Below are 142,780 nucleotides of genomic sequence, written 5' to 3' on the forward strand. Positions count from 1 at the left end.
ACAACATTAACCTAACATTTAAACCAAGGAATCTTTATGTAGAGAAAAGCATAGCATTTTGGGGGGACCAGAGATGTATTCGTAAATATGCCACCTCTGATTAATGGTCAATATCCTATCTTCAGACTCTCATTGGACATATTCCAGCTATTTGCTCAGCAAAATTAAATGGAAATAAAGCGTATTTCAGTCAACTGGATTTACTTCCGAGTATCATGATTTCAGTTGTTTGATTTTTAGTTATTTCTCTTTTTTAGCTGCTCTTTACTGTTCAGTTCAGGTCTGAGGACAATTATATAGCATTTAGGGGAGAAAATACAACCCAGTATCCCTGCGCTGGAGGCCAAGATAGAGAAGATCTCCACAGCCACCATGTATTTTCCTTTGGTGCTCAGAAACGTTGGAACAAAAGAAAGCCAAACACTGCAAAACACCAGCATGCTGAAAGTGATGAATTTGGCTTCATTAAAAGTGTCTGGCAGTCTCCGAGCAAAGAAAGCCACAACAAAGCTGACAAGAGCCAGTAATCCCATGTAACCAAGAATATAGTAGAACATGTGGGTTGATCCTTCATTGCATTCCACTACAATTTCTTCAGGAAGAGAATGCATGTCTAAATCTGGAAAGGGAGGGTCTGTACATAGCCATAGCATGCAAATACCTACTTGGATAACTGAACAGCTGAAAATAATAGAGTTTGAGAATCTTTTCCCCACCCATTTCCTTATTTTGGATCCTGGCTTGGTAGCCATGAAAGCCAGAACCACAGTGAGGGTTTTTGCCAAAACAGAAGAAACAGCTACTGAAAAGATGATACCGAAAGCAGTTTGTCGTAACTGACAAGTTAGTGTCTGAGGCCTTCCAATGAATAGCAAGGAGCAGAGGAAGCAGAGGAGGAGGGAGACGAGCAGAGTGTAGGTGAGGTTCTGGTTGTTGGCTTTGACAATAGGAGTCTTCCGGTGCTTGACAAAGATTCCAAACACCAACACTGTTGTTGAAGATAGTGACAGAGTCAAAACAGTCAAACTGATGCCCAAAGGTTCATCATAAGATAAAAAGTTCAGATATTTCAGAAGGCACTCGTTTCTCTCTTTATTAGGATATTGATGTTCTTGGCATTCAAAACAATCATCCATATCTTTAAAAAGAAAAAGAAAATGGTAATAGTATTTTAATCAACCACTTCTTCCATATTATACTGTATTACCAAAGTATAATAGAGATATTGAATGGACTGATGTTATTGCATGGATTGATGTTATTGTTGATTATCTAACATGCAGGCAGATTACCATAGAACTATTTAGTTTCCCTGTGGCTAGTATGAGGAAATGCTTAGCCCAGAAGTGCATTTGTTTCAAACGCAGGAAAGGCCCTTGTAAAGCAGCACCATGAAAAATTAACCCCTCTAATTTCAATTAGAAGGGGTTAGAAGATACATCTCCTTCTTGCCCCTGCTTCCTGGCTGTATGCTTATCCAAGTTTAGGGGAAAATGAAAATCCCTCTTATTTAGCATTTCCCCCCCCCCCCAACTATTTGACCAGAGGATGCAAAGTGGAGCAGGTGGTCTCTTAGTTGGCACTTGATAGGAAAGAGTGAGAGCCTCAGGGTGGATTGAGTGGGCTGTGCAAATTTCTATCTAATATTCCTGATGGTGATTGTTGTAGGGTGGCCTAGGGTGGTGTGTGTGTGTGTGTGTGTGTGTGTGTGTGTGTATTTGTGTGGTTTTTCTGTCTCTCAATGAAAGTTTTATCCAGCACTCTATAGGCCTCCCAGCTTCCCTTGCTTCCTGATCTGAAAAAGCCCCATGTCATCCCCCCCCTTATTGAAGCATAGGCATGTGGAAAGCCTGCAGACTGCAGACAACTGGTTAGATTACTGGCAAAATGAAATAAAATACGCTCACGAACACTCTTCAGCCATCACAAATGGAATGTGAATAAACCTTGCAGATGAGAATTTCAGCAAAGTTTCTCTCCTTTGGTCATTTTCAAATGCAATTGCTCATAATGGGTCAGCAAAGTTTTTTTGTGTTTTTTTTTTTTTAAATGGAAGTATTTATTATTATTTTGTGGCATAGCCCTATGAGATACAAAATGGTTCTGAACATCCTTTAGAAAATAATGTCTCCTTACCCTTCACATTTGAAATCTTCCCCTCTGGACATGGAAGACACTCATAGCAACAAAATGGCTTGCCCTCCTTCTTTTTTCTGCTGAAACCTGGATAGCAATAGTCATTACACAAGGCAAGGGGGATAGCCTGTTCATAAAAGGGAAGAGATAACATTTATAAAATCTCTCGTAACAGTGAGGTTGCTGAATTTAACAAAGAGCATCATGTGCCTCTGATAGGGTTTTGTATGTTTATTCAACCAGAGTTAACACGAAAGGGTGAGGGGTCAGCAGTCTTAGAAGATACCACTTCCTTTTAGCAGGGTGGGTTGATTTTTTGGTGGGGTCATGCTGGATGAATTGCTGAAAAGATAGGATCTATGTTTTGAGTCATTCGGGAATCTTTTCCCTCACTCTAAATAAGTTGAGGTTTCCTCATATGAGCACCCTTTAAATTAACCCATTGTCCTCTTACAGAACTTTGTAGAGTTGTAATGCCAGCATGTGCACCGTTTAATACCTGGTAGGCTGGGATCACACTGGGGAAGAGAAGCCTTGGTGAGTAAAACCATTACAGAAAGAAGATCTAGCATTTGTGCAATTTCATATTGTAATGAACAGGTTGCTAAATTGTAACAAAAGTTCATATGCTTCACAGGGAGGTTGTATTCAGGGTGCTATTGATACTATCTCCTGAAAGAAGAGGGATGTTTTAAGCACTGACAGAGGATGGCACATCCTTTTTTCAGTGCTGTGTATGTGTGTGTGTTAGTGAACTGCTACAAAACAGAATTCAATTCAATTCAAAATCCTTTATTAGGCATATCACACCTCACATTAACAAACAAACATCATATACAGACTGTATAAAATATGGGCTCATCGAACACAATTTATCCCAGTCCTATTCTTAACTCCAAGAAATAAATCGATGTACATAAATAATATAATACAACACAGCAACATCACCCACCATTAAAAACCACTAAGTCTCTTTATCATGGCCCATTCTTTCTTCATGGACAGCACTTAAAAATTCAGCCGCTATTAAAGTAATTTGATCATCGCTGTCTGCCAGCAGGTCCTGAACAGTTGGTTGTGTAAAAAACTGTCTATTAAATTTTAGGGCCTCAAATAATTGTCTTCTGGCATAGCTGCCAAAATCACAGGAAAAGAATATATGCTCTAGAGTATCGGGTTCCTGTTTTCTGCATTTACAGAGACGCTCTGATTCTGGGATAGCTAAGTATTCTCACTACCGCCGAGGGAAACATGTTAAATCTGGCCAACATAAACAGCCTACACGATTCATGTTTCTTCAGATTTGTCATGTATCCCTTTTGGAAATCTCTACACAAAGGGAGATTTAGGTGGATAGGAGAGCAGGCACTGTGCTTTGCAACCTCAAGCATGGCGAGAACACTTTTTTCTGTGAGGGTCTTCCTGATAATTTCCCATATATCTTTGGGATCAGAGATTTCAAAATCAGTTAGAGTGAGCCCTATCGAATCCAGTTTTCTCCTACAAATCAATGGTAGATTGTAGATTGCACTATCACTTAAAAGATTGTAAAGTATAGAATTAGGGGATAGGGCTCTATAATGGAGGAAGATCCAATATTTCAAGGTCCTCAGCCATGCTTCTTACAAAACAGAATGAAATAGCTTTGTGGCTGTTGTTTTTTTAAAAAAAATGGAACAAAAATGTTAAGAATAATAAAAAGAATAATAAAAAGAAACTTTGATCTCATACGGAATTAGGTCTGCGTTCCCTAAATAATATCTGATTTGGGACCACCACACAGGAAATGATCCTTTGTCTTCATTCCAATTTATCTTCTCCCCTAAAACCAATCCTTTTTTTCTGGTGGTACTCACTAGTACACAGTGTTTGCACCTCCCCCTACAATCAATGTTCAGCTGCGTGGGGAGCTGTGCCATGAGTAAAGGCCTGCCGGGGTCCGGTCGCTGCCACACACACACAAGCACAGACACACACAGACACACACCCCGGGCTGGCTTGAGCACACAAATCTTGCTCCCCAAGGAGCCTGAGAATGGATGGTGCAGCATGTGATGCGCTTCCCCCATTGTGCGCTGTGCACTGCTGCTGGTCGTATATGTTCTGGTTGCCTAGATGGTGGCGCTCATGATGGTCAGGGCAGGAGCTGCTTTTGAGTGCCAGCACCCTTTTTTCTAGGAAAAACAGGTGCTACCTAAAATTGATTTTACAAAAGCAGTGGGGAAGGTCAAACAATATTTAGTATTTACTCCCTTATTCATTCATATGTTTTAGTTCTATTCCAGCTTTTCACAAATGGCTTCCAAGAGTAGGATTAACTGATCAACATTGTACCCTAGACTATCCAGTCTGACCCTACCTGATTTAATTGGTTGTGCCATGTAATCATTGTCTCGTTGATGGAGATCTGTCCGTCCAGTGGTTCTTGAGGCTCCATTCTTCCTACTTTCACCTTTAGGAAAGATTTGTTTGGGAAAGTGACCCAATTGATAATATCAAATCCAGCTAACAATTCACCCTTCTCATCAAAGGACACTTTGTCACCAGCACTGTTGTTGAATGAGATGCTCCTAAGAAAAGCATGAAGCTAGAGTAAAAGATGTTTAAGTCAGATTTTTGAAGTGTGAATGTGCTTTATATGCAATGTGCTCTGTGTGGCACTGCCCTTGAGATTGGTTTGGAAGCTGTAGCTGGTGCAAAATATCCCATACACTGGGACAGAGTATTGCCTATACTGTATATTACCCCACTTTTTGAAGAATTGCGTGGGCTGCCAATTAGCTACTGGGCTAATTCAAAGTGCTGGTTTTGGCGTATAAAACCCTACACAGGTTGGGTCCATGATACCTGAAAATTTTTTCTTACCCCTTATATCAGGGGTCAGCAAACTTTTTCAGCAGGGGGCCAGTCCACTGTCCCTCAGACCTTGTGGGGGCAGGACTATATTTTGAAAAAACAGCAACCATGAATGAATTCCTATGCCCCACAAATAACCGAGAGATGCATTTTAAATAAAAGCACAAATTCTACTCATATAAAAACACACTGATTTCTGGACCGTCCGCAGGCTGGATTTAGAAGGCAACTGGGCCGGATCCAGCTCCCAGGTATATAAGGCATGGGTTTGCCTACCCATGCCTTATAAACTCAGTTGATCACTGCACTCTTCTTGGAGGGGCTCCTGCAGAAATCATCTTATCAGGAAGTACATTCCAAACAATCTAAGAAATTGGCATTTAGTCTTCTGGCTTTAGTCTTCGGCCCAGTATACCTGAAGGATCATTTCCACGCCCATCATCCAACCTGGACACTGAGTTTCAGCGCCAAGGGCCTTCTGGCACTTCCCTCAGTGCAAGAAGCAAAGTTACAGGGAACCGGGCAAAGGACCTTCTTGATAGTGGCACCCGCCCTGTGGAACACCCTCCCATCAGATGTCAAAGAAATTAAAATCTATCTGACGTTTAGAAGACATCTGAAGGCAGCCCTGTTTAGGGAAGTTTTTAATGACTGATGTTTTAATGTATTTTTTATCTTTTGTTTATACCCCATAGTGGCTGGGGTATAAATAAATTAATAATAATAATAATAATAATAATAATAATAATAATAATAATAATAATAAAAATAAAAAATAATAATAATTGCATATCATAAAACTAAATGTACATTGATGGTCCCATATAAATAAACAAACAAATATTGTCAATTTCATAGTCAGTTCCTAAAAATATAAATAGGTAGTAACATATGATACATCACCTTTAAAAGACTTGTCTTTGAAATCTCCAGAAGGTCTCTATCCGCAATGGTTCTGTATCTGTTTCTAGATGCATATAAGGCATTCAGTGCATGTGCAACAGTATATACAGCATTATAAATGCTATAACTTTGGCTGGTCATACTCATTTCGAAAAAAGGTCCAGGAAGTCTCTCCAGTGTCTCCTTTCCTGTGCAGCATCTATTACCCATGTCAGTATCTGCAGTTAATGAACAGCTGAATGCTTGTTCCCAGAAGGCCCCGATAAAGCCATCTTCATCAGAGATGGAGGGATTCCGGATCTGAAGGAAATCTTTGAACCCCTTCACCTCAGTAGAATGAATGGCAAAAGACAAGGCACCGTGGAAAATCTTTACATCCAGATTGTGGAAAAATGGCTCCAATGAAAAGTCCCAATGGGCTGTCATAACCCACACCTTGCTTATGGGGATCTTAATATCCTTTTCAATTAGATTGAGCACTACTTGCAAAATCAACATCATGTGAGGATCAGCACTTGCAACACAGACATTGACGCTTGTCTCATTTAGTGAAGCTATTATATCCATATAAATGTCGTAAAAGTTAATCACACCTAAAATGTTGCTCTGTTTTGGCATCCTTTTAGCGAAGGCTGTACAGATACCATTCCGGGAAAAGATGTGGTCCATGGTCTGGATGAATTTTTCTCCTTTATCATCACCCATGGCCAGGATCCCAACCCACTTCCATTGGAAATGGAGCAGCAGCTTGACAATTCCGGTGTACTGATGCTCTTCATTCGGCACCATGCGATATAAGGGAGAGCGCTGAGTTACATCACTCACACCTGGTGCATATAAACAATAGGTGACCTAAGCAAGGAAAATAATGTTTGTTTCCATTGAGGGAAATGTTTGCTTAATTATAATAGTGATCGTTTCTTTCATATTTGCTACACAAAATTGTCCACGCTAAACCCTTAGGCACCTTGTTTGCCCATTGGTATTTTAGTTTGCCCACAGGAATCTGTTTGGCTGCTGTGAAAAGAGTATTCTGGAACAGACAGACCACTGGCCTGACCTAGCAGGCTCTTTTTATGTTCTTATGCATGTGGGATCTCTCGCCACACAACATCTCAGAACATCTACCCCTCAAATCTTCCTTCCTTGCAGACAGAGCCAGTGGCAGCTCTGTATCAGGAAGTTTTTAATGTTGGACAGTTACTGTGTTTTTATTATGTTGGATGCCACCCAGAGTGGCTGGGGCAACTCAATCAGATGGATAATCTGATTATCTGATTATCCAATAATCAGATAATCAGATAATCAGATTATCCAATCTGAATAATAAAATTATTGTTGTCGCTGCTGCTGCTGCTGCTGCTGTTATTGCTGTGAAATATCAGCGGCACCCTGTCCAATGCTAACATTTGGTGCCTACATGGAGATGCCAGGAATTAAATCTGGGACCTTTCCTTTGTCATCCTACCTGTGGAATCTTGTAGAGGCCTAAGACAGTAGCTATGTGGAATGAGGTTTCAGAGTCAAGGCCTCCAATGACAGCAATTAGATTTTTCTGCATATCACAGTTGTAGTTGAGAACAATCCTCTTCTGATTAAAGAGAAGATTCAAAGTGTTCTGGTAAGTTATCTGTGCATCAAAGTGACTGTCATAGATATGGAACCCCAAAGTGATGTTGGGTAAGATCTTGCAGTTCTCATTTATCTCTTTTACAGCATACGCCAAGGACAAGACATGCTGATATTTTTTCACCATCACACTATAGTAGAGAAGAGGAAAAAACTAGACTCATAATGCATTAACTGGCATTCTGTCTCGATATCTCCTTTCTATACTTGACAGCTTTTGTAGGAGCAGCTTTCAACATTGCCTCCTGTACTTACATCATCTCAACACCAGCAAAGCCCTGGTGGGTCGATCTGGTCCAGCATCTTTTTTTCTACAGTGTCTAAGCAGATATCCATGGGAAATCCACAAAGAAAATATGTGAGCAATAGCCCTTTCCCACTGCCTCTTTCCCAGCAGATTATTATTCAGCTGCGTGCTGGCTATAAACCTGGGTGTAACACCCAGTAATCATTGCTGCTATTTTTCTAGAAAAAGAGGTGCTGGGACTCGCTATAAATACCTCCATTGTTCTCTTATAATGGCAATGACATCCACCTGAGAGGTGAGAGAACTGAGTTCCTGTGAATTCCAGCTGAAAAGAAAGCCCTGGTCATCATAGACTAGTAGGTTTCAATAGCCTCTTGAGAACATTTTTGTTGGTGGCCATCTCTACATATTGTGATAGTTAGTTCCATAGTTTATGTTTGGGTAAGCAGTGGTTATATATTGTCTGCCCAGAATATCTAACCATTCCGCTTCATTGGATGAGCCTCAGTTCTAAAATTGTGAGACAGGAAGGAAAAGAAATGTCTCCTCATTTAATCCAAACCATGAATAATTTTAGAAACCTCTGTAATGCCCTTGCCTTCCTCAACGTGTCCCCCCCCCCCCAAAGTAAAAGGTTTCAAGTTACAACCTTTTCCTTATAATGGAATTGCTTCAGTCCCATAATGATTCAGGTTGCTCTTTTCTGTGTTTTTTATAACTCTACAATATCCTTTTCAAGACTTGGCTCCCAGAACTGCAGACCATCCCAAATGTACAAAGGTAGAGTGTACAAAGGCATTATGGTATTTCTGAAACCATAATATTTAATAAAGCCTTTTCAAAACTGTCACATAGAGGGCTGACATTTGAATTGAATCATGACATAGTCAGTCACTGTCATATCAGCTACATTTGTCATTTTAATGCCAATTCAATTTTGGGGAAATATCCTTTCTCAACTCCTCACAATCCCTTTTTATTTTTTACCATCCATCTCATTGCTTAACCTCAAAATATGTCATTTATGAAGAAGTTAAAACAGATCTTTGGAAGATCACCACTCTGATGTCCATTTCTTCTTCCTACTCTCTGTTTTCAGTTTGTCAACCAGTTAATGTCTTATTATCCCTGACAAATTAATTTGTTCAGAAGCCTTTGGTGAAGGCAATGCTTTTTTGAAAACTTGAGTAATTTCCAGAATATTGCATGGACACCTTTCTAAATGCTTTGCTTATAAATACTCTCTCTCTCTCTCTCTCTCTCTCTCTCTCTCTCTCTCTCTCTCTTATAATATAACCTCTGAAGATTCACCTAACGGACTGTTTTTTAATAGCTAAGCTAATAATCATCATTCGATCTCTTGGTCTCTCTACAACCAATACTAAACCAGAAGTTCTTCACAGTTCTCTACAGTCAGTCTAACCATTATAGTCATTGGAACTTATTTGCTGTTTTGATCCTGTCTGACAGCAATTATAATTGGAATGTATGCATTGGGCCAGAGAGGGAAAGCTGAATACCTAGTCATAGGGATGGGTTTAAATTCTAGAAGTATGTGGTGTGAGATAAATTATAGAATCAAGTCTAACAAGGAAACTACATGTTCATCCCTGCCACAAAAAAGTGAACACCATTCCCTCCAGTATAGAAACCCAAGTGGTTATTTTTAAAAAACAAATCATTGCTAGTAGGACCTTTTTATATAATTTATCCAAGGAGAATGAGGCAGCCAATCACTATTAGTCACGATAGCTACATTATACATCCAGGTTCACAAAACAGTCAAATGTATGCAATGGAAAACAAGACAATGACTTCCTTACACAGGTTCAACATCATACTTTGGTTTTGGCTGTGTTTTGAAGTCTGCACCCTCTGAAAATGAGAAGATCTGGGAAGTGATCCCACCAATGATAAAGCTCCCTGGCTGATAATACTGGTATCTCACCCGGAGGGGATCATTCATGGTACACAAAGCTGGATTCAGATTGCAATCAGTTTGAGGCAACAGCAGCAACACCAGGAGTTGTAAGGACAAGAAATACCCTGTCATCCAGAAGGAAAAATCGTCTTCCTTGGACAAAGAACTCCCGGTTCCCTTCTTGATCATTCTCATCTGTCACCAACCTGGTTACAAAAGCATAGTCTCATTGAAGCTAAAGCCTGTTAATAAACTGATCTGCTACCTGCCCTCTAAACTTAAAGGGGGGAAAGGTCCCCACAAATGGTGACACAGTACTGTATGAACTCTCCCCCCTTTCTGACTAGTTCGAGGGCTATTATATATACATATTTAAAAGAATAATATGGCCTGTTGCAGTAAGGACAGTGAATAATTGAGATCTTAGATAATTATACAGGATGAACAAGCATCTCCCCAAAGTATTGCATTCAGAAAGGCACCAGCTGTTGCAGGACTGCAAAATAAATATAGACCATTCCAGTTCTTAATTAGTTTTACAATGTTAGAACAATTGTAACTTCCACTGTTATTGCAGTACCATTTGTTCCCCCTGGAAATAGCATAGGTTTTTGATGCCTGGGCAAGAGGAGTGGAAGAAATCTATAGGAAATTGGGTAGGGTGGGTTTGCCCTGCTTTTGTGGCTCAGATTATTTATTTATTTATTCGAAACATCTTTTGTCTTGTTTTAATAAATAAAATAGAAATGTATTTCAGTGTCTCAGAGATAAACATTTATATATTTATTAATTTGAAACATCTTTTTAAAATAAAATTTTTTAAAAAATACTTGCCAGGTACTGATTGCACTATACACGTTTAAGTCTCAGTTTTGGTGCAAGGTGACTATAGTAATGATAGTAGCATTTGACAAGGATTCCCCCCCCCCAAGGTATAAAATAGACACTCCTCCATGGAGAAACTCTTGCTCTCTAAATTAGGTAATCCACCTCATCTTGAAAACCCACTCTTTAGACCTAAATCGGAACAAGTCCTGTTTCTTCCAATTCAACTCTAAACCATGGGTTTTCATGGGGAAAATTGGTGGAGCAAATGAAGGTGTGGATGAATCCTATGTATCCATTAGGCCTGGATCCTAGTTTTCTGATTGACTGCAGCAGGTTCCAAGTCAGCTATGGTCCAAATCTGATAGACATAGGTGGTGATCGTGCCAGCAAGGGCACAGAAGGGTTGGAGTTAAGATCTGATCAGGAAAGGCTGGAAACTCTATGTTGCTACTCAATGATAGGAGTTTCAAATGAGTTTCACAGAGTGAACAACTGACAAGGTTGGCAAAGTTTGGAAGGCCTGCTGTGGGTCCTTGGATTGTGAGTGGAGTGCAGCCACGTGTTGCAAAAGCCATGAGGATAGCATCTGACAAGGCCCTCTGAAAGGTTGTTCTAGAACTGAGAAGCCACCGCCAAAATATCTAGTAGCCAGCCATCCATTTTACATTTAATTTATTTGATGACGGAAATTGGAGCAGAGCCTCTATCAATGAACTTCATGATCAGTTAGAGTTGTATATGGCAAGGCAATATTTCAATAGCTTGGTCCAAGATTTTATGGGCTTTAAATGTAAGAATGAGAATTTTGGGGGGTTACCGTGTCAAATAACCTCATTTGAAATTCTCCTTGAGCAAAATAATAAAACCAAAATAATAACAAAGATATACTTAATACTCTAAATATATACCAAACAATCTCTCTATCCTTTATATAAAAGGAAATAGGAATGGGACTTAGCAAATATTGGGTTAACAATCCTCAAAGCAGAATGGACACTGGCATTTAAAATATTCCAAAAACATATATTAATGTAAACCTGAATGAGAATTATCTTAAGGCAATTTTCCAATGATACTAAATTTCACACAGAATTAGTAAAGTTTATGGCCAAAACATGAATAGCTACAGAATTAGCACAGATTTAATACATATCTTTTGGAGTTGTGAAAAAGAAATACTTTTCTGGACAGAAGTACTAATTAATTATATAAACAAGCACAGGCTACAATCTTCCAAGAAATCCTACAATAACTCTCCTTTATTCTGAAGTCATTAATACTGATTTGCAGCTGATTAAAACATGGCTAATGAAAACAAAACAGAGCAATACCCAAAAATGGAAAAATAAAGACCCTCTTACTATAACAATTAGGTAAGAAAAAGCTGTCAAACTATCTCAATGATAAAACTTACATAAGAGAGAATGCAATAAATAATAATCAAGAAAACAAAGTTATCGGGAGCTGGGCTTTATTTTGACCTTTTGGAGTGACAATGTGAACACGACTTTCCCTTTTAATCTGTCCACTATACTTCACAGTGTGTGTATCTGTGTGTGTCTGCTATGTTGCCCCTTTCTTCTTTCACATGTTATTTGTGGCCATCCAACCTCTGCTTTCAAAGGTACCTAGAGAAGGGGGAATACATATGGCATAGAGCTAAAATTGACCCACTGTAAGTTTGTAAAAATTTCAGCCCTGAAACAAGGGTACAGAGTAAAACATATTTAGGATTGAACACGAAATAGAAAACTAAACATTTATCATTGATTAAATAATTCAACCAAACTACAAGAACTTTATTTAATGGAGTTCATTGGGACATGAGATGTCTCCCTAAATATGCCACATCTGATTCAAAGTAAACATCATGTTTCAGAATATCATGGGGCACATTTGAGATATTTAGTCTGTATATATAAATGGGGGTAAAACATATTAGAAACAGTTGTGGTTACTCCTGAATATTATTATCTCAGTTGTAATGTTTTTAATTATTTCTCTTTTTTAGCTGCTCTTTACTGTTCAGGTCTGGCCTCAGTATAATTATGTAACATTTAGGGGAGAAAATGCAACCAAGTATTCCAGCACTGGAGGCCAAGATAGAGAAGATCTCCACAGCCACCATATACTTCCCTTTGGTGCTTAAATAAGTTGGAACAAATGAAAGCCACACACTGCAAAACACCAACATGCTAAAAGTGATAAATTTGGCTTCATTAAAAGTGTCCGGAAGCTTCCGAGCAAAGAAAGCGACAACAAAGCTAACAAGAGCCAGAAATCCCATGTAACCAAGAATATAGTAGAACATATTGGGTGAACCCTCATTGCATTCGACTATGATATACTCAGGCAGAGAGTGCATGTCAAGATCTGGGAATGGAGGCTCAGTACCCAGCCATAGCATGCAAATACTTGCTTGGATAAATGAGCAACAGAGAATAATAGAGGTTGAAAATCTTTTCCCCAACCACTTCCTCATCTTGGATCCTGGTTTAGTTGCCATGAAAGCCAAAACAACAGTGAGGGTTTTTGCCAAGACAGAAGAAACAGCCACTGAGAAGATGATACCAAAAGCAGTTTGTCGTAAATAGCAGGTTGGGATCTGAGGCTGGCCAATGAATAGCAAGGAGCAGAGGAAGCAGAGCAGGAGGGAGATGAGCAGGGTGTAGGTGAGGTTCCGGTTGTTGGCTTTGACAATTGGTGTCTTCCAGTGCTTGATGAAGAGTCCAAGGACAAAAGCAGTGACTATAGAAAAAGCCAGAGCCAATGCAGTCAAACTGATGCCCACAGGTTCATCATAAGACAGGAAGTTTAGGTCCTTGGGAAGACACTGGTTTCTCTCTTTGTTAGGATATTGATCTTCTGGACAGTGGAAACAATCATCCATGTCTTGTTTTAATAAAATAAAATAGAAATGTATTTCAGTGTCTCAGAGATAGGCAATACTGAAGTCCACTAAGGACACTTCTTTATTAGAGATTATGCATATCCCTGCACATCACCATTTAGTTCTGCTGTGTTTCTGTTCAACTGAGGATTGCACAAGCGCAAAAGCATCTTACACACCCCAGAATTTAAGTTGGGCCACTTATAATTCTAGGTTTTTGTAGGTTTTTCCTTAAAAGAAAGACTACTCTCCAAGGAATTGGAGGAAACGTCATGTGCTCTTTAGCATAATTATAATTCTTGTAGAAGTATCGTGTTTATTTCTTTCACCCAGTTACCCATGGAGCTTGAGACATTTCTTGGGTGCTATCTATCTTGCTGAAACAATGATACAGCCCCTCTAATGTCAGTATATATGATTGCTCTTAATATGCTTTACAGAATAATGTGTACAACCTCTCTTGTCCGAAATCTTCCCTTCTGGACATAGAGCACAATCATAGCAACAAAATGGTTCTCCCTCCTTCTTTTTTCTGCTGGAACCTGGGTGGCAAGGGGCATTGCACAATGCAAGGGGCACAGCCTATTCACAGAAAAAGAAGATACAGCATTTGTTTTTTTAAAAAACCCCTCCTATGGTCAAGAAATTGCTGGTGTCAACAAAGAGCATCATATATCACTGAGAGGATTATGCATGCTGATCAGACTACAGCTCATTTGAAGAGGGTAGGGTTACAGCACAGTTAAAAGTTCCCCCTTCCTGTTGGCAGTCTTTTTTGGGTGTTTGGGTGGGTGTGTGGGTGTGGGTGTGTATGAAATATTTTTTAAAAGGAACTCACACTTTGAGTCATTTAAGAATCTTTGCCCTTACTCTGAACTGACCTTGTTTCCCCTTATTGACCCCTAACATTGTTTGATCGCCCTTTAAACTAATCAATTGCTATTATTCTAAGTTTGCTTTCTTTGCCTTCAGTCATCTGAGTTTTGTAGAATGCTACAAAAAACTGTGTGTTCACCACTAAAACAAAACAAAACAAAAGGTTAAAATTAAATGGTATCTTTCTATTTAACCAGATGGACTATTTTCAAAATGGAAGTTCTATATTGTTTCCCTTAAAACTGTAAATACGTAACTCTAAAAGTGGGCCCTTTTGCTACCCATATCAGTCTCTAATGAAAGTTTATCTCCTGTACCATAGCAAGTTTGATTTCAGGAAGTATGTGGGCTGAAAGGGGGGGGCAGTGCCAGGAGACGATGTGGATGCCCTGAATAGAGTCAGAAATATGAGGTCTGTTCTGAGTCAAGTAGGGAAGGATTTGGTCAATTTCTAGCACACAACCCTAAACGTAAAATCCAATGCTACAGACTGGAGCCAACAATGACATGCAGGGAAAGTTATTAAGCTTTATGTCTTAGAAGCACCATTCTGGTCCTACCTTTTGGAATCCGCTGTGCCATGTAATTATAGCCTTATTAATGGAGAACTCTCTGTCCAGCGGTGACTGAGGATCCATCCTCCCTACTTTCACTTTTAGGAAGGATTTATTTTGGAAAGTAACCCAATTGATAATATCAAATCCAGCTATCAGTTCACCTTTCTCATCAAAGGAGACCTTATCCCCAGCAGTGTTGTTAAATGAGATACTCCTCAGAAAAGGGTAAAGCTAGAATGAAAGAAGTTTAAATTAGTATTGTCTCTTTCCACCCCTTTTGTAAAACTTATCTGGCTTCTGAAGCTATTAGTTATTTCCCTCTAAGTAGGTAAAAAAGGTAAAGGACCCCTGGACAATTAAGTCCAGTCAAAGGCGACTGTGGGGTGTGGCGCTCATCTTGCTTCAGGCCGAGGGAGCTGGCGTTTGTCCGCAGACAACTTTCCGGGTCATGTGGCCAACATGACTAAACCGCTTCTGATGCGATGGGACACCGTGACAAGTGCCGGAGTTCACGGAAATGCTGTTTACCTTCCTGCCACAGTGGTACCTATTTATTTACTCACGCTGGTATGCTTTTGAACTGCTAGGTTTGCAGGAACTGAAGCGCCACACTGCATATTCACCTTTGACTGGATTTAACAGTCCAGGGTTCCTTTACCTTTTTTTAACATATCATCACAGTATTTCAACCATTATTGAAAATGGCAAAGATACGAAAGATTGGCCCTGGTGGATCAGATCAATGTCATTCTGAGTCTTCATCCTATGGGCATCTTTGAGAACATGATGGAACATGATTCGATAGATACTTCATCTGATCCTACAGTGCTGCTCTTATGTATTCATGTGACATTTTACCTGATGTGTGCCCTAGTATATCCCACTTTAGGTAGTATATAAACAAATAAGTAAACACAAAAAGGGGCAGCATGGATGAACACGGTAACTTCCCACCCATCCCCAATGATTCTACTTTTTCTGTGTAAGAAATTACCTTAAAATGTTGCAGCTTAGAAGTCTTCAGATGCTTTCCATCCACCATTTCTCCATGTCTCTTTCCGGATGAATACAGGGCATGCAATGCATGTGCCACAGCATAGACAGTATTATAGATGCTGTAGCTTTGGCTGGTCATACTTATTTCAAAAAAAGGTCCAGGAAGGCTCTCTAACTTTTCCCTACCACTGCAACTCCCGCTACTCTCCTCACCCATGCCAGTATCTGGAAATAAGCAGCTGAACGCTTGCTCCCAGAAGACTTTGATAAAGCCATCTCCATCAGAGTGGGAACTATGGACCTGAAGGAAATGTTGGAACCCTTGCACCTCACTGGAGTGAGCTGCAAAGGACAAGGCGCCATGGAAAATCTGAATGTCCAGTTTCTTGAATAACGGATGAACGGAAAAATCCCAGTGGGCTGTCATTATCCACACCTTGTTAATAGGCATCATATTAGTAACACCCAGATTGAGAACCACCTGCAGATCTAATATCATATGAGTGTCAGCACTTACAATAGCTACATTGACACTTGCCTTGCTTAGCAATGTTGCCATATTCATAAAAATGTCATAAAAGTTAATAACACCTAAAATGTTGCTCTGGATTGGCATTCTCTCGGTGAAGCCTGTACAGATACCATTCTGAGAAAATCTTTGCTTCATCGTCTGCACAAACTTTTCTCCTTTGTCATCACCCATGGCCATGATCCCGACCCACTTCCATTGAAAGTATAGCAGCAGCTTGACCATTCCACTGTACTGATGTTCTTCATTGGGGACCATGCGGTACAAGGAGAAGTGATAGGTTACATCATTCACAACTGGAGTATATATACAGTAGGTAACCTAAGCAAGAAAAATAGGTTTTCCTGTAATAAATGTATATAGTCAAACCTTTGCTTACTGACAATATTAATTCAGTTTTTCTCATTAAAAAAACAACAACCCAAGGATATATTTGTGGGCTTATTTCACATTTTAACCCTACAAGACTCCAGTGAATTGGAACAGACTGGGGGGCAGTGATTGTTGAAGATAACCTCGTGAATTCTATGTATGACTCAAATCTGGATCTCCTGGTCTTCACTCCCAACGCACTAACCACAATGCCATACCATTCTTTGTTCTGAATTATTGGTTAATCATTCCTGAATTATTATTTCAGGAATTATTCCTGAAATGCAGCTCTCTGACAAAACACAACTCTGTTTTTTTCCAATGCAGTTCTCCCATCAAAAGGAAGCACATATTGGGAGAAAGAGTGCATAACAATTTGGAGAAAAACTACATGCAAAAGTGGGATATACTAGTGAAATCTGCTTGCAAAAAATGTGGATTTTAGGCAAAATTGTATACAGTAATATGCCTATTAGGAAAAATTCACATTAAGATATTAATGTATTTCTGCAAGGACTTCATATGCAATTTTGTACACACTGCTCGGCTGAGAAACTGCATTGCACAATTTGTATAAGTGAAAATAAGTTTCATTTAACATATTGTTAATGGATTCATCTTCAAAAGGAAATTGGATTGAATTTACTTCATCCTTACTCTCAAGCTTGAAGTCTGCCTTGCCCTGGCTTACCGAATGCTGTATCCTACAATGGATCTGGTAGAATTTATTGTAAAATGACTGAAGCACTCATGTGATGGAAAGAAATCTGACACCATGACCATATATATGGCCAAAGCTGCACTAGTCACAAGATGTATAGCCAATTCCCTTCTTCCCCCCATCTTCATTTATCAGATGTTCCCTGCATAATTTACATCAAATATTTCAACATATGTTGAGGAAATGGATGCTACTATTCACATTAATTTTTAGGTAGGTATGTCCATAGGAAAACTGGCAATCTGGTGAGCCTCCTAGTGAGTCTCAGACCACTGGTCCATTTATTCAGTATTGACTGTAGTAGCTGGCAGTGGCTGTCCAGAATTTCAGGGAGGCAGCACTTCCAGCCCTGCTTGGAGTTGCCAGGGATTGAACCTGGAAACTTCTGCGTGCAAAGCAGCTGCTCGATCACTGAACTATGGCCCTTCCTATGTGCGAATTCTCCTTCATGTAAACAATGGATAGTATAGGACAATTTTCTCATAAGAATGATGAGCACAGCAGAGTCATTGAGTCTGGTAAATGGGAAACAGGTGAAGTTGATGTCTCTTACCTGTGGTATCTTGTAAAGCCCTAAGATAGTGGCTATGTGGAGGGATGTTTCTGAATCAAGTCCCCCAATGACAGCAACAGGGTTCTTCTTCATGTCGCAGTTGAAGTTGAGAACAGTTCTCTTCTGATTAAATAGAAGATTCAAAGTGTTCTGGTAAGTTACCTGTGCATCAAAGTGGCTGTCATAAACATGGAACCCCAAGGTGATGTTGGGTAAGATCTTGTGGTTCTCATTGATCTCTTTCACAGCAAATACAAAGGACAGGGCATGTTGATATTTTTTCAGCATTGCACTAATGTAAAAGACAGGTAATGTGTAAGAAGTGATGGTCTACATGATGAACTACTTCCTCACACACTGCTGCTTCTGTAGGAACGTCTGCTTCAGTGTCTCTTGCAATATATTATATAAAGTGCCGCAGCAACCCATATTTATTATTGCTGGGGATCATAAGGAAATTAAAAGGAAAACATGGTTTTGATATTTTGAGGTGTTTCACTGTTATCTGCCTTCATCTAAGACAATGCCAACAGCTTGCTTGTATTGTAGTATTATCAGGGAATCCTGTTCCTGTTCTTCTGAATATATTTTCAACTTCTTTCCCACTGGAGAGATCCATAGCTGCCTGTGTTTCAGGCAGGAATCATTCCCTGACCTATGTGGAGATGTTAGGGATTGAACCTGGGACCTTTGCATGCAACACATATGTTCACCTTCTGCTATGAACACCCTTACTGAGTGCTCAGATACTGTCTGACAGCTCAGATAAAAAGAGAGAAAAGAGCATTCAAGGTCACAGAGTGGGAAACCAAAGATGAAATTTGAGGATACTATAAATCCTGGAGGTACTGATATGTACACAGGAACATAGATTGCTGCCGTATACTAAGCTAGAGCAGTGCTCCATTGAGATCAGTATTGTCAAAAGTGAATGGCAGCAGCTCTCCAGGTTTTAGACTGGGATTTTCCACCGGCTGTACCTAGAGATTCCATGGATGGAACCTGGAAACTTCACCATCCAAAGCAGATGCCCTACCATGGAGCCACAACCCTTCCTCAAATTGTTGTATAGAAATTGTTGGAACAAGGAAACTGCAAGTGTGTTTTCCTTCAAAAACATGAACACCATTCTCTCTCATGGACAAACGTGAGGGGCATATTTTCTATATAAACCATGGTTTCTATCATTTATTTATATAATCTACCCTTTGTTACCAGTTATATGCACAGTGATTGTATATAACCTCCAGGTATATAATTTAGAGACAAATATATGATTTTCTTACACAGGTTCAACATCATACTTTGGTGTGGGGTGTGTGTTGAAGTCTGCGCCCTCAGCAAAGGAGAAGAGCTGGGAAGTGATCCCACCGATGATGAGGTCCCCTGGCTGAAAATATTGATATCGCACCTGGAGGGGGTCATTCATGGTGCACACAACAGGAGCCAACTTGCAATCAGTTTGAGGCAATAGCAACAAAACCATGAGTCGCAAGGACTGAAAGTACCCTGTCATCCAGAAGGCAAAACTGCTGTCCCTTGATAAAGAATTCACTGTCCCTATCTTGATCATTATCTTCTAGTGACTATCTGTTTACCACATCCTGGTATCAATGGCTTTACAATCTGATGCTCAACTGATCTGTTGGCTTCTGTCTTGATATATAGGGGAAAGTAGTCTGCACAAAGGGTAACACAGCACTGTGTGTACCTCAGCCTTTGTCTGTCCAGTTCAGGGGCTATTATAATAGGATTTTAAAAAGAAAACCTCCAATGTCATTTGGACTGTGGCTGCAGTGAGCGAATAATTATGGCATTGGATAATTATGCAGAGTGAGAAATCATACTCCCCAAAGTATTGTGTTCAGTAAGGCATCAGGTGTAGCAGAACTGTGAAGTAAACATGGGCATGATCCAGCCAAATTTAAGCACACATAGACTGCTATTCTATTTTCACTTACCCAAAAGAAAGCACAATTGAACTCAGTGGGACTTACTGCTGAATAGTTGTGTATATGATCACAACCATTAAATTAATCCATAATGATATGAGAGCTATGCCATTTTTATTTTTAAAGTTTTTATTATGGGTGTAAAATAAACAATTTTGGGTTTATTTCTAAGATTCGGGCCTAGTTTTAGAATTAGAAGACATGCAGTTCAGGTAGGTTGGGATAAACAGCAGCCACACACTACCAACATGCTGAATGTGATAAATTTGGCTTCATTGAAACTGTCAGGTAACTTTCTGGCCAGGAAGGCCACAGTGAAGCTATCAATGACCAGGAAACACATGAAGCCCAAGACGCAGTAGAACATGGTGACTGACCCTTCATTACATTCCACTATGACTTCTTCAGCCATGGAATGTGTATCAAAATCTAGGAATGGGGGAGAGGTTGCCATCTGTATGGTACAAATAGCGGCTTGAATAAGAAAACAGGAAAGAACTATAGAGGTTGCCAGTCGTTTCCCCACCTAGCTCCTTATCCTGGGTCCGGGCTTGGTAGCCATGAAAGCCAGAACTACAATTGTGGTTTTGGCCAACATAGATGAAACAGCCACTGAGAAGACGATGCCAAATGCAGTCTGTCAAAAGAGACAGATCACTTTGTGAGGGTGGCCAATGAATAGCAAAGCACACAGAAATGAGAGCAGGAGTGATATGAGGAGGGTGTAAGTGAGTGTCCGGTTGTTGGCTTTGACTATGGGTGTGTCCTTGTGTTTAATGAAGATCTAGAGCACTAATGCTGTGACCAAAGAACAAGAAAGAGCAACAATAGCCAAAATGGTCCCAATGCTTCTTTATAGGACAAGAAGGTTACATATTTTGGAATGCAGAAATTCTTAAGCTTGTTTGGGAAATGATCAGCTGGACAGTGAATGCAAGTTGTCTGAATTGTCTGGATTTTGTGATGCAACACTCCAACTGTGCTCCATCTTGGTGTGACTTCTCTATATATCCCTATTCAGGTTTTGGTCTGAGCATGTGAAGGTTTGAAACTGAGGTTCAGCGGGTGCATGCCACTCTACCTCAAATATCCTTGAGCACACAGACAGCCTTCAGACCCTTGGGCATTGAGACAGAAGGTCGTAATAGAAATTTAAGTATGTTTGGTGGACTTCATTGAAAACCACTCCACAGTCAAAAACTCCTATAAGGCAGGGTCCTTCAGTACAGAGAGTTTCTTGGTGTATTCAAATGAAAATACTGTATTTTAAAACTTTGTTAGAAGCTGCCCAGAGTGGCTGGGGAAACCCAGCCAGATGGGAAGGGAATAAATAATAAATTATTGTTATTGTTATTGTTATTGTTATTGTTATTGTTATTGTTATTGTTATTGTTATTGTTATTGTTATTGTTATTGTTATTGTTATTGTTATTGTTATTGTTTATAAGACATCTTCAGACCTTCATGATAAATGTGAGAAGGCCGGAAGAGGTGTGACTTGAATGGTTTCCCCACACTCTTCACATTCAAAGTTAAGGGGTTGAAAACATAAGGACAAAGGGCTGAATGTGGCAATGTGACCTCTATCAGGTCCTCAGGACCTAAGGCCACAGTCCTCAGGTGCCCCTGTTTGTCACCTTCCTTGAGTATTTTTGAAGCGATGGAATTTGTCCTTTATTTTTAAAAGTGCTTCTTGCTTGCCTGCATGCAGAAAATAGAGAAATGTGTGCGTGAGCGTGTGTAGAAAACTAGTCTGTTGTTAAAAAAGGGGGGGGGGTTACTTATAGCTCTGCCCACTTTCTCCTCTGGTCTTATATCAGCCCTGGAAGGTTGCCAGATCTGCTGAGAGTTCTGAAAAGAACTCCAATGCATTCACATACACCTGGATCACAAGCTATTGAGAAATACACAGCCATTCCATTTTACATTCATTACTTCAACCAGTTCTAAAGGTAAAGGTACCCCTGCCCGTACGGGCCAGTCTTGACAGACTCTAGGGTTGTGCGCCCATCTCACTCAAGAGGCCAGGGGCCAGCGCTGTCCGGAGACACTTCCGGGTCACGTGGCCAGCGTGACAAAGCTGCATCTGGCGAGCCAGCGCAGCACACGGAACGCCGTTTACCTTCCCGCTGGTAAGCGGTCCCTATTTATCTACTTGCACCCGGGGGTGCTTTCGAACTGCTAGGTTGGCAGGCGCTGGGACCGAGCAGCGGGAGCGCACCCCGCCGCGGGGATTCGAACCACCGACCTTTCGATCGGCAAGCCCAAGGCGCTGAGGCTTTTACCCACAGCGCCACCCGCGTCCCCTCAACCAGTTCTAGTATCCTCTTGAAGGTTACCCAAAAGGCACTGTGGCCCTTAAAATGAAAAGGGGACCCTACAGAAGATGGCACAATATGCTGTTTGAAGGGGATACCCTACCATTTAAACTTCATAACTGAAATCCCTGTCTTTCTCTCCCCCGCCCAAAGTTATCCCTCAAATTTCTGAATACGGGGATCTGCTTCATGGTGTAGCTACCCCTACAGTATGAGAAATCTTATAAAAGCTAAAATAACATACAGTAGCTTTCAATCACAGAAGACAACAGGTTGTTGTTTTTTTAACATATTCCTTTTATTAGATGTGTCTTTTTGTTCAAATCAGGCCTCAGCAAAATAATGTAGCATTTGGGGAAAAAGACACAACCCAGTAATCCTGCACTGGAAGCCAAGATGGAGAAGATCTCAACAGCCACCATGTATTTGCCTTTGGTGCTCAGGTGGGTAGGGAAGAAGGATAACCAAACACTGCAAAACAATAACATGCTGAAGGTGATTGACTTAGTTTCCTGGAAAGTGTCTGGTAACTTCCTGGCTAGGAAAGCCACAGTGAAACTGACAGTAGCCAAGAAACCCATGAAGCCCAATACACAATAAAACATTACATCTGACCCTTCATTACATTGTACAATGGTCTCACTGATAGCTGAATGCATGTCCAGTTCTGGGAACGGTGGAGAGGTTGCCAGCCAACCAGTGCAAAGAGTGACTTGAATAAGGAAGCACAAAATAACAATAGAGGCAGCCACTTTCCACCCCATCCATTTCCTCATTTTGGATCCTGGCTTGGTGGCCATGAAAGCTAGAATCACGGTGATAGTTTTGGCCAACATGCAAGAAACAGCCACTGAGAAGATGATACCAAAAACGGTTTGTCGGAGGAGGCACGTCACTGCATTGGGTCGACCAATGAATAAAAAAGCACAAAGGAAAGAAAGCAGGAGGGAGATGAGGAGAGTGTAGGAAAGGCTCTGGTTATTAGCTTTGACAATGGGCGTCTTGTGGTGTTTCATAAAGGTTCCCAGCACCAGAGCTGTAATGAAAGAAAGGGAGAGAGCAGCAATGGCCAAACCTATTCCCAAGGAATCTTCATAAGACAAGAAGGTTATAGCTTTGTGGAGGCAGAAATCCCTGTTAATATTTGGATAATGGCCTTCTGGACACTGAAAGCAGCTATCCATATCTGGAAGAAATTAATGTGAAATTCCTGAATATATATGTACTTATGTGTACACTCACCCACACCCACAATTCCTGTACAGTGGTACCTCAGGTTACATACGCTTCAGGTTACATACACTTCAGGTTACAGACTCCGCTAACCCAGAAATAGTGCTTCAGGTTAAGAACTTTGCTTCAGGATGAGAACAGAAATCGTGCTCCAGCGGCGCGGCGGCAACAGGAAGCCCCATTAGCTAAAGTGGTGCTTCAGGTTAAGAACAGTTTCAGGTTAAGAACGGACATCTGGAACGAATTAAGTACTTAACCCGAGGTACCACTGTATATAGCATCTGAGTAAATAAAGGCTAAGTTGTACATAGCATGGAACTGCTGGTGCTGAGCAAAAAATGTCCACACACCTTGAAGTATAAACGATGGATATAATAGCATTTCTTACCCTTCTGGTTTGCAATCTTCCCCTCTGGACAGGGATGACAATCATAACAGCAAAATGGTTCCCCTTCCTTCTTTGTCTTGTGACAACCGGGAAGGCAATTGTCATTACACACTGAAAGAGGGTGTGTCTGCCAATAAATTAAGATGACGTTTATCAAAGGCAAAATATATGAAACTGAGGATACTGATTTTTTTAAATTAATTTCAGAACATGAAAAATGAACCATTTTTTCCAATCTTTTGACTTATCTTTAATTGGTTATGTTTTTTCTTACTCAGCATTATAACATTATGCTTTACAGCAACCTTCACCAACCCGGTGGCCTCCAGATACTTTAGATGTCAATTCTCATTGTTTCATCTGCACCATCATGAGAAGGTATCAATTGGTGAAGGCTGCTGTACAATTTTGTTTTCAGATTTGTCCTTTGACATTGGTGGTTTCTAAATATGTACCTGTTTCCATGGTGTTTCTGGAAAAAAACAGGTGCCTTAGATACCAAATTGAATCTGTAGATGGAAATTAGGGATGATTTGCTTAATTATTTATTTAATCAATATTTCCCCCTTCCTTCCAAACGAGCCCATGTGATAGAAAGCAGGAAGCACTATACACAAAACAGACCTATTTTCGTATCTGAAGACTGAAACATTTTTTGAATATTGCACAGGCATTTAATTATGTGTTTAAGTACACATGTCCTACCTGATTGAACCTGCTGGGCCATATGATGGCATCTTCAGAAATGGTGAACAGATTCTCTGAGTGTGCCTGAGGATCTATCCTCCCAACCTTTGCTCTAAGGAAGGACTGGTTTGTGAATGTCACCCAGTTGATAATATCAAATCCAGCTACTAATTCCCCATTAAGGTCAAATGAAACCTCATCTCCAGCACTGTTGTTAAATGGGGTGCTTCTCAGAAAGTGGGGGATCTGCAAAGAAAAGTAAGAGATGCAAACATACATATTTAGATGCAAATTGTTGTCATTTGAGATATGTTTGCATGTCCCTGTTCCGAGGAGGGAAATATCATGCAAGTTGAAATCTCAGGTTATTGGATCACACTGAATAGGATTACCTGCCATGACTTCTTATTCTGGTCCTTCCATCTGTCTCCATTCAACACTGCCCTGCACTTTGATATGGAAGAATACATGGCATGCAAAGCATGTGCCACAGCATAGATGGCATTGTAGATGCTGTAGCTGTGGGCAGTCATGCTCATTTCAAAAACAGATCCAGGAAGAGACTCCAGTTTCTCTTCCCCAGTGCAGATATTTCCATCCCTCTTGTCTTCATCAGAGCTAGGGAGCGAGCAATCAAATACCTTTTGCCAGAAGTCCCACAGGAAACCATCCTCTTTTTCCAGTGTTGGATTCCTCATTTGCAGAAATTCTTGGAATCCTGCCACCTCCTTTGAGGAGACTGCAAGGGTTACAGATCCATGGATGAAATGAATGTCCCAGCTTCTTTGAACGGGAATTGATGTGAAATCCACATCTGCTGTCATAATCCAGACCTTCATCTTCACTGGTACATCCCCAAATTGTGAGAACCTGAGCAGGATTCTTAAGTTTAACATTGCCTGAAAGTCACCATGGAAGATCACGGTATTGACTGTGCTTTCCATGGTAATATTTATAATCTCACATGCCCTCTCTGCCATTTCATGGAGTTGATTAGAAAATCCTATATCTGGTATGGTTTTGATGAAATCAAAGCAAATACCATTATCGGCAAATGTGGAAAGCACCTTCTGTACAAATATCTTAGAACTGTCCACATCAAGATAAAGCACCCCAATCCATGTCCACCTGAAATGCAACAATAACTGGAGGATCCCCCTGTATTGATGGGCCCCATTTGGGAACATCCAGTGGAAGAAAGCATGTTCAGCATTGTTATTTGTCTCTGAAGCAGAGGCATATATCAGCTAAAGAAATAAAAAAGGGAGCAGGTAGGAAGTGGTGTTATTTAGGAACATAGGAAGCTGCCTTCTGTTGAGCCATACCATTGGTCCATTTCACTTAGCTTTATCTACAATGAGTGGCAGCAGATGTGTAGGGCTATGGACAAAGGTCTCTCACTGCCCTACAGGGAGAAGCTGGGGGACTGAACCTGGGATCTTCCACATGCAAGAAAGATGCTCTGTGACTGAGCCACAGCCCTTCTGTGTATGTGTATTATCAAAATCTGGTACAGTGGTATCTCGTGTTAGAGACGCTTCAGGTTACAGACTCCGCAGAAATAGTACCTCGGGTTAAGAACTTTGCTTCAGGATGAGAACAGAAATCATGCCGCGGCATGGCAGCAGCGGGAGGCCCCATTAGCTAAAGTGGTACCTCAGGTTAAGAACAGTTTCAGGTTACGAACGGACCTCCAGAACAAATAAAGTTCTTAACCCGAGGTACCACTGTCCTATCTTGAAAGCATCAGGTCAGTTCCCAAAGATTTATTTCTGTCTTCAGTATATATTCATAGAATCAAAGAACCCTAGAATTTTATAGTTGGAAGGGACAACGAGGAGCATCTAGCCCAACCCTCTGTAATGCAGGAATATGTTGCCCAATGTGGGGCTTGAACCCACAACCCCGAGATTAAGAGTTTCCTGCTCTACTGACTGAAGTATTCCTCAGGAAGGTTTCATAAGCTATCATGAAGCATTGAGGCTGGTTGTATGAATAGAGAACTAAAATAGAGATACAGGAGGAAAGGCTAGAGACATGGCAGGTCGGAGTCAATAAGATTGAGTCAGGGCAGGAAAAAGGAACCAAGAGTTATCCTTGGGGATCAAAGTGGAGGAAGGAAGCCACAACTGGAGGGCAAGTCATAGTTCTGGAGAGGATATCATGGCAGACTGAGTGTCTTTTGTCGGCAGCTCACCGACTGAGATGATTACATGTTGCTTGGTTATAGCCAAGTTGTAAATCTTAGCTATAAAAATCCACTCTAGCAATAAGAGTATTGACCTTTGATGCTCCGAAAAACCCACAGCCTAGGTTGGGAGACTGATATGCTGCCGGACGGGTGTGGGTGACTTAAAAGGAGACGAAGATTGTGCCCAGAGGCCATGTATGGGATCTATTTAATGGACAAATATAGTATGCAAACCTTCCTTTCTCTAATTATCTCAATCTATCCCTGAAATGAATGTAACTCATGACTGTGAGAGGTACAGGAACACAGTGAAGCTGATCAATACTCTTTTTGCTCAAAGCACTAATGACCACAGACTGATTCACTAGACAGTCATGGTGGACAGATTCATTCCATAGACTGAGAGAAGTCACTGACAAAGTAGATCCTGTAAACTGCAGTCCTGTGACTTATTAGGTGGGGCAACTGCATGCAGATCCAAAGGATATCAGTCTGGCTCCCAGGAGTTTCTGTCAGGTAGAATTTATTTCTCTCTTCTGCCATCCTCACTCCAAGCCTGTTGTTCTGACATTTCATTTGTAAATAAGTAACTAGAGTTGTATGCAGTTATGTTTTACTCAGGGCAGTTCCATAGAAATAAATAAATCTACATTAGTGACTTTCATTAATTATGATGAATCTACTCTGTGTAAACTTGAATTGCATTCATCCTTTGCATTTTGTGGAATCACAATCTATCATATTGTTCTATTATGTTACTGTTGGAAGTTTTTAGAATCCAGCCAACTAGGCTATTTACCATGTGTTCTGAGGTGATTTCACATTTTGTATCAGAGGCTATACATATGAGAAAGAAATCAAATTGCCAAATTGAGATTCCTCACTCAGAATTTGATGTTTAAGCAGCATGCAAAGTGTCTTTCTTAATTTCAATCACACCTTCACCTTAAAATAATCCCCATGTACATGCCTTACTTGTGGAAACTTGTAGATGCCCAGTATGGTTGCAATATGTCCAATGATGTTGGAATTGGGTCCCCCAATGACAGTTACCAGATTGTTCTCGACATCACATTTGTAGTTAGGGATGAATTTGTCATGTGTGGAGAGAACTTTTAATGCTGCCTGACTTGTGAATTGTGGATTAAAGTAATGATTATAGATGTCAAAGCCAAGAGTGATGTTGGGTAAGATTTGGGGGTTCTCGTTGATCTCCTTCACTGCAAATGCCAAGGCCAAAACATGCTGGTAGTTCTGTGACAGTAGCCTGAAACGAGGATCACATGAAATGCAAGAGTGCGGCAATTTCAGGAAAAAAAATAGTAGCTGCATTTCTATTCAACATACGTTTGCTAAGCATAATTGCATTAAGAAAGATTGTAGGCCTCAGCTCAATGGAAATAACACTGGCCCAGAGCCACTAGTTTGGAAGCATATTGACCCATATGTTCAATACAATTACTACTCACTAACTCACAGGAGTACTGGCATAGATATGGTTCTTACTTATTATATAGAAAACAGATGCAGCTGATTTTGGGTTGAGTGACAAACAGGGATGTGTTCACAACTGACATGGCACTTTCTCTGAGAAGTGGGTGAGTTTCATTAATGAGCACACAGTGTTTGGCTGTGGATATTCTCGTTCTGCTCACACAAGATTGTGTGTCAATATCAGGTAGATATATGCATCTATATGTGTGGGGTGCTAGGTGTACTGCCTGTTTCTTTGATAATGGTGCTACATCTACCTCAACTACTACATTATTATTATTATTATTATTATTATTATTATTATTATTATTACAATGACATGTAGCATAAGCAGAGTTTGGAAACCTTATTGAACAAAGAAGGATGCATTGGTAGTAACCTGCAAATTTACAAATGTCATATAATATTTGTTCCGCATTTCTGAGTAGGAGTTTATCTTCCATGTGATAGCAACTGTACTTTAGAATGTGCTGCCTTTTAATATTAGGCAGACATCTTCATTGCACTGTTTTATATGCTTACAAAACATATTCTTTCTGCTTATTCAGAGATAGCAAGGTCACAACAGCTCTTGCATCTGGCCCTCACAATATTATTTAGTTATGCTGATTTTTATTATGTACAGTATTACAGAACTTTTCATTAAGTAGTTTAAAGCTCCAACGCATAAATGAATTTGTTTAAGTAAACCTCCACTCTACTGCAGTCAATGCCATACCACACTAGTCTAAAATATTACTTTGAAAAAGGCATGGGAAGGCTAACAGACTCAGTTCCTTACATGAAATCATCAATCAGCTCCTGATAGGGATGTCTTTCAAATGTGATTGGATCATAAAGGATGTAGATCTGAGAAATTATGCCAGCAATAGTGAGCTCCCCTGACTGAAAATACTTGTGAAGAATAGGAATAGGCTCACTCGTTGCGCATTTAACAGCAGGTATCCTGCTTACTGTTTGAGGGAGGAACAGTAATCCCAACAACACAAATGTCAGCATCTTGTACAATGGCAATCCTTCACCTGTTCCCCCATTGTCCTTCGAGTGCCCCTGAGCATAGTCCTCACTAATAACCACAAAATCAGTGTTTTATGCTATGGTTTGAAGTTGGGGTAAAGTATCGGTTATCAGAATAATGGAGTCCTGACTTCACTAAGACCAGGTTCTGAATACACCAGGGTGTGTTAATGACATTCTTCTATCTTGCTTCATATTTTTTTACAGCTGGCAACCGTAACTCCTTTGGGACATGAGGACGAAGTCAAATCAATAATGGTTAATTTGGAATAATCACAGGGGAGAGAACTGCATGCTTAGAGTTAGATACTGTATGGAACAAAGCAGAACAAAATATGTTTACTGTGTGTCCATAGAAAGTTTCACTGATTCACTGCAATGGAATAGTAAGAGACACAAAGGCTTGCAATGACTCATAAACAATGCCAGAAAACAAAGATGCAAGGTAAAATACCAGAAAAGATATGGGAGGTTGGAAATGCCCTCGTGTTGAAATGGCATAATGTTTTACCCAAGGTGTAGACTGACAGGGCTGTGCACAGGATTCAGCCACAGGCTGAAACAGAAACCAAATTCTGCCAGTTTGGTGGGATTCTTGCTTTGCCTGAGGCATTTGCAGACAGCTCCAAATCAACACAATCTGAATCACCATCATAAATATAATATTGTCATTATCATTATGAAAATATGACAACTGACCATTTTCTTCTCTCCAATGAACACCTAAAATGTGCTGAGGAGATCTGCCACAGAATTACTAATACTTATTACCACCCCTGCAGAAAGAGAAACTCAAACAATAATAATGGAAAGTAAGCTCAAGCACAGGCCAAAGCAAAAGATGGTCAAATCATTCTCTTTATTAGATGTGCCTTATTGTTCAAATCAGGCCTCAGCAAAATAATGTAGCATTTTGGGAAAAAGATACAACCCAGTAATCCTGCACTGGAAGCCAAGATGGAGAAGATCTCAACAGCCGCCATGTATTTACCTTTGGTGCTCAGGTGGGTAGGGAAGAAGGATAACCAAACACTGCAAAACAATAACATGCTGAAGGTGATAAATTTGGCTTCATTAAAACTGTCTGGTAACTTCCTGGCTAGGAAAGCCACAGTGAAACTGACAGTAGCCAAGAAACCCATGAAGCCCAATACACAATAAAACATTACATCTGACCCTTCATTACATTGTACAATGGTCTCACTGATAGCTGAATGCATGTCCAGTTCTGGGAATGGTGGAGAGGTTGCCAGCCAACCAGTGCAAAGAGTGACTTGAATAAGGAAGCACGAAATAACAATAGAGGCAGCCACTTTCCACCCCATCCATTTCCTCATTTTGGATCCTGGCTTGGTGGCCATGAAAGCTAGAATCACGGTGATAGTTTTGGCCAACATGCAAGAAACAGCCACTGAGAAGATGATACCAAAAACGGTTTGTCGAAGGAGGCACGTCACTGCATTGGGTCGACCAATGAATAAAAAAGCACAAAGGAAAGAAAGCAGGAGGGAGACGAGGAGAGTGTAGGAAAGGCTCTGGTTATTGGCTTTGACAATGGGCGTGTTGTGGTGTTTCATAAAGGTTCCCAGCACCAGAGCTGTAATGAAAGAAAGGGAGAGAGCAGCAATGGCCAAACCTATTCCCAAAGAATCTTCATAAGACAAGAAGGTTATAGCTTTGTGGAGGCAGAAATCCCTGTTAATATTTGGATAATGGCTCTCTGGACACTGAAAGCAGCTATCCATATCTGGAAGAAATACATATGAAATTCCAGATAGATAGATAGATAGATGATAGATAGATAGATGATAGATAGATAGATAGATAGATAGATAGATAGATGATAGATAGACAATATCAGTAATCAATGCTCAGCTGTACATAGTTTGACCCAAAAGCTGAAATATAATGCTCCATTATTTTCATGCAGTTAAGCTTTCATGCGATCATAATAGATTCAGAGCAGTAATAACTCCATTCCTGTGTCAGCAGTAGCTTTCACATAGTCAGAGTTATCATGCCTTAATTTGTCTGGATGTGCTACAATAACTTTTCTTCATACACTTGCTCCACCCCACAATTACTTCTAGCCATGCCCACCACTGGCCTGTGAGCCTTAAGATTTCTCAAAAGGCAAATGGTCCTTGCTTTCAGCAATGATACCTACTCATACAACTCATAATGGAACACATCCTTTTTAACAATACGTGCCATTTATTCGGTCATCACCAGAAGCATGAATAATTTGAAATGTTATGGTAACTTGTCTATGCACCATGACATATAAATGCCGAATATAATGTTTACACAGCATTTCTTACCCTTCTGGTTTGCAACCTTCCCCTCTGGACAGGGATGACAATCATAACAGCAAAATGGTTTCCCTTCCTTCTTTGTCTTGTGATAACCAGGAAGGCAATTGTCATTACACACTGAAATAGGGTGTGCCTGTCAACAAATGAAAGAATATAATGTTTATCATACACAAAAAATGTCAAAATATGAGAATAAATATAGTTTCCCCCTCTTTTATTTCAGCACCTCAACATTGGGCCATTTTTCAATGTTTCTACCCATTTGTAATTGGTTTCCTTTACTATGGCCTTATGCTTTACAATTGCATTTGCCAACCTGTTGCACACCAGACTTTTTGAACTGCAACTCACTCAGAGCACCAGTGCAATCTTGTTGCCTAGGACTTCACAGGAGTTGTAGACCAAGCCGTCTGGAGCACAGCAGACGATGAAGGCTACTTTTACATTTGTTTTCTGATTGACCTTTTGGTTTGGTGGTTGCTAAGCTTATACAATTGCACATGGTATTCCTGTGAAGATAGATGCCTCAAATGTGAAATCAAATCTTGAATTGGAAATGGAGGTTCATTTGTTCATTCATTCTAAACATCATACATTACCTCCCAAAGGATCCCAAATTTGATCGAAGCAGGCAGGGCCAACAAATTTCACTTTCTAAAGACTGAACCACTCATGATATTGGGAAGGGAATTAAATATATGTTTAAATGCAAATAGGTCCTACCTGGTTGAACCTGCTGGGCCATATGATGGCATCATCAGAAATGGTGAACAGATTCTCTGAGTGTGCCTGAGGATCTATCCTCCCAACTTTTGCTCTAAGGAAGGACTGGTTTGTGAATGTCACCCAGTTGATAATATCAAATCCAGCTACTAATTCCCCATTATAGTCAAAGGCAACCTCTTTTCCAGCACTGTTGTTAAAGGGGGTGCTTCTCAGAAAGTGAGGGAGCTGAAAAAAAGAAAGAGATATAAACTGCCATCTTTGGATGCTAATTGTTTGTGTCTATGTGACAAAATGGGTTGCACATCCCTGTTTTGTCTGATGAGGGAAATGCCATAGAAATTGGAATCTCAAGTTGCAGAACTCAGTGAGTTGGATTACCTGTTGTGGCTTTTTATTCTGGTCCTTCCATCTATCTCCATTCAACACTGCCCTACGCTTTGATATGGAAGAATACATGGCATGCAAAGCATGTGCCACAGCATAGATGGCATTGTAGACGCTGTAGCTGTGGACAGTCATGCTCATTTCAAAAACAGATCCAGGAAGAGACTCCAGTTTCTCTTCCCCAGTGCAGATATTTCCATCCCTCTTGTCTTCATCAGAGCTGGGGAGTGAGCAATCAAATACCTTTTGCCAGAAGTCCCACAGGAAACCATCCTCTTTTTCCAGTGTTGGGTTCCTCATTTGCAGAAATTCCTGGAATCCTTCCACCTCCTTTGAGGAGATTGCAAGGGATACAGATCCATGGATGAAATGAATGTCCCAGCTTCTTTGAACGGGAATTGATGTGAAATCCACATCTGCTGTCATAATCCAGACCTTTGTTCTCACTGATTGACCTTCGAACTTTGAGAGCTCGAGCAAAATTCTTAAGTTCATTATGGCCTGATAGTCACCATGAAAGATCACTGCATTGGCTGTGCTTTCCATGGTGATATTTATAATCCCACATGCCTCCTCTGCCATTTCATGGAGTTGATTAGAAAATCCTATATCTGGTATGGTTTTGACGAAGTCCAAGCAAACACCATTGTTGGAAAACACGGAAAGCAGATTCTGTACAAAAATCTTTGAACTGTGCACATTGAGGTAAAGCAGTCCAATCCAGATCCATCTGAAGTGCAGCAACAACTTGAGGATCCCCCTATGCTGCTGGGCCCCATTTGGGAACATCCAGTGGAAGAAAGCATCTTGGGGCTTGCTATTTGTATCTGGAGCAGGAGCATATGCGATCTAAAAAGCAAAACAGCAGGGGGTATGAAGTAAAGCTGTATTTAGGAACACTGAAAGCTGCCTTACACTGAATCAGACCAAGCCTCAGCTATCAGGCCCTTCCTGGCTGCCCTGCCCACCACCTTAGGGTCATTGATGCAGGACCATCTGCACTCCCTCTAACCCCCATGGATTATTTAGGAGAGAGGCAATTTCTTTTGCAGAAACTTCTGGGTTTTCACCTTCTACAGGCCACTAAAGAGAGAATTTGGAAAGGGGGGTATGTCAATGCCTTCTCCCTGCTCTATAGGGAGTTTGTTAAGCACGACAGGGAGAAAGTTGAGGAAGTTGACACTGGCAAGCCTAAATGGAAGAAGGTGGGGAGATCTTAGGTAAATTGGCTACTTGACTATTTATGTTGGGGTGATTCTGCAGAAGGAACCCCTAATCCTAACATTTAAGTTAAAGCAGAGCAACTATGAGAAATGGATCTACATTAGTCATATCCATTAACTACAGTGAGTCTGCACTGAGTAAACTACAATTGTATTTTGCATATTGTCATTTTGGTGTCCAGCAAAATGAAGATTGTTCATCAGATATGGTCTCTCATTTCATATGCATGTGTGAAAGAAATCACACTCAAATTGAGATGCCTCACTCAGAATTTGACCTTTAAGCAGCATGCATAGTGGTTTTCTTAATTTCAGTCATATCACATTCCACTTCCCAACTCAAAACCTGCATCTTAAAAATAGTTTCCATAAACACAATTTACCTGTGGAATCTTGTAGATGCCCAGTATTGTTGCGGCCTGTCCAATGATGTTGGAACTTGGACCTCCAATAAGCATTACCAGTTTGTTCTGGTTATCACATTTGTAGTTAGGGATGAATTTGTCATGTGTGGAAAGAACTTTCAATGAGGCCTCGTATGTGAATTTTGTATTAAAATGATTATTATAGACATCAAAACCCAGAGTGATGTTGGGTAAGATTTGGGGGTTTCCATTAATCTCCTTCACTGCAAATACTAAGGCCAAGATGTGCTGGTAATTTTGTGTCACTATCCTGCAATGTGAATCATGTGAAATATTAGAATGCAGCAGTTTCAGAGACCAATACTTATTATTTTTTGGTTCAAGATGTGTTTCCTAAGTATGTTACATTAAGGCAAATTGTATCCTCAAGTTTAGGTAATGGAACCCTGATTCACAGAGCTGGGCATTTGACTTCTAGAAATATTAGCTCAATGACATAGCTTGTTTAGAAGTCAATAGCACATGGGCACACATGCTCAATGTTCAAAACAATTCATACTCACTGACTCAATTGTGTTAATAGCATAGATAGGTTCCCTCCATATGACATATAAGACTGTTTTGGTGCACATAAAGATGATTTTTCAAAGAATGAAAAACAGGAAATTCTTGTTTTTAGATGCTGCACAAAGTTCATGTTCAATTCATTCTGCAGAGATGGATGCATATACATCCTGTTCTTTGAGAAGGCAATTGAATATCCATAGTCAGCCATTACAACCTAAATGTAATTTTGCTTACTCCTTATGGGAGTAGTCCTCCATCCTACATAAAACTTGCAATATGACATTTTATTTGTGAAGCAAAGGCAATCTAGAAAAACTACCTTCAGAGATAAAGTGCTTGGCTGTGGATAATCTATTGCCTACTTGTGTGTAGATTCTGGGTAGGAGTGTTATTTTATGGTTTGGAGTAAATGGTGAATTGCCTGTTTCTTTAGTTTCCCGATACATATATCAACTACTACTGAACATACTGAACATTTCGAGGTTACCAGCATGAGTTTGACCAAACTGCGGGAGGTAGTGGAGGACAGAGATGCCTGGCGTGCTCTGGTCCATGGGGTCATGAAGAGTCGGACACGACTAAACGACTAAACAACAACAACTGAATATGCACATTTACACGTGTCACATTTGTGAGGAGTCAGTCCGGCAGCAGCTATACTTTGGAACTCCCTTATTTACATTAAGCAGGCCACCTCAATACGCAGGCAGAGGGCCTTTTCAGTAGTCGCGCCTGCCCTGTGGAACACCCTCCCAGCAGATGTCAAGAAGATAAACAGCTACATGATTTCTAAAAGACTTCTGAAGGCAGCCTTGTTCAGTGAAGTTTTTAGTGTGATGTTGTGCCATGTTTTTATTATTTTTTGTTGGGAGCCTCCCAGAGTGACTGGGAAACCTAGGCAGATGGCTGGCATATGTTGTTGTTGTTGTTGTTGTGGTTGTTTTAGATGCTTGCTAGAAAGCATTTTTCTTTTTTAGAAATAACCTATATAGACATCATGTGGGACGCGGGTGGTGCTGTGGGTAAAACCTCAGCGCCTAGGGCTTGCCGATCGAAAGGTTGGCGGTTCGAATCCCCGTGGCGGGGTGCGCTCCCGCTGCTCGGTCCCAGCGCCTGCCAACCTAGCAGTTCGAAAGCACCCCCGGGTGCAAGTAGATAAATAGGGGCCGCTTACCAGCGGGAAGGTAAACGGCGTTTCCGTGTGCGGCTCTGGCTCGCCAGAGCAGCGATGTCACGCTGGCCACGTGACCCGGAAGTGTCTCCGGACAGCGCTGGCCCCCGGCCTCTTGAGTGAGATGGGCGCACAACCCTAGAGTCTGTCAAGACTGGCCCATACGGGCAGGGGTACCTTTATATAGACATCATAAGTTATTTATATATAATGTGTTGATTTAAAAAATATATAATTATACTATTTTCTATACACCTTTTAGATATTTTTTTTAAAAATACACGCACACAAACATCATTTATATATATTTTTGTAATTAAACAAACCCACCCTATCCAAAAATACTTGGACAGAAGTATGGTATGGTTAACATACTCAGCTCCTTACATAAAGTCATCAATCAACTCCTGAGAGGGATGCCTTCTGAATGTTATAAGGTCATAAATGATGAAGATCTGAGACATTATAACACCAATGGTGAACTCCCCTGACTGATAATACCTGTGAAGAATAGGAGCAGGTTTACCAATCACACATTTGGCTGTAGGAATGCCGCTCACTGTCTGAAGCAGCAGCAGAAATTGCAGCACCATTAAAGCCAACATTTTGCACACCAACATTTCTTCTTGAAATTATCAACTGTTCACACATTGTCCTTCAATTGTCCTTGAGTATAACACATCTCAACTTGCATGATCACACATTTAGTGTATCATTTCATGATCTGAAGTCAGGATTTAGCTTTAGTGACTAGAATCATGGAATCCCAATTTTACCAAGTCTTAGCTCTGAATTAGTCCTTCATTTGTGGTTTATAGTTGTGCTTTTGGCTACCAGGAATCCTTTGGGACATGATGAAGAAGTTGAACGAACAATGGTAAATTTGAAATAATTGCAGGGGAGAAAATTGCATGCTCAGAGTTAGGGGTTGTGTGGAACATTGCAGAAGAAAACATGTTTATCACACATCTTCAGAAAGTTTCAATGTTTATCTGCAGCAAGAGACACAAAGGCTTGCAATGACCTGTAGCAAGCCCCAGATAATGGAGAAAATGGAACACAAAGGAACGGGCAGTTCTTTATTTGTCAAAGTGGCATCATGTTTTGCAAAAGGTACAAACTAAAGCAGTGCTTAGTTTTTCAGCAATGGAATACTTCCCCAATAAATTGTGCAGCTCAGTATTGATGGAGTGGTTAAGATTATAGTGGAACCCAGGTATACAAAATTGTCTACCACCTCAAGTGTGTGATCACTAATGCTGAGGCATGGAGTGCTGGTGACCCAGGATGTTGGTCTTGACCAGGCTGCTGGTAACACTGAACTCCATGCAGGCTTGCGTGAAATGGTTGATGTGTCTCTATAGAGCTTCCTCAGAGTGTGAGGTCAAGGCTGCATTATCTTCAAAAAACATCTCTCAGATAAGGACCCACCACACTTTTGCCTTGTCTGGAGTCATGCCAGATTGACTAGAACCCAAGCATTCCTTGAGTTGATGTACACACTAGCCTGTGAGAGCAATAGGGAGAAGAATATGCCAAATAGAGTTGGAATGAGAACACAGCCCTGTTTCACCTCACTCTTTATATGGCACCCATTCAAGGTTGAGCCATCATACTGGACAGTTTGGCACATTTATCTCTTTTAGAGCAAATACCAAGGCCAGGATGTAGTAGTGCTGAGTTTGTCATGAGACAAAGGTTCTTGAGAACAGAAGCAGGCAAGGCCTAGGCAGTGTGGCCTACGAGGCCTACACAAATCTTTCAAGCCTAGCTGTTAGCAGTAAAATGTTGTGTCACAGTGACTCGTGACTCACCTTGGGTTCCCTATAAATGTAACCAGACATCTCTGTGGGCCTCAGTGTAGAGTGTGTGTGTCTCAGCCAATATGTTGTGTTGTTGCAGACAAGAGCAGCTCCAGGACTACAGTTAATCAGTAACTAAGATCTGTGCCTCTGTGAAGACTAAGAAAGCTGTTATGAGCACTCTGTGTATGCTCTTTAACTATGCTGTTTCTGAACAAGCTTATTTACTTCAGTAAACTTTTATTCTGTTTATGAAGAAGACTCTGTGTTGATTAATTCACCACAGCGCGACAGAGTTACTACTCGAAAATGAGAGAAATCACTACCGTATAATGAATGTAGAATGTACAATGTTTTTTGTATATATTTCAAATCAATTACTAAAGATTTTGAAGAAATCATGTTTATCTGAATACAGAGGAACCAGCTTGGGTTTTTTTGTGACTGAGCAATTGAAAAAGCTACCAATCTGGGAATGGGCATGCCCCTATAACAGTCATTTTGTGACAACATCCTAAAAAAATCATGCTATTCCAAATAAATACATCAGTCCCAAAAGATAATTAATAGCTGAAAATTTGAAAACAGACCAGCAAGTCCCCTTGCAAACAATAAGACTTGCAGCTAAATTAACCTGGACCAGAATTATAAACTTGATCATTAGTGAGTTCGTTATTTAAAATTTCTTCTTGCAAGCTGATCTCTATTGTTCAAATCAGGCCTCAGCAAAATGACATAGCATTTAGGGGGAAAGATGCAGCCCAGTAAACCAGCACTGGAGGCTAAAATGGAAAAGATCTCCACAGCTACCATATATTTGCCCTTAGTACTCAGGTAGGTTGGAACAAAAGACAACCACACACTGCAAAACACCAACATGCTGAAGGTGATAAACTTGGCTTCATTAAAACTGTCTGGTAACTTCCTAGCTAGGAAAGCTACAGTGAAACTAACAACAGCCAGGAAACACATAAACCCCAAGACACAGTAGAACATGACACTGGACCTTTCATTGCATTGTAGTACAATTTCTTCAGTCATTGAGTACACATCAAAATCTGGGAAAGGGGGAGAGGTTGCTAGCCAAACAGTACAAATAGCACTTTGAATAAACGAGCAGGAAAGCACAATGAAGGCTGACAGTCTTTTCCCAACCCATTTCCTCATGATTGACCCTGGCTTTGTTGCCATAAAAGCGAGAACCACAATGGTGGTTTTGGCCAAAACACAAGAAACAGCCATTGAGAAAATGATGCCAAAAGCAGTTTGTTGAAGAAGACACATCATTTTCTCAGGTCGACCAATAAATAGCAAAGTGCAAAGGAAGCAGAGAAGGAGGGAGACGAGAAGAGTGTAGGTGAGGTCCCGGTTGTTGGCTTTGACAATGGGTGTGTCCCGGTGCTTAAGGAAGATGCCAAACACTAAAGCTGTGATGAAAGAAAAGAATACTGCAAATATAGCTAAAGTGATCCCCAAAGGTTCCTCATAAGACAGGAAGCTTATACGTTTTGGAATGCATGCATCCTTGTTGCGATTTGGAAACTGAGCTTCTGGACATTGAAAACAGTCATCCATATCTGTAAAAGTAAAACATGGTTCTCTGTACATATAAAACTCCTGGTAGATATAACACATTGTGTTCAGCTAAGTCCTACTCAGAGAAGACCTATTAAAAGTAATGAGCCTGAAGTAGTCATGTCTTCAACTGGTGTACTCTGAGTAGGATTATTATTGAATACTTCCCAGTACAGTTACATTTTCTGAATGGGAGCCGCAAGTCAGTATCTAAAAAAGACAATTGAACCCTTCTAATGTCATCCTATTTGGAAGGTATCATTGTCAGGGATGATATTAGTCCCAACCTAAACAACCTAACATTTCAGTTTTCAAATGCCATAAACCTAGAAGTAAATGCTTCAGTTTTCGAACATGCATTGGAAGTTGAACATGCCATGCAGCTTCTGTATTGAGTTTTATATATTGAGGCTTCCATATTGAGTTTTCATTTTCGAATGTTCCAGAACTCAAATGGTCTTCCAGAACGGATTACATTTAAAAATCGAGGTACCACTGTATTGTGTTTTCTGAACATCTCCCTTAGCTGGAGAAACTGTTTCTCAACTCTCACCTTGACAGAAACAGTAAATATCATCAAATATGTTACAAGTTAAATTGTTTTTAATGACTGTGTTTCAATGTAAATATGTGTCTCATGTCTTCATTTCAGTCACAGGGTGGCAGAAAGCATTGTACATGACATTTATTACCCTTCTGGTTGGAGATCTTTCCTTCTGAACATGGAAGGCAATCATAGCAGCAAAATGGTTCCACTTCCTTCTTGGCTCTCCTATAACCAGGTCGACAATTGTCATTGCACAGTGAATGGGGAAGTGCCTGTCCATAAATGAAAGAGGACAATATACTACAATTTAGAAAAATTAAGTTTTATTAGTTGGTAGCTGACAGTTCAATCAACAATTAAGAAATATAAAGTTAAGAAACTGGCCAATGCCATAGTGGAATCATGGTATCATTTACAGAGATCATTTTTTACACAGCCACTGATCACAGATAACATTGTGATCACATGTGATAACATTGTAGAACATTCCTTCAGACTGAGTCACTTCCATAGTCCAACAATGGGCCAGCTTTTAAACACTGAGCAAATGATTGGACACACCCAAAATATTCTTGGATCCTACCTGGTTAAACCTCGTGGGCCACATGATGATATCCTCTTGGATGGAGAACACATTTTCTGGAGGACCTAGAGAATGGGCATCCATCTTTCCAACTTTGACTCTCTGAAAGGACTGGTTTGGGAATACAATCCAGTTCATAATATCAAAGCCGGCTACGATTTCACCATTTTGATCAAATGTAACCTTTTCACCTGCACTGTTGTTAAATGAGACACTTCTTAGAAAGTGTTGTAGCTAGATTGAGGGGAGGAACAAAGCAATTCATAAATATGCACTAATGGATTCAACATGGCATCTTTCACACTTGAGGGCTGCGGTTCCATTTAAAAGCTGGATGCAGATTAAATATATTAGCAGTAGTATTTGAAGCAGCAACAATAACACATATAAAATACTATTATAATTAAAGCTGATGTAAATTACAACTCCATCATATCTATCCATTGACCATGCTCACTAGGACTGAACATCACATGGACAAAACATCATGAAGGCACAACATTGGCTGTTCCTGACTTAAATCTTGGGGGATAAAAAGCTCTAGGACAGAGCATTTTCTAAATAGTTATAATGCATTCACATTTATAATACCATTCCAGATATTACCTTATGCTGTTGTTGATTCAGAAATGTCTGCCTCTCCCTACTGGCCCATGTTTGTTCTTTAAACTGCAATGACTGCATAGCATGCAGTGCATGAGCTATAGCATAGACTGCATTGTAAATGCTGTAACTGTGGCCAGTCATGCTCATTTGAAAAACAGATGTAGGAAGAGTCTCCAGACTCTCTGCCCCTGTGCAGATTTTCCTTTCCATCTCATCCACCACAAATTTGTGGAATGAACAGTTAAATGCCTCTTCCCAGAAGTCCTCAATGAAGCCATCTTCCTTTTCTGAAGGACTCTTCCTCTGAAGAAAGGTGTGGAACCCCAACACCTCCTTTGAATGAGTAGTGAAGGATAGAGCGCCATGGATGAACTGTAGGCTCCAATTTCTTTGTAAGCGAAGCGATGTGAATTCCATCTGGGCTGTCATCACCCAAACTTTTGCCGCAGCTTGTATGGGTATTTCTTCAAATTCTGCAGCCTGGGGTATAATTCTCAATGTTATCATGTCCTGAATTTCTCCATGTACAACCACAACATTGGCAGTGCTTCGCATCGCAACAATGAATGATTCAAAGCCCTCCCTCACTGCATCCTCAAATTCATTTGAAAATTTAAGTTTGGGGAATCTTTCTATGAAGTCAAAGCATATACCTCTTTCGGAAAAAATGGGAAGCACCTTTTCAACAAATTTCTCTGTATTCTCCTCATCCTGAGAAACCACTCCAATCCACATCCACCTGAAGTGCAGCAGTAAGTGGAGAATACCCATAAAATGATGGGTCCCATTTGGGAACATCCGGTGGAAGAAAAAAGCTTGAGTTTTCTCATTCATTACTGGAGCAGAGCCATATATGAACTAAGGAAAAAAAGGGGAAGGATAGGAGGAAAGAGATAGTTCTAAAATAATCATTTAAGATTAAGAACCGAAGATATCGCCAATCCAAGCAGCTCCTCAAACCAGATGGCAATCGGGGATAATTATTGGGGTATCCTTCACCTAACATGCCTCAGTGAAGGCCATTATCTGAACCCCTTACCTGTCCACACTAAAAACCAGCTAAACCAAATGGACTGCAAGCCATAAGTCAAAACAGTGTGAAGTAGGTGAAAAAGGGAGCACTCAAAAGCCAACCAAAAATTCCTGTTCAACCTTGAATTGGCAAATGGCTAATCCCACACTACTCAATGGTGAGAGGGTGAGATGCTATTAAAAAGCAGAAGGAGGACTTGGGTGAGGGGCAGCCTCTTGTAGGCAACTTCCTACTTTAAGCCTATTTACCACAACAGGCTGTACGATGGTGAGAAAATGCTCCTCTCCTCAGGAGAAGGCAATGCAGGAGTTCCTCTTTCATAGAGTTGAGTAAGCCTACCCACAACTAAAGGTTGGGAGTGACAATATCAGGGGTCAGCAAAGTTTTTCAGCAGGGGGGCAGTCCACTGTCCCGCAGACCTTGGGGGGGGGGGGCTGGACTATATTTTGGAGGGGGGGTTGAAACGAATTCCTATGCCCCACAAATAACCCAGAGAATTAAATAAAAGGGCACATTCTACTCATGTAAAAACATGCTGATTCCCAGACCATCCGTGGGCTGGATTTAGAAGGGGATTGGGCTGGATCTGGCCCCCGGGCCTTAGTCTGCCTACCCATGGACAATATGCATACCACGATATGCACCCTGCAATGTCCCTTCAAAATCTCACATGAATATTAAGGAGTCTTTCCCTAGAGTCTGCCCTTACTTGAGGCATCTTGTACATACAGAGGATGGTTGCCATGTGGAGACAGACATTTGAGTTTGGTCCCCCAATAACTGCGACTGGAGTGTTCTCTGCATCACACTTGTAGTTGGGGATGAATCTGCCTCTCCGGGAGAGAAGTTCCATTGATGCCAGATAGGTCCATGTTTCACTGAACTGGGTATTATAGACATGGAAGCCCAAGGTGACATTGGGTAAGATCTGCCCATTTTCATTTATCTGTTTTACAGCAAATGCCAAGGCCAGGATGTGCTGGTAGGTCTGAGGTAGAACACTGCAAGAAGGGTTACATGGTGCAAAATATTCATGATATTCAGATTAGGATGTTTATTATGTATATAGATATATAAAAGATAACACTAAATTGGCTTGTATTTATGCTTGCAGTCCACAAAGTATAAAGAAATATTAACTTCTCCACAATAGCAGAAAATGGTAATAATGTACTTAGTAATGCTAAGATGATTGTGTTAATAACTGCTGGGGGAGGGGAGAGGAAATCTATTCGGTCAAAAGATTTCCTGTTCCCCTAACAATGCCCACAGCTCACACACCTCATTGCTACATTAGAATGTCATTTGATTCATACATGTGTTGAAAACACAATATTAAATTAGGAATAATATTATATTATATTATATTTAATAATAATAGCAATAGTAATAATATATTCATAACCATCCTTAGAAGTATTTACATTTATCATTCTCTTTATACAATAAAAAGTCTCAAAGTGACTTGACAAGGTAAAATGCAACACATAAAAGCAATTTAAAGCCATAGAAAATTAACTGCACAAAAGACATAAAATGCTCATCCAGCAACATATTAATAAGCGCAAGCTCTACTAACCCCACTAAAATATGAGCACAAGAATAGGAGGCAGCATTAATTATTCCAAAGGTCTACGTAAATGAAAAGACTGACAGGGATGACACTAGGTACATCTTCCTGGTGAGGGACTCACAAGTTGTCAATGAATTTAACTCTTTATTCAAAGAAACAAAACAGCTCAGGCCTAGTGCTCACAGCAACTCTTCCTAGTAGGCCTTGACCAAATGAGGCAGTTGCGAGGACTGATGGTCCCTGCCTTCCCAACACTCTCCAAGACTCCTCTTCCCCTTCCTTCCTTCCCAAGCAATCTCAGGCACCTTTGTCTCATCTCTTGTTGCTGCTCCCTCTTCATACCTCTTCCAGTTCTGGGAGACCAGGAGGGAGAGGAACTGGTCACCGGAGGGGAAGACCCTCTGGCTTCTTCAGCAGCCCACCTGATCTCTGTCTCTTGGTTCCCCTCCTCTCCAGCTTCCACTTCTACCCCTGATTCTGGACTGCTCTCTGCCACAGCCTCTTCCTGCTCACTAAATCCTGCTGCCTCTTCAGTTTCCTACACATCCTCCTCCCAGTCTGCTTCCTCTTCTCCCTCTGACCCCTCATTGTCACCCCACTACCAATCTCCTAGCTCTGAGCCTTCTTCCCCTGGAGGTTCCCTTGGGGATTCCCCAGCTGGTGCCTCCCCCAGCCAGTGAATGACATTTGCCCTCTCAGCTACAGGATATCTTGCCAGGTACAGGCAAGATACACATGCTACTTAAACTAATCTATGAATGCACAGCTGCTGGTGGGCTATTTGCTTCTTTCCTGCTCCAGCTATTGATGTGCTGCTGAGAGTGAAATCGTGATCTGGACAGGTGTGGCTTCTTTCTGAACCTGTCTGGTGGTTTAAGAGAAACAAAGAGCAAGCAAAGAGCAATCCCTGCCATTCATGGCTCATCTAGGAGCAACCCAAGTTCAGAAGTAAAGCAAAGCCAGGCTGTTACTTAGCTCCCAGCATTGTGGCAGCAGCAGGAATAAAATAGGACTAAAGCCACAATTCCCGGACTGTCCACGGGCTGGATTGAGAAGGCGATTGGGCCAGATCCAGCACCGGGCCTTAGTTTGCCTACCCATGGTTTACACAGTAAACAGCCAGATGCCTATGGGAATTGTTCTAGAACCCACCATTTCAGTAGCATGTACGATCACACTGTACATTCACATTTAAACCATAGTTTGATTTAACCATGGTTTAAAATGATTATCCAATAATGTTGCAGAAGGAACTGCCAATTGAGTGTGCATTCCCAAGCAATTGTTACAAATATCCTAGTATTTAGAGTTTTGTGTCGGAGAACAAAGAGAATGAATGACTAAGTGACACAACCAAGCCATAGGTTTTAAATATCACTCTGTAATATGCCAAAACCAGCCTAGAAAAAGTAATGCAAATAGGAGACTATGTTGCAATTGTTCCTATTCAATAGAGTGGGGGAAGCTATAAAACCAATAAACCCTTTAAGGATGGATACAACTCCTCACAGGAAGGAACCAAGAACATATCTCCCACCTAAAAACAACAAATTCAGAACAATAGGAAGAAAAAGTATAGTAGCAGTAAGCAATAAAATGAATGATGCAAAGATGGGGAATATATTGATTACAGTTACATAAATACGGTCATCAGAAAGTTTCTGAGATGGATGTATTTTAAAGCTGATGCTGTTTGATAATATAAAAACCTGAGATGTAATGCCAGCAATTATGAGGTCTCCTGATTGATAATATTGGTGAAGAATAGGAAGAGGGTCTAAGATGGAGCACAGAGCAATAGAAGCCTTACACATAGCCTGTGGCAGCAACGCTAATACCAAAATAACAAATAGTACCATCTTGCAGAAAGCCTTCATTTTTCAAAAAAAGTCATTGTTTTCCATACAGGGACCGTGATTAGCAAAGCTGCAGCGGGATGACTGCTCATTCAGCAGATGTAAAGTCAGAACTATTAAACGTAAAGAATCACTGTTTAGACTGACAGAGTTCCATTAACCTACAGGTTCTGAATAGGATATATTAGCAACAGGTTTTAGTAGCAATTTTTTCTCTTCATAGTTTTGCATGTAGCTACTGGAACTCCCTAGGGATGGGGAGAATGTATTGAAGTTATTATTATGGTTAATTGGACAATTAAACGAGAGATCACCACCTACTATTAGTTCTTGGTTCTTGACAACGTTGGAGACGAAAAACAAAAGATGTTTATCACACCTGAGCTAAACTTGTCTTGGTAATTCTTAGTGAAAGAGCAAGAAAATAACAATGAACTACAGAGTATTGCACATGCATGAACATGTGTGTGTCAGGTTCCAGATAACAGGCCTTAAATAAAAAGTGTCAGAAGTTATTAAAAATGGCTGGATAAAGTTTTGCACACATTCCTAAATGGGGCCAATTTCTCAAACTGCCTCATATCAAAAATTGCCTATGGAAGATCAGATGGTTTTTCACCTGGCCCTGAGCTGTAAAAGATTCCCCTTCCCCGCCCTATTCTATGAAATTAAATGTATCTGTTATACAAGGGCTTTCTTGGTTTTCTCTATTTGTTGTTATAGCTTGCTCAGCTTGGTTTGGTGATCTGGGAACTCTGTGTAAAACTTAGAATCATAGAATTGTAGAGTTGGAAGGAACCAACAAGGGTAATCTACTCCAACTTTTTTTCAAAGGCTTGTTTTTCCTCCTCCTGGGATAGTCAGAGCAGTAGCAATGCTAATAAATGGGTTTTAGATCTTGCCTGAATATAAACCAGTTTAATTTACACAGGCTTACTTTTAGCCAGCCGTTTTGCCAATTAACTCTGCAGGTTCTTTAAATGATCTTTGGTAGTCAGTATGAGGGAAAATAGGGACGCGGGTCTAAACCACAGAGCCTAGGGCTTGCCGATCAGATGGTCGGTGGTTCAAATCCCCTCGACGGGGTGAGCTTCCGTTGTTCAGTTCCAGCTTCTGCCCACCTAGCAGTTTGAATGCATGTCAAAGTGCAAGTAGATAAATAGGTACCACTCTGGCAGGAAGGTAAACAGCGTTTCTGTGCGCTGCTCTGGTTTGCCAGAAGCAGGTTCGTCATGCTGGCCACATGACCCAGAAGCTGTCTGCGGACAAACGCCGGCTCCCTTGGCCATTAAAGTGAGATGAGTGCGCAACCCCAGAGTTATTCATGACTGGACCTAATGGTCAGGTGTACCTTTACCTTTAATTAAAATATTTTTTCATTTGAACAGAATAGGAAAACCTCCTCAAACAGCAATCAACCTCCCTCCCCTCAAACAGGAAAACCACTGCAGCCAATTTCATCAAATACAGTTGTTGTTGTTGTTATAAAGTTGTAAAGCAGGGATAGGCCACATAACCATCGGACAACCTCCTGGGAGCCAAATTGCAGTTGTGGACAGGGCCAAGGGCAAAAGTGGAAAGAACTATTTATAGCTTGCCTAGGAAACCACTGTAAGCAAATTAAAACCCTAACTGGACTCTAAGAAACACTTGTGAAGTAACGAAGATTGTGGATAATTTGGAAAAATGAAAATTGTGGAGAATGTACTGCTATGTAGTTTTAAATTCTGTTTTAAGGACCCATGTAGGGGATGGGGGAGTCACGAGATTCAGAGAATCTCACAAAATGATTATACAAACTGTTTGAATGATAAAAATAAATAAAAATATTTTCAAAAAAGTGGGAAGAGCTGCAAATTTAAATTTTACTTTTCTACAGAACTGGTTTATACACATGCTCACGCAACCCTTTCTTTCCTCTATCTAGAAAACTGAGAAGCATTATTAGACCTCAAGGACACACTGCAACCTAGCAAAAAAAGTCAAGGACGGTCAAGCAAGGTCACTGAGTGGTGTGTGGCAGGACACAGAAATAGTCTGGGCAGAGATCCACGAGGCAGGTAAAGAATCCTGGAGGATTGTTTTGGTCCCCAAACTGATGTTCCATATCACGGTTATATATGATTTTTTACTGGGAATAAAAACAGTACATAACACCTCAGCATGACAGAGACATGTTGATTCTTCAATTCTTTCTTCTTATCAGTTTCTCTTTGCTGTTTAACTCTGGCCTCAGCAAAATAACAAAGCATTTAGGGAAAAAGATACAGCCCAGTAATCCAAAACTAGAGGACAAGATGGAGAAGACCTCCACTGCCACCATATATTTCCCCTTGGTACTCAGGTAGGTTGGAATAAAGGACAACCAAACACTGCAAAAGACCAACATGCTGAAGGTGATGAACTTGGCTTCATTAAAACTGTCGGGTAACTTCCTAGCCAGAAAAGCCACAGTGAAGCTGACAATGGCCAGGAAACCCATGAATCCCAGGGTACAGCAAAACATTATAGTTGAAGCTTCGTTACATTTTAGTACAATTTCTTCAGTCATTGAGTGCATGTCAAAATCTGGGAATGGGGGAGAAGTTATCAGCCAAATCATACAAATACCAGCCTGAATAAGGGAGCAGCAAAAGACAATGCAGCTAGATAGTCTATTGCCTACCCATTTCCTCATCCTAGACCCTGGCTTGCTGGCCATGAATGCTAGGACCACAATGGTGGTTTTGGCCAATATGCAAGAAACTGCCACTGAGAAAATCATGGCAAAAGCAGTTTGTTGAAGGAGGCACGTTAGCTGTACGGGCTGGCCAATGAACAACAAAGCAGAAGAGAAAGCGAGCAAGAGGGAGATGAGGAGAGCATAGGTGAGGTTCCGGTTGTTGGCCTTGACTATGGGAGTATCCCTGTACTTAATGAAGATTTGAAGCACCAAAGCTGTGATGAAAGCAAAGGTGAGATCAAGAGTAGCCAAACTGCTCCCCAGAGGTTCTTCATAAGACAAGAAGGTTATTTGTTTCGGAAGGCATCCATTCTGGTAAATGTTTGAATACTGGTCTCCAGGGCATTCAAAACAGTCATCCATGTCTGAAAAAGAAAATGTTGTTTTCTATACAAGTAAGTGCCCACCCAGCAAACTTTGACTTAAAAAGTAAATGACATACTTCTCAATGGTAATATCAGACAGTATATAATCCACCTCCATACACTGTACACATTATGGAAATTAAGTTCTGGTGTGCACCTAAGAAATAGTAACATAGCTACTTAGCATAAAATAAATCTCCTACCCGTCTGGTTTGAGATCTTCTCTTCTGGACATGGGAGGCAATCATAGCAGCAAGATGGCTGCCCTTCCTTCTTGGTTCTACTATAACCTGAAAGGCACTTCTCATTGCACTCAGAAAGGGGCTTTACCTGTCCATAAATGAAAGAAAAGAAGGGTTGGTAATCTGCAGCTCACATAACAACCCCATGATAGATTAAATCTACATTTATGCCATAGGTAGCTTGCCATATGGCAATGTGAGAGCGCTTTATTTGCAACAAACTCCAGTACTTCTACCATTTCTCCTACAGCTTTGTTTTCATGAAAACCATTTTGGTAAATGTTTCAACAGCACCAACTTTTAGAAGTCCAGAGTCTTATGAACTAGAACAGTGTTTTTCAACCACTGTTCCGCGGCACACTAGTGTGCCGCGAGATGTTGCCTGGTGTGCCGTGGGAAAAATTGAAAAATTCGAAAGATTTAAAAATAAAGTATTTTATAATTTTTCATATTTCTGTTTACTTACTATTTCATAATAAAGTAATTATAAAATACTTTCTTTGTGTTTATTTGATTCCTATTCAAGAGAATTACTTTATATATAGTCAATATAGGCACAGACTTAAATTTTTTAACATTTTCTAATGGTGGTGTGCCGCGTGATTTTTTTCATGAAACAAGTGTGCCTTTGCCCAAAAAAGGATGAAAAACACTGAACTAGAAGACATTCAAGTGAAAGCTTAATAGTTCAGCTAATGCTTTTATCATGGCGGTATTCAAGGGTACGCAGTACCAGAACCATTTTTTTCTCGAAGAAAAGCACTAAGTTCAACGTATTATATATAGAGAAACCATTAAGGTTTGTTTTGTTTTGTTTGCATTATTCATTGCCCTTTATGCAATCTCTTAGAAAACACTTGAGCTTTCAACTGAGGCTTCTTTGAACACTGGCTTTGGATCACGGTAACTGAGAGACTGATGTAAAGGAATGAGACTTGAATGTTGGCCGTAACATAGGGTAACAGTGAGTAGGATCTTCTGAATTTTTTTTAAAGCATTTTATAAATATTCTAATCTACTGTCTTTTTGGCTTGTTTAAATCTCATAGAAACAGTGAGCTATATTTTGCAATTGTGACATCTATGCAATTAGTCTTAGGAAGCGGACCAGACAAAACTTAGGCAAAACTACTCTTTGAATGTTTTTGTAACATGGTGGATCCATGGCAATGATCTGCTGCTGTCATTATATGGATATGCTAATTAACAGAGCTTTGGGGGCTTCTCTGTATATTAGGGGTCAATTCAACACATTCTATACCTTTCCTGCAATATAAATATCCCTCTAGCTATTTTTATACAATACTATTAAAGCCTACCCCGTTCCTGGTTCCATGTGGGTAATAATAATAATAATAATAATAATAATAATAATAATAATAATAATAATAAATTAATAATAATAATTTATTATTACGGTCAAAGACCAGTTCAAGAAGCACAATTGAGACTACTTTCATAAAAGTGAAATAGACATTTAAAACAGTATACAATAACACCTTATAGATTAAAATTGAAATAGTCGCATGTACATGAAAAGACCTAAAATTAGACAAACATGCAGATTGACCCTGGGACACCCAGGAGGTCAGCTATGGCAGTTTTCCGGGGGGTGTTCTGCATCTACAAATCTGTACGCAAAATCTGGCGACCATCCAGGTCGCCTTGTGATTTTTGCCTAACAGGAGAAAATTGAGTTTTGGCTTGTCCAGAAGGTCAGTAAGCCTTACCAGATGGGGGTCGATGGTATCTCTACTGCCTCATCGTAAAAAGGACATCTAAAAAATAAGTGTTCAGGGCTTCCTATTTCCCCTAATGGGCAGGCGCAAAGTCTCTGGGTGTACGGGACTTTTCCAAAAGATACTTCCAGAACCGGCAAGGGCAGAGCCAAACTTTTGGCGAGAGTAAAGGCCCTTCTTGCATTTCTGGATACAAGGAAATGGAGGTATGCTGCTGGGACAGTGACATATCTCTCGTGCTCTGCAATTATGTAATCAGGGGACCTCAAGCAGTCCTGCTGTCTCTCTATGACCATAATTCTTTGTCTGACCACGGATCTTACTTGATCCAATCCCAAATTTAAGATGGCTTGAGGAGCAAGACCCAATTTCTGCAGAGAGTTCAGGACCGCCATCTGCCAGCCAGACTGGAAACGATCACAAAGAATCAGTGGAGCTATACCTTGGGGGAGCAATTTCAATGTCAACCACTATAGACTGATGTTAAGCTAATATGAGCCTTGACTCTCATCATCCCCATTTCTAATCTAATCCGTGCATTTGAAACGCATCTGGGGACTTGTAAGAGGGCTCTGAGAAATTTAGATTGAACTCTCTCAAGAAGAGTGAAAGAAGAGGATGGTGGGCCCAAAAAGGATCCATAATGGAGCTGTGCCAATGTTTTGGCCTTATATAATTTTAGGGCCTTATATAATTTTACTTCTAAGAAATTTGAGGATACAGTTACCAGATATTTCCCTAGCACTCCCGATGGAATTAATATGAATTTTATTGGTTCCTGAGGCCTGGACCGCCACTCCTAGATACTTATAGTTCAAAACTTGTGGGTATTTTAGAAATCATCTGCACAAATCTGCGTGAAACTGTTTAAAAATTCACTCATGGCTTCTCTTGTTTGCTTTAAAAATTATTTACAGCCATTTATAAGTTATTTGATTTCAACTTACAATGTATTTTATATACATTGCTATATATAATTCATTCTATCAGTCATGGGATGTCATCAAGACCTGCAAGTCCCTGAAGATTTGCTTTCTTCTCTAGACATGGGAAAGCAGAACTGCCATGCATTAGGCAGTCACATGTTGGTGACTGTAGCTGCTTTTTAGAAAGAAAAAGAAAAGAAATACAGGCAGTTATCCAACATCATATGTGAGACATAAGGTAAGTGGTTCATCTGGCTATTCTGAAGACCAGTTGCTGGAAACTACAGGAAGGGAGAGTGTTATTGTGTGAAAGTCCTCTTTCTAGCTTCTCATAAGCATCTGGCTGGCCACTGTCAGAACAAGATGCTGGACTAGATGGGCCATTGGTCTGATGCTGCTGACTTATAGGTCCTTCCATTATGATTTGTTTTCACTGGATTTCTGCCCCCTAGCTATACCATGTTGATCCCCATATGCCCCCAACACTATTATAATATCTTATTTTGGTGGTAATTTTGATTAGTGTAATGGCTTTATATTTCCATAGCTACATCTAGTTTGATCTGAGAATCAATGCTTTAATCTATTACAGTGAAATTGCTATGGCCCACTGGAAAAAATATCAGCGGACTTTCTGAAATGGAACTTACCTGGTTAAATCTCTCTGGCCACATGATGGCATCATCAGGAATGGTTAACCACTCGTCCAGAGGAGCCTGGGAATCCAGCGTTCCAACTTTGACTCTAAGAAATGACTCGTTTGGGAATGTGATCCAGTTGATAATATCAAATCCAGATACTAATTGTCCATTTTGGTCAAATGAAACTTCTTCTCCAACACTATTATTAAATGATACACTTCTCAGAATGTGGTGGAGCTATATAGGAAGTGGGAGATAATTCACGAATATGTGCCCAAACACAATGACATTGTGATTATATTTCATGATTGATATAATGGTTTGTTTTCTGTTTAAAAGCGCTCTCTCTCTCTCTCTCTCTCTCTCTCTCTCAGCCCCTTCTTAGATAATTGAGGTTGCTGAAAGAGGGGGAGATATTTATGGGTATATAAAAAGGGTGATAGTGTTGATTCTTTTAAGCAATATGATCTACTTGAATGTTCATTTGTTTTTATTTCCAAAACGAACCTCAAAGGTCAAACAGGACATTCTTTCAGATAGATGGGCCCTAAGCTTTTTAGGGTGCTACTCTCTGGATATGACCAGAAGTAAGTAAAATGTTTGTGAACATTTTTCAGAAGCCGAACATCCGATGGCTTGAGTGCAGGAAGCTCCTGCAGCCAAGTGGAAGCCGCACCTTGGTTTTTGAACAGTTTTGGGAGTCGAACAGACTCCTGGAATGGATTAAGTTTGAGAACCAAGGTACCACTGCATTAGTTTCCTATAAAGCCATAAATGGTTCAGGGATCTCAATATCTCAAGGACCGCCTCTTCACATATGAACCAACCCAGACCCTGCACTCATCATGGTAGACCCTACTTCTTGTGCCCACTCTATGAGAGGTCCAGAGGGTGGCAACAGAAGAACAGGAGTTTTCTGCAGTATTCCCTGTCTATTGAACACTCTCCTCAGTTTTGCTCACCTGGCACCATCACTATATATCTTTAGGAGCCAGCAGAAAACTGTCCTCTGTAACCACACATTGGGCCTTGAACTATCTGTGGCCTTTTAGAAGTGGGTGAGATATTTTTAATGTATTTCTTTTTCCTCTTGGTTTTAATGTGTCTATGTGGGGTTTATTGGATATTTGTTTGGTTGTAAGTTGCTTTGGGTTGCCTTGAGCATGATAGAGTTGTTGGCAATTTTAATAAATAATAATAATAATAATAACCCTTTAGCACAATATTTAGGGCTTCTTCACTTTCCTGGAATGTTTTCAAGAAACCAGGGCTGACTTCATATGAATTATGATATCACGGTACCCTATAACTAGCCAGATTTAGCAACAAACATCTGTATTATTTGGAATAGAACTTTACCTGCCATGGCTGTTGATTCAAAAGTTCCCACCTTACTGTACCTGCCATTCCTCTGTATTTTAATTTGGTGGAAAGCATGGTGTGCAAAGCATGTGCCACAACATATACAGAATTGTAGATGCTGTAGCTGTGGGCTGTCATGCTCATTTCAAAAACAGACCCAGGAAGGCTTTCGATATTCTCCTCCCCAGTGCAGATCTGTTCGTCTTTCTCCTCCAAAGTAGGATCAGTAAAATGACAATGAAATGCCTCTTCCCAGAAAAGCCTGACAAAGCCATCTTCTTTTTCCAAGATTGGGTTTCTCATCTGAATAAATTTCTGGAATCCTAGAAGGTCCCTAGAATGAACTGCAAAGGCTAGGGCACCGTGGAGGAAAGCTATGTCCCAACCTCTTTGAATGGGAAAGGATGTGAAGTCCATCTGAGCTGTCATAATCCAGACTTTTGCCTTGCCTTCTATTTTTATGCCATTTGCTTCTGCAAGTGTGGGCATCATTCTCATTACCATAATTGTATGAATTTCACCATTCACAACTACAACATTTGTGGTGCTTCCCACAACAATGCTGATTGTTTTAGAACCTTCCTCCACCAGGTCATCCAAATCATCAGAAAAGGATACCTTAGGAAAACTTTCTATAAAATCAAAGCAGATGCCCTTCTCGGCAAACATGGGAAGAACGTTTTGTACAAATCTGTCTCCAGTGTCATCGTAGAGAAAAAGCACGCCAATCCACATCCAACTGAAATGCAGCAGTAGCTGGACGATCCCCTCATATTGTTGAACCCCATCTGGAAATATTTTATGGAAGAAAACCGCTTGCATGTCTTTATTCAAAATAGGAGAAGAGCCATAGATGAGCTAAAGACGGTCATTTTTATAAAGAGATAGGGAAAGGAGATACCAAATGTTGAGATCCAAATACCAAATAAACTCAAAACAAGATTTCAACTTTCAGTTAATGAGTATCGATTGACAGGGGCTATTCAATTTGTTATTTATTTATGTTGATTTGGAATCTGCAGATATAGACAGTGCTTTTTTTCTTAATAAATGTTTAGGGGTACTCTCATTTTGACTTAAGAAAATCACCATTTTATAGTTCAAATTGGGGGAAATAAATACTGTTAATGGGCAAAAGTATAAAGAACATGCACCACCTCATGTTACACAGCTGACAGCTCACAATAACTTCCACATTGGCAAGAGGTTGTGTGCACTAACATCTGCCCTACTTACAACTCCCACTTCACATATTAAACTCTCACTTTCATCTGAGACTCAGGAAATACCATGACAGGAAAAGATGCCACCATTGGGGGTAGCAACGGAACTGATGATTCAACGTATTAGAGAAGAAACTAACTTTTTAAAAATAACAACAACAACAACAATTTCTTCTCCCATTAGATTCACAAAATGTTTAGGGGCATGCATACACCTGTGTCCTCCCAGAAAAAAAAGCACTGGATATAGATGAATGAATTTGCAAGAATAAATAAAAACATGTTGCTATATGGAATTTAGTGGGACAACATCAAAATTTCATATCTGGAGCTCTGGGTGGGTGATGGCAGCATGGCGCAGCCATGGTGGGTTCTGAGAGGCCACCATCTTCTGGCATGGCCAGGGGAGGAGTTGGTCACCTGGTGCCAGCCTACTGCTGGCTGCATCAGTTTTGCCAATATGGGTGGGCAGGGCCCACAAGGCCAATCAGTGGCAGGGGCTTGGGAGCTGCGCCTAGCCCACCCCTGGCCTATTTAAGGGAGCAGCCAGATGTAGGGCACCCTCTTGGCTGATCGTCTCTGGAATTTTCACCTACCTAGTCTGTTAGGGGTTCACTGTGTGGGTGAGCAGGAGAGTTGCATATGGACCTTGCTATGGTTTACTCAATCACCATATTGAAGGCTATGGAGGAGTTTCCCCCTGCCAGCAAATTGGCCAGCTTGCAGGATTTCACCTACTTCATAACAATCATCACAACTTTGGCAGAGAAGGCACTAGGCTGGATTCTTAGTCACAGGGATAACCCATTAGAGGGGTCTAGGAGTGGTGACTCTGTCCAGGAGTCCACTGGGAGACTGATGGGCCAATACACCTCTCCCAATGGCAGTCTGTGTGGGGTTGTGGCACCTAATCCACGTTGCAATCGACTCCCCAACACAAGGTCAATGCCACCAGATTCATATCAGGTAGCAGGTGGACTGCCTGATGCTGGACACACGCCCAATGCCTTAGCCAAATCTACTCTGTCCTGGAATCAATAAAGCTGTGACCTAATGCAACCCAATACCAGTCTACTGTGTCCATTCTTGTGGCTCTCCCTGGAGCTGCCACAGCTGTTATGTGCCTGTAACAGCAAACCATTGTGGAATTATTTCATGCTTGATCTACATGTTTAGTCCATATAATGTCTCCACAGTTCATATGATTCTTCATTATAATGTTCAATGAGGAATGATTCCATATGTTCTGTCTACATGGGGATGCTTCAGTATTTGCATGTCCTTCAATAATTTATGGAGCCAAGTTAGAAAAATCTCCCACTGCCTATTTTTTGCCTGAACTCTGACTTTTGCCAATTTCTCTTGCAACCAATTGGAAGCTGCGCCTCGGCTTTCAAAGGTTTCAGAAGCTGAACGGGCTTCCAGAATGGGTTATGTTTGACAACTGAGATTTGACTGTGCCTTCATTTGCTGGTCCTCTAAATCTCAAACATGGTGAATCCCTCATTCATTCAAGTACCCACATTGAGTCTGATTATATTTGTAATTGGCTTCCTTATGACCCATCAGTAATAAACCCAAGTACACATCTTACTTGTGGCATCTTGTAGATGCAGAGGATTGTTGCCATGTCAAGGCCTACTTCAGAGTTCGATCCTCCAATGACTGCAACTGGGGTGTCCAGCACATCACACTTGTAGTTAGGGATGAGTCGCCCTTGTCTAGAGAGAAGTTCCATGGAGGCTTGATAGGTCCAGCTTGCACTGAAATGGCTATTATAAATGTGAAATCCTAGAGTGACGTTGGGTAAGATTTGGGGATTTCCACTGATCTCTTTTACAGCAAATGCCATGGCCAGGATATGCTGGTAGAGATGTGTCATTGGCCTGCAATGATAACTACATATTAAACAACAGCGCATCTTCATGAATCGTAGAATTGTAGAGTTGGAAGTGACCCTGAGAATCATTTAGCCCAGTGATTCTCAAACCTGAGTCTCCATCTGTTTCTGAACTACAATTCCCATCATCCCTGAAAACTGGTCCTGCTAGCTAGGGATGGTGGGTGTTGTAGCCCCAAAACAGATGGAGACCATTGTCTGAGAACCACTCATTTAGCCCCACCCCCTGCAATGCAGGAATATGCAGATGTCGTATAAAGGGATCAAACCTGCCACTTTGGCATTATCAGCAACAACACCCTATTATTTGTCCATAGTACAGGGAAGTATGTGAGAATATATTGAAACACAAACCTGCGCATTTTGCTTTCCTGAACAGCCAGCTCATGGCATTACTTTTAATTCTGATAACTAGAACCATCCCTCACTATCAGCTTCCAGAAAACTCAGAAAGGGGAATGTATTTTTTTACAAGTTGAACCTCAAAATAAACTTAGGTTGTAGCCAGGGAAGATTCCTCTGATGGAAGAATCTGTGCCTGATTCTTTGGAATATTTCATAGGTGTAAGGGACACTATAATTATCATTATCAAATTAGAAGGCAAATAAGCCACTGAGATATTATGTTGGTGACTAGAAGTTCCACAGATTTATCACACAACTGAATTTGCCATATACCCCTATTTTGTGCTCCTCTTTGCAAAATGTAAGCAGTTGTTGACAGTACTGCTGCTATTATATTTGCGGCCATTACTACTAATATCAGATTTTTGAAATGAGTAGAAAGTGTCAGATTATCCAGTCTTCTGAGTATTGTTCAAAGCTGATCATGAAATCACCTCCAGGTTTGAGTGGTTAATTGCTTTGCAATGATAAAAGTTATGTGTGAAATCTAGAAATACAAATATTACCACGGCAAATCACAAGAAAGCCTTAAGAAACTGGATGTGGGTGCTATGGTTTTTTCTGCCTCATGATCATTTAATGATGATGAAATGCTGGTTTTAGATCTCATTATAACCAGAAATTCTTAAACTAAGATGAACAGACCCTGCCTAAATTCCACCCCACCCTTCATAAAAATCAGGACTGAAGGAAAAGAGTCCTGGTAATTATCATAATGATCATCACCCTCATCATATGGCGAATGCAGATATATATTCATTACAGAAAGATCCTATGGTTTTAAACTAACATGCTCACATGCTCACACAAACAATTCCTTACATAATGTCCTCAAGGAACTCAGGAGAGGGTGGTATATTGAAGGCTACACTTGAAGTTATATAGATTTGAGAAATAATGCCAGCAACAACGATGTCTCCGGACTGATAATATTCATGAAGAATAGGAAGAGGATGCCTGATGGAACATTGAGCAATCGGAATGTTGCCCTCATTTAGAGAAAATAGCATTAATTTCAATACTGCATAGAGTACCAGCTTGCAGGATTTTGGGAGGAAATAATTCCTCTCTTTGCACACTGCCATTTGAGTGTTCTTGAGCAGTAACAAGTCACTAGAATGGCCACAAAAGCCAGATCTCCTGAGTGTAAAGACTCATTGATCAGACTGACGGAGCACTGAGTGTCTGTCTGCCTAAGCTTGAATATCACAGGGCATATTAATCTTCCAGTCTTAGCTCATAGTTTTCCATGTTGGTACTGGAACCCTCTAGAGATACAGAGAAGTAGTGATTGTGATTAATTTGATGATTACAGAAAATATAATTCCTAGTAATTACTCCCTATAACATGGCAAAAGAAAAATATTTGTCACATCCCGGCAAAAGTTTCAGCTGGTCCTCCTAAGTATGGAGAAAGCTCTAATGAGCATCAGCACACAAACTAGAAAATAACTCAGAAAGCTGCTATCTTAGAAAGGAAATATATCTTATAGAATAGCAACTTCGCTGGTAACTATTGATGTAAAAACTCGTGTGCAACTTATGAACATTGCCAGTTTATCAAGACTGAAAATACATCAGCTATTCAAATGAAAACTTCTATTGTCTGCAAGTAATCAGTTTCCCAGTAAGCTACAGTTTCAGAAAGTCATTGTTTTCTGTGTCCTGTATTTTTTTTAAACATAGTAAAATAATTGTAATTATTTTTACATATCCATCACAAAAGTTTCGTTCCAGAAAAATAAAAACTCTCAAAAATGAGCACAATAGGGGCAGCTCAGTGAAGAGTGAACATAAAAGTTTTCTAATGCATTTTAAGCGCACAGGAATCATTAAATTTCAATGACTTTTTTTTACCCCACCCCCAAAATTTATTTGATACCACATTCAAGCCAAGTATTGGCTAGGATACTAATATACATTTCTCCATATTTGATGTTAATGACTCAGTTCTGCTCCCCTGCGTTGCTTGGATCATCTTTCCCCTAATAAAGTATTTATAGAAGAATATCAGCAACTTTCAGGGGATAATCAAACTTTAAGAGAAAAGCTTTTGGGTGAGCAATCTGTTTTTCATTAAAGATAAGATGTATCCTAAGTCATTCACAGATCAGACCCACTGATGATCAATGGACAATACTCAATTAAAAGTCTATTGGCCAGCTCTAGAATACCCTGATAAAACCCCAAATAATCTCCAAGTGTTTTGAAGGAAGGGAAGGGAAGGAAAGGGAAGGGAAGGAAAGGAAAGTGCTGCTGGATAAGACCAAGGGCCTATGTTGTCCAACATTTTGTTTTCAGAGTGGCCAACCAGTTGCTCCTCAAAAGCCCTCAAGGAGGACATATTGCCTCTCATATTGGAGAAAATATAGAAAATGCCAGGGTAGGAAAACTGCAATGTAGCTCACAGGTTAGGCTTGTAATCAGAGAGAATATAATACTTTCGGGTAGGATGTTGACATAAATGGACAGACAAGCTCTTATGATTATTTGTTTATTTGTTTATTTAATAATAAATTGTTTATTTTCTACAGAACAGTATGTGTGTGATCTCCTTATATGTATCACTCATTATTAATTGCCTACTTTTGAGTGGGAAAAGATTTAGTTAACATTGGACCCATTGATTCTCTAGTTATTTCTTCTAATTAGCTGCCCCTTGTTGTTCAACTCAGGTCTCATCAAAATGACATAGCATTTAGGAGAAAAGATGCAGCCCAGTAACCCAAAACTGGAGGACAAGATGGAGAAGATCTCCACAGCCACCATGTATTTCCCCTTTGTGCTCAAGTAGGTTGGAACAAAGGATAACCACACACTGCAAAAGACCAACATGCTGAAGGTGATGAACTTGGCTTCATTAAAACTGTCCGGCAGCTTCCTAGCTAAAAAGGCCACTGTGAAACTGACAGCGGCAAGGACACCCATAAATCCCAAGACACAGTAAAACATGATAGTTGAACCCTCATTACATTCAAGCACAATTTCTTCAGTCATCGAGTGCATGTCAAGGACTGGAAATGGGGGAGAGGTTACCAGCCACACACTACAAATTGTAGCTTGAATAAGGGAGCAGGAAAGAACAATGGAGGTAGCCAATCGTTTCCCCACCAATTTCCTTACCCTAGATCCTGGTTTGTTGGCCATGAAAGCTAGAACCACTGTGGTGGTTTTGGCCAGAATAGAAGAAACGGCCACTGAGAAGATCATGCCAAAAGCAATTTGTCGAAAGAGGCATGTAAACTTCTCAGGCTGGCCTATGAAAAGCAAAGGGCAAAGGAATGAGAGCAGGAGTGAGATGAGGAGAGTATGGGTGAGGTTCCGATTATTGGCTTTGACTATGGGAGTTTCTTTGTGCTTAATGAAGATCCAGAGCACCCAAGCAGTGACGAATGACAAGAGTAGAGTACAAACAGCCAAACTAACCCCCAAAGGTTCTCCATAAGACAAGAAGGTTATTGCTTTCATAATGCATTCATACTGGCCATTGTTTGGATATTGATCTTCAGGGCATTCAAAACAGTCATCTATATCTGGAAAAGAAAAGAGTCATTTTTAAGCATGGAAACTCTGGTTAAAAGCAAGCATAACATTATGATAGCTTTAAATGACTGCTTCTATGGTGCTATTGAAATACATGACTGATTTCTTCTCAGGACGTTGTGTTCAAGAGAACCTTAACAAGCTACAGCCCTTACACCTATTGCACCTATTGGGACCAACTGGTCTTACAATAAAGATTATTTCCCAAGATATAACTAAACAAAAGGTATCAATTCCTTTCTCATCTCTAGTTTTGCTGAAATCCTTCCCCCAGACCTATCATAAATTTGAAAACTTCTGCACCAAAGTGGACCCACGTCAACAGTAATATGAGACAACAACATATTATCTGCCCTGTTCTTACACTTAAAACATCAAGGAAACTAGTTTCTGGTATAAATTTACTAGATCATATCTGGCATAATTTATAAATAGTGTACACAAAAAAATCTTACCCTTCTGGTTAGAAATTCTCCCTTCTGGACATGGAAGGCAATCATAGCAGCAAAATGGCTCTCCTTCCTTTTTGGTCCGACTATAACCTAAAAGGCAATTCTCATTACACACAGAAAGGGGTTGTACCTGTCCATAAATGAAAGAGGAAATAATGTTGAAGTGTGTCACTCATTGACCCATCTTTAGATAACTACAGTTTATTGGTTGATACTGTGGAGGCTAGAGTTATTGCTTTTGTTTGTTATTGTGTTGTGTGTTTTGTAGTAGACTGCCCTGTGATCCCTTTCACCTCCAGTAAAAGCCGCCGTATTGGAATCTTTGTCATTTCTCCAGCAACTGTGCCCTCATAAAAACCGTTATCATAATCATATTGATTATACAACAACTCCCTCAAAGCTACCACAGTGTATTATCAGTCACATCTGAATGATATTTTCCAAAATTCTCTGCCTTTTATGCAATCTCTCCATATTGCATCCTTGCAGAATTAGCCTCTGCTTTACTATCTTTATATTTTTCAATTTAGTTTTATTTTCAGCTACAACCTTTGCTTGGTCAGTTTCTCAACATATTAGTTTGCAACTAGGGGTCCTGATATTATTGACTTAGAATGTTATTAGTTCAGAGACCAAAACAGTGGGAAACAATGTTGCTTGCACCATTTCCATAATACAGTGGAGCATCTTGGAAGCTGAACGTTTCTGAAGCTGAATGCCAAAAACCTGAAAGTAATCACATCCGTTTTCGAATGCGCCTCGGAAGTCGAACAGCTACCACTGCATGTTTTTCTTTTTTCTCAATGGATTTTGCCAACCACCCATTGCTCCTCAGTTTTTGAACATTTCAGAAGTTGAACGGTCTTCTGGAACTTATTATGGTCGAAAACCGAGGTTCCACTGTACCAGAAATGAGTGATATGGATCTACTGTACTTTTCTTTATTTCTTAAGATAATTGTAATGAACTAATGGCTGACCTATAGAACTTTTTTGAATGTTACCTTTTCCCCAGTCTAAATCCTCTACCACCTTAGTTGGCTATAGCTGACTATTTGCCCCTATATGTTCCCATCACCGAAAGAAATTGCTCTACATCAAGGCAGGCCTGGGATCACGCCTTTCACATCATAATCTCACTGAAGCAGTTTTGCATACACATCTGAAGTTCACATGAAGCAGACCTTACCTGGTTGAACCGGCTAGGCCACACAATGGCATTATCATAAATGGTCAACCCTTTTTTGAGAGGAGCCATTGGGTCCATCATTCCAACTTTGACTCTAAGAAATGACTCATTTGGGAAGGTGACCCAGTTGATAATATCAAATTCAGTTTTTAATTGCCCATTCTGGTCAAAAGAAACCTCTTTCCCAGCACTATTGTTAAAGGAGACCCTTCTCAGAAATCCGTGGAGCTAAATTGTGGGAGGAGGGAAGGAATTAATATAGTATCCAAATATTTGAAATATTACAAAATGGTGGTTGTTGGTTGCATTTGAGGGTTTTGGATTATCACCTACAGTGGAACCTCAGGTTAAGAACTTAATTCGTTCTGGAGGTCTGTTCTTACCCTGAAACTGTTTTTAGCTAATGGGACCTCCCACTGCCGTCGCGCTGCCAGCGTGCAATTTCTCTTCTCATCCTGAAGCAAAGTTCTTAACCCAAGGTACTATTTCTGGGTTAGTGGAGTCTGTAACCTTGAGGCGTCTGTAAGCTGAAGAGTCTGTAACCCGAGGTACCACTGTACTTAAAAGCAGAATGTGTCAAGGAGGGGGTCGCTTTCCAAAGTCCTCCCTCCAAGCTTCTGATAACTCACATGTCACCACTGAATGGTTTATCAGGCTTTATTGGCGTCTTCTCTGGCACCAGCTACAGACATCAAACAGCAGTCTAATCTATGGCATGTTCTCTCCCCCTCTCAGCAGGTTAACTCAAAGATTTGAGAAATGCTGGCAGCCCGATCACTTGCTCCTGCTTTGAGGACTAATTAACACCTGCCTGAGGGGCCTTACCCAGCGATACTTGCTTACAGAATCACTCCTTCATAACAGTATTTATGTTTTATTTTTGTCCTTTTTGAATTAGGTACTGGGTAGAACCAAATATTATCTTTTTCCTTAAGGATAAATAAAGAAATGCAAGTATGGGACAGGGTGATAATGTATCATAGTGAGGAATGGTTGCTTTAAATACTTATGGAGAATGTCATAGTAGCTTAAAGTCCCTTAGTGGCGCCGAAGTTGCACTAGTGAGATGGCTGGTGCTGGTGGAGTGGCTCACGTGAGAAAAGGGCAGGAAGTCAGCATGGTTCTTGTCAGGGATGGCACATCCCATTTTGCTGTTTGAGGAGAAATGAGAATGCCACCATGTCCTGTTGCTGCTGCTGCGGCTGCCACCACAACATACCTACTCCTACTGCTGTTGCTGCCTGCTCTGCTATCACATACCCTGTATTATTATTATTATTATTAACAAAATAATTATACAAAACTCAAAATGAGAACACAAAAGACATAATAAAAACAAGAACAAAAACAAATCAGTAATCCCCCTCCCACAAACACATTTAAAAGGACATAGAATGTGAATCAGCCAAAGGCCTAGAGAAATGAAAGACTGTTTGTAGATGTTTCTCTGACTATGGTCAATCATTTATTTTAATTTGCTGTTTTGTGATCTCCCCCTGCTCTGAACCCCACTGGATAATCATATTTCCTCCAAAAAATCAATCAAAGAAGAAAGGTGCTTTCCCCCCCATGTTGTCAGGAGCTATTCCCCTTTCACACAGTTTCAGAGTTTACTACAAACTTCTGCATTAGAGCTCAACAACTCTGGGGAATTCTCCCCTTCCACCCACCCACCCCACACACGCTCCTCCTCCCTCCAACAACAATGGGTAGATCACTGCCAGTTTTTATATACAGGGAGTAGATCACAGTCTCTTGGGAGTCGAATGTGCCTGGATTAGAACATTACCTGCCATGGCTGTTGGTCCACGTAGGCTGATCTTATTCCATCTTCCATAGTCCCATGTTTGAATTTGGAGGAATGCATGGAATGCACAGCATGTGCCACAGCATATAGAGCGTTGTAGATGCTATAGCTGTGGGCAGTCATGCTCATTTCAAAAACAGACGCAGGAAGCGTGTCAACCCTCTCCTCCCCAGTGCATGACTCCTCATGTCTCTTATCTAAAGATGGTTTGTGAAAAGAACAGTTAAATGCCTCTTCCCAGAAAACTCTGATGAAGCCATCTTCTTTTTCTAAGGCAGGGCGTCGTCTCTGAATAAATTTCTGGAATCCTGTGATACCCTCTGAGTAAATGGCAAAAGATAGAGCACCATGGAGGAAACCTATGTCCCAACAGCTTTGAAAGGGATATGAAGTGAAATCCATCTGGGCTGTCATAATCCAAACCTTTCCTAGGCTTTGCCTTGGCATCTCCTGTGTCCCTTGCATCTTGAAGTACACTCTCATTTCCATTATCGTATGAATTTCACCATGCACAATCACAACATTGGCCGTGCTTCGCACAATAACATCAATTATTTCAAGTCCTGCAGCCATCATTGCAGCGATCCCTCGAAAAACATTCAATTTAGTGAATCTCTTTACAAAATCAAAGCAGATACCCTTCTGCTCAAACATGGGTAGAACATTATGTACGAATCTCTCTGAATTGTTGTCATCCTGACAAATCACCCCAATCCATATCCAATTGAAATGCTGCAGTAATTGAAGAATCCCCTCATATTGCTGAGCCTGGTCTGGGAACATTCGGTGAATGAAAACAGCTTGCATATTTATATTCAGCATGGGAGAAGAGCCAAATACAAGCTGCGGGTAATAATTTACAAAAAAAAAAAAAAAAAGGAAGAGGGAAAATGAATCCCTTTATTGATTTTGAACAACAGTTAAACTCAGATCAGGATTTGATTGATGGGTTGAATTATTAGTTAATTTTTATACTGCTTAGGATCAGGGTCAGATTTAGGTTTGATGAGGCCCTAAGCTACTGAAGGTAATGGGGCCCATTATATGTCCAGCTGTCCTTTGTCAACAACAAATTGTCACTGGTTGTTTTTTTTTTGCGTTGAATATATGCTCTATGGTAATTAATGGACCTAAGGTAAAGGTAAAGGGACCGCTGACCATTAGGTCCAGTCGTGACCGACTCTGGGGTTGCAGCGCTCATCTCGCTCTATAGGCCGAGGGAGCCGGCATTTTGTCCACAGGCAGCTTCTGGGTCATGTGGCCAGCATGACTAAGCAACTTCTGGTGAACCAGAGCAACGCACGGAAACGCCGTTTACCTTCCCACCGGAGCAGTACCTATTTATCTACTTGCACGTTGACGTGCTTTTGAACTGCTAGGTTGGCAAGAGCAGGGACCGAGCAACGGGAGCTCACCCAGTCGCGGAGATTCGAACCGCCGACCTTCTGATCGGCAAGTCCTAGGCTCTGTGGTAACCCACAGCGTCACCCGCGTCCCACAATTAATGGACCTAATAGGTATCTAAAGCCATTTGCACATAACAAAATATGTATTTTATCAAAGTAATTATTGAACTGTAATGCAGTTAAGAAGAAGTTTATTAATACAATAAATACAATAAAGAAGAAGTATATTTTGGGAGGGACCCCCCAAGAGAGTGGGGCCCTAAGCTATAGCTTGTTTAGTTTATACATAAATCCAGCCCTGCTTAGGATATTAAAACTATCTCTAAGTGACATGCAAAAAACTGAAGCAACAAAACACAACTTAAAATATTACAAAAAATACAGTTATATAAAAAACTGTTACATTAATGCAGTTACTAGTATATATATAAACCAAGAGAAGAAAAGGCTAAGGAGTAAACCCTACACAAATCCAGCCCAACTGGTGCCAAATATATTGCTCCGCTTTCCTTTGGACCATAACAGTGAGGCTGAGAGGTCTTGTCACCTGGGCAACTCAGGATTTCCACATACACTTCCCTGGTTTGTGCCCCAGAGCAGTCACTTTGTTGCTGCTAACACAGCAAAAACAATGCAGTTTGACTTCACCCCCATTGTCTCTCAAGACAGATAGATGCCAACAACCATCAAGAGGGGACCATGCACCTTTGTGCATATCACATCCTGTGTTGTTGATGCTCCATAGGACCAAACAAGTCTAGTGAATCAACAAGAATCCATACAGTTCAACATGTTTCCCATCCTCCAGAGAGTCAGTTAGAAATACACAAATGTGCTGGACACATACAAAAGAAACAGTCTAATCTTACCTCAAATTTCTATTTGATCAAATAATAGTTGTCACAGTTTTTGTTTATTTTTTACATTAAATTTAGTGGATTCTGAGATTTGGAACTGATTTGACTATATGGGGAGGGGCAATAACATTATCTGAAGCCTGGTCTATGTTTTCAGTGAATGGGAATATTTTGCCATTTATATTCATTTAAAATACATTATCTGATAAAAAATAGTTTGTCCTTTTACATGAGAAATAAATAAAAAAAAAAGTTTTGTCTATAAGTATATACCCGCCATTGCTCTCCTAAGCTTCTCCTGCCAACTTTTCTCTGTTGGAAAAAAGAGAGAGAGAGAGTCAAAGGCAAGCAAATGGCTTGTTAATCACCCATGCCCCATGCTCCTCCAATTCTTAAAGATGGTGAAATACACCAATATTCAAGCACCAATTCTCAGCCTGAATGGATATACAGGCACTTGCTTGCAGCTGGACACCGTGGCTCTGCCTCTCCCAGAACTTGCTTGGGTTTGGGTTTGGGCTTGGGAAGGGGGAGGGGGAGGATGGAAAGTGAGGGCAGGAAGGTCAACCTGCCTAGACCAGCCTTGTCCCCCTGACACTTGCCTGGTCCACCTCACATCCCCAACCCCCACCCCACCACTGCTTCTTCACACTCTGGGGGAGAGTTGCACACCCTACTCTAGTGCCCTCTGTCTCTCTCTCTCTCTCTCTCTCTCTCCCTCCCTCTCTCTCTCTCTCTCTCTCTCCCTCTCCCTCTCTCTCTCTCCTCCACATGCCCTCCCTCTAAAGTGGTGTGTTCCCCACTTTACACCCTTTTACTTATACACACGGGGCCACAGAACACAACCCCCATGTAAGTGGGGAGACGCCTGTATTCCAAAACAAATGTAAATATTTTCATAATCATCCAGGCTTCATGCACATGTCTTACTTGTGGCATCTTGTATGTGCACAGGACTGTTGCCATGTCGAGACATAAACCAGAGTTTGGGCCCCCAATGACTGCTGTTGGAATGTTCTTGACACCACACTTGTAATTTGGAATGAATCTGCCTCTCCTGGAGAGAAGTTCCATGGAGGCTTGGTAGGTCCATCTTGCACTGAAATGGCTATTATAGATGTGGAATCCCAGAGTTATATTGGGTAAGATTTGGGGGTTTTCATTTATCTCCTTTACAGCAAATGCCATGGCCAGGATATGCTGATAGAGTTGTGTCATTGGCCTGCAAAGAGAGTTATATGTTAGATAATAGTGCACCTTCATAAAAAAATAGATTGTATGCCCAGAGTCCAGGGAAATGTGTGCATATTGTCACACAAACCTGGGCATTTGTATTCCTTGAGTCAATTCCTGCCCTGGTTTTGAATGATGTTAACTAATACCATTTATGCACAGATTCATGTACAATGTATATAGAAGTTCCATGTAAAGTTGAGGCTCCTAATTTCTTCCAGTGGTTGAGATTCCAGTGATAGATAAGACCCAAGAGACTACAATCAATTGGACATTTTTATTTTAAATACATTGGTATAAGGCAAGTGAAACTTTATCAAAGAGAAATCAAAAGCAAAAAACAATTCTTGTGGAAAGACAAATCTAAGAAACAATAAGGTAGTTATTATATGCATGGATTTGTGTATGCAAGATTTAGTATTATTCAATTTAACTTTACTTGAATGCAACACTCAGCTCTCTAGTTAAAAAGTTTGCTACGCAATCCCAGCTGTACTAAGTGCATGGCATTTTAGTTTAAGAGAAGAAGAGAGCCACCGATACAAAGTGATGCTCCTGTGACTTTAGATGTGTGTTGCTAGATATCAATCTGGTGTCTGCCAAATAAGAAACAGAATTATCAAAAGAGAAAAATGGTACAGGTAATAATAAAATATAAATAAAATAGTGAAGTTTGAACCGCACATAAGAATAATATAATCTATTAAAATTTAAATGTATTAAGAGCTGTCTCCAGGTTAAAGATAATAAAACGCTAGTTCTGTGTCATAATCATAAGGAATCGTAAGTGTCTTAGAAGAGATCATCAGTTGCCCAAGACAGTATTATTTCACCGCTATTTTGACAATGGTGGACCCCATTGTCCAGATTTTTCTAAAATCACATAAGTATCTTTCCAGAGGCATAATTTCATGTAGGTTCCTCTTGAGAAAACTCTTGAGAAGTCTGGAGTACATGAGAATTAATGGTTCCTTTGTGTAAATATGTGGAATAATGATTTTGTACAGAAGCTACAAGTTGTCAATAATGCTAGGAAAATTATTTTCTTACAAAAGAAAAAAAATCCATGCTTTTCTACTTTTATAATTATGAGTTTAACAGAAACCACCCCCTGCCCCCCTTGGCCATTTATTAATTGTGATTTATTAATTGTGATTTCTTTTTTTGTTTTTGTAATCTTACTTTGCCTCATAATGGTTTTGTCGTGACTATATGTTGGTTAATGCTGATTAAAACTACAACGGAAAGACCAGTCACTGGCAGAAGATCAGACTTCATTCCTATGAACAGAAGTCTGAAACCATCTATTTTCTCATATATAACTTCTGGAGAACTGGGGTTGAATATGAACATCCTGCTTAAACTGTTGCTAGAATCTCAAGTCATGCATATTGTAGAATACTTGTTACTATGAACTACAGGAGTTGATAAAATATTCTGAAGCAAAAGAAACTGAAAATGGATGTGCTAAATGGTAAATCGTTAAATGTAATTTAAAATTTAACTGAAAACCACGGAATACACCCTACCTTATAACAATAAATACTGATAGTATAAATGACACTCCCTTCAGAAAGCAATGTAAGTCATCAGATCTCCCAGTCCCCCATAAATATATCGACTCGAAAGAAGAACAGTGGAATAATAATAATAATGCGAAAACAAGCAAAAATGCTGCTAATGTCTCTTTGAACAAGGGGCAATAGAAAACAATGACTTAGAAGACTTAGAAGACAGAGAATTGGGTTTCAGGATTAGATCTGCTCCCCTAGAAAAAGAGAATTTTGAGAAGGTAAAGGGTGATGGTGAGAATGATACACAAAATATAGCTATACATTCAGTACAGATGGACATTATGATTCAAAGAAATACAGTTCCTTACAGAATTTCTCCAAAGAGGTCAGAAGAGGGAAGTCTATGGAAAGTTAGTATATTAGAAGTTATATACACCTGTGACATAATGCCAGCAATGATGACGTCTCCTGACCGATCATATTTGTGAAGAAAGGGAAGGGGGTCTCTGATGGAACATTGAAGAATAGGAACCTTGCATACAGCCCAGGGCAACAGCACTAATACCAACATTGCAAATACTGCCATCTTGCAGGAAATTCTGAAGTTCAGACCACAGTTCAGATCTTCAAACATTGCCATTCAAGAATTCCTAATTTCCACAGCCTAACCTGAATGACAACTCATTCAACACCAGATTTGTAATGCAAAAGGAATTGTTGATCAGATGGGCAGAGTTCTCTGTTATCTATAGCCCGAGCTCTGAATATCACAGGGGATGTTAACAACATCTTCCAAACTTGGTTCATCATTTTGCAAGTGGCGCCTTCTGGAACACCGCCCACCCCCAAGGATGGGAAACAGAAGCAGAAGAGATTGTGGTCAATTTGGTAATTACATGTGAGATAATTGACTGCTTTGGGTTTAAGTTTTAAACAGCACTTCAAAAGGGGAACAAAAATGTGTATCATATTGCTAACTTCTTTTAAATACACACCTCTCAGAAAAAAAAGAAAAGTTTTGATGTTCCATTATTATTTTTATTATTAAATTTCTACACAGCAGAGGCCAGTTTACAATATTAAAACACCAAAATACATAACATAGTAGCAAGCAAAAACAATACCCCCCCACCCCAGTTCAAAGGCCTTAGATAGCTTAATTAGCCAAAGGCTTGTAGAGGTGGAATATATTTTGCACAACTTCTAAAAGGAGAATAGGTGTTGTTTCCTCCGAAGCTAGAATACTTCACGATCCAAATGAAAACTTCAGTTGCAAAGTGGTAATCAAAGCTAAATATGAATTTCATGGAGTTGTCATGTGCTATCAGGATGATTCAGCACTTTTGGATGTAAAGAAAGCTAGCTGCCACATAAATCTCAAAGGAGTTGACATCAAGCGAAAGATAGTTTAGTGAGCTGTTTCTTTCCCTCTTCGACTCCAACCATTGCAGATCTTTCTCTTAAAATGCCCCCCCCCCTGTAAACTCTGTACTTGCTTTTTTATCCTCTGTAGTCTAATAAAATAAAATAAAAATTATTTATACCCAACAGAGTGGCTCCCAACAGAATATAAAAAACACAAAAACATCAAATATTAAAAACTTCCCTAAACAGGGCGGCCTTCAGATGTCTTCTAAAAGTCAGATAGTTGTTTATTTCTTGATATCTGATGGGAGGGCGTTCCACAGGGTGGGCACCACTACCAAGAAGGCCCTCTGGCTGGTTCCCTCACTTCTCATAGGGAGGGAACCACCAGAAGGCCCTCGGCGCTGGACCTCAATGTCTAGGCTGAACAATGTGAGTGGAGACACTCCTTCAGGTATACTGAGCTGAGGCCGATTAGGGCTTTAAAGGTCAGCACCAACACTTTGATTTGTTGTTGGAAACATACTGGGAGCCAATGCAGGTCTTTCAGGAAGGTTGTTATATGGTCTTGGTGGCCACTCCCAGTCATATGTCTAGCTGCCGCATTCTGGATTAACACTCTCATACCTAGAAGCAATAAATTTCATTTAATGTCTCCACTTTATCTTATTGCTGTAAATCCATTAACAGGGGGAGGGGGTACATGCTGAGGGGTTCGTTCTGTTTGGCCAGATCTGCTCCCTGTTTGGCACCAGACAAAGGATGGGGAAGTCTTTTCCTGGCAATCCACTTTCATGAGTCCATTGCTTATTGTATGACACGTCTTGTGCAGCAGTAACTCCCTGCTCTTGGGTCGGGGAAAATATACACCCAACTAAAGTTTGGTGACAATATTCACTGAAGAGCATTCTGCTGCTGCATATCTTGGTAAAACATTCTTGTATTGAGGCTACCTCTGCAGAATGAAAACACCCGATCCTCTGAAAACACACACACTATGACTATGCTATGAATAAGTACCCTTTATCATTAGAGTTCAGATGCTACCAATCAATCAGTAAACCATTCATTTAGCAAAAATGTATTTATTGATTGTTCACTAACATTTCTAAGCAGTTTGCATATAATATAAAATTTGCATTAAAAACTACACTAAAAAACCCACATTAAAAGCCAATTGACAGGAAATTTATCAAGATATGAACAAAAACAGCATTTTTACAATAATCATAAAACCTTAAAATTCAATGTCTGAGTAGGCTTCAGGATACAAAACATTGTTTACTGGTCACCGAACTCAAGACAGTGAAGATCCCTGACTAATCAACATGCCCCAGATGGGCTTATTATCTAAACATGATTTACTATTTTCAGAGGTTGATGCAGACACAGGTTTGGAAGGAAAAATTAAGTTCCTTCAGTTTGGCCTCTTTATCAGCTGTTCTCTTTTATTCAAGTCAGGCCTCATCAGAATAATGTAGCATTTGGGGGAAAAGATGCAGATCAGTAACCCAGCACCAGAAGTCAAAATGGAGAAGATCTCCACAGCCACCATGTATTTCCCTTTTGTGCTCAGGTAGGTTGGGATAAAGGTCAACCATACACTGCAGAAGACCAACATGCTGAAGGTGATGAACTTGGCTTCATTGAATGTGTCAGGCAAACTCCGGGCCAGGAAAGCCACAATGAAGCAGATTATGGCCTGGAAGCCCATGAAGCCCAGGACACAGTAGAACATGGTGACGGAACCTTCGTTGCATACAAGCACAATCTCTTCAGTCATCGTGTGCATGTCTAGATCTGGGAAAGGGGGAGATGTTGCCAGCCACACACAACAAAGACTGGCCTGAATTAGGGAGCAGGAAAGAACAACGGTAATGGCCAATTTATTCCCCACCCATCTCCTGATACTGGACTCTGGCCTGGTAGCCATGAAAGCTAAAATCACTATGGTGGTTTTGGCCAATATGCAAGAAACCGCCACTGAGAAGATGAGACCAAAAGTAATTTGTCGAAGGAGGCAGGTCACCTTATTAGGCTTGCCAATGAAGAGCAGAGCGCAAAGGAAAGAGAGCAGGAGGGATATTAGGAGTGCAAAGGTGAGGTCCCTGTTGTTGGCTTTGACTATGGGTGTGTGCCAGTACTTAATGAAGACTCTGAGTACAAAGAACGTGATAACAGATAAAGAATGAGCAGAAACAGCAAAACATATTCCCAAAGGTTCTTCATAAGATAAGTAACTTATATATTTTGGAATGCAGGAATCATGTCGGTCATTTGGATACTGGTCTTCTGGACATTGAAAACACTCATCCATGCCTGGAAAGGAAAACATGGTTTTCTTTAAAATAAAAACGGCAATACATAGTGCACTAAAGTATTTAAGCAGTAATAGTATAAATCCTGAATCAAGGAAGCTCACATAAATGTATAAGCCATGCTTTCTTCTTCAAAAAATTTAAGTGTTACATTGAGTGGAGTTTCCTCCAAACAGCCCCACTATCTACCTTGGAGGAAGCTGTTTAATTTGGTGGAAGAAGCATCTTCCTTATACTAAGAAAGTGTCTTTATATTGGGAAAATCTTCTCAAAGGAACAGAGGAAGCTGCCTTATACCAGATTGGAGTATTGATCTCTCTGCCTCATAATTCTCTCTGCAGACTGTCCATGACTCTCCAGCATTTCAGACAGATGATGCTGGGATTGAATCTGGGACCTTCTGCATGTAGATCAGTTGCCATAACACTGAGTTATGGATGATCGCATTACCCAGAATTATGTCTGCCAAAAACCTCAAATTAGCAGTGATATAGGAATGCCCTCAATCACCAGATTGGATATAATTAAATCCACCATATTTCTCTGAAATTATTATATTACATTACATTACATTATTGTTGTTATCTTTATAATAATTATGATTTATATCACTTAAATTTGTAACCAACCCTTCTTGGTTTCAGATGTCTTACACAGGCAAGAACCACTACATTTTAAAAAGTTTTTAAAACTTAACAACTTCAAAAATAAAGCACCACTAAAAACCCTTACAAAAACTGTTGCAGAAAGTTACAGTGCTATAATTTGTTATATCAGCAATCATTATATCACCTTTGAATTAGCATAAATAAATAAATAAATAAATAAATAAATAAATAAATAAATAAATAAATAAATAAATAAATATGGTAATCAATACCTATGGAACCTTATCTATCATCTATCTATCTATCTATCTATCTATCTATCTATCTATCTATCTCAATATTTTGGATCAATTCCAATGGACAGCATCAAACAAAATAGATCTGGTGCAAGGATTTCTGCTTCTGCAATGGAATACAAAGATCTCTTCTCTCTCTGTGTTCTCTCCACATCTACCTCTTACCTGCTCTGGAGGGCAGAGGGAAAAACCAGAGTAGATTTAGGAGGTTCCAGGGCTGTTCATGAACAGACCTTTGGGTATAGGGTGGTAGAGTAGTAGTAGTAGTAGTAGTAATAATAATAATAATAATAATAATAATAATAATAATAATAATAGACAGACGAGGGAGGGGAAGGTTAAAAGTCATTGTCCAAGCACATCTAAGTACTTGGATACTAATTATTATTTTTGAACAAATGCTCTACATTGCATTTCTTACCACGCTGATTTGAAATCTTCCCTTCAGGACATGGGAGGCAACCATAGCAGCAAAATGGCTTCCCTTCCAACTTTATCTTACTATACCCTGGATGGCAATTGTCATTACACACAGAAACGGGTTGTGCCTGTCAGTAAATAAAAGCAGAAATGTTCTTACGTCCAGAAATTCTATACTGTATTGGGAGCTTTATATTTCAGTGTTCTCTTCACACTTACAAATGGTATAACCAGATATTGTATTACTGATTTACTTTATTAAAGAAGTTCTGTATCCGGTTTCTCGCCATTGCTTATCCCAGGGCAGGTAACACCTCTTAATATGTGACAGAGCATATAAATTCTGGATCTTTGCCTGCTGGTTGGAGAAATGATTCTGAGTACTGAAATTTGCACAAGACATACCTTGTTAAATATGCTAGGCCACACAATTTCATCTACAGAAATTGTGAACCCTTTGTCCTTGGCAGCCAAGGGGTCTACTTTTCCAACTTTGACTCTGAGAAAGGACTGGTTTGGGAATGTGACCCAGTTTACAATATCAAACCCAGCGACAGCTTGCCCACTTTGATCAAAAGCGACTTGTTCCCCAGCACTGTTGTTAAACGAGGCACTTCTCAGATAGTGGTGGATCTAAATGGAAGCACAGGAACACCATCAAGAATGCACAATGATAGGCAAATATACTGATGACAGATGACCTTTTGGAAACTATGATTAGTGGTCTTGCCAATTGAAAACAAATCTAAGGAACAAGCAAAGTGAATTGGAAGAATGGAAAATACAGCTCTCTTTTACACATCACTGGCAAATAAGATTATAAGTCTGACAATGGTGATTGGTTTCATAGTCTTCACTAGGAACTGAATGTAGGGGAGCAGTATCAAATTGACTCAGAAGGAAAACTATGGCATAAAAAATAGCATTTAGATGTCAACACTCTAGCTTTAAAACATAGATAGACATTTAATGGCCTTCTGTTGAAGATGGATTTATGATGGATTCCTCTGTAGTAATGTACTCAGGACATTAGCTGCCATGGCTGTAGAGTCAGAAGTATCCACCTCTTCCCATCCATTACTGTTCTTTAGAATTTTGATAAATAAAGGTATGGCTGTCAAATCATACGCCAGGGTGTAGACAGCATTACTGACATTGTGGCTTTGCCCAGTCATCCTCATTTCAAACAGTATGCCGATTCTCAAGCTTAACCTTCCCAGTGCTGACTTCTGTATTTTTTAAACAAATATTGTGGAGTTGGGGAACAACACTGAAAGGTTCTCAGAATATTACCTGCCCCAACTGCTGCTTCAGAAGAATCCCTCTCCCATCATATGCCATTGCTCTGTGTCCAAATTTGGATGAATGCATGGCTTGCAAAGCATGCGCCACAGCAAAGACAGCATTGTAGACACTGTAGCTATGCCCAGTCATGCTCATTTCAAAAACAGAGGTAGGAAGAGTCTCCAACTTCTCTTCTCCAGTACACATTTCTTTATCTGTGGTGTCATTCATGGGGAAAGAACATTCAAATGCATTTTCCCAAAAGACCCTGATAAAACCATCTTCCTTTTCCAAGGTAGGGTTTTTCATCTGAAGATATTCAAGGAATCCTAATACCGTCTTGGAAGGAACTGCAAAGGATAAAGCTCCATGGAAGGCCTCTAAACCCATCATTTTTTGAAAGGGAACTGATGTGAATTCCATCTGGGCTGTCATAATCCACACTTTACCTTTACTATTCATTTGTATACCCTCACATTCAGCAAACATTAGACTTGGTCTAAGAATTACTATGAGCTGAACATCACCATGTGTGATTACAATGCTGGCACTGCTCCTCAGCATAATTCTGAGTACTCGAGAAAAGTCATTCATTGTTTCATCAAACTTACTGGAAAAGGATTCTTTTGGCAGTTCTTCTATGAAATCAAAGCATATACCTCTTTGTGAAAACACGGGGAGCACACTCTGTATGAATTTCTCTCCACTGTTGGTGCTTATATAAGCCACCCCAATCCATGTCCACTTAAAATGCAACAGCAACTGAAGAATCCCCCAGGTTTGATGGTCCTCATTTGGGAACATCCGGTTGAAGAAAACAGCTTCAGGGTTGCCATTGGTCATTGGAGCAGAGCCATATACAAGCTTAGAACAATAAAGAAAATTGGGAGATAGGAGGGTTTGTGTCTAATATACAATTTCAGTATCACAACTGCATCTGAACCCTTAACTAAGATCTAGAAAATTAATCATATCCACGAGTGTCTGGAGCTGGTTTTCCTTTATTATCCAAGGATCATTTTCCTTGATTACATTCATTTTGAATAGCTGGCAAGGTTATGTCTTTATTCCCTTCAATCCTGGTGCTTTCTATCTGCAAACACAAAAATCCACATACAAGAGCATTGAGGAGTAAATTATTTGTAAATCCAAGTTAGATATGCACATCCTACCTGTGGCATCTTGTAGATGTTAAGAATGTGCGCCATGAAATGACAGATGTGAGAATTTGGTCCTGTGATAACAGCTATTGCATTGTCCTGGGCATCACACTTGAAGTTAGGGATAAATCTTCCCTGGGTGGAGAGAAGGTCCATTGATGCAAGGTAGGTCCAGCTTGCTCTGAAATAGCTATTATAGATGTGCGTGCCCAGGGTAACATTAGGCAACATTTGTGGATTTTCATTGATCTCCTTTACAGCATATACCAAAGCCATGATATGCTGATAGTTTTGGAAGAAGGGTCTGCAATGAGATTGGTATTCTGTGTCAAAGTGTGTCTGCTTCTGAATATGAAACGTGTAACATTCAATTTCAATATATGCTTGCTAATAACATTGCTTGCATGTTCAGACACAAAGAAACACAAACACTGGATGAAAGACTGGCTACTTCTTGAGAACACTGACATTTTGGATTTGGAAGGGTTTAACAATGCGTTTGGGTGGCATGCATATCTGTGGTACGACAAGGTCAAAGTTCATAGAGCATTCAAGAGCCATATTGTCAGGAAAGCAGTGTTTAATGTCTGGACAAGATATAAAGATTTATTAGAAAACAAGACCCCAAGGTGGTTGTCACCCATGGAAGCTAAGGCTCTGAAAAGACTCAATATGGAGGCCAAGTGGCCGAAATATTGGGAGATATTAGAACAAAATGGAGACACTTTGAGATTGCAGAGTTTTGAGAAACTAAAAGATAAAGTGCGAGATTGGTTACATTATTATCAAATTAGAGAGGTTTTTAATGTGGATTAAAAAATAGGCTTCCAGGTGGAAAAATTGAAATTAGAAACAGAATTGTTAGAACCTAAAACTAAGGTACTTTCAAGAATGTATAACTTGCTGTTAAAATGGAACACTCAGGATGAAACGGTCAAATCAGCTATGATTAAGTCGGCGCAGGACATTGGTCATAATATTATGTTTGCTGACTGGGAACGGTTATGGACCACCGGTGTGAAATTCACGGCATGTAATGCCTTAAAAGAAAATATTATGAAAATGATATATAGGTGGTACATGACCCCAGTCAAGCTTGCAAAAGTATATCATTTGCCTGATAATAAATGTTGGAAATGTAAAGAAACTGAGGGAGCATTCTTTCACCTTTGGTGGACGTGCCCAAAGGTCAAGGCTTTCTGGGAAATGATCTATAATGAATTGAAAAAGGTATTTAAATATACCTTCCCTAAGAAACCAGAGGCCTTCCTCTTGGGCATTGTCGGCCAAATGGTGCCAAAGAAGGACAGAACTTTCTTTATGTATGCAACAACAGCAGCAAGAATACTTATCGCAAAGCACTGGAAGACACAAGATTTGCCCACTCTGGAAGAATGGCAGATGCAAGTGATAGACTACATGGAATTGGCAGAAATGACTGGCAGAATCCGAGACCTGGGAGAAGAGCTAGTGGAAGAGGACTGGAAGAAATTTAAAGACTACCTGCAAAAGCATTGCAAAATGTTTGAATGCTAAAATGATGCAGGATATAAAGACAATATGGCATTAGTGACATAGCTGAAAGGAATATGTAAAAAATGTTTTATAAGAATAAGGGTGAAAAAGTTAGAATAACATTATGTCAAATTTAAACAAAATGATATAAAGGGAAAAATTGGAGACATAATAGTTGAAATGTATAACATAGAATAAGATTTGAAAAAGGGTAAGGCACTGCTGAATACGATTGTGTAAAAGGGAACACAGAAAAGGGAGATGCGAGGAAGTCAGGAAGGAGGGTTATGAAAACAATAAGTAAGAAACAGGATTTTTATGTCTTTTTTATGTCTTTTTTCTTCTACTTTTTTATGTTTTGTATTGCATTTTTCTGTTTTTATTTGATTGTGAGGATGTTCTTTTTTTTCTTTCTTTTTTCGGTTTTGATTGTGAAGTTTGTTTTACTGTTCAAAATTTCAATAAATATCTTTTAAAAAAAACACAAAGAAACAAAAACAAAGATAATATATTTCCAGTGAAGAGAATTGTGAAGATACCATTCGTAATCAATCCTGTATTGGAGATTCATCTTGCTGTAATTTTAGAAAGTGCTATTCATATATACATATATATTTATATAGTTGCCTACCTACTGTACATATAGGGTTTACATATGCTGTATATCACACAATTCATTAAATATAAGGAACACAGTACACTCTTTAGGCCTCTGTGAATAATATTGGGTCAAATGCAAACAAGCCTGAAATTTCAGTTTACTGGAACAGGTAATGTTTTAATAATTTTAATTCGCTAGCACCTGTACTTTTTTTTACTTTAAATATTTAATTTGGTACAAGGGTAGCTTATTGCATCCAGATTTTTCTAAAAGTTTGAGAAGGATTTATAGCGTATTGTGTAGCAAAGGACAGCACTCCAGCAGAAAGCAAGAAAACTGTCATTGGTAATGGAATGATGAACCGTCAGAGTTCCTGTGCTGGGAAGAGCCTTGGGGTAAGGGTAGATGGCTAGTAAGAATTTTTGCTTTTGATTTTGCTATCAAATTGAATATTATATCAGCTGTTGCTGCTGCTGAACTACTGCTACTCCTATTACTACTACTACTAATACCTCTGGGTATAGGGCGGTGTATAAATTAATTTAACAACAACAACAACAGAATTCCATTGTTAAATTAAATACTTCAAACAGCAATAAAACCTGATCAAAGTTTTGCCTATCTACACCTCACTAATGTATCATTCCAGTCAACCTCCATCAACTATAACATGTGGCATGGAAATCCTGAGTCCTACAATGAAATTGCATGGAAAGAGCTAACATAAAAAACTGAGATACAGCCTCATCCAAGAAGACTCTAAGAGCAGATCGGCTGTCTTTTCAACAATTACTTCCCACCCATATAAACCCAAAGACATCAGATCACCATGCCTGTGGATATTAAGGTAAAGGTAAAGGTACCCCTGCCCGTACGGGCCAGTCTTGACAGACTCTAGGGTTGTGCGCCCATCTCACTCAAGAGGCCGGGGGCCAGCACTGTCCGGAGACACTGGTCACGTGGCCAGCGTGACAAAGCTGCATCTGGCGAGCCAGCGCAGCACACGGAAACGCCGTTTACCTTCCCGCCAGTAAGCGGTCCCTATTTATCTACTTGCACCCGGGGGTGCTTTCGAACTGCTAGGTTGGCAGGTGCTGGGACTGAGCAACGGGAGCGCACCCCGCCACGGGGATTCGAACTGCCGACCTTTCGATCGGCAAGCCCTAGGCGCTGAGGATTTTACCCACAGCGCTACCCGCACCCCCCCCCCCGTGGATATTACAATAGGGTTAAAAACAGCTACTTCATACAAGAGAGCAGCAATCAGTGTCTCAGATGGATGTCCTATGAAATCCATTTCATCAAATGTCATGTAGATCTGAGAAATAATTCCAGCAATGATGAGATCTCCTGAATGATAATACTTGTGCGTAATGGAAAGAGGAGTACCAACAGTGCATGTGGCAATAGGAGTGTCACATACCAAATCGGGCAGGAACACAAATACTGAGAGCACAAACAGTACCATATTGAATGAAAATCTACCTTCCAGCCACCAATTTGATTCTTCTAACATGATTACTGAAGTGGCAGGAACAATCACACCATAGGTTGGCTTGGAAGCCCTGTCTGTGAAAAAAATCAGGTGGGTGGAAGGCTATAAATCTGTCTCAAGACCCAGCTCCAAAGTGAGCAAGAAATATTAACAACATTATTCAGACTTCATTGTTTTTCCGTGTTCACAGGAAATCTATAGGGACTTGAGAAGAAGTAGAATTAACCATGGCAATTTTGATGATTATGGGCCGCATGAGTCAATACTGTTGTAGTTTCTCTGGGCTAGTACAGAGGAAAATGTAGTTATTACAACTCAATAGAAGCCACCTGTGGTCATTTATGGGACTGCAAGAAGCAGGTGAGCTAAGAAAAAGCAAGATGAGGCCAACAGAAAAATAAGGCAAGGAGGAAGGGAGGGAAAGAAAGATTGTTAGTTTTTTTCAAACTTGGGCTGAATTTAAAAAGTGAGAAAGAATCCAAATCCAAATGGGAACTTCAATTGTCATGGAGCAGGGGCAGCTATCCCCTTGTATAGGAGTATGCAGAGTCAGGCAGGGGCATTTTGCCACTTGAGACAAAACTTGTGGCAGTGCCCCCAACCCCTGATTCTGCTGCCACGTCTGCTTCTTTGCCTCCACCAGACACCTGCTTCTGAGTCTCCAACACCCACCACTAGTGGGTCTTTGCCTCTACCTAGTGCTTGCCACCTCTTTCTGTTCTTCGGCCATTGTGGACCCCCACACCCACTGCTTCTAGGCCCTATCACTCCTGCAGGCTGCACCATGGCCTGCCTGCCATCGCCAATTTGCTACAGGCAACAGGCAAGCAATAGGCAAGCTGCAATGGAAGACATGGCAAGGCCATGGTAGGGGGGCACCACTGCACTAGCAGAGGAACAAAGCACCCGGCATATTTGGGAGCCTGCTGCCCTGAGGCAACCACTTCACAGTGCCTCATAGACGAACTGGTCCTGGGAGCTCATAATACAAGAGAAGAGGGTGATGAACAGAGTGGCTTACAAGCATGGCCCTTTCTTCCTGATCTTTCTTTCATTGTTACCTCAGTACCTGCCTACCCAGCCCACAGTGTTTTAATCCCCCCCCCTTCCAAGAAACCGCCATTTTGACACCAGCTTAAATAAGACAACCCTGGGATGCACACAGCTTTTCAATCCGTTGGGGGTTCAGCTTCTCTCTCCCCAGTCATCTGGTCAGTCATTTGATGAATGGAGAGGGATTAATAATCTTCTTCAAATGATCTGCATGAATCAGAGAAGAGGGACTTCTGTCAAATAGTTTTTGTTTGGTCAAGGAACTCTCCAGTGTGGTGTAGTGGTTAAGAGCAGTGGACTCGTAATCTGCTGAACCGGGTTTGATTCCCTGCTTCTCCACATGCAGCTGCTGGCTGACCTTGGGCCAGTCACACTTCTTTGAAGTCTCTCAGCCTCATTCACCTCACAGAGTGTTTGTTGTGGGGGAGGAAGGGAAAAGGAGATTGTTAGCCGCTTTGAGACTCCTCAGGGTAGTGATAAACCAGGGTATCAAATCCAGACTCCTCCTCCTCCTCCTCCAGGTGGATCTGAATAAGTTTTGGGATTTAATAAAAGAAAATAAAAGTATATCCATTGACTGGTTTAGGTCACAGCCTGATGGTACTTATTTCAGAGCATAGTGAGGTACAGGATTGCAGGGCATACTTCCAGGCCAGGGGTGTACAACCTGTGGCCATGGAGTCAGAACATCTAAGTAACTACCAGCCAGTTGCCAATCTCCACTTATTGGGCAAGGTTCTTGAGTCGGTGGTCATGGACCAGATCCAGGTGACTTGGAGGAAACTGGTTTTCCAGATCAATCTCTGATTTTGTCACAGAAACAGCTTTGGTTGCCCTGCATGATGACCTCTGTCCAGAGACAGGGAAAATGTGTCCCTGTTAATACCCCTTGACCTCTTAGTGGCTTCTCATAACAGTGACCTTGGTATCCTTCTGGAGCAGCTGTCTGAGTTAGGAGCAGGTGGTGCCACTTTGCAGTTGTTCTGGGCCTACTTGGAGGGTCAGTTCCATAGGTTGATGCTTGAGGACTACTCTTCAGCCCTGTGGAGCCTTCCATGTGGGGTTCCTCAGGGTTCAATTTTATCTCCCTGACTGTTTAGCATCTACATGAAACAACTGAGTGGGGTCATCCAGAGTTTTGGAGTACATTGTCAGCAATATGCTGATGACCCACAACTCTACTTTTCCTTTACATCTGCAGGTGAGGCAATGGAAGTGCTGGACCAAAGTCTTGTTTGAGTAATGGACTGGATGAGATCCAATAAACGCAATCCAGATAAAACTGAGGAACTGCTAGTGAGTGTGTCCCTAGACTAGATGTGTGGGAGGTTACATGCTCTTGATGGGGTTACACTCCATAAGAAGGAGAGAATATGTAGCTTGGGGATACTTCGGGATCCTTTGCTCAGGTAGCCTTAGTAGCACAGAGTGCCTTACATCAACTTAGTGGGCAGTTGCTCCTCTTTCTGGACAGAGATAGCCTAACTAAGATTGCTTGTGCTCTGGCAACCTATATGTTAGATTACTGTAATGCTGTAATAATAATAATAATAATAATAATAATAATAATAATAATAATAATAATTTATTATTTGTACCCCGCCCATCTGGCTGGGTTTCCCCAGCCACTCTGGGCGGCTTCCATAAAAACCAAAGATACAGTAAAATATCACAGATTAAAAACTTCCCTGAACATGTAATGCTGTAATGGCTTGGGTTTCTCCCACACACGCAAGACAACTCCGTCAATTAATTATTTTGGATTTATTAGCCAAATAACAAGCCCTGGTCGGAGCTCAGCTAATCTTCGTCATTCTCAGGTAGCACAGTTGTCGGAACTAAGCTCTGTCCCCTTTGCCCCCAACAGGTAAACCTCCATCGTCTCTTCCTTTCCTTTTTGAGCTTCTCATAAAGTCTCGTGATCGTATGAGGTTTTGGAGAGGGCACTGCCGGTATTCCTGGGTCTGAGTCAATGTCTGGGGGCTGACAAGCTGCATTGTTTCACTCTGGTTCTCTCTTCTGTTATCCCTGTGCCCAGAGATCAAGTTATGGCTGCTCCCTGCTGCTTCTCCCTCCCCTCCGCAATCCATTCTTATCTGTTTTCTCTCTATGCCAGCGTTCTCATTCCCTGTCAGTGAAGGAACATAGGTGACAAATGCATTATACACAGGGTTGCCTCTGAATTCAGTTCTGAAGATGATGCAGAATTCAGAGCCCAGGTTGCTCACTGGGGCAAGATGATTTGAGCATATTGCACCGATACTAGCCTGACTGCACTGGCTGCAAATTATTTTCTGGGCCCAGTTGAAAGTGCTAGTCTTGACCTATATTGCCTTAAACAGCTCAGGACCACAATGCATCAAGGACTGCCTCTCTCTACAGTATATGAAGTGACCTGGATCTGACAATCATCTGAGACCCTTCTTTGAGTGCTTCCTCCATTAGAGGTCCACAAGAATGGGCCTCTTCTGTGGTGCTACCCAGTTGTGGAGGCCCACCTGACACGTTCATTATATATATTTAGGTTGTTCTCCAGGTGTCATGGACTTTGAAGACACTCAGAATGCAAGGGAGAAACGTGCTAAGAGGAAGGCATGCTTGGCAAATCCACACCGTGATCAACTCCCGCCCGGAAACCAATGTCCCCACTGTGGAAAGGTGTGTGGGTCCAGAATTGGCCTCCACAGTCATTCATGAACTCATTGTTAAAACAGTGTTTATGGAAGACAATCTTAATCGGCTATGAAGGATCACCAAAGAAGACGACATATTTAGGCACCAGGCGAAAATGTTTGCCTTCAACCAGACTTTCGGCCAATTAACACTCTATGACTTTTTAATGTGTTTGTTGGAGGGGTGGTTATTGGTTTGTTTGGTTTGGTTTGTGCTTTATTGTGTATTTTGTATTCGAATTTTGTACTTTTCTTTTGTGAACCGCCCTGGGATCTTTGGATGAAGGGTGGTAAACAAATTTAATAAATAATAATAGGAATAATAAAGATATTGAAAAACATTATTCAAAAGTTTCAAATGTGTCTGGTGAATGGCACTGTATTTGATATTTTGTTGGTTATAAAGATATTAAATTCCATCCCCCTTCTAGAAATAAATAACTTAAAATGTGATTCTTCTTTTGTCTTATTCTTAAGGCCTCGTTTTTTTGAAAGCCGTTTGGCATTGTGTACATTCCTGTCGAGGATGGTCAAATAAGATTTCTGCTTAGATAGGGGAAAACATGCTATTTTTCCTCCTTCCTGAAATGTCTCAGGGAACTTTTATCTCTGAGTAGGTGATTATCTCCTCTCTAATTACCAAATGAAATAGGATTACTTCTGTCTTTAGGGAATTCCAGTGACCACTAAAACAATGAACCAAGCCTGAAGCATAGTGTTTATATTCCATGTGCCATTTAGAAGTAGAGAGCAACAGCATTGAGAGTGCTCCTGTCTTTGAATATGTCTGATGAGTCTCCATTTAATTCAAATCTTTATTTTGGAAGAAATGAGCTGGTTGCTGGTAGAAAGATCTCCATGGAATATGGTTCTCATTATGGTGCTCTTAGTGCCCCTTCAGATGGAGTGCAATGCTCCTTTTCCTCAGTGCACTGCCAGGGAACATGTTCATCATCTTCACAGGTACTATCAGCCAGGAGACCTCATCACTGCCGGCATCCTCCCTCAGATCTACATCCTTTCAAGTTCTTTATCCTTTCAGAAACCACCATCTGATGAAGACGTCGATGATCTCCTGTAAATAGATTTTGTTTTTGTTTTTTTTAAAAACTATATCTCACAACAGATAATGTTATCAAGCAGATTACCGTTAGTAAATAATTCTTTCTTTACTGTTTTCTAATATGAAGATAATCAGTGCTTTTTTTTTCTTGGGGGACGCAGGGAGAGGCATACCCCTAAACATTTTGTGAATCTAAGTTTGGCTTCAATATGAGTAGGAAAATGAGAGCACCCCTAAACATATTTTTTTGAAAAAAGCACTGCAGATAACACATTTTCTGCTTCTTATTCCTCATTTTCCAATACATAAATGCAATACAAGTTACATGTCCCTAACCATCAAGCCAATGTAAATACATCAATGTATGCTTCATTCTGAATGCCGTGTGTGTGTGTGTGTGTGTGTGAGAGAGAGAGAGAGAGAGAGAGAGAGAGAGAGCTAGTTAAGATTACCTATTTGACCATTGATAGATGCTTAAGAGTTTCTGAGACGGGAGTCGTACAGTCTATTTGGTGCATTGTTTCTCAAACATGTCTTGAAGTGGGCTATCTAAACCTAATTCATAATGATCAGGCTGAACATCTGAAGAGGGGTCTGGTGAAGATTAAATTTGTTTGTGAATATCATATTCAGTCGGAAGAGGTGAAGGTGAAAACTCTGTAGCGAACCAGGGACTGTATGCTCCCACCCCAGCAACTCTGTGTGTACAGAGTGAGGAGGGTTAACTTCTAAGTGTGTTTGGTGATGAGGCAGAGTTCCTGACTCCAAAGCTAAGCATGTTCTGCCACAGGCATTTAGAAACATCACTCAGACCATTATAGTACAGCCTGAAAACTAGGAGGTTCTTGTGGGTGTTGGAGATGCCACTCTCCCCAGTTACACACTTTGTGCCCTTGTGTGTTCAGGCTGAATGTCTGAGGAGGGCTTTTGCAAATAAAATATTCTGAACTAATGCACTGTGACACTGGATGATGATTTCACTACAGGGTACTGACTCAGGGCTACCAGCACATCCTGGCTTTGGTATTTGCTGTAAAGGAGATCAATGCAAATCCGTGGATATTGCCCAATGTCAGCCTGGGCTTCGACATCTATAATAGTGAGTTCAGGGCACGATGGACTTACCTTGCTTCAATGGAGCTTCTCTCCACACAAGGTAGATTCACCCCTAACTATAAATGTGGCAACAAGAACAACCCAGTAGCAGTCATTGGGGGTCCAGACTCTGAAACTTGCTTGCATATGGCAGCTACTCTGTCCACCTACAAGATCCCGCAGGTAAGAGTTGCATCTGTAACATTAAGCAGCTATTCAAAAGTTTCTTTCCTATAAGATGTGCTTTGCTGTTTTGGCATGATTGCACCAATGAATCACAATGCATACATCTGAAGGAAAGTTTTTAGTGTGTGATGTATTGTGTTTTTACTATTTTTTGTTGGGAGTCATCCAGAGTGGTTGGGGCAACCCAGTCAGATGGGCAGCATATTATTATGATTGTTGTTGTTGTTGTTGTTGTTGTTGTTATTATTATTATTATTATTATTATTATTATTATTATTATTATTATTAATTTCTGACCATAAAAAGTCCTGACCTCAAACAGATTGTGTGTGAAAAACAAACACAGAAAGCTCAATAATATTTGATAAAGGGCACAGGTAGAATTCCTTTATAATTGTTCAGGGAACCAATATTAGAATGAGGATATTCCTATACTATGTAACCTCCATTATTGTCAATCAAGGCTTCAGTTTTAGGACCACCTGATACATTCAGGAATGTATTTCCTCCCTGTTCTTCCGATTGGAGGAGGAACTTTATACAATTTGATAACCATTGTATACCATTCATACAAACAAACCATTGACTAGCCAATATGAGCAGGATAGGGGAACAGTTAAACCTCATCCAACATCATCACATGCCAGAATTCCTTTTGCAATGAAAATCATCCCTGAATCTCAGCATGGGAGAATCATTACAAAGGGGAAAACTGCCTCCCCACTGTTTCAAATGGTATAGTCTTTGACTGCTATCATGGTCAAATGGTTCCTCAGGGAGCGAGGGGACCTGCTCTGACCAAGTTCAAGGTATGGGTTGTGAAGAGCATACTGCGCACCCTAAGCGGGTCAACAATGATGTTTGCTAGGGAGGACAATGTGTTAGACAAAGGAACAGAATGAAAATCTGTTAGAATAAGTTTCAGAATGTCAATAGGCAGAGAATTCTGGTGGAATTGGGAGTGTTACTGTTTCATTTATATTTTTGCTGTGGTTAACTGTTCACACACTTGAAGTTTCAAGCAGTGCAGGCACGACAATTTTCCACCACTGTACATTGTGATACGTATTAGCTACAACTTACAGGTCATTTTAAGATATCACAGCACTATAGCTCCTGTGTTTTTTAAATTTGAGAAGAATGTGGAATATGAATTTCTTTGCAATGGAAAGCAATATCCTTTTTTAAAAAAAGATATTTATTAGAGTTTTCAAAGTATTACAAAAAAGAAAAAGAAAAAATACAAAATACAAAATAAAAATAGTTAAAAACAATTCGATCTTTCCGTATCTTATCTTTCATTTGCCTGTTTTCCGGACCTCCTCACACCTCCCTTTTTTGTATTCCAGTTCAATTTATTGGTTTAGCAAATCCTTTCCCTCTTTGTTTTATCCTGATCTTTAATCTTAATATATTGTAACTTTAGATTTTCACCTGTTAACAATCCATTTTTTCATATTCCTTTATGACATTACTGCTAAAAACCCCTTAACTTCAATCCAACATCATTCTAACATTCATTAATTTTGCAATATTTCTGTAAATAGTCTTTAAATTTCTTCCAATCTTCATCCACCGACTCTTCTCCCTGGTCTCGGATTCTGCCAGTCATTTCCGCCAGTTCCATATAGTCCATCACCTTCATCTGCTGTGGAAAGCAATATCCAAGTTTCAGTGTTTTTAAATGGGGCTGTTATAAAACTTCCCAGTTCTGTCCCAATGGTGATCTTCATGGAAAGTGGGCATGAAGGACTGATATTTTTGAGGAAGACCCACTGTGTGTGCTCTGTAAAGGTGACTATGAATATAGATGAGACTTACAATAATTTTGTTGTTGCTGCTGGCAGGACAGGAGAGTGAATGAATAAATCTTTATTTGTGTCAGCCATCAGCCATAGCAATAAAACAAAAATTTGATATACAAAAAATAGAAATAAAAGCCAATTATATAAAATACACTTTAGGGTTTTGAATCAATAGTCAAATAGTGGATCTTATTCTGATTGCCCCAGCTAAAAACCTTGCAACATTTGCTGTCATCTGCTCATCTTGATCTGCCAAGAGAAAGGACACTGTGGCAGTGGTTGGGTGACCCGGAATGGACAATAAAAGAAGGGTGATAATCTCATTCCTCAAGTCTTTCTAAAGAGTGCAAGCTAGAAGGGCATGCACCACCGATTTGGTACTGCCATCTCCACAGGGACATAAGTGTTTTTCATGTGGAATCTGTTGGAATCATCCCTCAGGTACAGCTGAGGGCAATACAGTCAATCTTGTGAGAGTAAAAGCACATCTATTTTTTAGAATTGCTAGGTTATGCAGATAGGGTGGCCAGAGAGTCGATATGGGAAGGTGGAAAATAGTCATACCATGGGCAAAATTTCCTTATTGTGGCCAAGTTGTTCTGACGCTTGATATCATTTAGGCGCTGACAAATTAGACTGTTTGCTTTACTAAAACCCAAAGTGAGTAGCTGTTGTGGTGATAAACCACAAGAGTGAAGTTTTCAATAGACAATTTTAATCCAGGCGCTCTTGTGACAATCTTGCAGCACTAGAGATAATAAACCAGGAGGATTTGAGTTTAGGTGAAGCCAATAGTTAAGTGTCCTATGCCAGATCTGTAATTCTACTGAGAAAAGATTAGCCTCTAGGTGCAATGAATGCAGAACATTTGCCTTAAGAACTTTGATTGGACAGCTTCCATAGATCCAAGGTGAGGGCCTGCTGAAATCTGAGCCCCATATAATAACTGTGCTAGGGGGCAGGACAGAAGACAACTAAACCTTATTTGCCAATAACCTGATGAATTTCAAAAACATTCAGAGAATGTTATGAACAAATTATTAGAACAGTGTTACAAGGAAAATACTGTCCAGAGATTTATCATGGCAATGTCATGTCTTCCTTTTCATTTATTTTCTATAGCTCAGATATGGTACACATTCAATGATGAAACACGGCAACCAAGATGTTTTCTTCCACCAATTGTTCCCTCATAGCAATCATCAGTATATGGGCATCCTCAAGTTGCTGTTGCATTTCAGTTGGATCTGGATTGGGGTCATTTCCCTAGAAGATGAAAATGGAGAGCTGTTTGTACAGAATGTGCTTCCCGATTATTCCCAGAATGGTATCTGCTTTGAGTTCATAGAAAGATGCTCCAAAAAAGCTTTTTCTGCTGATACTGGTGAAGTACTCTCAGACTGGTTTCCATTGTCTCGTCGCATTATGGGAAGCAGCGTAACTGCTGTGGTCGTATATGGTGAAATCCACACGATGATGAGTTTGAGAAGCTTGATCCAGCTACCGCAATTTGAAGATATACCAGTCAAAAGAAAAGTCTGGATTATGACAGCCCAAATGGATTTCTCATCTCTTCCCTTTCAAGCAGGCTGGGGCATAGATTTCATTCATGGCTCTTTATCCTTTGCCGTTCATTCAAAGGACATATTGGCATTCCAGACATTTCTTCAGATCACAAACCACCTCTCAGAAAAAGGAGATGGCTTTGTCAGGCATTTCTGGGGACACGCATTTGGCTGCTTGTTCCCCACATCCGATATAGAAATAATGGATGGACAAATCTGCACTGGGGAGGAGAAACTGGAGACTCTTCCTTCTTCTGTTTTTGAAATGAGCATGACTGGCCACAGCTACAACATGTACACTTCAGTATACGTTGTGGCACATGCTTTACATAACATGTACACATCCAAATACAAACATGGAGCAAGGGCAGATAAAACAAAGTGGATGCTCCTGACTCAAAAGCCATGGAAGGTAATGTCTGGAACAGACTAATACAGATTAAGGCTCACCAACAGTCCAAATACCACCTCAAAACTTCGGTTTATACCATGCCCAGGATCTGGGTTTCACATAAGAAGGGCTCTGCTGCATCAGGTTATAGGGCAATCTCACTGGTATTAAGAGACAGAGGGCAGATCTACACTTGTAGTTTATAACGTTAACAATGCATTCTTAAAATGTGACAATAAAGGGTTCTGCAGAGCAGCAATAGGACAATAGGGAAACTGCATGTTAAACATAGAACAATATATCTAATATCATTCTAATAACATTTAAAAGGCTACCTCTGACAGTGGTAGAACAGTCATCTTGTTTAGCAGCCACTGACAGCTTATTTTCCATTGATTTGTCTAATCCTCTATTAAGGCCATCCATTCCATCTCAGTTCTAGTTCTTTTATAATTTCCATTTTTTGAACCATTACCTAATACATTGTCTAGGTGCATTTAGAACTCATATAACCCCTGTTTCAAAAAATGAAAGGATCTCTAGTTCATCTCTGGACCTGGTTTAAAGTGTCCGTGTTAGTGTTTAAACCTCTAAATGATGTGTTGTTTAGTCATTTAGTTGTGTCCGACTCTTCGTGACCCCATGGACCAGAGCACGCCAGGCACTTCTGTCCTCCACTGCCTCCCACAGTTTGATCAGACTCATGCTGGTAGCTTCAAGAACACCATCCAGCCATCTCATCCTCTGTCGTCCCCTTCTCCTTGTGCCCTCAATCTTTCCCAACATCAGGGTCTTTTCCAGGGAGTCTTCTCTTCTCATGAGGTGGCCAAAGTATTGGAGCCTCAGCTTCAGATGATGTAAATGATGTAATCCTCCAATATTTGTCACCTTCCCTACATATTACAGTTAAGAACAGCAGAACAGCAGAGGAACCCTAGACTCAGTAGCTTCATTTCCCTCATAGACTTTGTATAATCTTTAGGTGCTTCATTATCACAGCTAATGCTCTTTCAACTACATCTTCTGTCTAGACCAGTGGTGGCCAAACTTGGCCCTCCAGCTGTTTTGGGACTACAGTGCCCATCATCCATGACCACTGGTCCTGTTAGCTAGGGATGATGGGAGTTGTAGTCCAAGAACAACTGGAGAGCCAAGTTTGGCCACAGATAAGCCTGCCAATAGCTTCTAGCAAAGCTATTAACTACATTCCTGTAGTGAAAAAATATCACCATCCTGTCGTATAGTTGCATCCTTATCATTCTCTGCCTCTTCAGCTCCATTCCTTTCTGAGATCTGTCTCTTTTAACAATGGCGCTGGAGAAAAGGTTTCATTTGACCAAGATGGGAACTTAGAAGCTGGCTTTGATATTATCAACTGGGTCACATTCCCAAACCAGTCCTTCCACAGAGTGAAGGTTGGAAAGGTAGAGCCACAGACTCTCCCAGATAAAGTATTCACCATCCATGAAGATGTGATTGTGTGGCCCAGCACATTCAATCAGGTAGGTACTTGGGCACACAAATGGTGGTATAAACACTAGTTGTGAAAGGGTTCAGTCCTCAGAGGCCCAAATTGTTTTTATCTCTGGTAAAAGCAATTCAGACCACAATTTTCAGTATCAAGTTCTCAGATCTCAGAATACGAGAATCCTGTAAACTTTGCATCCCTTTCTTTCAGTCAAACTAACCTTGGATTTGCATGGGAATTCAATGCAAGTAATCAGTTGCAGTTAAGATTTCATATAAGAAACGATAAATAAATAAATAAATAAATATAAATAAATAAATAATAACATTTCAATAGACCAAAAAAGAAAGAGAAATAAATGCCCCATGGATCCAAGGAAGCAAATATGTTAATCCCAGAATAATTGGTTCCTCTTCTGAACCATTTTTTATTAATATTCCAATTTCAGCTTAATGAAAAGTTATTCCAGTCTTCATGATATGCCTTGATACTGGCAGATAATTCTTCAACAATTCTTCCAAAATCTAACAAAGTGCATAAAGTTAATGGTCCTCAGGTCCCATAGGTTTCAAAGGGAACAAAATGCCAATGATTCCACGTAGGACATCTGCTATTGCAGTTTTGAAAGTCAGTATGTAATTACTTGAAGTTTAACTACATGTTAGAAATGCTATAAAACCTATCTTTAAAATACTGTTGTCTTGGAACTCATAATTTTATTCCCTAGGTTCAACTCTCCCTCCCTCCCCCCCCCTTCAGAAAAGGGTACTTTTTGGTACTTCTGCGATTGTTGGCCTTTTCCTAAATCTGCTGATACATAGAATAATAGAAGGGTCCTTGAGGAACACCCAGTCCAACCTCCTGCAATGCATGACTCTTCTCGTGGGTGGGAGCTGTTCCAAAAGTCCACTGAAAGAAGGTGCTCACTAGAATAGTATCATTTAACCTTGGATCCCCAGATATCATCCACAGCCAACTGAGACAACGGTCAGTGATGAGGGGAAGTGCAACTCAACAACATCGGGAGACCCAGGGTTGAAGAATACAGTGGTACCTCGGGTTACAGATGCTTCAGGTTACAGACACTTCAGGTTACAGACTCCACTAACCTGCCAACCTAGCAGTTCGAAAGCATGAAGTGCAAGTAGATAAATAGGTATCCGGCACGAAGGTTAACAGCATTTCCATGCGCTGCTCTGGTACGCCAGAAGCGGCTTAGTCATGCTAGTCACATGACCCAGAAGTTGTATGCCGGCTCCCTTGGCCAGTAAAACGAGATGAGCGCCACAACCCCAGAGTCGTCCGCGACTAGACCTAATGGTCAGGGGTCTCTTTACTCTTTACCTAAACCCAGAAATAGTACCTTGGGTTAAGAACTTTGCTTCAGGATGAGAACAGAAATCGTGTGGTGGCGGTGCAGTGGCAGTAGGAGGTCCCTTTAGCTAAAGTGGTACCTCAGGTTAAGAACAGTTTCAGGTTAAGAACGGACCTCTAGAACGAATTAAGTTCTTAACCCGAGGTACCACTGTACTGCTCTAGAACCAATTATCTTTTATGCTGTGATACCAACAACCCATTATTATTTTTTAGCTCAGTAGTAATATACAAAGTCCAAAGACTTAATGTTCTACCTCTTCTATTTATGGACAGGCACTTCCGATTTCTCTGTGTAATGACAAATGTCATTTGGGTTATAGCAAAGCAATGAAGGAAGGGGAGCCATTTTGCTGCTATGATTGCTTTCCCTGTCCAGCTGGGAAAATTTCTAACCAGTCAGGTAAGAGATGTAGGACATAGCATTTAGCCCTGTTCCGTGCCCAATAAGCATGGGACGCCTTTGCCAGGCGGCGCTGTGGCCCATAGATTGCAGCAAAATAGAGGGCAAGGTGCTGCCCAGTATCTTCTCTGTGTGATGGGCTCATGGGGAAAAAGCTGTCCCATGAGCCCTTGCTGAAGAGGGGAGGGGAAAGCCTATATAAGACTGCTTCCCTTGGAGCTCATAGCCATTTTGCTTTGAGAGCTTCCCATCCACCCACCTTCACAGAGCATTCACTGAGCAATTTGGGGTCATTGGTTGACAGGGCTGGAAAGGATTTCTCCTCCCCCTCAACCTGATTGGCACTTGGTTGGGTTTTTTTTTTTTTTTTTTTTGCCTTTCCCTCAGTGAAATTATGGCTTTCCTTTGCTAGGCAGAAGAACATTGTATGAGGACAGAAATGGCATTGGTCAGGATCAACATAGTATGGGGGGGCACAAAGGGCAGGAGGGGAGGATTGACCACAGCAAACCCAAGCGTGGGTTTGGCATCTGCCTGTTTGAAACCTGCACTCTGGTTCCCCAAGGAGACTTTGCTTGCTTGGCTTACACCACAGCAAGGTTCAACCCTTGCCGACTCCTGTCGTACAGGTTTGGAGCGATCGAAACCTGGCGGATCTATTCCATCAACATGGGGCTTGTGGAATGATGAACTGATCCTGGGACCCAATGCCATGCCAGCCCATGCCCTGCCTGCTGCTGTCAATAAAGATTTGGCATGGTTTTATCCTATCACCATTGTACAGTTTGTTTATTTTGCTGCTCTCATGGGTCGCATAAGGCACCTGCCAGGGCAATCAAATATTTTGGACAGCTCTCAAGAAAAAGCTTAGGGAGGGTCTCATCAGTACTTTGTTTGTGTATGTTTGTAAATTCTTGGAGAGACAATTCCAATGATGTGGTTGTGATTGAAATGGTTTTCTAGGGGATGAATTGCTTCCTCCATATGGTTTTCTGCAAGTGTGTGCATTTTCTCCATTCTGTTCCTGAGCCATTCTCTGCTCTCTTCAATTTGATCTGTGATTTGAATTCTGAGCTGTTTTGTTTAAAAAGCATATCTGTGGTTTCCCATTCATGATAATGGAGGAGATAAAAATATCAATAATAATAATAATAATAATAATAATTTATTATTTATACCCCGCCCATCTGGCTGAGTTTCCCCAGCCACTCTGGGTGGCTCCCAATCAAGTATTAAAAACAATACAGCGTTAAATATTAAAAACTTCCCTGAACAGGGCTGCCTTCAGATGTCTTTTAAAAATAGGATAGCTACTTATTTCCTTCACATCTGAAGGGAGGGTGTTCCACAGGGTAGGTGCCACTACCGAGAAGGCCCTCTGTCTGGTTCCCTGTAACCTTACTTCTCGCAATGAGGGAACCGCCAGAACGCCCTCGGTGCTGGATCTCAGTGTCTGGGCTGAACGATGGGGGTGGAGACCTTCCCCCTATTTTGCCAAAGTGGATACAGGCACAGCAGCCCCTTCAGAGTGCATTTAGCCTGTCAGATTGCAGACAAATAGGATGAGGAGGATTTTGTTGTTTTTGTTTTCTAGCAAAACCCATGTATCTAGTGAAATATAGGCAATTAGGAAAACCAAAAGATGATAAGGGCCAGGGTGCATTTGGTGTGGGGTATTGACATTGCATTTGATTTAAAAGGGGGGAACACAACCTTTCTTCATTATTTGGCACCCACATACAGCCAATGTACACACTTGTTATTAAATATGAAAGACATTTAAAAGATGTTTCTTTTACAGATATGAATGATTGTTTACAATGCCCAGAAGACCAGTATCCAAATAACCTCCAGGATTCATGCATTCTGAAATACATAAGTTATTTGTCCTATGAAGAACCATTGGGGATCAGTTTGACAATTGCTGCTCTCTCTTTTTCTTCTGTCACAGTTTGGGTACTTCAGATTTTCATTAAGCACCAGGACACTCCCATAGTCAAAGCCAACAACCGGAGCCTCACTTACACTCTCCTTTTCTCCCTCTTGCTCTCTTTCCTTTGTACTTTATTATTCATAGGTCGACCTGAAAAAGTAGTATGTCTCCTTCGACAATCTGTTTTTGGTGTCATTTTCTCCATTGCAGTTTCTTGTGTGTTGTCCAAAACAACAATAGTGGTCCTAGCTTTCATGGCTACCAAACCAGGATCCAGCATGAGAAAATGGATGGGGAAACAACTGGCCACCTCCATTGTTCTTTCCTGCTCCATGATTCAAACCACTCTTTGCATTGTGTGGCTCTCAACCTTTCCCCCATTCCCAGATTTGGACATGCACTCCATGACTAAAGAAATTGTACTGGAATGTAATCAAGGGTCAGTCAGTATGTTTTATTGCGTCCTGGGCTATATGGGTTTCCTGGCCATTGTCAGCTTCACTGTGGCCTTCTTAGCCAGGAAGTTGCCTGATAGTTTTAATGAAGCCAAGTTTATCACCTTCAGCATGCTGGTCTTTTGCAGTGTGTGGTTGTCATTTGTTCCAACTTACTTGAGCACCAAGGGCAAATACATGGTGGCTGTGGAGATCTTCTCCATTTTAGGCTCCACTGCTGGTTTATTAGGCTGCATCTTTTCCCCCAAATGCTATGTTATTTTACTGAGGCCTGAACTGAACAGCAGAGAACAGCTAATGGGGAAAAAGAGATAAAGAAGTTAAAAATGGATGGTAAAGTAAATCTAAGTTTAGCACTGTGCATATCTGAGTGAAAACAATTGGAAGTGAACATCTAACTGCTGGCATGCTCCATAGGTTTTAATGAGATGTTGTGGTTTCAAACATTGCCTGCTTATGAAACTCTGTGCCTTTGCTCTTGGAAATATGATCTCATTAGCAGAAAGTTTAGTGGAAACTCAATGAACTATAGGTGTGAGTTTGAATTACTGCTAAAAATATATAAGTTCATTTTATTTTATGTAGTTAGAGGTGTTGCATGTTTTTTATTGCTATTCAAATAAATACTTTAATAAATATTTTGACAAGCTTGCTTGTTATTGCTATATTTTTGTATGTGGCATGTTCACTAAGTTTTGTTTTGTTTTGTTTCAAAGCAAAATTAGGTTGTTTTTAGTTCTGAAAAGATACATCATACCTTTCAGTCTATTTCTTAGACTATTTAGAAATTCCTTACGCATGTAGTTTTGTTCTAGGTAAGTGATAGGGAGACTTCCTTAGCCTGGGGGACACATGACAGTAGTGGGTGGTGCCTTAGGCAAAGTGGGGTGGGCAAGAAATGTACCTTTAAGCTTTATACTACAATGGTACCTCGGGTTAAGTACTTAATTCATTCCGGAGGTCCATTCTTAACCTGAAGCACCACTTTAGCTAATGGGGCCTCCTCCTGCTGCTGTGCCGCCGGAGCACAATTTCTGTTCTCATCCTGAAGCAAAGTTCTTAACCCGAGGTAATATTTCTGGGTTAGCGGAGTCTGTAAACTGAAGCGTATGTAACCCGTATGCAGTGGCGTAGCGTGGGTTGTCAGCACCCGGGGCAAGGCAAGTAATTTGCGCCCCCTAACCCATGGATTTGCGCCCCCTAACCCGTGGATTTGCCCTAACCCCAGATGTTGCGCCCGGTGCGGCTGGCCCCCCCTGCACCCCCCACGCTACACCACTGCCCGTATGTAATAAGCGTATGTAATAAGCTAATTTCACGTGCACTGAAGTCTCTATCCTCTATGAGGCAAAATACATTATCAGAACATATTCCAGCTACAGGGAAAGGATGGGAAGCAGGGTTTGTGAGAGGTGCACTCTGGGGGGAGGGGATGTGGCAGAGAGGGGTTGCAGTGTGGGGAGTTTCCCAATGAACAGGTGGAGAGCCTATGAGGGCTGCATTTGAACCCAGGATATGTATTCCCCCACCAAGGCTCTGATGGAAAGGTAAAGAAGGTGTTGGTCTTAGAACTGCTTGCTCTCAGTACCCACAGGGATTGGACAACCACACAGAGCATCCCTCAGTGAAATGATGCAAATATTTAATAGAATTCCATCCTCAGTGAGAGAATGTGTTCCAGCAGGACTCTCACTGTATTGTATCACCAGAGTTACTGAGTAGAAAGTCACATGCATAAATCTGAAATTAAGCATATATACGCGGGTGGCGCTGTGGGTTAAACCACAGAGCCAAGGGCTTGCCGATCAGAAGGTCGGTGGTTCAAATCCCCACAATGGGGTGAGCTCCCGTTGCTCAGTCCCAGCTCCTGCCAATCTAGCAGTTCGAAAGCACATCAAAGTGCAAGTAGATAAATAGATAAATAGGTACCGCTCTGGCGGGAAGGTAAACGGCATTCCCGTGCACTGCTCTGGTTCGCCAGAAGTGGCTTAGTCATGCTGGCCACATGACCCGGAAGTTGTACGCCGGCTCCCTCGACCAATAAAGCGAGATGAGCGCCCCAACCTCAAAGTCAGCCACGAGTGGACCTAATGGTCAGGGGTCCCTTTACCTTTTTATACTTAAACTGCATGTGCTTATGCCAATAAAGGTAAAACAAACAAATAAAACCCCTCCATGTGTGGATGAAAAGGGCAGGGCTCATGAGTGATCTGTATAATACCCTGAGCTGGATTCAGAGTTTAGCATCCAGACAAGGCTAAAGGGGTTTCTTCTTAATACTCTCAGGAAACAGGAAATTAAATGTGAATTGAATCAGATTTCTACCTCATCCCTATGAGATGTGAATAAGGACCCAGTGAAGAAGCGGATATCTTTGGAACTAAAATGATAGCACATGATGATTGGCCCAATGTTTATGTACGAAACCATTCTGGAACTGTACAAAGTCCAAGCATACATCTAAACTGTCATGAACTATCTTCCAGGCTCCTTCCACTGTCCACTTCCAACTTTTTAAAAAGTCTGCAAAAATATTTTTTACTAAGTTTCCCAAAGGAAAAAAAATAGTTGAAACTATTGATATGTTGGTTCATATCATCCATTTATTTGTAGGCCATTTTATAACCATGCTCTGCTTAAAGTTGCATAGTATGCAACACGTTAAGCAAACTTAGGCAACCACTATGCCAACTGAAAACAGAATAGGAACAAATGTCTCTGTAGCACCGTGGATAAGTGAATACACAACAACAGTGTCAACAAAATTCCAGTACATAATTATATGAAACTTTAACACAAATCAAACATACTGTAATATTCTAATCCATCTGCTTGAAACCATTGGGAACAAGAACAGGGCGAAATACACAAATTAATTAGATTACATGTAAGGTCTATTATAGTTAGTTAGTTAGTTAGTTAGTTAGTTAGTTAGTTAGTTAGTTAGTTAATTCTATGCTGCCCTTCATTTTAACATCACAAGGCAGCTTAGAATATAAAAACATAGAATATGTACCATAATAAACAAAAACAATAACTTGCCACACATCTGAAGGTAGCCCTGTTTAGGGAAGTTTTTAATGTTTGATATTTTATTCTGTTTTTAATATTCTGTTGGGAGCTGCCCAGAGTGGCTGTGGAAACCCAGTCAGATGGGCAGGGTATAAATAATAATAATAATAATAATAATAATAATAATAATAATAATAATAATAATAATTACTATTATTAAAAAGGCCACATATTGTTTAATTAGCCAAAGGCCTGGGAGAAGAGGAAATTTTGCCTGGCGCCTTAAGATATGTAATGAAGGCACCAGTGCCATAGGCTTGAAACATTTAATCTTATGTGGTGGAGGTTTTCATAGGTCAGATTAATGCCATTAAATGATTTACTAGTCAACAGACAATCATTTCCTTAATGCTGTCTTCTTTATTAGTTGTTCCCTATTATTCAGCTTGGACCTCAATACTATGATATAGCATTTTGGGGGAAATATACAGAGTAGCAATGCAGCCCCAGAAACCAATATAGAAAAGTATTTGTTCAAATAGCAATAAAAAAACATGCAACATCTCTAATTACATAAAATAAAACGAGCATACATATTTTAAGCAGTAATTCAAACTCACACCTACAGTTCATTGAGTTTCCACTAAACTTTCTGTTAATGAGACCATATTTCCAAGAGCAAAGGCACAGAGTTTCATAAGCACGCAATGCTTGAAACCACAACATCTTATTAAAACTTATGGAGCATGTTAACAGGTAAATTATCGCTTCCAATTGTCTTCACTCAGATATGCACAGTGCTAAACTTAGATTTACTTTACCATCCATTTTTAACTTCTTTTTCTCTTTTTCCCCATTAGCTGTTCTCTGCTGTTCAGTTCAGGCCTCAATAAAATAACATAGCATTTGGGGGAAAAGATGCAGCCTAATAAACCAGCAGTGGAGCCTAAAATGGAGAAGATCTCCACAGCCACCATGTATTTGCCCTTGGTACTCAAGTAAGTTGGAACAAATGACAACCACACACTGCAAAAGACCAGCATGCTGAAGGTGATAAACTTGGCTTCATTAAAACTGTCAGGCAACTTCCTGGCTAAGAAGGCCACAGTGAAGCTGACAATGGCCAGGAAACCCATATAGCCCAGGACGCAATAAAACATACTGACTGACCCTTGATTACATTCCAGTACAATTTCTTTAGTCATGGAGTGCATGTCCAAATCTGGGAATGGGGGAAAGGTTGAGAGCCACACAGTGCAAATGGTGGTTTGAATCATGGAACAGCACAGAACAATGGAGTTGGCCAGTTGTTTCCCCATCCAGCTTCTTATCCTGGAGCCTGGTTTTGTAGCTACGAAAGCTAGAACCACAATGATTGTCTTGGCCAAAATACAAGAAACAGCCACTGAGAAGATGATGCCAAAGGCAGTTTGTTGAAGGAAACATGTCAGCCTTGAAGGTTGCCCAGTAAATAGCAATGTACAAAGGAAGGAGAGCACGATGGAGATAAGGAGAGTGAAGGTGAGCTCTTTGTTATTGGCTTTCACTATGGGAGTTTTCTGGTGCTTAATGAAGATGCAAAGCACCAAAACTGTGATGAAGGAAAAGAAAAGAGCAATAATAGCCAGAGTAAGCCCCAAAGGCTCTTCATATGACAGGAAGGTCACAGCTTTTGGGGTGCACATATCCTGGTCACTGTTTGGATAATGATCTTCTGGACAGATGAAACAGTCATCCATGTCTGTAAAAGAAATCGTTGGTTACATTTCATGTATGTAGAGCACTATTGTCATCATTCCAATATCACAAAGTCTTAAATAAAGTTGGCAGATTGAAAAAAAAAATTTTTTTAGCCTTCTCATGTAGTTATTTTCCAGAAGCTATAGTCAGCCTTGAGCAGCAGTAGCCAACATACTGAGCAAAGAATGCTCAGCTCTGTCCTGAAATCCAGATTTGATCATTACCTCTTTGTTCCCTGCGCATAACATACCATTTCTTGGTTTCTGAGAATTATGCATGGGCTTTATCCATATAATGTATCTGGCTGATATCCATATTGTGGACTCAGTTCTGAGGAACTCTCTTCTAGCTGAGATCAGCCAGACACTTCAGGTGCTTGATGAATACATTCCTATTTCAGCAGACATTTTAAGGATTTCCTGTTTTTATTATTAATTGCAATTTTATTTTACCCGTGGTATGCTTTTTGTAATCTTTATGTACATTGCTTAGAAATTTGGGTGATTAAGCAGCATATATAGCTGAAATGGAAAAAATGAAAGGGCACAAAATTAAGTAGCCAATATATTTGATATGCTCTGTATATAACATCTCATACCCTTCTGGTTGGAAATCTTGCCCTCTGGACAGCGGAGACAATCATAGCAGCAAAATGGCTTCCCTTCCTTCTTTGACTTACTATAACCTGAGCGACAGTTGTCATTACACTGAGAAAGTGGCTTTGCCTGTCCATGAATGAGAGATTAGAAAAAACATTAAACATTAAAAAGACTTCCCTATACAGGGCTGCCTTCAGATGACTTGGGGGTCGGATAACTCCATATCCACCAATATTTCTCCAATGAATATAGGGACATCCTAAAGAAAAGTGGGACATTCCAGGATCAAATCAGAAACCAGGATGGCTTCTCTAAATCAGGGACGTCCCTGGAAAATAGGAACACTTGGAGGGTCTGCAATATGCTACATTCTAGCCATGAAAAAGTCAGAGGTTTCGAAACACATACCGTATTTTTCGCTCTATAGGACACACTTTTCCCCATCCAAAAATGAAGGGGAAATGTGTGTGCGTCCTATGGAGCGAATGCAGGCTTTCGCTGAAGCCTGGAGAGTGAGAGGGGGAGAACAAGAACCCCCCCCCCTTCTCCCCCTCCTATGGTCCGGTGCGTCCTATGGCCCGGTGCGTCCAATAGAGCGAAAAACATGGTACACATGTATGTCCCTCCTCCACCCATACTAGCAAGAGTCATGATTACAGTTCAAGGGCACATTCCAGCCAGCAAACATACTCAGGAAGGGCGAGTGAGGGGTGTGGGAAAGTTTTAAGGGGAGGAAAGATAGGAATGCATTCCTCTGTTCGTATGCTGAACTGTGCAGCTGTGGACGAACACTGAAAGTTCAGCTAGGACTGAATGATGTACCCTGTGCTGAAACCAAATGTAACATTGTGACTGCTTCTAGTCACAGAGGAAATTTGTAGAAGGTATTCTGATGCAGAGTGTGTCTGCATTTGAGGTTCACCACCATAAAACTTCCAGTTTGCTATAAGCTTTTTTCAAAAAATATATTTTTGAACATTGGGGAAGCTATTTGTTTATCGCCAAATGTACCTGGTTAAATCTATTGGGCCATTGGATGGCATCTTCACAAATGAATAATTTGTCCAGGGAAGCCTGTGATGCTATCTGTCCAACCGTGACTCTAAGAAAGGAGTGGTTTGGGAATGTGATCCAGTTGATAATATCAAATCCAGCAATTAAATTCCCCTTTTGGTCAAAGGAAACCTTTTCTCCAGCACTGTTGTTAAATGATAAATGTTTTAGATAATGGTGAAGCTAAATTAGGGGAGAGAGAGAGAGAGAGAGAGAGAGAGAGAAGTAGATCAAAAGTATCTATCATAAGTAACAGAGATGCATGAGGATAATGATCCTTTACTACAGAAAGGAGGAGAACTACCAAAGTTCTGATTCTTATAAGGACTGACCTGATCTTATCTGGAGGGATCAGTGTATACAGTGGTACCTCGGGTTACATACGCTTCAGGTTACAGACTCCGCTAACCCAGAAATTGTACCTCAGGTTAAGACCTTTACTACCCAGAAATCGCTAACCCAGAAATCGTGCTCCGGCGGCGCGGCAGCAACGGGAGGCCCCATTAGCTAAAGTGTTGCTTCAGGTTAAGAACAGTTTCAGGTTGAGAACGGACCTCCAGAACGAATTAAGTATTTAACCCGAGGTACCACTGTACTTTTATCTCCTTTATTGTTATTTTCATAAGATATACCACTTGAATTTAAAAGAAACCCTTAAGGTGGTTTACAAAAAAAACCCCAAAACAGATTACTTTGTATCAGAGGTGCACTCCAGATCCTACACATTTCTGGATTCTCATTCACTTGCATGTTCCTAAATGACGGGGTGTGAAGGCTGTCTCTATGTTGTCTTGGTTGTCATAGCCACAGGCCCATGGCTAGATAGCTTGTGGAGCTTCTGCTGCCACACTTCTTGACACCAAAGCAAGTCACCCTGGCACTGATGTGTCTTGATCACATGTCATCTCTATCATGGGAAATTGTGTGTGTCCAACCACTTTGAAAAAGTATGTTAAATATGTAAAAAAAATCCCCCTGTGAGTAATATAATCAAGAACCATTGGTGTTTATGAGTACGGATGCATGAATTATCCCAAACTCATTAGGAATTGATGAGAGAGAGAAATAGGGAAGCTATGTTACTGCCACTGCTAATGGTGAAGTCCATCATCACCAACTGTTGGAGAATTTCTTCCCCTCCTGGAGAAATGTGGCTTGGAGGGGAATAGAGTAGGATGGAGAATTTCAAGAGTGGCTGTTTAGCTGCTCTCTCTGGGCAAAGGTCAGAGGGGGCAGGGCTTCTGTTGAGGTAGGTGATTAGCTGTGGGAGGAGCTTATCAGAGCCTTAGGGCAGCGGCTGAAGAAGGAACAAAAAGGGTTTTCCTGTGTGAGTTTCTTGTGGCTGTTTAGCTGCTCTCTCTGGGCAAAGGTCAGAGGGGGCAGGGCTTCTGTTGAGGTAGGTGATTAGCTGTGGGAGGAGCTTATCAGAGCCTTAGGGCAGCGGCGCGCGCCTAGCGGCGCGCGCAGTTTGATCCATATTTTAGATTTAGGGGAGCTAGTCTCAAACATTTGTTGGGGGAGACCTAGGTTTTTTTGGGAGGGATTTATTTGTCCTGTCTCCACACTTTTTATGATAGAGGACCACTGTAGTCACCCCCAACGACACGTTCCCAAGATGGAGGGTGAGGGAACAGCTGCAGTCGCCTGTGGTTCCTGCACAATGTTTGCCATCTTGCCAAAGGTTGCAGGCAGCTTTACCTGCAGCAATTGCATGTTGATTGCCCTCTTAAAAGACAAAGTCCAGCAACTGGAGGAACATGTAGCTACGCTCCAAAGAATTAGAGAGCTGGAACTCTTCTTGGAAGCAACAGAGCACACCGTCTCCACCAAGGAAGAGACAGGGGACTCCCCTGAGAAGGTGGCTAGTTCACCAACACAGGAGCCAGATATATGGAGAAACGTGACTCAAAGAAGTAGGAGGCCCAGGGTTCGCTCTGATTGTTTAGAAATACGCAATCGCTTTGAGGTCCTTTCCCCTAGCATGGAAGACGAAGAGCAGACTCCATTTGAGGATCTCTCCCTCATTACAGTCGATCAGGTATATGAAGACGAGGAGCAAAGGCAGTCCTCTGGGAATGTCCAGGCGACCTTGGAACCGACAGCTCACAGAAGAACCCCGACCAGACCTAAGAGGAGGCGTGTAGTGGTGATAGGGGATTCCCTACTGAGGGGAACAGAAGCAGTGATCTGTGGGCCTGACAAGATGTCTCGGGAAGTGTGCTGTCTCCCCGGGGCTAAGATCCAAGATGTAACTGAACGACTGCAAGGAATCATAAAACCCACTGACAAATACCCCTTCCTCTTGGTTCATGTGGGAACCAATGACACTGCAAGCAATAGCCTCCAGAAGATCAAAAGAGATTACGAGGCTCTGGGCAGGAAATTGAAGCAATTAAATGCACAAATTGTCATCTCATCTGTCCTCCCAGTTGAACGATGTGGCCCAGGGAGAGAGGGAAAAATAGTGGAAGTGAACAACTGGCTTCGCAAATGGTGCAAACAGGAACGGTTTGGATTCTTAGATCACGGAATGCAGTTTCTTGAAGATGGACTTCTGGCAAGCGATGGGCTGCACCTCACAACGGTTGGGAGGAATGTTTTTGCAAAAAATCTCAGAAACCTCATCAGGAGGGCTTTAAACTGACTAATGTGGGGGAGGGAGACAGTGCTCCTGAAGGTAGGAGTCTATCAATTGATGAAGATGATCATCCAAATGTCATAGACCGAATGGAGCAAAGAGCATGCAGACCTAGTGGTGGGAGGAGAAAATCCTTAAATAAGAGACACGGGGGAATGATTAATGGACTTCAATGTCTGTACACTAATGCGCAAAGCATGGGAAATAAACAAGATGAGCTTGAGCTCCTGGTACAGCAAACTAAATATGACATAATAGGAATCACTGAAACCTGGTGGGATAAATCCCACGATTGGAATGTAATAATGGAGGGATACAATCTATTTCAAAGAAACAGACCAGACAAGAAAGGAGGAGGAGTGGCGTTATATGTCAGGGATGTGTATACCTGTGAAGAGATCCAAGATTTAGAACCTCAAAGCCAAAGTGAGAGCATTTGGGTCAAAATTAAGGGAGAGAAGAATAACAGTGACCTCATTGTGGGAGTTTACTATAGATCCCCAAGCCAAACGGAGGACATAGATGATGCCTTCCTGGAACAGATGGCCAAGCATGCAAAAGGAAGGGAGATAGTAGTAATGGGGGACTTCAATTACCCGGATATTTGTTGGATGTCAAACTCAGCCAAGAGCATAAGGTCAAACAGATTCCTCACTGCCCTTGCAGACAACTTCATTGTCCAGAAAGTGGGAGAAGCAACAAGAGGAACAGCCATTTTAGATCTGGTCCTAACCAATGTTGATGACCTGGTTAGTGGGGTAGAAGTGGAAGGATCATTAGGCGCGAGTGATCATGCTCTTCTGAAGTTTACTATACAGCGGAAAGGAGCAGCCACGCATACTAGGACTCAATTTCTCGACTTTAAGAAAGCCGACTTCATAAAGCTTAGGGAAGTGCTGGGTGAGATCCCATGGACAGTAATACTAAAAGGAAAGGGAGTTCAAGATGGCTGGGAGTTTGTTAAGAGGGAGATAGTAAAAGCACAACTTCAGGCAATACCAATGAGACGGAAACATGGAAGGTGCCTAAAGAAGCCAGGGTGGCTATCTAAAGAACTTTTAACTGAGTTAAGATTAAAAAAGGATGTGTACAAAAAATGGAAAAGGGGGGAAACCACCAAAGAGGAATTCAAACAAATAGCCAGCACGTGTAGACACAAAGTCAGAAAAGCTAAAGCACAAAATGAACTCAGGCTTGCTAGAGAGGTTAAAAGCAACAAAAAAGGCTTTTATGGGTATGTTCGTAGCAAAAGGAAGAACAAAGAAACCGTGGGGTCACTCAGAGGAGAAGATGGTGAAATGCAAACAGGGGACACAGAAAGGGCTGAACTCCTCAATGCCTTCTTTGCCTCAGTCTTCTCCGATAAAGAAAACAATGCCCGACCTGAAGAATTTGGAGCAAATGATTCAGCAGAGGAAACACAGCCCAGAATAACTAAGGAGATAGTACAAGAATACTTGGCTAGTCTAGATGTATTCAAGTCTCCAGGGCCAGATGAACTGCATCCAAGAGTATTAAAAGAACTGGCAGATGTGATTTCAGAACCACTGGCAGTCATCTTTGAGAATTCCTGGAGAACAGGCGAAGTCCCGGCAGACTGGAGGAGGGCAAATGTTGTCCCTATTTTCAAAAAAGGGAAAAGAGAGGACCCAAATAATTACCGCCCAGTCAGTCTGACATCAATACCAGGGAAGATTCTGGAGCAGATCATTAAGCAAACAGTCTGTGAGCACCTAGAAAGGAATGCTGTGATCACCAATAGTCAGCATGGATTTCTGAAAAATAAGTCATGTCAGACTAACCTGATCTCGTTTTTTGACAGAATTACAAGCCTGGTAGATGAAGGGAACGCAGTGGATGTAGTCTACCTTGATTTCAGCAAGGCATTTGACAAGGTGCCCCATGATATTCTTGTAAAGAAGCTGGTAAAATGCGGTCTTGACTATGCTACCACTCAGTGGATTTGTAACTGGCTGACTGACCGAACCCAAAGGGTGCTCATCAATGGTTCCTCTTCATCCTGGAGAAGAGTGACTAGTGGGGTGCCACAGGGTTCTGTCTTGGGCCCGGTCTTATTCAACATCTTTATCAACGACTTGGATGATGGACTCAAGGGCATCCTGATCAAATTTGCAGATGACACCAAACTGGGAGGGGTGGCTAACACCCCAGAGGACAGGATCACACTTCAAAACGACCTTGACAGATTAGAGAACTGGGCCAAAACAAACAAGATGAATTTTAACAGGGAGAAATGTAAAGTATTGCACTTGGGCAAAAAAAATGAGAGGCACAAATACAAGATGGGTGACACCTGGCTTGAGAGCAGTACATGTGAAAAGGATCTAGGAGTCTTGGTTGACCACAAACTTGACATGAGCCAACAGTGTGACGCGGCAGCTAAAAAAGCCAATGCAATTCTGGGCCTCATCAATAGGAGTATAGCATCTAGATCAAGGGAAGTAATAGTGCCACTGTATTCTGCTCTGGTCAGACCTCACCTGGAGTACTGTGTCCAGTTCTGGGCACCACAGTTCAAGAAGGACACTGACAAACTGGAACGTGTCCAGAGGAGGGCAACCAAAATGGTCAAAGGCCTGGAAATGATGCCTTATGAGGAACGGCTAAGGGAGCTGGGCATGTTTAGCCTGGAGAAGAGGAGGTTAAGGGGTGATATGATAGCCATGTTCAAATATATAAAAGGATGTCACATAGAGGAGGGAGAAAGGCTGTTTTCTGCTGCTCCAGAGAAGCGGACACGGAGCAATGGATCCAAACTACAAGAAAGAAGATTCCACCTAAACATTAGGAAGAACTTCCTGACAGTAAGAGCTGTTCGACAGTGGAATTTGCTGCCAAGGAGTGTGGTGGAGTCTCCTTCTTTGGAGGTCTTTAAGCAGAGGCTTGACAACCATATGTCAGGAGTGCTCTGATGGTGTTTCCTGCTTGGCAGGGGGTTGGACTCGATGGCCCTTGTGGTCTCTTCCAACTCTATGATTCTATGATTCTATGATTCTATGATTCTATAAGAGGCCATTTTAGCTGAAACATCCTTACAGATGAATATAAAAGTAATACTAATATTACTTTTCTCTAGTTATCAGTCATGGCCAACTTAACCATCTCTAGTAATAAAATCTATGTATAGATTGTAAGTGATACGCTGAACTGAAACTTGCTGTTAAATGTCAACTATGATTAACCTACTGTTTGGATACCTAAAACTCCACTACGGTGAAGAGAAAATCTACGTATTACAGGGACTGCTGTTGCACCCATAGATATAATGAGTTTTTCTGCTTGCGGAATACCTGCCATGGCTGTTGATTAATAAGGTTCCATGTTCTTTCACTGACTTTTGCTATGTTTTTGAATTTAAATGAATACATAGCATGTAAACCTTCTGCCACTGCATGTACAGCATTGTAGATACTATAGCTGTGACCAGTCATTCTCATTTCAAAAACTGACTGAGGAAGTGTCTCCAGTTTTTCTTCCCCAGTGCAGATTTCACCAGCATCCTCTTCTAAGGTGGAACTCTGGAAAGTACAGCTAAAAGCATTTTCCCAGAAGACCCTAATAAAATCGTCTTTTTTTGCTGTGGTAGGGTTTCTTGTTTGAAGAAATGTGTGGAATCCTGGAAGATCCTTTGAGTGAATTGCCAAGGATATGCTGCCATGGATAAAGTGGATGTCCCAACTTTTTTGAGCACTAAGTGCTGTAAAATCCATCTCGGCTGTCATAATCCAGATCTTTGTTTTTATGGGTATTTCCTCAAATTCTTGAAGATGCAACAGTGTTCTTAAAACAAGAATGGTGTGGATTTCACCATTTACAACCACTGCATTGGCAGTGCTTTTCATAATAGCATTGATTGTGTGAATCCCCTCCAGCACCAAATCATGAATTTCAGTAGAAAATACTGCTTTTGGAAATCTTTCGACAAAATCAAAGCAGATGCCTTTCTGGGAGAAAGTGTGAAGCATGCTTGCTTTCAATCTCTCTCCACTGTCATCATTTATGAAAAGCACCCCAATCCATGTCCACTGAAAATGCAGCAGTAGCTGGACAATACCCATATACTGTTTGTCTCCATTTGGGAACATCTGGTGCAAAGAAACTCCATGGGTTTCATCATTTATCACTGGAGCAGAGCCATACGTAAGCTAAAGAAAATAACAGTGAAAGTTAGAGAGACAATAAGGATAGCTCCAAATTAAAATGTGTTGCTGCAATTCCTAAATTGTAAGGCTTGTCCTCAAAAACTGTCCAATCCAGCACTCAATGTGCATTAGGAGCTAATGAGATTAATGTAAAATACAGCTTTTTATTTCAATCACAATCTCCAAGACTCCCGGCAAAACTCTATATACCAGGCATATATATAACTCTAAGGTACATTATACCTGGAGAATCTTATAAGTGCACAGGATGGTTGCAATGTGGAGACATATATCAGAATTGGGTCCCCCAATGACTGCAACTGGACTATTCTGAATGTCACACTTGTAGTTTGGGATAAACCCGCCTGGTGTAGACAGAAGTTCCATTGAGGCAAGGTAGGTCCATCTTGCATGGAAATTGCTGTTGTAGATGTGGAAACCCATGGTGACATTGGGTAATATCTGGGGGTTTTCATTTATCTCTTTCACAGCAAATTGCAAGGCCAGGATTTGCTGGTAGCTCTGAGTTAATACCCTACAATGAGAAATAAATGATGCACCATAGTTTATCTCCTTCAAAATTTGGTATTTGCTACATTTCAGTCCTATCTATACACTAAAAACTTTGCTCTAAGATAGATCATTTGGACATATTCTAGGAAGTGGGGGAAAACTTTTCAGCACATAGCCTGATGGCAAATAAAAGCTTGGATCCTAACCACTCCCATCCCCCAAATATGTCACTCTAAAGGATTAGGTTAAGATCCAAAGCAGGGCGAGAAGTGGCATTAGGAAGAGGCTGCAGGAAGAAATGGATTTACTAATAACATTCTGCTTCTGCCAGGAGTTTTAGACTCCACTCCCAATCTGGTATCATCTTACATTAAGTGAAAACTATTATTCTAGGTAAAGAGGTGCCGGAACTCACCATGAACATGTTGTACCCACTCAATATTAGTTGTAAGATTTCTTATAAATATTCCAATGCAAAAAAATGTATAGTCTTCTTGAAAGTAAATCTCACTGAAATCAGCAGGCCTTCCTCCCATTGTAGTGTGATTTGGATTACAGCCTGAGAGCTAAACAGCCTGAGAGCTATTCATGCAGTTAGTAATGGTTTCTCACTTTGTTTGACCTTTTGGTAGTTTACCTGGTCTATTATTATTCCTATTCAGTACAATGAAGAAAGTTGCCACTCTATAGCAGAATTCCCAACCCTGCGTGAAACAAATGCTTTGAACTAGAACAGTGTTTCCCAACCTTTTTTGGGCAAAGGCACACTTGTTTCATGAAAAAAATCTCGAGGCACACCACCATTACAGCCCCGTGACGTCAGCGCGCAGCGTCACGCCGGGAGGGACGCACGAAAGTGTAAGTTTCAATTTATTCCCCTCCCCCTTGCCTTCCTTCTGTGCCAACCGCCAAAAAGCCAAGAAAAAAGCCAAGACTTTAGGGCAGCAGGTCGACACGGAAGAAGCTCCTACCTAAGGACAGGTGCGACGGCTGTGTCCTCTTCTGCCACACTTGGCAGCCCTGCCTCACGGTCGTGACTCCCACCCTGATTTCTCCCCGCAGGTCGAGCGGCACAGGCAGCCCAATGTGTCCAGCCCAGACACAAGCCCCGCTTCCCCACTCTAGATCCTGAATGCGACCAAGTGCTCTGGACTCCCGAGCAGGGTGGGAAAGAGGACTCGCATCTGGTAGCCTCCGGGCTCCTCGCCTGCTCGAGGGATGGCATTGCAGGCAAGCTGCCGGCCGTCGCCATCGCCGCCCCCTCATGCGAGTGGACCTGCCCGGAGTGGTGGGCCGGGGGAGGCTCGCTCTCTGTGGGGATGTTGCCCGCACGCGCGGCCCCGCTTCCTCCTGCCCAGGGCTGAGCTCCTTACCCGCGATCTCGGTCTCGCGCACGCGGATCCCACTTATTCCGAAGCTCGCGCCACTAGCTGGGGCTCTCACACCGTGCCATGGCGAGGCGGCGCGGCCCACTGACGTCATCGCGGCTCGCCGCCGCCCTCGACTTCCCTGTTCCCTCCCCTCCCTTGGGTCGCCGTGGTTACCGAGGACTGCAAGCTGCTTGGGCGAGCGTGGGGCATTAAGTGGGAGAAGGAAAATTAAAATTAAAACTCGCCTGAAGGCCGCCTCTCCGGATATCTTTCGAATTTTTTAATTTTTCCCGCGGCACACCAGGTAACGTCTCGCGGCACACTAGTGTGCCGCGGAACACCGGTTGGGAAACACTGAACTAGAACACCCATAGTTCCTGTCATTGGCTGTGATGGTGGATAATGATGGAAGTTATAGGCCAAAAGGCTAGTTAGGTGGGGTAGAAGGATAGAGAAGGCTGCTCTTGAAAAAATCCTTAAATATATTATACAGGAAGAGGATTAGGAGATGGACTCTCTCTCTGAATTTGCACTGCTGAAAATCACCGTCTACATAGAAACAGGGTAGGGTAGTATGATACAAATCTATACAATGATGTAGAGACAATAAACCATTTGTAATGCACTGAAAATAAAGTTGATTGCATTGGCTTGCCTGAGAATGTACATTTTGCAAAACAACAGAACAGAACGAAAACAAAACAACAATAATATGGTTCCTTACATGATATTGTCAAATGCTTCGTGAGAAGGATGTTCTTCAAATTTGATTGGATTAGGCAATATGTATATCTGAGAAATAATGCCAGCAATGATGAAATCTCCTACATGATAGCACTTGTGATGAGTAAGAATAGGGTGAGTGATGGTGTGTTTAACCATTGGAGAAATAGACATCATTTGGGTTAGCAACACTAACACCAGTATCACAAATATCACCATCTTGCATGAAAACTCTGCCTTTTAAATATCAGCTCATTGGCTTTTATGTATATTGCCATCTGAGTGTCTTTGACTTGGATAACGTGACTTGAGTTTGCACGCAGTTGAAGCCAAAAACAACAACAACACACACAACGGAAGGTATCAGAAAACAGACATGCAACCATCTCTATTCAAGGCTGTGTGTGACAGATAGGATTTTAACAGCATCCTTAGTCTCAGTTCACAATTGTGGGAAGGGTCATTGAATTCTCTGGGGACTAGCAGAATAACTAGATGTAATCATGGCTCATTGAAAATTACAAGGGAGACAATCACCTATGTAGCATTGCTGGATCTGTGTGACATAGCAGCAGAAAACATGTTTATCACAACTTGATAGAAGTCTCCCCCAGTTCTGTTCAGTAGAACCAGCTCAGTTTGGTTCTGTGAGATATTGCAGAAGAAAAATTATTTAACACAACTGGAGAGGAGTCTCCTTTGGACATGCTCAGGGGGACCCAGCTGGTTTGTAATGAACCATAGTAAGGAATAACAAACTTGAAGTAATGTATTCAAAAATGAATACAGTGGTGCCTCGCAAGACGAAAAGAATCCGTTCCGCGAGTCTCTTCGTCTTGCGGTTTTTTCGTCTTGCAAAGCAAGCCCATTAGCGGCTTAGCGGATTAGCGCTATTAGCAGCTTAGCGGGCTTAGAGGATCAGCTGTTAAGCGGCTTAGCGGCTTAGCGGATCAGCTGTTAAGCAGCTTAGCGGATCAGCTGATAAGCAGCTTAGCGGCTTGGGAAAAGGGGGGGAGGGAAAAAACCCTGCAGGAACTCGCAAGACATTTTCGTCTTGCGAAGCAAGCCCATAGGAAATTCGTTTTGCGAAGCACCTCCAAAACGGAAAACCCTTTCGTCTAGCGGGTTTTCCGTCTTGCGAGGCATTCGTCTTGCGGGGCACCACTGTACCAACAGTAAAGAGGGAGTAGTTTGCAATGTCTGCCTTTTCAAAAGTGGCGTGAAGTCTTGCATAAGTTATGAACTTCTGCTATCAAAACTCAGTTGTGACGGCCCATAGGACTGTAATGAAAACAGGGCCCCTGATAAACAAGAGAGAGGTATCATGCTCAAAGCCACCCTAGGGTTTGTAAAAGTATGCAATCAGTGTTTTAAATATTTGGCCTAGGGAGGCCAAAGCCCCTCCTCAAAAACATACAAAGCATACCTTGATTTTTTCCCAATTACTGGCAGAGATTAATACCCAAACAATATTTGCAATACAGAAGACAATTGACTCTGTTCTTAGTGCTGATTTATAGTTATTGTTGTTGTAAGTTATATTTGAGTGGTGCACCAATTTACTTGTATTACTGTATGATTTCAAGCCTAAGTAATAAAGATTTGAGATGTGCAAATCAGCTGGGTAATGGAATGGATAGGTTTGCTTTGTGAAATGACCACAGAAACCTTGTTCCATAGGTTTTATTTTGGTGAGAAGACATGAATGTAACTCTGCTGTGTTAAGTTGGGTTCTCTCCTAGCATCAGTACACTGTTTCATGGCATTTGAGAATATAAACCCACACCGTAAACAAGCTTCTGTTAAGCACAAGTCAGGCATGCCTCAATTCACTTAAAACCATGGAACAAGTTATGCTTAATAATGAACTCCCAACATTTACAATGGGATCTCCCACTCTATCTCTGTAGAGTCTAGTTTTCTCCTGGTGTTTATTGTGCACTCTCTCTCTCTCTCTCTCTCTCTCTCTCTCTCTCTCTCTCTCTCACACACACACACACACACACACACACACCAGCAAAATGAAGACATGAGACAATGAATGGGTTGAACTATGAGCCATAATATTTATTTATTTACATCTGTAACATGCTTAACTAGCTAAAGTCAATCACCCAAACTCATGATAGTATCTCCTGCTACTAATGTGTTGGTGACCTCACCTGTGACTTCATGCATCAGATTGGTGACATCAGTGGTGCTGGTAGACCCACACTCAGCCAAATAAGCAGAACAGCCTTCAAATACAGTTGGTTTGAAATGGGTAAAGTAGTACACAGTAGATTAACATCTAAAGGAGTGGATGTGTTTAAGTTCAATACATAAAGTGCCTAAAATAAACTATGTGCACCATGTTTGCTCTCATGAACAGTGTGCAGAGGGGCCCTGTCAATGCCATAAACTCTTCAGCTGTTAAACTTAACAGCCGTTGAGACTGTTAAGGCTAAAGGAGTAGGAGACTCTATTCTGCTTCACCTTGGATGAATGTCATTGAGACTTTGGTTCGGCTAATTCTGCATTATCCACTATGATGCTTCAGAATATGTGAACAATCTCCCTTCCAGTGGCAAATTTAGGAATGACAACAACAACAACATACCACAGCTAGGGGGGGAAAGGATGGGCAGAGTCTTGTAATCTTGAAATGCCAGATTAAGAGGAGGTGGGGCTGCATCATGCCAATTCTCTACCAAGAGATGTAACTAAAGTAACCATTACCAAATGCCCCATTATTCATAGGGGTTAGGGGACCCCCTTGCCAACATTATGGGGAACAACATAGTCACAGATAACTTTATCTAGATGAGGATCACAGACCTTTATGTTCCTTAATGCTTTATTCTAATGAGCTGTGCCTTGCTGTTCAGATCAGGCCTCACGACTATTATGTAGCATTTGGGGGAAAAGATGCAACCTAGTAATCCAGCACTAGAGGCCAATATGGAGAAGATCTCCACAGCCACCATGTATTTTCCTTTTGTGCTCAAGTAAGTTGGAACAAAGGACAACCAAACACTGCAGAAGACCAACATGCTGAAGGTGATAAATTTGGCTTCATTAAAACTGTCGGGTAACTTCTTGGCTAGGAAAGCCACAGTGAAGCTGACAAAGGCAAGTAAACCCATAAAACCAAGAACATAGTAAAACATGGTGGCTGAGCCTTCATTACATTCCAGTATAATTTCTTTAGCCATTGAGTGCATGTCTGAATCTGGAAATGGAGGAGACGTTGCCAGCCACACAGTGCAGATAGTGGCTTGAATCATGAAGCAGCACAGAACAATGGAGATGGCCAATCCTTTCCCCACCCATTTCCTCATACTGGATCCCGGCTTTGTGGCCATGAAAGCCAGCACCACAGTGATGGTTTTGGCCAAAATACAAGAAACAGCCATGGAGAAGATTATGCCAAAAGCAGGTTGTCGAAGAAGACACGTCAACTTCTCTGGCTGGCCAATGAATAGGAATACGCAAAGGAAGGAGAATAGGAGAGAGATGAGGAGGGTGTAGGTGAGGTCTATGTTGTTGGCTTTGACTATAGGAGTGTCTTTGTGCTTTATGAAAATTCCAAGCACCGAGACTGTGATGGAAGAAAAGATAAGAGCAAAAATGGAGGTGCTCATCCCTAATGGTTCTTCGTAAGACAAGAAGCTTATATCTTTTGGAAGGCATAAATCCCGGTCATTATTTGGGTATTGTCCACCATGGCACAGTATGCAGTCATCCATATCTGAAAAAATATTTCTCTACAGCCTTGTATATTGTACAATTCTTAAACAAGCATAATCAAGGATTCTTATTTGAAAGCCCTGCATTATTGTTCCCCCGGTTAAAATCTGAAATATGTTATTGAGTCATTCACATTCAGTTGTATTTCAAAGAAGCCATATTGATGGCCCAGGAGAAAACTGACATTTTAGAACACAGTGACTATAAGAAACAGAATCCCATAACTGAAGAAATGTGTTTTCCGCTCACTATCACTAACTGGGAATTCTAACATGGGCCATCTGGTTGGAATGTGTAGTTCCTGTTCCCCATCTTGTTGATTAGGTATTGGTGTGTAGGTAGCTGTGCATCTAGCCTGACAAAAAACAGGAAATTAAGAGGGCAATATGAGTTGAGGCGTGTCCTGTTTGCCATCTGTTCAACCCCATGGGAACCCTACCAGTCTAAACTTGCTGTACTTTGAAAGAGGGTGTGTGCAGAGAAGCTGAATGGGATTCAGATGTGGATTCAGATGTGGGTATTCTGAGGGAGCGCCATCAACCCTGTTGCCTGAAACTGTGAACTCTGGGTATTATATCTGAATTTGTTTGGGCCCTGAGTGAAAGCCAGGTTCAATGGGAGGAGTCCTGGGTGAGAGCTGGGAGACTGAGAGGTGACTGAAGGAAGTTGTAGTACAAAATATATTGAGGACACCAGCCTGGGGAAAGTTGCAGTACAGCATGATGTGCAATACGCACATGTAGGATCACTGCCAACAAAGTTCAAAAGCTTTATACACGACTAATCTTACCCTTCTTGTTTGAGATCTTCCCTTCAGGGCATGGAATACAATCATAGCAGCAAAATTGTTTCCCTTCCTTCTTTTTTCTTCTGTAACCTGAACGACAATTGTCATTACACAAAGAAAGCGGCCGTGTCTGTCCATAAAAGAGGAGAGAGTAATTTATAATCCAATACTTCTATGGGGTTTGCATTGCAATATCTAAACCACTCCTCAAGAAATCATCTTTGGATTCAGAAAATATAAGTACTGTATCGGCCCAAATATAAACCACACCCACAAATAAGCTGCACCTTTAAAATTCAGTGGCTTGGGGGAGGCTTGAGAGCCCTGGACGGGATGGGTGCTGTTGCCCCATGCTCCAGGGCTGCTTTCTGGGGGGAGCAGCACCACTTTGCCAGTGGCGTAAGGTTGCGAATATAAGCTACACTTTAACTTTTCACAATCGGAATTTGGGGGGGGGGGGAGGGCGGCTTATATTCGGGCCAATAAGGTAACTACAGTTCAGTTGCCAACCTCCCCTTCTTGGGCAGGGTTCTTGAGCAGGTGTTTGCAGACCAGAATCAGGCACTAGGAGGAAACTAATTTTCTACATCCATTTCAATCGGGGTTGTTTAAGGGTATTCCGTTAAAGGAATCTGGGAGTGTGGATCTCGTCAAGCCCGGGGAGGGGCTAGGGCCATGCCACAACCCCAGCAGGAACCCAGGGGAGCTCGAGTCGATCTGCATCGGCGGAGCTCCCCCTACTGGTGTTTTGCCCTTACCAGACTTCCTGCAAGGCGGGCAGGAGTCAGATATAATCTGTTGATGCCAATGCCTAGGCCAATACCACTCACATTCTGTGACCAATAAAGTTGTGGCCTAAATTTTGCCCATTAGCATTTAACCTAAAATTATGTGTCCTTGTGTCTTTATTCTCCTGGGGTGGCTGGAGGACCTTGACACGCAAATTCTTTGAGCATACACTGATCCTGGCCTGACTGTATTGACTGCCAATTAGTTTCCAGGCCCCATTCAGGCTGGTTTTGACCTATAAAGTCTTAAACATCTTAGGACTACAATACGTCTCCCCATATAAACCAACCTGGTCCCTGCAATCATCACCTAAGGCCCTTATTTGTGTGCCTCTTCCACAAGAGGTCCAGAGAATAGCAACAGAGGAACAGGGCTTTTCTACGGTGGCTCCGCATTTGTGGAATGCTCTCCCCAGGGATGCTCACCTGGTGCCTTCATTACATATCTTTAGATGCCAGTTGAGAATGTTCAACCAGGCCTTTGGCTGATTAACATTCATTGACTTTTAAATGTTAAAGGTAAAGGTAAAGGTACCCCTGCCTGTACGGGCCAGTCGTGTCCGACTCTGGGGTTGCGCGCCCATCTCGCTTAAGAGGCCGGGGGCCAGCGCTGTCCAAAGACACTTCCGGGTCACGTGGCCAGCATGACAAGCTGCATCTGGCGAGCCAGCGCAGCACACGGAAATGCCGTTTACCTTCCCGCTAGTAAGCGGTCCCTATTTATCTACTTGCACCCGGGGGTGCTTTCGAACTGCTAGGTTGGCAGGCGCTGGGACCGAGCAACGGGAGCGCACCCCGCCGCGAGGATTCGAACCGCCGACCTGACGATCGGCAAGTCCTAGGCTCTGTGGTTTTACCCACAGCACCACCCGCGTCCCTTTTTTAAATGTTAGTGGTTAGTTAATGGCTTGTTTTGCTTGTGCTTTGTTTTATTATGTATTTTGACTTTTCGTTTTGTATTTTTCATGTTGTGAACCTCCCAATGATCTTTGGATGAAGTTCACAAAATTAATTGATTAATTGATTGATTGATTGATTGATTGATTATAAATAGGTGGGCACTGTGGATTGGGAACCTATCAGTGTCCAGATATTTCTGAATTTCAGCTACCAACAGCCCCAGGAAGTTGGAGGTTTATAGGTTGCTAATTCCTGTAATGGTATAATGCTTGAAAGCATTTAGCAGGCGATAGGCGATTGAGCTCTATTACTGAAAACATATTTTCAAGTTGAAATATGCACAGTCATTACCTGATTAAAGCTACTGGGCCAGACAATGTCATCATCTTGAAGCAAGAGGACTTTGGCAGGGGGAGCCTTCAGGTCTATTCTACCCACTTTCACTCTAAGGAAAGACTCATTTATGAAAGTGATCCAGTTTATAACATCAAATCCTGCTACTAATTCCCCTTTTTGGTTGAAGGACACAGTTTCCCCTGCACTGTTGTTAAATGAGACACCTTTCAGAAAGTGGTGGAGCTAAAAAAGAAAAAGAGTATTACACAGTTCTCAAATTCATGACGTTCTATTGTGAAAAAAATAAATACATAAAATACGTTTCACTATTCAATTGTGCTATGGCACCACATATTTTAGTCCTATCTGCTCCTTAGATAGCATGTCAAATAAGTACCTATGATCACCTGATAGCCTACCAATTGGTAGTGGATAAACGTCAATTCTATTCAAATCTACTTAACCTGGAATTGATTCATCAGCTGGGACAGAGCTTTTACCTGCTTCCTGGCAGGTGAAGACACTTGCTCAGCAGGAGGGAGGGAGAGAAGGCAGCAGAGAGGTCATTATGGTACAAACTGCTCCTGCTGATGTGTTTGAACCACACCAACCTCCTCACCCTCTCACATGGTAAGCAGCAGTGACCTATTTGCTGGGAATCTAAAGTAGCAACTCCACTTCACCCGACAAGCCACTTCTGTCCCTGGCACTGATGATATAACAATAGTCTGAAAATGTCATTCTGGAAATACTTAAGGAAAGTTTCCGTAAGTTCTAATTTAGATAGTATCTAACACTTTTTAAATTGAATCCATGTGTGTGTGTTGCCAGAAACCTTCCAACACATATCTTTTTGAAGAATATATGGAAGAGTTGAAGTTAGCAACAGCTCCTTTTCAGCTACTATTGTTACTGAAAATAAATTACTGAATATATTCCAATGGTATAATAGAGGTAGCCAAGATGCTTTCCAGATGTTGATGACTACTACTCCCATTATTCATGAACACCATCATACTGACAGGGGCAGACGGAAGTTGAAGTTCAACAGTATCTGCAGGGTACCCTTGGCTACCCTTAGCATAGCAGAATGAATGAGGGGAAATAGCTTTTCCAACTAAGCTCACTTCTTAAAGAACAGAAGTAGAAAAGGCAGAATACCAAATGGGTTTCTTGAAAGGAGAAGCCTGTGTGTGTGTATAAACCATTGCCATAACAAGAAAATGCTCAGGCTTACACTTTTAGGTTTGCTTATGCAATATATTAGGTTTTTTAAAACGGTGCTTAACTCAATTCAGCAACTTTTTTCAACCAACCTTTTTTGGACTAGCACACATTTCTAATTTTGAGGATGTACTATGAGTGCCAGTCACAAAATGGCTGCCATGGGAGCAGGACACAAAATTAGAGAGAATACATTTATTTCTGATCTTTTTAAAAATTATATGTAGGCTACTACTAGTAGTAATAGTTACATACTCAGTTCCAATATACAACAATGGCATAGCATACACACCTGCACACTCTTTAGCACACTAGAAGAACAATTTGATCTTTGAAGTAGTGGGGTTCCCTATTTGAATTAAAGGGCTACCATAGCATTAAAAAAATGGCTTCAAAGGATAAAACATGGCACAGCTATCCTAAAAAAGCTGGCTTCTATACTTAAACACACAGAGAGAGTTCTTTTTTAAAAAAATCAACAAATCCAGAGTCATAGTAAAGATGCACAGAATTCTTTCTCTCATCAAAAAGAGGCAATATAGAAATGAATGGAGGCTCAGGAGCTGAGCATATAAGAACACAGGAAGCTGCCTGTGTCAGAGCATTGCTCTATCTAGTTCAGCTTTTTTTACACTGACTTGCAATGGCTTTCCAAAGTTTCAGATTTGGGTGTCTCCCAACCCTATCTGGAGATGCTGGGCATTGAATCTTAAATCTTCACCAGCAGATGCTCTACCATTGAGACCACTTTTAGTGAGTTGTAAGAACAGTGTGATTCCCTTCATGCAATACATATTCATTAACTAATCATTATATCTCTTACCAATAAATAATGGGTGGGATTCAACTAATGAGTTCCATCATCAGAAGCTGACACAAGGACATTTGCTTGCGTAACAGGGCTTTCCTCCTCCATATCCCCAAATTAGCTCTAGAGGGCAGGAGAACCCTCAGAGCAGTGCAAGGGGAGAGGAGATGGATGATAGTTCCATTTGGCAAGCCAAAATGATTGCCCGGACAGAACAATCAACATAGAACAATGTTGAAATCTTCCCAAAATCGTGAGTTTTATAATATTGGCATATACTGATTAGGGATGTTAACCAAAACAACCATGATCATCACTGTCGTCTTACTGTGAAGAGGAATATCAATAAACTGATGAGAAAGGGATCTCATGACAAAAGTACATTTTGGTAGACAACATTACAAGACAAAGGTAGCCAATGTTGTGCCCCTCCAGATGGTGTTGGACTCTAACATACCATCCCTGGCTATTGGACATGCTGACTGGGGCTGATGGAAGCTAGAGTTCCACCACACCTTCAGGGCACTACTTTGGCTTTGACTGCCCATGAACCCACAAACATTATGAGCTCTTTTGCATTCATCTGTCCATGATGTTACCTGCCACAGCTGTTGATTCAGAAGCTTTTGCTTTCCTTGTCTTCTATGTTTAAATTCGGATAACTGCATGGCATGAAAAGCATGAGCCAGAGCATAGGCAGCATTGTAAATACCATAGCTGTGGACAGTCATGCCTATTTCAAAAACAGATGCAGGAAGAGTTTCCAGCTGCTCCTCCCCAGTGCAATTTTTCTCAAACTGCTTATCTGTCTTCGAGTCGGGGAACAAACAGTTAAATGTCTGCTCCCAGAAGATTTGGATGAATCCATCTTGCTTTCTTGAGGTAGGGCTTTGGTTTTGAATAAATTTCTGGAAGCCCAACACCTCATTTGAGTGAACTGCAAAGGACATAGCACCATGGAGGAAGTCTATATTCCACAGTCTTTGTATGTTGACTGATGTGAAATCCATTGGGGCTGTCATGATCCAGACTTTGGTCTTTGTTGGCAGCCCTTCATATTCTGAAAACTGGAGCAACATCCTCAAAGTCATCAAGCCCTGGATTTCACTGTGTAAGACCAATACATTGGCTGTTGCTCCCATGATGACCTTAAGTGTTGCAACTGTTTCATTTACCAATTGATCAAAATCACAGTAAAAAGCTATTGCTGGGAATCTTTCTATAAAGTCAAAGCATATACCACTCTGAGAAAACACAGGAAGCACATCCTGTACAAACTTATTTCCATTGTCATCATCCTGAAAAAGCACTCCAACCCATGTCCATTGGAAGTGCTGCAGTAACTGAAAAATGCCCCGATATTGATAGGACCCATCTGGAAACATCCAGTGAAAGAAAGCTCCTTGATTCTGGTCATTTATCGCAGGAGCAGAACCATATGTGAACTATAGAAAATAACAGAGGGTGGGAAAGATGACAAGCTTATTTCCATACTGAAGTTTCTCTGTAAATGCATACTAACCAATAAAATTGCCAAACAGTAATGCAGTGTTTGTCCCCACACGCCAGCAAAGCTCCAATCCACATTTCAATGAACACAGAAGAGAAAAAAATATAAGGTACAAGCACACACGTTGTGCCTTTTAAAATGGGATTATAACAAAATCCATGAACAACTATAGTTAAGAAGTGCATGCTATTTTGATTCAGCACTCATACTGCCTTCAGTAATTGTTCCCTTGTTTTGATGGCCACAGCAAGGAACGTGGCTATATTTTCTTTGGGTTAATAACAACTTATGCAATAAGGAGAATTCAAACATTTCTTCATCTTTCTTATTGTGATGAGATACCAAAACTACACTTTTGGCAAATATGTCCTTTACTCCATAGAACAGTCATCCCCAAATCAGTGCTCACCAGGTGTTGATTGACTATTTTATTTATCTTAAAACATTTCTGTACTGCCTTTCATAAAATCTCTGTGTGGTTCTTACAAGTTTACAGTAGGAGATTCTAAGAATACTTGCATTCAGGGTCTGCTTGATGAGATGGTACAGACCCAAAGGGATTAAATCCTATATCATAATGGAACTTCTTCAGCCAGCTTTCCACAGACACAAAGTCAAAATAATTTCCTAACACCACTGAGGGCTCATCCATACTGTCATTTATTGTGGATAGCAAACTTCCTGTACCTCCAATAAACCTCTGCTGTCCATATGACTTTCTCGTTGCAACACATTCCCCTCCTTTAGTCCATATTTTCTCACACAAGGGGTACTCCAAAAGGAGATGGCATGAGAAAATATGAATGTAGGGAAGGGAAACTTTGGGAAGGCAGTGATTTGGAGGAGAATGTGATATAGACAACAGAGAATTAATGAAGGTACAGAAAGCTTACTATCCATGTTAAATGACAGTATAGATAAAACCAGAGCTGCTTGCTTGGAATTAATTTACAACTCAGTGCCAATATTGTAATACAGTATTGTCTACACTAACTGACAGCAGCTCTCCAGGGTTTCAGGCATAAGTCCTTTTCCATCCCTACCTGGATATGGCTGAAACATTCTGCCTGAAAACTGATACTAAGATGGCATCCTTCCCCTAAGATTCAGTTGGCTCCTAATGAGATTGAACATGTAACATCACACTCTAACCAGCAAAGCTAACCAGCTCAGTGTTACAGAGCCATAACTAAAAGGAAAGAGAAGAGTCAATGGCTTGTTCAGCTCCCACATTTCATGCACACATCTTACCTGGGGGATCTTGTAGTTGCTCAGGATGGTTGCCATGTGGAAACCTATCTCAGCCTCAGGTCCACCAATGACTGCTATTGTATTGTCCCGACCATCACATTTATAGTTGGGGACTGACCTGTCTTGTGTGGAGAGCAGCTCCAGTGAGGCAAGATAGGTCCAGCTTGGACTGAAATGGCTATTGAAGATGTTCAAGCCTAATGTGACATTTGGTAAAATCAAGGGGTTTTCATTGATCTCGTTTATAGCAAATAACAAGGCCAAGATGTGCTGGTAGTTCTGTGTCAAGATCCTAGAATGAAGAGTTGCAGGCTGCATCACTTTTAGAATATGCTACTTGCCGCATTTCATTTCAATTCAATATATAAATAAATATTACTATCCAAGGCTGTGTGTGTGTGTGTGTGTGTGTGTGTGTGTGTGTGTGTCCGGCATGTTTTGGTGCGATAGTTAGAACTCAGTATATATCATTTATTATAGGAAACCTCATACCTGCACTGAGCAAGAAAACTACCATGGAATGTAACTATGGACTGCAGGGTTTCAAGGGAATCAATGGGGTAAATTGATCTATGATTGCAGGATGCTAGCTAAATCTACTACTACTACCATCAATTCTACTGGTAGCACTAGTACTCCTGCTACTAGCAGCAATTGTAATAATAGCAGTGATATAGCTTCAGGGTGGATGGAATAGGTTAATAGCCAACATTAGTCATCATCAGAGTAGACTTCTCTCTATTAGTTTTAGATGCTCTGCTCTATGACTTAGTTGGCTATAATGCACTGTTTTTCTGGCAAGAGGGGACAATGAGCTGCAGCATTGCATTTAAAGTGATTTTGCATCACATTGAAAGTAAAGCCAGTATTCACTTGCTAGATAATAGTATCTGGAAGGATGACATGGTGAAAGACTCAAAATAAGTGCTTACACAGTCTGATCAAGCAGTTCCTCAGAGGGATGCATAGTGAAGCTTATCGGGTTGGAGAAAATGTAGATCTGAGAAAGGATGCCGGCAATGAGGAACTCTCCTGGCAGATAATACTTGTGAAGTATAGGAAGGCTGCTGATGGTACAGTTAGCAAGATGAATATTGCATGATACCTGAGGCATCAGCACTAACGCAACCATCACAAGCCCCACCATCTTGCATGAAAATCTTGCCTCTAGGCATCAGTTCATTACTTATAGTTTGCTAGTTGCTAGTGGAATTATCTAAGGAGAAGATTAGGCACAATCCTAGTTGATTGAATAATTACAGGGAGGATAATCATCTCTTGGCTATAGCATGCTCTATGAGCCATTGTAGACAACACAGAACTCTCATATCTCAACAGGATGCTGATCTCATCCCTGTGGTGGCAGGGTGTGATTGGGTTGGAAGGTTCCTTGGCAAACAGCCCTCTGGCAGGGCCTATCGTTGGGCACCCTCCTACACTGTTACAACCCATCTCATGGGACACCATTTTAACCTACAAGGCCTCAGAGAAACACTGCGTAAGAGGATTGTAGGAAATGAAAAGGACAGCTAGACAAGCACTGAAGCTGCCTCTCTTACTGGAGAGCAAATGCACTGTAGTCGTGTTAGACTAGAGGTGTTTAGAACTGTGTCTATCCTAAAAGAAATGTCCTATCAGCCTTGAAGCTCACTGAGTTATCTTACACCAACAACTATGTCTCAGACTAACCTTCTAGCAGTTCCCTCACTGCGAGAAGCAAAGTTACAGGGAACCAGGCAGAGGGCTTTCTTGGTAGTGGCTCCCACCCTGTGGAACACCCTCCCATCAGATGTCAAGGAAATAAACAACTATCTGACGTTTAGAAGACATCTGAAGGCAGTCCTGTTTAGGGAAGTTTTTAATGACTGATGTTTTAATGTATTTTTAATCTCTTGGTGGAAGCCACCCAGAGTTTCTGGGGAAACCCAGCCAGATGGGCGGGATATAATTTATAAATTATTATTGTTATATTATTATTATTTTTCAATCCAACCATCTCTTATTAATATGTTTCTGGTGCTTATTAATGCGTTGTATGTTGAACACTGATTTGTTATATTTTCTTTGAAAGTGTAGTTATAAATATGCAAATAAAATAAATAAAATTAACACCCAGAATCTATGCATAGTTGTTCATTAGTTTGAAACCAGGTGTCAGATAATTTCATATAGGGATTTGAAGAGATAAATTTCCACTTAGTTTGGTTAGAGTATGATATTTTTCATTATTTCCTCCAAGCTGTTGAACTGACCACTATTTGTTAAGCATGAACATATCACTAGGTGTATCCTATTGTAACCTTTTGTCAGCACACACTACCCCTTTAGGATTCTGAACAACCTTTTTGATAGAAGGCAGGTGACTATAAGCTGATAAGCTTTGGAAAAGTCTTCTCTTACCCTTTTCATTGGAGATCTTTCCTTCTGGACACGGGAGGCAATCGTAGCAGCAAAATTGTTCACCTTCTTTCTTGGTCTTACGATAGCCCAAATGGCAATTGTCATTACATGTGGAAAGGGGCACTGCCTGTTCATACATGAAAGAGAGAAATGTTTAAGGATTCAGAAAGTATGTATCTGCCTTTCTGTTTTGAAAATGCAACAACAACAACAACCAGATCCTATTGAATATTTAAATAATGGTCCAATGCACCCCAAAAGACACATAGACCTTACCTGGTTGAAACTCTTAGACCACACAATAGAATCCTCACAAATGTTGAACACTTTATCAGGAGCAGCCTGTGGGTCTATCCTTCCAATTTTGACTTTAAGAAAGGACTGGTTGGGGAATACAATCCAGTTTATAATATCAAATCCAGCTCCTATTTCCCCATTTTGGTCAAAATAAACTACTTCATTCACACTGTTATTAAATGAGACTCTCCTGAGATACTGGTGGACCTTAAAAAAACACATGCATAATTATGATCCAAGTGGTTTGAGTATACCTTGACCACTAACTGTGTTGTCTTTTTATATTATTATTATTATTATTATTATTATTATTATTATTATTATTATTATTTGTAATCAACCTTTATTGAGGATCTTGGGCAACAGAAACAGTAGTAATATATATTTTTTAAAAGATAGAGATACTTCCCCCCTCCCTTCCTCATTCATATCATTAAAAGCCCGAGTCAACTAATAAAGTTGAATGTTGTGATATTCAGGACAGATAAGCACAAGCATTTCCTCCGCAAATACAAAATAATTCATAATCATAAAATTTTGGTTATTGACCACCACTGGAAAAACTTTAAAAGGGGACATGACAAAATTTGTGGTGCACAAGGTTTCAAATAAGCCTTCTCATAATGGCTATATACTACTTCGGGGTTCAGAGTCACAGTGCCTCAGAATATCATGGGCAGCAGTAGGAGTGGACTGTTGATCTACTGGTAGACTTTCAGTAGGTATCTGATTGGCTATTGTAGGATATTGGATGCTGAACTACATACACCAGCAAAGTTCATTTTATGCATTTAGAAGACTAGAAATACTTAGGAACAAATTTAGCATTAAGCCCACTCCACATGCTGCAACTCCCAACCTGATCCCAATGTTTTGATAACTTGCTTAAAACAAACAAACAAACAAACAAACAAACAAACAAACACTAATTGTAAATGTTATCATGTGTTTGTAACAACATGCAACTTTGCCATTAAGTTATACCCTTCCAGAATGACCAGCTAATCAAATCCACAATGATACTAGCTGTTGTGAAATGGGTGATAAATCAAAGGTAACAGTGTTCAGCCATCACATGCAGATTTAACAGAGAGGAAGAGTGATATATGTAAGACAGGCATACTGAGTTCTATCAATATAATAATAATAATAATAATAATTTATTATTTATACCCCGCCCATCTGGCTGGGCCTCCCCAGCCACTCTGGGCGGCTTCCATAAAAACCAAAAATACAATAAAATATCACATGTTAAAAACTTCCCTGAACAGGGCTGCCTTAAGATGTCTCTTGAATGTCAGGTAGTTATTTATCACTTTGACATCTGCTGGAAGGGCGTTCCACAGGGTGGGCGCCACTACCGAGAAGGCCCTCTGCCTGGTTCCCTGTAGCTTTGCTTCTCGCAATGAGGGAACCGCCAGAAGGCCCTCGGCGCTGGATCTCAGCGTCCGGGCAGAATGATGGGGGTGGAGACGCTCCTTCAGGTATACTGGACCGAGGCCGTTTAGGGCTTTAAAGGTCAGCACCAACACTTTGAATTGTGCTCGGAAACGTACTGGGAGCCAATGCAAGTCTTTCAAGACCGGTGTTATATGGTCTCGGCGGCCGCTCCCAGTCACCAGTCTAGCTGCCGCATTCTGGATTAGTTGTAGTTTCCGAGTCACCTTCAAAGGTAGCCCCACGTAGAGTGCATTGCAGTAGTCCAAGTGGGAGATAACCAGAGCATGTACCACTCTGGCGAGACAGTCCGCAGGCAGATAGGGTCTCAGCCTACGTACCAGATGGAGCTGGTAAACAGCTGCCCTGGACACGGATTTGACCTGTGCCTCCATGGACAGCTGTGAGTCCAAAATGACTCCCAGGCTGCGCACCTGGTCCTTCAGGGGCACAGTTACCCCATTCAGGACCAGGGAATCCTCCACACCTGCCCGCCTCCTGTCCCCCAAAAACAGTACTTCTGTCTTGTCAGGATTCAACCTCAATCTGTTAGCCGCCATCCATCCTCCAACCGCCTCCAGACACTCACACAGGACCTTCACCGCCTTCACTGGTTCTGATTTAAAAGAGAGGTAGAGCTGGGTATCATCCGCATACTGATGAACACCCAGCCCAAACCTCCTGATGATCTCTCCCAGCGGCTGCATGTAAATGTTGAAAAGCATGGGGGAGAGGACAGAACCCTGAGGCACCCCACAAGTGAGAGCCCAGGGGTCTGAACACTCATCCCCCACCACCACTTTCTGAACACGGCCCAGGAGGAAGGAGCGGAACCACTGTATAACAGTGCCCCCAGCTCCCAGCCCCTCAAGACGGTCCAGAAGGATGCTATGGTCGATGGTATCAAACGCCGCTGAGAGATCCAGCAGAACTAGGAAACAGCTCTCACCTTTGTCCCTAGCCCGCCGGAGATCATCAACCAGTGCGACCAAGGCAGTTTCAGTCCCATGATGAGGCCTGAATCCCGACTGGAAGGGATCCAAATGGTCCGCTTCTTCCAGGCGTGCTCAATCACCTTGCCCAGGAATGGAAGATTTGAGACTGGGCGATAGTTGGCCATCGTGGCCGCATCTAAAGATGGTTTTTTAAGAAGCGGTTTAATAACCGCCTCTTTCAGCGGGTCTGGGAAGGCTCCCTCATGGAGGGAAGCATTCACCACCCCACGAAGCCCATTGCCCAGTCCTTCCCGGCTAGCTTTTATAAGCCAGGATGGGCAAGGATCCAGGAGACAGGTGGTTGGTTTCACTCGTCCAAGCAGCCTGTCCACATCCTCGGAGGTAACAGATTGGAATTGATCCCACTCAACTTGACTAGACAGAACTCTAGCACTCTCCCGCCCCGGCCCTGCTCCCACGGTGGAGTCTACTTCTTCCCGAATCTGAGCGATATAATAGTGACTGCTCTTGTTTTCACCTGTTCAAATGGTTACCTGCCATGGATGGTGATTCAGAAGCTTCCAGTTACTTCCACCCACCATTGGTCTGTGTTTAACTTGGGATGAATGCATGGCATGCAAAGCATGGGCCAAAGCATAGACAGCATTGTAGATGCTATAGCTGTTGCCACTTATGTTTGGGTCAAAAAGAGGCTCAGAAAGAGTCTCTGGCTTCTCGTATCCAGTGCATAATTCCATATCTTGACCATCTGTCTCAGAGTTGGGGAAAAGGCATTTGAATGCATATTGCCAGACATCCCTGATAAAGCCATCTTCTGAATCTGCAACTGGATTTCTCATCTGAAGAAATTTCTGGAATCCTAACAACTCTTGAGAATGAATTGCAAAGGATAAAGAGCCATCAATGAAGTTTGCTTTCCATCTACTTTGATGCCCAACTGATGAGAAGTCCATCTGGGCTAACATAATCCAGACCTGTCCACTTAACTTCACTGGCATATTCAATTCAAACATGTAAAGTAGTGTTGTCAACATGATAATATTCTTAACATCACCATGCAAGATAAACACATTGGCAGTGCTTTCCATTATAACTTGATTACCCTTATTCACCTCTTTCGACATATTTATAATGCCACTGGAAAAGGATAGGTTGGGGAATCTTACTATGAAGTCAAAGCAGATCCCATTCAAGGAAAAGAGGGGAAGTATGACATTTACAAATCTTTCTCCAGTCTCATCATTCTGAGAGCAAATTACTCCAATCCACGTCCAGCTAAAAAACAGCAACAATTGGAGGATTCCCCTACATTGATGGTTTTCATTTGGAAACATCCGGTGGAAGAAAACAGTTTCAGTTACATCATTTATTTTTGGAGTAGCACCATAGGTAAGCTAAGTAAAAGAAAAAGTGTGGCCGAGAAGGAGAGCATGAGCATTTATTTCCACATTAAATTATACAGATATGATTTCCTGATAACAGTGAAAGCAGAAAAAAAATTATGGTTGGCTGCACATGTCCCATATTAACAATGATTCCAGTCATACACTGTGTAAAAAGTCACCCATATGTTTTTACCTGAATGAAACAGATTCAATAACAAAGTTTCTACTATGGAGAACATGAAAATAGACCATTGCAGAACATGTAACCACCAGGAGGGGTTCCTCCAAATAAGTCAGTGAATGGGAAAGTTCATATGACTGCAAGATGACCCAAGGTTGTAGAAAGAACTGTTTGACCATTGTTAAACAGTAGCATATGTATACAGGATATTTTTTAAATAAAAAAATCATATGAATCAATAAACCTTTCCCCCTATTTCATGATTAACTGCAGCATGCAAGTTATGCCTTTCTGCAGAGCTTTCCAAACTGTGTGTCACAATAGGTTAGTGAGTTGGCTGCATGGTGTAGGTGTGTTGCATGATATGTGTCCATATCTCTTATAAGAGGTTGGTTTTACCTCCGGTTTCCTAGTAAAACTGAATTATTTTGTTGCAAAATGATGAACTTTCCAACATGGAAAATTTGGAAAGCTCTGCCTTTCTGTTTGTATAATACAATTTTATATCCGCAAACCACAAAAAGAGATGTATTAATAAACTCTCATGAGCACATCTTACCTGGGGAATCTTGTAAATACACAGATTAGCTGCCATGTGAACACCAACATCAAAACTGGGTCCCCCAATGACTGCTACGGGATTGTACTGGGTGTCACACTTGAAGTTAGGGATGCATTTTCCATGTGCAGAAAGAAGTTGCATTGAGGCATGATAAGTCCAGCTTGCACTGAAATAGCTATTGTAGATGTGGAATCCCAGGGTTATATTAGATAAGAGCTGCGGATTGTCATTAATCTCTTTTACAGCAAATACCAAGGCTACAATGTGCTGGTAGCTCTGAAGCAACATTCTGCAAAGAAAGGCAAAGTGTGCATCATAGATCATCTTCTCCAGAATAAGGCATTTATAAGTATGTATCATATCTATTTATTGTTACGAGCATTGGGTGCCTCCCTCTTTCTCTGCCAAGCGGTAGGAAGATTAAAGGGGGTTCCATGCCCTCACCAAGGGTCTGTGTTCCTTTGGAGAACTGAAATATGGAGGAGAATATCATAGCTTCTCATAAATATGGTTTATTCCCCTATTTAAACCTTCAGTGTGCATGGAGGGAGTCCAGATCTTACAGCATGGTCATTTGCAGAGGGCATTGTCCCCCACAACACTGCAGCCTTGGAGTCCAAGGCATCTTTCCAAGCCGGCCTTCAGCCAGCCACCCCAAGATGGACCCCAGTCCTTTTCTCTGCCTTCTTCTTCACAGCACACCTTGCTAAAAGCTCTCTTTTCCTGTCACCTCACACCCAGTTACCCGGACAACCTTCCAACACACACACACCCTGTCTTTGTTCACACCTCAGGGTTGGGGGACGGGGACGGGGACACAGTTCTCTTGTATTGCCCATGACCCTCAATGACCCTGTATTGTTCCTTAATGACCCTAACTTGGCCAGGTCGTTTTGCATAGGCTGGTTTAGGAATTTCTCTGCAGCTTGTATTTCTTGCTTCACATCCCAAATAATAAAAATCCTACCATTTAATAATTTTTGGGTTTAGTGGGGGTCCCCCCAAAATCTATAACAATACGTTTAATTAGTGTACTGCACAAAAATATTATATGGCCACAGTTCAGAGGCGAAGAAACACTTTTAAGGAAGGGGAATGAGTTTAATACTGTTCTTATTTATATGCCTAATTTGCAGTTTCCAGAACAGTATATGGACTGAAAACTCGACATAATTTGAATTTTGAATATATCCAAATTTTATAGTGTACTTCTGTATCCAAGTAATGTGCATAAAAATGCATATACTAGCATAAATATTTTATAGTTTTATGATGTTTTAAATATATCAATGCACACTGTTTTTATATTTTTATGAGTTGGCAGTTTATAAGTATTCTTACAAATATATAAATACAATTAAAAATGCTTTTGTTGCTTTACAAAGTATCAAAATTGGATGCTCCTGTTTGATTTTAATAGGAGGGGGTACAGTGACCATTCATAAGGAAGAGTACAGAGCTGATATACTGGGAACCTAGATTGCATCCGTGGAAAGGTGGAATTGTAAAAAAAGAATTATTTTTACAGATGTACGGTATATCTGTTTTTTTAAAGAAGAAGAAGATGAAGAAGAAATGAAATTCTTACAAATAATCATTAAAGCGTTCATCAGAAGGATGTCGTTCAAAGGTTATTTCATCAGAAAAAATGTAGAACTGAGAAACGATGCCTGTAATGATGAGGTCTCCTGACTGATAATACTTGTGACGAACAGAGAGAGGGTAGTTGATGTTGCATTTATTAACAGGAGTATTGCATGACATCAGAGGCAGCAAAACTGATAGCCACACAAAGAACAATATCTTCACCCATGAAAATGTCTTACTGAATGTCATTTTCTCTATTTCCATATCAACATTCACATGTCCTTGAGCAGCACAGTCTGATTTGAATGGAGATCCATTGGACTTATTGCAGTGAAGGCTTATTCAGTGAAAAGTATCAGCGATAGTCTGTCTTACAAAATGCTGATTCTCACTAGTCCTGTTTCTTCATGGAAAAGTCTATATTAATGGTTGTGTTATGTCCTGCTAGTTGTTTTCCTGTGGTTATCAGAGGTCCGCTGAGATTTGAAAATGTAGTGGAATAAATTGTGATGAACTTGATCATTACAGAGGAGATAACATCTTACTCAGAATTGCAGGTTCTCTGAGACATGGCAGAGGAAAACATGCTTATCACATCCCAGCGGACGTTGCTTCCCGTTCTCCTCATTGGGGCAGCAAGTGATACAGGAATTTGCATTGCTAACTTCTTTTTACCCAGACTGCATCAGAACCAGAATATTGTTTGCAACGCATTTTTGGAAAGTGGAGATTTTGGAGGCAAAAAACCCATTCAGCAAATAGGACTAGAGCAGGACACTTGGGCAATGGTCTCCTTCCTGCCACTGTATGTATCACAAGCAGCATAGACCCAGCATTCGATGTGATTGTGCCAGGCCCAGCAATTCCATATGTAGAACATAGCTATCAAAATGTTGAATGTGATCATCTGAATGTGTCTGTCTGTAGGCAATAAAAGAGCTTGAGAAAGAGAACTGTCACTGTCTAGGAGAGGTTGTAAATCTCTGATGTTGTGTTGAACTGTTTTTACTTGGGAGCTGTATGTGATTTCTAGTGGTGTTCTGTTATTTTCTCTTTTGAGTCTGTCTTAACTTGCTGCAAGACAGACCCAAAAGAGAAAAAGCTCTGGGAGGAAGACCTTTCATTGCCTACAGACAGCCACCCAATCTTAAACAACTCCTCACCCACAATAATACAGCAACCAGACTTAACATGGACACTGGCCTGCAATAAACCCAGATGCCAACTTTGCTACCACATACACCCATCACTGGCCCAACAACATCACTGGGCCCAAAAACATACCATCTCAGGCTTATTTAATCGCTCATCTTCTAACATTGTGTATGCCATCAAATGCCAGCAGTGCCCTTCCGCTCCTGTATTGGACAAACAGGCCAAACCCTACACCAAAGGATAAATGGACATAAATCTGACATCAGAAATCACAAGACAGAGAAGCCAGTAGGAGAAAAATTCAGTCTCCCAGGACATTCAATACAGGATCTCAAAGCAGCTGTCTTGTTACAAAATAATTTCAGAAATAGACTTGAAAGAGAAGTTGCTGAATTACAACTTATTACAAAACTGAAAACGATGGAGAGACCTGGTTTGAATAGAGATATTGGATTCTTGTCTCATTACATATGCTAAAACTAATTTTGGTTATCTGCATACTATCTCATGCTTTTTCCTGTAGGAGTAATTACAGTCGTTAACAGTTGTCAACAGTCAAAACAAAAAAAAAATTCCTTCCAGTAGCACCTTAAAGACCAACTAAGTTAGCTCTTGGTATGAGCTTTCGTGTGCATGAACACTTCTTCAGATACCAGTTGTCAACAGGTTTACCATACCCATTGAGTCAATCACCCATCTCCTACTACCCTTCTGAGAAAAAACCCACCCCACCTCACCCTCCCATTCTGTATAAGGGTCTGGTGACTTCTGTTTCAGTGTAACTGAAGAATTGTGTGCACATGAAAGCTTATACCCAGAAACTTAGTTGGTCTCTAAGGTGCTACTGGACATTATTTATTTATTTATTTATTTATTTATTTATTTATTTATTTATTTATTTATTTCGACTGCATTGGACCAACACGGCTATCTACAGCTATCTACCTGAATCTAGAAACTTGCAACGTAAAACTAACACGATTTTCCTGGTTTTGAAAAAGGTCCTCAAGGGTAGGGATAGTAGCCACTGAACACTCAGCCAATAGACTATCACCTGGCTCCAACTAGGAAAGAAAAAAAGGCTGCAGGAACAAAGCATGGGAGAATGAAGTGTTGAAGGATCATTCATTCAAGGTTGCTTCAGAACAGAAATAAAAGAAACTTGCAATGTAAAACTCACACGATTTCCCCAGTTTTAAAAAAAGTCTGTTTGTTTTCTGGGAGCAAATAGCACAGAAATGGGCACCAAACTTTTGCTTTATTCTGCTAGGTTTTGGGAAGTGGTTTTTACATTACACTGACTGTGTTGCCTATGGCTGGTCCACAAGTTCTCCATTCATGTTCTAAGCATAAAACAATATATAATAATTATCAATAACACAAGTTGAACCAGCAACACTTAAAAGCCACTTGGCTTGCTGTTGGGAAAAGAAAAGAGAGATCTCAGCAGGAATCTAAAGCAGCATAGTGAGTATACCTGCCTTACGTTACAAATGAAATTGATAGAATTTCATAGTATATTAACTAACCCATTGTGGCAGATAACATTTGGCATGGAGGGGACTGCCAGCTGAGCTCTGATGGTTCAGGACATCTGAAATTGGCAGTGAGGCTGCTGCTTTAAAAATCCTCCATGGACCCAGAAGTCTTGAAAACCTATAGGCCAGTTGCAAATGTCCATTTCTTGAGCGATGTTCTCCAGCAGATGATTGCTAACGAGCTAGAGGCAATAAAATTCAGGGTGCAGGCCTGGTTTTGTCCTAAGACTATCTTGGCCACCCAGTATGGTGATCTATGTGGGGAAGGAGACAGTGGGAACATGTTCCTGTTTATTCTGCTTGACCTTTCAGTGACTTTTAATACCATCAACCATGGCATCCTACTGGGGAGACTATCTGTGCTAGTAGTAGTGTGCATTGTTTCGCAATGGTTCTACTCTTACTTGAATTTTCAACTCCAGAAAGTGGTGCCTGTGGGTTTTTACTTGGCCCAATTGAGACTCCAGTGTGGAGTTACTCAAAGTTTGAGTTCATCTCCCCTGCTGTTAGCATCAAAATGAAACCACCAAGCAGGGTCATCTGGAATTCCGGAGTGTGTTTCATCAGGATGCTCATGACCAGAGCCCATGAGGCAGACTGAAGCACTTTCCTTACCTCAGAGGGCAGAAGTACAAGAGTTGTCACTCTGCCCACCCCACCAAGGTGGGGGAAAAAATCAGATTGCTCCCACACATGCATAGAAGTTTGGACTACTGTGCACTAACTGTTTCAAGCTATGAGTGTTGGATTGACCTGTTCTAGCATTTTTCTAAAAGGCAAGAAAAGAAGCACTACCAGGCAGAGGCAATGTGGCAGACCACAGATATCTCATAAATGGATCCACAGGGCTCTGATTTTTGAAGTGGACTCAGGATCCAATGGAATCAGATGAATCCACTGTAGAATCCACCTTCTGTGGAACCCTCTTCCACCCCTCAGCTTCTGGGAATCTTACAAAGAAATTGGGCAGGTTTTTATATCATAGGCAAAGTCAACTACTAGAATTTGTTTAGCTTGTGCTACTTTCTTCTTATTAACATATCTTTGTTGTTCAGCTCAGGCCTCAGGATAAGGATATAGCATTTGGGGGAAAAGATGCAGCCCAGTAAGCCAGCACTGGAGGTCAAGATGGAGAAGATCTCAACTGCCACCATGTATTTTCCCTTTGTGCTCAAGTAGGTTGGAATGAAGGACAGCCAAACACTGCAGAAGACCAACATGCTGAAGGTGATGAACTTGGCTTCATTGAAACTGTCTGGCAATTTCCTGGCTAGGAAAGCCACAGTGAAGCTGACAAAGGCAAGTACACCCATGAAACCCAGGACGGAGTAAAACATGGTGACAGACCCTTCATTGCATTCCACTATAATTTCTTCAGGCATGGAGTTCATGTCAGATTCTGGGAATGGAGGAGAGGTTGCAAGCCATACACTGCATATTGTGGCTTGATTAAGAGTGCAGGAAAGAACAATGGAAAAAGCCAGTCTATTGCCCACCCACTTCCTCATCCTGGACCCAGGCTTGGTGGCCATGAAAGCCAGAAACACTATGATGGTTTTGGCCAAAACGGAAGAGACAGCAACTGAGAAGATGACACCAAACATGGTTTGTCGAAGGAGACACATCACCGTCTGAGGTTTCCCAATGAAAAACAGAGGGCAAAGGAAACAGAGCAGGAGGGAGATGAGGAGAGTGTAGGTGAGGTCCCGGTTGTTGGCTTTGACTATGGGAGTGTCCTTATGCTGAATGAAGACCCAAAGCACCAAAGTTGTGATGGAAGAAAAGGAAAGTGCCAGAATGGCCAAACTGGTCCCCAAAGGTTCTTCATAAGACAAGAAGCTAATACTTTTGGGAATGCAGGAATCTTTGTTGATATTTGGATATTGTCCTTCTGGACATAGAAAGCAGTCCGCCATGTCTGAAAAAGATAGAAATCTTTATTGTACATAGAACAATAGGTAAAAAACAATGCTATCCAGGTTTGTAAATACTGCAGAGAGAATAATTGGGTGCACTCTTCCCACCTTAGATCAAATCTATGCTGCCAGGTGCCATAAGAAAGCGGCAGAGAGAGCACAGGATAGTACGCACCCGGAAATGATCTCTTTCAGCTTCTGCCTTCTAGAAGAAGGTATAGGGTTATAAAGGCCAGGACTAGCCGCCTGAGAAACAGTTTCTACGCAATGCAATTCTGGTTCTAAACGCAGCATAAGGGGTCTCTATAGTATAGTGTATTTTAAAATGGGGTTTCAGAGTTTTTAGGGGTTTTTGAATGTTTTATGTAGTTTTGTAGTAGTTTTATGTAGTTTTTATGTAGTTTTATGTAGTTTTATGTCGTTTTTCAATTTCATTGTTCTGCATGGGACAATGACAATAAAGATATCCATCTATCAAAACCCCAAGTTGTAGCTTACTATAATAATCAACCTGGTTGAACAAAATCTGCAAGAGACATGTGCCATCTCAATAGGGCTCTATAAGCAAGTGTGTTCCAAAAGCAACCAATGGTGTAGATCTCCTTTAATCAAAGGAAATTCAACCAAGCACTGAAGCTGCCTCTCTTAGCAGAGAGCAAATGCACTGTAGACGTGCTAGACTAGAGGTGTTGAGACTGAACTGTGTCTATCCTAAAAGAAATGTCCTATCAGCCTTGAAGCTCACTGAGTTATCTTACACCCACAACTATATTTCAGACTAAACTACCTCAAACACTGTAAAGATGTTGGACTAGAAGTGTGAGACTAGAACATATGGTGCAGGTTCTTGGGTGGATCCAGTGCCTCTGAGGTTTGATCATCATTTCCCTGGCACTGCCCCTTGAGTGTGACAGTCTCTGCCCCATAGATATATTGCCAACAGAAGCTTCGTAGGAATCATCCTTACTTTCTTTCAGATGTCTTTTAAAACTGTATTGTTCAGACAGACCTTTGGAATGTGATTTTTTAAACCCAACCAATTCTCATTTATATGTTTCTGGTGTTTGCGTGGACAGGCGGAGTCCCCAGATCCTGCACGGTCCCCCCGTCATGTGGAATAACGACTCAAGACAACGTGCTATGGGATTAAATTGGCCACAACTTTATTAAATTTCAAATGTGGGTAGACCTTGGCTCAGGCATTGGGCGTTCTCCCTCCCCGGTCCCCAGCCAGGGACCTAGGGAGCATGAGGGTTATCCAGTGTGTGTGTGGGGGGGGATGGGCCGGCTCTGGAGAACATATGTTCAAGCAGAGATAGCCGCCCCCGTAACGCCGCCGCTGCAGGGGAGAGCAATGGCGACCTTTCGGTGTACGGCGAAAGCCTCCCTTCAGAAAACCCCTTTAACGGGGAACCCTGGTATCGCCGCCGCAAAGAGGAAGATGGACAAAAGGATTCCGCCCAAGGCCACCAAAGTTGTGACATTTTGCTACGGGAAAGGCGAAACCTGCCAATGCAGGGAAATTCCTTTCCGGCCCTTTAACAGCGACCTTAACGTAGCAGCACCCGCATACCTGTGAAGAAAAGTTAACCTGCAAAACCTGTGAAGAAAAGTTAACCTGCAAAATAAGACATTAACTGAGGGTGGGTAGGGTGGGAGAAGCTCTGGAGCCAAGTGAGGATTCCCAGGTAAGATCCTCCCTCTATTATGTGGGCAGGTAATCCCTCCCCTACCTGGCCTGGTCTCCTTGGCAACGCTTCCCCCAGGTGGGATTGGACAACTGACTGAGGTAGGCGGAGACCTCCAGGTATCCCACCTGAGGGAAGGCAAAGCCAAGCCTATGCTGTTGGAGCCGCTCCAGATCTAGGGGCTGCACGCGTCCACGCAAAGGGCGCCCCCCGTTTTAAGCGGGGAGCGGTCATTATGCTGCTATCAATGTAGTGTGTTTTATTAAGAATGTATTTATATATTATGTTGCAAACTGACTTCTTATATTTTCTTTGAAAGTGCAGTTATACATAAGCAAAAAGATGAAATAAAACTAACCCCCCAAATCTATGCATTGTTGTACATTAGTTTGAAACCTGGGGTCAGATCATTTCATATAGGCATTTGAAGAGATAAATTTCCACTAAGTTTGGTTAGAGCATAATCAGGCATATTTTTTCAGGCAGAACTCTGGAACTGAATTCTGGCACCTCTCTGGTGGGCATCACTGCAATTCTAAGAGAACAAGGGAGGTATTCATGGTGAGTTATGGCACCTTTTTTTCTGGAAAAATAATACTGAGTATAATATTTTTCATTATTTCCACCAAGCTGTTGAATTGACCACTAATAGTTAAACATGAGCATATCACTAGGGACTCATCTACACTGGTCAGTTAAAATGTTAAAAATGTGTTATAAAAATGTGACACTAGAGGGTGCTGTAGAGCACCGATCCATCCTCAATGGAAAATTGCATTCAGAGCTATATTACGGTGGATTGCTTTTTGTAGCTTTTTTACAAATCAGTGTAGATCCAGCCTAGGTGTATCAAACTATAACCTCATATCAGTAAACTCTACCCCTTTAGGATTCTAAACCACTTTTATGACAAAAGGGAAAGGAATATAAGCTGATAATCTTAGTAAAGGCATCCCTTACCCTTTTCATTGGATATCTTTCCTTCTGGACACGGGAGGCAATCATAGCAGCAAAATTGTTCACCTTCTTTCTTGGTCTTACGATAGCCCAAATGGCAATTGTCATTACATGTAGAAAGAGGTACTGCCTGGCCATAGAGGAAAGAGATAAATATGTAAGGATTCAGAAAATATATATTAGGAATTGGCATCTAACAGTCATTTCAAAAATGTTTGATCCTCGCATGAAATAACAGTGCTGCTATTGTCAAGGGTACCTGTAGGTATGCAATGGGCTATTGGCCCTCCCCTGTTGGTGAACTTTGTTGAGAATGTGACAAATGTCTTGCATACTTTCTGATGGATTAGCCCACTGTATTATGCACTGGATCTCAGCAAAATTGAGTTTGGCATAATCTTTATTGATAGTTGCTCTTTCACTAATTTTTGCTTATTTTTTGATAGTGTTATTGTGTTTTGCAACTCCTATACATGAAAACTAGAAAGTATGTTCTCCTGATAGCTATGTGACTCAGTTTTAGGTGATTGTACACAGAAGTGCAGCCTTAGCTTATTATGCCAAGTATAGTGATACCTTAGGTTACAGACGCTTCAGGTTACAGACTCTGCTAAACCAGAAATAGTACCTCAGGTTAAGAACTTTGCTTCAGGATGAGAACAGAAATTGTGCAGTGAAATTGTGCAGCAGTGGGAGGCCCCATTAGCTAAAGTAGTACTCCAGGTTAAGAAAAGTTTCAGGTTAAGAACGGACCTCCAGAACAAATTACGTTCTTAACCCGAGGTACCACTGTAAACTGATTCAATGTTTTGAGAGATGTAGATTTGAGTTGAAAACATTGTTTTGAATGGGCTGGACCTAGCCAACAGAATACAGATTCCCTATTCAGGTATCAAAGCTCCTCTTCCGGATGAATGAATAAACAGATATTAGGTCATGGTAGGCTCTGCCTCCAGCTGTGTTTGAAGAGAAACACCTAATTGCAACATGCTTCTGTGAATAGAAACATGCATATGGAAGACAGGAAACTTCTTTCTCAGGGTTCATGATTGTGTGGTACCCTAACAATATGTGAGTATTTATACAGATGAATGGGATGCTGCAGACATGCATTTCAATGTGTTGACAATAGGACAGGGAAGCCTGCCACTGCTCACCATCTTCAAGTTTGCTCTATGCATAGAGAGGAAAGTCAGTGCCTGACTAAGTCTTGGCAAGTCTTAACATTCTTGGGTCTCAAGAATGTCTTGATGTATCTGAGTTGCAATCAACTCAGAAATTTAACAGCCTCATTTGTTACCACCACTACCCTTCTAGTGATGCTCCATGTGTTGGACAGAGTGTCTCTGATTGTATCAATTGGTGGAAGGACATGTGTAGTAGCATTTTCTCAGCCAGTGCAATGACACATCTTCCCTCTCCATGCTGTACTTCAGTCTTAAAAGAGGGAAAACACACAGCCTCATTTTGGTTGAAGCAATTTGGCAAATCACAACCATTTCCAGAAAAAAAAGTAGGCTTGATCAAGTTGCCAGAATGACATAGCTTTCTATTGCATAGCCACAAGGTAATAAACAAGCTAGGACTGAAGGCAGAATAGATGTCTGTAGCTGGAAACAACCATGTGTTTCTCCTTTTCTCTCGGTGTACTATACAGGGAAAGAGAATCTTACATAATCTATTTACCCAATTTTGCAATGATTACTTTTGTGCGTGATATTTGGTAGCAGAGACCTATTTTTTTGAATATTCAATGGTCCAATGCACCCCAAAAGACACATAGACCTTACCTGGTTGAAACTCTTAGACCACACAATAGAATCCTCACAAATGTTGAACACTTTATCTGGAGCAGCCTGTGGGTCTATCCTTCCAATTTTGACTTTAAGAAAGGACTGGTTGGGGAATACAATCCAGTTTATAATATCAAATCCAGCTCCTATTTCCCCATTTTGGTCAAAATAAACTTCTTCATTCACACTGTTGTTAAATGAAATTCTCCTGAGATACTGGTGGACCTTTAAAAATATTAAAAGAGAAAAAAACCCATTCATAATTATGTACCAAGTGGTGTGAGTACACTTTGACTAGTAACAGTGCTGTCATTTTTTTTTGTAATCAACTTCCTTGAGAATCTTGGACAACAGAAAAAGTAGTAATAAAATTTTAAAATTACACAGATGTGGAAACAATTAGAGATACTTTTTTCCTTTCTTCTCTAATATCATTAAAACCCTGGATCAACTAATGAAGTTGAATGTTGTTCTATTCAAGACAGATAAGCAAAAGTATTTCCTCCACAAATACAAAGGAATTCATAATCAAATGTTTTGGGAATTGACACAACTGAAAAAGCTTGAAACGGGGACAGGTCTACTTTGGGGTCCAGAGCCTCAGAATATCATAGGCAGCAATAGGAGTGAACTACTGATCTACTTGTGGATTTTTAGTAGGCATCTGATTGGCTACTGTGCAATCTGGGATGCTGATTTCCATGTGCCTCTGTTCGGATGCAGCAGGGATCTTTTTACGCACAAGAAGCCAGGGAATACTTAGGAACAAATTTAGGATTAAGCCCACTCCACATGTTGCAAATCCCAAACTGATCCCAACCTTTTGATAATTTGCAAAAACGAGATAGCTAATTGTAAATGTTTGAAATAACATACAACTTCACCATTAGTTATACCCTTCTGGAATGACGAGCTAATCAAATCCACAATGATATTAGCTGGAGAAAAGCTAAACTCGTAAAATGGATGATAAACCAACATAACATGCAAATTTGACAGAGAGAAACAATAATATAAGACAGACACAGTTATACCAATAGATAAAGTGAGTTCTCTTGTTTTCACCTGTTCAAACGGTTACCTGCCATGGATGGTGATTCAGAAGCTTCCAGTTACTTCCACCCACCATTGGTCTGTGTTTAACTTGGGATGAATGCATGGCATGCAAAGCATGGGCCAAAGCATAGACAGCATTGTAGATGCTATAGCTGTTGCCACTCACGTTTGGGTCAAAAAGAGGCTCAGAAAGACTCTCCTGCTTCTCGTTTCCAGTGCATGCTTCCATATCTTGATCACCTATATCAGAGTCGGGGAGAATGCATTTGAATGCATATTGCCAGACATCCCTGATAAAGCCATCTTCTGAGTCTATAACTGGATTTCTCATCTGAAGGAATTTCTGGAATCCTAACAACTCTTGGGAATGAACTGCAAAGGATAAAGAGCCATCAATGAAGTTTACGTTCCATCTACTTTGATGTCCAACTGATGAGAAGTCCATCTGGGCTACCATAATAAAGACTTGACCACTTAACTTCACTGGTATATTCAATTCAAATATGTGAAGTAGTGTTGTCAACATGATAATATTCTTAACATCACCATGCAAGACAAACACATTGGCAGTGCTTTCTATTATGACTTTCTCAGCCTCGTTCACCTTATCCTTCATTTTTGGAATCCCACTGGAAAAGGATAGGTTGGGGAATCTTACTATGAAGTCAAAGCAGATCCCATTCAGGGAAAAGAGGGGAAGTATGACATTTACAAATCTTTCTCCAGTCTCATCATCCTGAGAGCAAATCACTCCAATCCACGTCCAGCTAAAAAACAGCAGCAACTGGAGGATTCCCCTATATTGATGGTTTTCATTTGGAAACATCCGGTGGAAGAAAACAGCTGCAGTTACATCATTAATTTCTGGAGTAGCACCATAGGTAAGCTAAGTAAAAGAAAAAGTGTGGACGAGAAGGAGAGCATGTGCATTTATTTCCACATTAAATTATACAGATATGTTTTCATGATACCAGGTGAAAGCAGTCAAAATTGGGTGCATTTTTACCAGAATAACCATTACAATGATACCAGTTCATGCACTGATTAAAAAGTCATGCA

General features: G+C 41.1%; 11 protein-coding genes across 11 annotated transcripts in view; 1 reads left to right on the forward strand and 10 right to left on the reverse strand.

Annotated features, from left to right (window-relative positions):
- Positions 1-236: 236 nt before the first annotated feature.
- On the reverse strand, positions 237-9,737 carry LOC114583405 (vomeronasal type-2 receptor 26-like). Its single transcript, XM_077918054.1, has 6 exons — positions 9,595-9,737; positions 7,364-7,655; positions 5,896-6,747; positions 4,496-4,723; positions 2,137-2,263; positions 237-1,138 (listed from the first exon to the last, which is right to left on the reverse strand). The coding sequence occupies exons 1-6, from the start codon at positions 9,735-9,737 to the stop codon at positions 237-239; spliced, it is 2,544 nt and encodes an 847-aa protein (XP_077774180.1).
- A 2,773-nt stretch (positions 9,738-12,510) lies between these two features.
- On the reverse strand, positions 12,511-19,443 carry LOC114583403 (vomeronasal type-2 receptor 26-like). Its single transcript, XM_077918055.1, has 7 exons — positions 19,301-19,443; positions 18,015-18,306; positions 15,883-16,689; positions 15,484-15,501; positions 14,847-15,074; positions 13,866-13,992; positions 12,511-13,412 (listed from the first exon to the last, which is right to left on the reverse strand). The coding sequence occupies exons 1-7, from the start codon at positions 19,441-19,443 to the stop codon at positions 12,511-12,513; spliced, it is 2,517 nt and encodes an 838-aa protein (XP_077774181.1).
- A 10,696-nt stretch (positions 19,444-30,139) lies between these two features.
- On the reverse strand, positions 30,140-32,377 carry LOC114583401 (vomeronasal type-2 receptor 26-like). Its single transcript, XM_028704725.2, has 3 exons — positions 32,333-32,377; positions 31,616-31,742; positions 30,140-31,041 (listed from the first exon to the last, which is right to left on the reverse strand). Exon 3 carries the CDS (start codon positions 31,037-31,039, stop codon positions 30,140-30,142), a length of 900 nt encoding a protein of 299 aa, XP_028560558.2. The 5' UTR covers positions 31,040-31,041; positions 31,616-31,742; positions 32,333-32,377.
- A 6,142-nt stretch (positions 32,378-38,519) lies between these two features.
- On the reverse strand, positions 38,520-45,623 carry LOC114583400 (vomeronasal type-2 receptor 26-like). Its single transcript, XM_028704724.2, has 6 exons — positions 45,402-45,623; positions 42,901-43,074; positions 41,159-42,016; positions 40,553-40,786; positions 40,115-40,241; positions 38,520-39,424 (listed from the first exon to the last, which is right to left on the reverse strand). The coding sequence occupies exons 1-6, from the start codon at positions 45,621-45,623 to the stop codon at positions 38,520-38,522; spliced, it is 2,520 nt and encodes an 839-aa protein (XP_028560557.2).
- A 2,182-nt stretch (positions 45,624-47,805) lies between these two features.
- On the reverse strand, positions 47,806-58,154 carry LOC114583399 (vomeronasal type-2 receptor 26-like). Its single transcript, XM_028704723.2, has 6 exons — positions 57,967-58,154; positions 56,434-56,611; positions 53,614-54,474; positions 52,264-52,491; positions 48,911-49,037; positions 47,806-48,707 (listed from the first exon to the last, which is right to left on the reverse strand). The coding sequence occupies exons 1-6, from the start codon at positions 58,152-58,154 to the stop codon at positions 47,806-47,808; spliced, it is 2,484 nt and encodes an 827-aa protein (XP_028560556.2).
- A 1,621-nt stretch (positions 58,155-59,775) lies between these two features.
- Positions 59,776-67,615, reverse strand: LOC114583398 (vomeronasal type-2 receptor 26-like). The gene is made up of 5 exons (XM_028704722.2): positions 67,328-67,615; positions 64,117-64,977; positions 62,328-62,555; positions 61,143-61,269; positions 59,776-60,677 (listed from the first exon to the last, which is right to left on the reverse strand). The coding sequence occupies exons 1-5, from the start codon at positions 67,613-67,615 to the stop codon at positions 59,776-59,778; spliced, it is 2,406 nt and encodes an 801-aa protein (XP_028560555.2).
- A 4,311-nt stretch (positions 67,616-71,926) lies between these two features.
- LOC114583397 (vomeronasal type-2 receptor 26-like) lies at positions 71,927-83,349 on the reverse strand. Its single transcript, XM_077918057.1, has 7 exons — positions 83,133-83,349; positions 79,962-80,157; positions 76,608-76,785; positions 75,445-76,299; positions 74,557-74,784; positions 74,153-74,279; positions 71,927-72,828 (listed from the first exon to the last, which is right to left on the reverse strand). The coding sequence occupies exons 1-7, from the start codon at positions 83,347-83,349 to the stop codon at positions 71,927-71,929; spliced, it is 2,703 nt and encodes a 900-aa protein (XP_077774183.1).
- Positions 83,350-91,493: 8,144 nt separating this feature from the next.
- Positions 91,494-95,984, forward strand: LOC114583392 (vomeronasal type-2 receptor 26-like). The gene is made up of 3 exons (XM_077918058.1): positions 91,494-91,538; positions 93,155-93,281; positions 95,083-95,984. Exons 2-3 carry the CDS (start codon positions 93,209-93,211, stop codon positions 95,982-95,984), a joined length of 975 nt encoding a protein of 324 aa, XP_077774184.1. The 5' UTR covers positions 91,494-91,538; positions 93,155-93,208.
- Positions 95,985-99,511: 3,527 nt separating this feature from the next.
- LOC114581462 (vomeronasal type-2 receptor 26-like) lies at positions 99,512-111,699 on the reverse strand. The gene is made up of 6 exons (XM_077918059.1): positions 111,482-111,699; positions 109,118-109,409; positions 108,023-108,877; positions 102,032-102,256; positions 101,020-101,146; positions 99,512-100,422 (listed from the first exon to the last, which is right to left on the reverse strand). Exons 1-6 carry the CDS (start codon positions 111,697-111,699, stop codon positions 99,512-99,514), a joined length of 2,628 nt encoding a protein of 875 aa, XP_077774185.1.
- Positions 111,700-114,308: 2,609 nt separating this feature from the next.
- Positions 114,309-132,938, reverse strand: LOC114583391 (vomeronasal type-2 receptor 26-like). The gene is made up of 12 exons (XM_077918060.1): positions 132,903-132,938; positions 131,620-131,732; positions 130,029-130,320; positions 128,437-129,297; positions 125,490-125,717; positions 125,214-125,340; positions 123,746-123,845; positions 122,814-123,105; positions 120,510-121,497; positions 118,036-118,244; positions 116,000-116,126; positions 114,309-115,210 (listed from the first exon to the last, which is right to left on the reverse strand). The coding sequence occupies exons 1-12, from the start codon at positions 132,936-132,938 to the stop codon at positions 114,309-114,311; spliced, it is 4,275 nt and encodes a 1,424-aa protein (XP_077774186.1).
- A 2,392-nt stretch (positions 132,939-135,330) lies between these two features.
- The window catches only part of LOC114583390 (vomeronasal type-2 receptor 26-like), a 9,508-nt gene continuing 2,058 nt past the window's right edge, over positions 135,331-142,780 (reverse strand). The window contains exons 3-6 of the mRNA XM_077918061.1: positions 141,747-142,607; positions 140,663-140,890; positions 138,876-139,002; positions 135,331-136,229 (exon numbers count right to left, since the gene is read on the reverse strand). Of these exons, the coding sequence (XP_077774187.1) occupies positions 135,331-136,229; positions 138,876-139,002; positions 140,663-140,890; positions 141,747-142,607 (2,115 nt within the window). The remainder of the gene's footprint in view (positions 136,230-138,875; positions 139,003-140,662; positions 140,891-141,746; positions 142,608-142,780) is intronic.

This window comes from Podarcis muralis, chromosome 13, assembly GCF_964188315.1.
Source record: "Podarcis muralis chromosome 13, rPodMur119.hap1.1, whole genome shotgun sequence".
In the NCBI taxonomy this organism is placed as follows: Eukaryota; Metazoa; Chordata; class Lepidosauria; order Squamata; family Lacertidae; genus Podarcis; species Podarcis muralis.

Bases quoted from the DNA above. Each gene is read 5' to 3' on its own strand.
- LOC114583392 (XM_077918058.1), top strand. From the start codon at position 93,209: ATGAAGGAAGGGGAGCCATTTTGCTGCTATGATTGCTTTCCCTGTCCA. The intron at 93,282-95,082 runs GTAAGAGATGTA...TTTCTTTTACAG, and splicing joins GAAAATTTCTAACCAGTCAG to ATATGAATGATTGTTTACAA.
- LOC114583401 (XM_028704725.2), bottom strand. From the start codon at position 31,039: ATGGATAGCTGCTTTCAGTGTCCAGAGAGCCATTATCCAAATATTAAC.
- LOC114583405 (XM_077918054.1), bottom strand. From the start codon at position 9,737: ATGAATGATCCCCTCCGGGTGAGATACCAGTATTATCAGCCAGGGAGC. The intron at 7,656-9,594 runs GTAAGGAAGTCA...TCTCTACTATAG, and splicing joins AAGTATGATGTTGAACCTGT to TGTGATGGTGAAAAAATATC. The intron at 6,748-7,363 runs GTAGGATGACAA...TTCCTTGCTTAG, and splicing joins GCCTCTACAAGATTCCACAG to GTCACCTATTGTTTATATGC.
- LOC114583398 (XM_028704722.2), bottom strand. From the start codon at position 67,615: ATGACACAACTCTATCAGCATATCCTGGCCATGGCATTTGCTGTAAAG. The intron at 61,270-62,327 runs GTAAGGTCTGCT...ATTTATGGACAG, and splicing joins GGCCTAGCCGGTTCAACCAG to GTACAACCCCTTTCTGTGTG. The intron at 60,678-61,142 runs GTAAGATTTTTT...TTTCTTTTCCAG, and splicing joins GAGAATTTCTAACCAGAAGG to ATATAGATGACTGTTTTGAA.
- LOC114583397 (XM_077918057.1), bottom strand. From the start codon at position 83,349: ATGGATTGCGGAGGGGAGGGAGAAGCAGCAGGGAGCAGCCATAACTTG. The intron at 80,158-83,132 runs GTTTACCTGTTG...TTGTGCTCTCAG, and splicing joins GAAAGGAAGAGACGATGGAG to TATTTGTGTTCCTGCCCGAT. The intron at 74,785-75,444 runs GTAATATTCTGA...GCTTCCATTTAG, and splicing joins TGAAGCAGCAGTTGGGGCAG to ATCCACCACTATCTGAGAAG.
- LOC114583399 (XM_028704723.2), bottom strand. From the start codon at position 58,154: ATGCTATTTTCTCTAAATGAGGGCAACATTCCGATTGCTCAATGTTCC. The intron at 54,475-56,433 runs GTAAGATGTGTA...GACCGTCTTTAG, and splicing joins GCATCTACAAGATGCCACAA to CTCATCTATGGCTCTTCTCC. The intron at 49,038-52,263 runs GTAAGTTCCATT...ATTTATGGACAG, and splicing joins GGCCAGAGAGATTTAACCAG to GTAAAGCCCCTTTCTGAGTG.
- LOC114583391 (XM_077918060.1), bottom strand. From the start codon at position 132,938: ATGTTAGAAGATGAGCGATTAAATAAGCCTGAGATG. The intron at 123,106-123,745 runs GTAAGCACTTAT...TCTTCATTCTAG, and splicing joins GAACTGCTTGATCAGACTGT to GATCTTGACACAGAACTACC. The intron at 115,211-115,999 runs GTAAGATTAGTC...ATATTTTTTCAG, and splicing joins GAAGATCTCAAACAAGAAGG to ATATGGATGACTGCATACTG.
- LOC114581462 (XM_077918059.1), bottom strand. From the start codon at position 111,699: ATGGTGATATTTGTGATACTGGTGTTAGTGTTGCTAACCCAAATGATG. The intron at 102,257-108,022 runs GTATTCCGCAAG...CCCCTAATTTAG, and splicing joins TTAATCAACAGCCATGGCAG to CTTCACCATTATCTAAAACA. The intron at 100,423-101,019 runs GTATGAGATGTT...TTTCTTTTACAG, and splicing joins CAAGATTTCCAACCAGAAGG to ACATGGATGACTGTTTCATC.
- LOC114583403 (XM_077918055.1), bottom strand. From the start codon at position 19,443: ATGAATGACCCCCTCCAGGTGCGATATCAATATTTTCAGCCAGGGGAC. The intron at 18,307-19,300 runs GTAAGAAAATCA...CTTTTACATTAG, and splicing joins AAGTATGATGTTGAACCTGT to TGCAATGCTGAAAAAATATC. The intron at 16,690-18,014 runs GTAAGAGACATC...TTTCTTGCTTAG, and splicing joins GGCTTTACAAGATACCACAG to GTTACCTACTGTATATATAC.
- LOC114583400 (XM_028704724.2), bottom strand. From the start codon at position 45,623: ATGGTACTATTTGTTATTTTGGTATTAGCGTTGCTGCCACAGGCTATG. The intron at 42,017-42,900 runs GTAAGGGCAGAC...TTTTTTCCTTAG, and splicing joins GTATGTACAAGATGCCTCAA to TTCATATATGGCTCTGCTCC. The intron at 39,425-40,114 runs GTAATAAATGTC...TTACTTTTACAG, and splicing joins AAAGATCTCCAACCAGAAGG to ATATGGATGACTGTTTTCAA.